This window comes from Eucyclogobius newberryi, unplaced genomic scaffold, assembly GCF_026437365.1.
Source record: "Eucyclogobius newberryi isolate DKJ021-1_F unplaced genomic scaffold, fEucNew1.0.hap1 SCAF_20, whole genome shotgun sequence".
In the NCBI taxonomy this organism is placed as follows: Eukaryota; Metazoa; Chordata; class Actinopteri; order Gobiiformes; family Gobiidae; genus Eucyclogobius; species Eucyclogobius newberryi.
The window spans coordinates 8,202,240-8,346,418 of NW_027315835.1; the positions used below are offsets into that span (position 1 = coordinate 8,202,240).

Consider the following 144,179-nt stretch of genomic DNA (forward strand, 5'->3'; position numbering starts at 1 on the left):
AGTCTGACCCGAGCTGACCCGAGGAAAATGAATGAACGTTGTAGGAACAGGGCGGTAAAAAGGAATGAATGATAGACACGAGAACGCGTCGCTTTTAAAGGGGTCTTATGTACTTTACGAGAAATTCAACTTGAATCCAAACAGCAGACGCTATTTCTTTGCATAGAACTTCAAAGTGCATATGACAGGTTCTCATCTTTATGAAATGATCACTTAGTTCGGTGGGCTAGTTCGTGTGGTCAATAATTATCACAGTTTTACATCAGTCGAGTGGCAGTCGGTGAAGGAAAATAGAAAAATAAAAGTGGAAATGTGCAGGAAGTAGCGCGGAACGGAATCCCTCTGTGATGTCATCAAAAAGGGTCCGTCAGGAATGTGCACGCGACTGACAGTTTACGCAATACTTTCCCAGCCGCCATTAAACGTAACAGAAGGAGAAGAAGAAGTCTAGAATCTAAACAATAATGTCTAGAGTCTAAAGAATCAAGGCTTAAGTCTAAGGAATAAAGTTTATAACCTAGAACAGGGGTGGGCAAACTGCGGCCCGTGGGCCACATGCGGCCCGTTTGTCTTTATAATCCGGCCCGCCAAACATGCCAAGTAATATTTAAAAATAAATAAATACATTCTTTTTTTTCTTTTTTGCCCTTAGGTATCTTTCTGCACTTGTATCCTTAATAAATATGACATGAAAGGAATTAAATAATAGATTCAATAGCCTATATTTGACAGAAAAGTTATTTTTTCATTTGATATTTTTTTTTTTTTTTTTCACACCAATGATCGCGGGCTACTCCGCTACTTGCCTGGATTCGAATATGGCCTTCGGAGGAAAATAATTGCCCACCCCTGATCTAGAAAAAGTCTAAATTCTGAGACGTACAATTACAGTATGTATTTGTACGTCTCAGAATTGCACAAACAACAACAACAACAGAATAAAGGCGTCATCGAGTGTTCACGTTTGTCAAATCATAACATTTCGTAATTCCTATGGATTTGGGCCGTTGTTTACAAAGTGGTTGCGAGGTAACAGTTGTGGAATCGCCTCTACCTACAGTATGTCCCATCTGCTACATAAACAACACTTTTGGTCAAATCATAAACATAATCATCAGCGTTAAATGGCGTGTAGTCCAACCTGTCATATGGATTTTAAAAGCACTTTCGATGACTGGCCAGGCGAGTCTCATTTATATCATTGTACTATAGCAATATCTTATTTTTAATACACAGTCGATCGTCTTAAGCATAGCAAATAAAGGGCCAGAGCGGGGGTCAGGGATAGAGGTCCGTGTTTTGTGTCCGTGGAGTTGGCAAACGTTCACCGCGTTATGTCCACCGCCACCAGACTCCGCGCGTCCCGGGCCGAGCGGAGTTTCAGTTCCTGGTAGCACTGTACGAAACTGTGGTAGATGAACGTGATGGGCAGCGCCAGCAGGACGATGCCGCTCACCACGCAGAACCCCCCGAGCACGCGCCCCGCCACCGTCACCGGGTACACGTCCCCGTAACCGACCGTGGTCATGGAGATGATGACCCACCACGCCGCGGCCGGGATGCTCTCGTAGTCGTGGTTGGGCGACTCCGTGAGCAGGCCGTGCTCGAGCAGCTGGGCCAGCGCGCTGTATATCGCCATGGCCACGAACACGAACACCATCAGCATGACCATCTCGCGGTAGCACCGGCGCAGCGTCAGCCCGAGAGTCTGCAGGCCCAGGAAGTGCCGGGCAAGCTTCATCAGCCAGAAAACCCTCATCATTCTCAAAACGCGCAGGAAGACTCCGGCGACGCCGAGTCCGGCGCCCGGCATGCCCGCGCCGGCCAGCGCCATGGTGACGTAGTACGGGGTGATGGCGATGACGTCGATGATGTTCAGCGGGCGCCGGATGAACTCCCACTTGCTCCGGGCGACCAGGAAGCGCAGGGTGCACTCCGCCGTGAACCAGCCGATGCACACGGCCTCCATGATCCTGAAGAGGGGGAGAGAAGAGAGGGATGAGCCGGGAGGGATGTGGACGGGAAGTGGCTGCAGGCAGATAGCGCTGAGGTAAATATGAGGGATAAGACCAGCAGGAGAGAGCAGGAGAATGTAAATGATTAGTGGGGCTCTAAACAAAGGAAACACTACATTTGTTGGTGGAGGGTCTGAAAACCCTCTTGTCTTTGTGTGGTATTAAACTGTTCTGTCGTGCTTTTATTCAATTATATTCATGCAGCTCATAACTAGTGAATGAATAATGTAATGTAAAGCATTTTGGGTCTATTGAAAAAGCCGTTGTTCACTGCGGTCATGAAAATGATGTCGGTTATGTGGACGTGATGTGAAAAATGCCTCGCAACATTCCCACTGAGGGGCAGAATTATGCCCGGCACGACTGATAAAATGTGCTTCTTTGCTCTTTAGCCTCATTTCTGTCCTGCCGAGCTACTTTTGGTTTTCATTTTGCCATATGAAGTTGTTTTTCATCTGCAGTCTGAATTCCAAATGTACCGTATTGATGTCAACTGTATAACCTCCATGTTCATATCAGAAGAAGAAAACAACAACAACAACAACAACAACAACAACAACAACAACAACAACAGATAAACAACAACAACAGACAAACAACAGACAATAGAAACAGGACTAAACTTGGATCAAATAAAGAACTGAATGAACCAGGTCCAAACCAGAAGAAATTTAAGTCTAAAATTAAGATCTAAACCTAAAAAATACTATAGACTATAATATGTAATTAATAATATTTATAACTGATTACCATATTTTCCAAAAAATAACAGCCTAAAAATAACATTTGGTTGACCTCAATTATTTAAGATTTACCGTATTTTCCAGAGTATAAGTTGCACCAGCCAAAAAATGCATAATAGAGACAAAAAAAAAAACATATATAAGTCTCACTGGAGTATGAAATGCGGTTGCAAGTGTGAAAATAACAAATAATATCACATATAAGTCGCTCCGGAGTATGAGTATATAAGTATAAATATAAGTATAAGTCGCACCACGGCCAAAACTATGAAAAAAGGTGCCACTTATACTCCTGAAAATACGATAACTACAATCTAAACCATGACTTGGACCACCGAATTTGCCGTGTACACGCTCCCAGTTGTACCCATCCCGCAGTTTGAGAACCACAGTGGAAAAGTGGACAGAAACACATAATAATCATACTGCACTATTGGCAGCAGATGAGAAGGCGATCAGTGAATATATGAAGACATTAAGGCTCAGTGTGAACCACAAGCCTCGGGAAACGTCCATCAGAACAATTAGACCAAATTACATCAGCAGAGTGCACCAGCCAAGCCATTGACAGAAGGGTCGTAATAATAATGGGATAATATCGAGAACCCATGTAAATGCGCTGAAGGGAACAGAGCGGACACAGCACGGACTTTTTTTTTTACGGGTAGGACTTAAGAATATATTGCAACAAAATGACTGGTAAACATTAAAACTTACGTTGAACAATTGTGAATTTCTATTCTATTTTTATGTTAGAAATATAGCTTTTATTAATCGGCTTCATGAACATTGATATTTGAGGATGTTTTGTGATTTTGTCTTCGTTTATTTACCATCAAGCTCCAGGACATGTGAAATAGAAAGAGAAAGCGATAGTGTATACCGTATTTTCCGGACTATAAGTCGCACCTTTTTTCATAGTTTTGGCCGTGGTGCGACTTATACTTATATTTATACTTATATACTCATACTCCGGAGCGACTTATATGTGATATTATTTGTTATTTTCACACTTGCAACCGTATTTCACACTCCAGTGCGACTTATATATGTTTTTTTCTTCTCTATTATGCATTTTTTGGCGACTTAGTTTTTGGCGACCAGTGCGACTTATAGTCCAGAAAATACGGTATACCACTTATGTTGAGAATCAGTTTGTACTGCAAAGGAATAAGCATTAAATTAGAATAGGTGTTTTTTAAATGTTTTCCAACCTGGACTTTTTTTTATTTTTTATTTACCTTATAATAATGTCCCTAGTCTAATGTCGACCTGCCGATTAAAAAAGCCCCAAGCTAATTACTGACAAATGAAATTATGTATTTGTGTATAACATATGTTCTGTTAATATGTGTGAAGTAGATTGGAGCTGATATTTCTCTGGGGCTGTAACATATTTCAAAACTGACCTTTATTATTACTTCTACTTGATTACTTTAGCCTGATTGCAATTAGTAGAGTCAAACCAAATACTCAAGGGGTAATTGGCTCTCTTTACTGCTACTGCTACTGCTGCTGCTACTACTACTACTACTACTACTACTAGTACTACTACTATTACTACTACTACTACTACTACTACTACTACTGTTGCAACACAAAAAAAAAATTCTCCTCTCCCCTTTTTATAACCAACTGTGTTGTTTTTTTCACCAGACAAAATGAATGTTTTATGATCATAATAATACTGGGAATAATAATACAAATTTGCACAGTAATGACTTTTGTCAAATATATTGAGTGAGTTGCCCGCACAGACAGGTACTTGAGTAAACATGCATTCATTCTCTACGGCTTGTTCCCCTTAGGGACCGCGGGTGACTGCAGCATGTCCCAGTGACTTTGGATCTTTTGGGACATTATTGTCCAGCATAACATTACATTTAAGAAATGTTTGTCTCTATATTGGACCAATATTTTCACTTTTTAGTGAAAAAAAAATATTGGCTATTGGCCTTAAATTCAGCTTGAGCCTAAATGTTTGGTTTGAGTCGACTATATCTGACAAAAAGCTTTTATTACACTTTATTGTGAAGAGAAGACTGTGCCAAAAAAAAGTCTTATTATACTGTTATAATTATGCGGAGCAGTGAGCTCAGTAATTGAGTTTATTTTGGGGAAATTATGAAACTGCCCTCAACATCTGTCCAAAAACATTGTCAGAGTTTCTCAGGCATCTGCAGAGCTGATTCTAAAAATCTGTATTGGGCTCGGACAGGTAAAACCCCAAACCCATCCATCTCTAATTTGAGGTTTCCTTTCCCCGTGTTGTTGTGGTCATTCTAAAAGTCCATTTGATACACGGTCCCCTCGGAACGTCTTGGCTGTATACACTTGCCTCATGTTTGATCGCTCTTCCAAACTCCCAATTGTGCTGTAGCTCTGGCAAATGGCTCGTGGTGAAATCTGGACGAGGCACAGAGGCGTTTTTTGGCAGGAGCAGGTGCAGCCAGGACCAGGCGGGGTCAGATTGTGCGCTCGCCTGTCTGGGATTGACGGATTTATGTATTGATGACATGACACGGGCCTCTCAATATCATGCGGACAAACTTTGCTAAACCCACAGGGGAAATTACTCGGACACAGCGGCGCACAAATTACAATATGATAACGGCACCGAACTCAGGAGAGACGAGACAGCGCTCTTCTAAGCCTCAGTCGCTGTAAATATGTACTTCATCACGACTGCGGCCCCCTTAACGATGCCAAGATACCACTACAATTTACTAAGAAAATCCAATGTTTTTCTTTTTTTTTTCTGACATTAAAATATAAATAATAATCCCTGTAAGCTTAATACATTAATATATTCACAATAGTACATTTAAACAAATATATAATGTAGTATATATAGCAGTTTTAACAATATGCTATGGAGTATAATGTGTTTTCCTGACCTATGACCTAAAAAGCAAAGCAAAGTGAAGGCTATTTAATTAATTTCAACCAGTTTATATTACATAATAAAGTACTCCAGAGTATATAAATACCTACCACTGCACAATGTCAGTGATTCAATTAAAGGAATAGTTTTACTTTTACCGTAAAGATGCACTACGTGACTTTTTTCATCCGCTCGTCTCCACTGTGATGTTTTTACTTTAATGCCTTTATTTCTTCACGGTGTGGCAAAACATATATATTTCCATGGAAACAGGCAAGAATCTGATCTGCTCTGAACCATCAAGCTCCAGGACATGTGAAATATAAAGAGAAAGCTATTGTGTACACCGTATTTTCTGGACTATAAGTGGCATCTTTTTTCATAGTTTTGGCCGTGGTGCAACTTATACTTATACTTATATACTGTACTCGGGAGCGACTTATATGTGATATTATTTGTTATTTTCACACTTGCAACCGCATTTCATACTCCAGTGCGACTTATGTATGTTTTTTTCTTCTCTATTATGCGTTTTTTTCGTTGGTGCGACTTATACTCCAGGTGCAGGCTATTTAATTCATTTGAACTGGTTTATATTACATAATAAAGTACTCCAGAGTATATAAATACCTACCACTGCACAATGTCAGAGATTCAATTAAAGGAATAGTTTTACTTTTACCGTAAAGATGCACTATGTAACTTTTTCATCTGCTCTCGTCTCCACTGTGATGTTTTTACTTTAATGCCTTTAATTCTTCACGGTGTGGCAAAACATATATATATCTCCATGGAAACGGGCAAAAAGTGACATTACCAGGCCAAGTCAGAGTCATAGTGCAGTCCAAAAATAGTGTACTGATCGTGGATACTGCTTATTATACAACTTTAAACCATGAATAAAACCTATTTTTGATTAATGGAAGGACATGTTGAATGGGTACACACTGCATAAAGCACCGTGCATAGTGCAACGCTTCTCCCATTCACACTCAAGTACTGGGCCATTATTACACAAATGTGCGCGCTCACACAATAGAGGGTGAAGTGTGTAGCCCAAGGACACAACAATATACAATAAAATCCACTAGGTTTTCTTTGTCTATCTGTCCAGACCGTCTCTTTTCTGGACACATCAGATTTTGATCTCCCAAACATCTACCTTGACTCAACAAACACCCACTAATGAAATACCTATTTTAAACCCATCCACCAGCAGGAGAGAGAGCGAAACCCCCCTGCACTCACTCCCCGAAGGGTCTGAAATACAGAGGTGCGCTGGAGGTGGGATGAGGACATTTTTAGTTCTGCCATGCTCAGGAACACTTGATAGAGTTTGAGAGACCGCACACGGGAAATGAAAAGAAAAGTGCAACTATTCGAGACTTCGGGTCAATCTGTGGACATGGCAGCAGCAACAACAACAACAGAAATCAGTTGTATTGCACAGTTCGTTACTAAGGTTGTTTTCAAGCTGATTTGATTTATGTTTGGTCCTGTTATGGTCCTGGTTTGGTCCAGGTCTAGTCCAGGTCTAGTCCAGGTCTAGTCCAGGTTTAGTCCAGGTCTAGTCCAGGTCTAGTCCAGGTCTAGTCCAGGTTCGGGTACGGATTTAGTCACATTTTAACCCTAATTTTGATGTGCTGACTGTTCAAATGATTTCAGTAATCAACTAGTCAAACGATTACTTCCATTGTGCATTGACTTTTAAAATAAATTATTAACCAAATATAGGGAATATGTATAAATAAAATGTAAAAGAAAATCTGAAATAGTTGATTCTTCTTTGACATATGTATATAAGTACAGTAAAATTCTGCTTATCAGAGGTTTGCAGCTGTAAACGTTGCACAATTGTTCACGATACAAGTGCATTTGAACTAGAGTTTTAAATTAAATGATATTGTCATGTAATTTTCCCTGGACAAGATGAGATATGAGATTGGGTCTACAAGAATGAGCCAGATTAAAAGATAACACTTTAACACAATAAATACAGTACATAAATATGAATATCCAGTTCACAATTTGGTATTTGTTTTAATTTAATATTCGCTGTCATTGTTGCACTGCTTTTTGCAAAGTGCAACATCTTGTGGCGCGAGATATTACGTGTTATATTGTATATTATGAAGAAAAAGACTTATTTCCATTGACTGTAGTGGAAACCTGGAACTGAAACTGAACCTTGACATGAAGTTATAGTTTCAAAACACAGCCTTTATTCAAGATTTCTACTTTGTTAGACCTGGATTAGTTCTGATTTAGACTTTAACGACTAATTTAGTGTTGGTTAGTTTTAAATTAGGCTTGGATAATTCTAATATGCGTTGGGTTCAGGTTTAGGCACCATTTTGAGTACTTTTTCCCCATTCAGAATATAATGTTTTGTTTTTAATAGTTAATTTCGATAGCATACATTTGTTTATTTTTCATCACTCTGAAATCCAAAGATGCCCGTCTGATAGTTCTGTTTTTCTCTAGTTTTATTTTAATTTTTGTGCTTTAAGAACTACTTTCAATGAAATTCTGTTTGATTATATTCCTGACTTTGTTGTGGGTGTTTTTATCTAGTGCCTCGAGCAAAACCGTCAATCCTTTTGATTATAAGCTACATTTAGTCTGATTACCTAACCACTGTGACTGGTCCAAATACTCCCAAACCTGACCTTATAAAGACAAATGCTTGCTCTCAATCTTTATTTAGCAGTGGATACATGAAATACTGAAAACGGTCCAATTTCAAAACCTAAATCACAGCCTCCGGGGGTTGAGTTTAGCTCCTATTTGATTTCCATTAGCCTCTCTTCCTGTGCCGCTGTCATTGTTGAATCGTGAAATCGGGTTTATGGCAGGCTGTTTATCTCCCGTGTGTGCACAGTCAGGTGAACTGTTGGAGGTGGAGTGGTTCTCAAACAGAGGGGAGGCTACCTGGGAATGTGTGGCTTTTAATTCACATTGATATGTTGCTTAACGCGTGACATTCGCAACGTTTAATACTGAGCCGGAGGACAGGTCAGATTATGGTAGAATTTGCCTTGGAGCTGTCAAAAAGCAGATGTTTTGTCCCGGTTTATGGTTCGTATCTCCGCAATTACAAGGCTCAAAGGCACAAAACAAAAACGGGCACAAAGTTAAATGTCTTCTCTGTCGGCAGAAACAACGTGTTGTCAGTGGAAAGGACTTTGAACGGCGGTTTTATTGTTTGTCGACCCAATATCTCTAGGAATAATCTCATGTGGATTCAGTGTTGTTATTGCTTAATTTCCCATTGTGTTATATATATGCCCCCTGTCTAGGATTGGTACTAGTTTAGTTCTTATTCAAACCATAATTTAATTCTTGTTTATACCATGTTTGGTTCTTGTTAATACCATGGTTTAGTTCTTGTTTATACCATGGTTTGGTTCTTGTTTATACCATGGTTTAGTTCTTGTTTATACCATGGTTTAGTTCTTGTTTATTCCATGGTTTAGTTCTTGTTTATTCCATGGTTTAGTTCTTGTTTATTCCATGGTTTAGTTCTTGTTTATTCCATGGTTTAGTTCTTGTTTATTCCATGGTTTAGTTCTTATTCATACCATGGTTTAGTTCTTGTTTATACCATGATTTAGTTCTTGTTTATTCCATGGTTTAGTTCTTGTTTATACCATGGTTTAGTTCTTGTTTATACCATGGTTTAGTTCTTGTTTATTCCATGGTTTAGTTCTTGTTTATTCCATGGTTTAGTCCTTATTCATACCATGGTTTAGTTCTTGTTTATATCATGATTTAGTTCTTGTTTATTCCATGGTTTGGTTCTTGTTTAATCCATGGTTTAGTTCTTGTTTATACCATGGTTTAGTTCTTGTTCATACCATGGTTTAGTTCTTGTTTATTCCATGGTTTAGTTCTTGTTTATACCATGGTTTAGTTCTTGTTTATACCATGGTTTAGATCTTGTTCACACCATGGTTTAGATCTGGTTTACACCATGGTTTAGATCTTGTTTACACCATGGTTTAGATCTTGTTTACACCATGGTTTAGATCTTGTTTACACCATGGTTTAGTTCTTGTTTACACCATGGTTTAGATCTTGTTTACACTATGGTTTACTTAATTAGGACACGTTTAGGATATGTTGAGTTGGTTTAATCCTGATTCAGCACAGATTTAGTTCTGGTTTAATCCTGAATTTTGATCTAGTTTTGATCTAATTTAGCAGTACATTTAGCAGTTTAGGTGGTACATTTAGCACTTTACCAATACATTTAGCAGTTTAGCAGTACATTTAGCAGTTTAGCGGTTCATAGGCGATCACTTTTCAAACTAATATTTCTAAGTGTGAGCAGACCCAAACTAGTCAAAACAATCTTTAATAATTAACAGTGCACTTTTGTTTATTACATGGATTTGTTATTGATTTATTGCTCAAACTTTCCTTTTAATTAATGGTGTAAGACCGGGATGAACGATGTGGGGGGCTTTTAAGTTAAATTAGTTTTTTTGACCCAAGCACAAGACACATTTTAACACATTTAATCACGAGGTAACGATTGTCCCAACAAAGTTAAAGGAAGAGTTAAATTAGGTCTGACTATTTGTGTGATTTGACTTTGTAGCGTGTATTTAGAGTTTTTTTTGACAATAAAAAACAAGCATGCTAATTTGTGACTGGAGGTCATTAAAATGGATCTGCGGAGGTCAAACCTAATCCAATTTAAAAGCACCTCAACATCAATCGTCCCCGTTTTAAGTAAATTAACTCTCCTTTCATACGAGAGAGACCTGTCAATCAATCACAAATCCATACAATTATTATCACAAGTGCACTGTTAATTATTAGAGGTTCTTTTGACTGTTTTGGGTCTCGTGTATTCATTTTACATTTTCATACATTTAGAGTTAAAACAGGAAAGATGCATATTTAAGATCGACTTTATTGTCCTTATAGAGACATTTAACTTTACACAATGTATATAACTAAGGTATATATATATATTATTTATATATATAACAAAGCATGCTCTCCCCGTGTTACCGTGGGTTCTCTCCGGGTTCTCCGGCTCCTCCCACCGTCCAAAGACATGCATGTGTTAGGTAACATTGGTGACTCTAAATTGGCCCTAGTGAATGAATGTGAGCGTGAACTGTCTGTAATGTCTATGTCTCCGTGTTGACCCTGCGACAAGTTGGCCACTGTCCAGGATGTACCCCACCTAAGGCCCGAAGTCACTGGGATAGGCTCCAGTCACCCGCGACCCCGAAAGGGAACAAGCGGTAGAAAATGGATGGATGGATGGATATAACTAAGGTCAGGGAAATCCAGTTTATACCATGGTTTAGTTCTTGTTTATACCATGGTTTAGTTCTTGTTTATACCATGGTTTAGTTCTTGTTTATACCATGGTTTAGTTCTTGTTCATATCGCGTTTTAGTTCTTGTTCATACCATGGTTTAGTTCTTGTTCATATCGCGTTTTAGTTCTTGTTTATACCATGGTTTAGTTCTTGTTCATACCATGGTTTGGTTCTTGTTTATACCATGGTTTAGTTCTTGTTCATACCATGGTTTAGTTCTTGTTCATACCATGGTTTAGTTCTTGTTTATACCATGGTTTAGTTCTTGTTCATATCGCGTTTTAGTTCTTGTTCATACCATGGTTTAGTTCTTGTTCATATCGCGTTTTAGTTCTTGTTTATACCATGGTTTAGTTCTTGTTCATATCGCGTTTTAGTTCTTGTTTATACCATGGTTTAGTTCTTGTTCATATCGCGTTTTAGTTCTTGTTTATACCATGGTTTAGTTCTTGTTCATACCATGGTTTGGTTCTTGTTTATACCATGGTTTAGTTCTTGTTTATACCATGGTTTAGTTCTTGTTCATACCATGGTTTGGTTCTTGTTTATACCATGGTTTAGTTCTTGTTTATACCATGGTTTAGTTCTTATTTATACCATGGTTTAGTTCTTGTTTACACCATGGTTTAGTTCTTGTTTATACCATGGTTTAGTTCTTCTTTACACCATGGTTTAGTTCTTGTTTATACCATGGTTTAGTTCTTGTTTATACCATGGTTTAGTTCTTGTTTACACCATGGTTTAGTTCTTGTTTATACCATGGTTTAGTTCTTGTTTACACCATGGTTTAGTTCTTGTTTATACCATGGTTTAGTTCTTGTTTATACCATGGTTTAGTTCTTGTTCACACCATGGTTTAGTTCTTGTTTATACCATGGTTTAGTTCTTGTTTATACCATGGTTTAGTTCTTGTTCACACCATGGTTTAGTTCTTGTTTATACCATGGTTTAGTTTTTGTTTACACCAGCTCACCACCTTCATGTTTTGTGGTGAAAATGCAGTATATTCATCATTACAAATCTGTTATTATATTTAAGTAAAAAGCCAAAACTGCACGTGCCAAATGAACAGTGCATTTACACATACAACAGCACGACCAGGACTAGTACACGAGTAAACCAGGTCAGGGCTAAACCAGGACTAAAACAGGACCAAATCAAGTCTAAATCAGAATCAAACTGGGCTCAAACCACTACGAATATGAACGTGTCCAAACAATCCCAGAAAATCAAATATTTTTCAAAGCAGATCCAACATGAATCCTGACATTGGCACAAACACATGCATAATTGAGGGTATGGGCAGACTGACTGACGTGTGTTCCTGTCATTCAGCGCCGATCATGGGAGTAATTTGACTTCATGTTTTCCCTGAGAGCCACTCATCGTACGGCCGTGTGGAGACGGGGCCCCCGGGCGAGAGGCTCTGCACTGGAGCCACTAATACAGATGATGGAAATGTGAATTACACGCGCATGATTTGTTTTGTGTCCGCTCTGTTTCAATTTATTCGCGGCATTTATTATCACCGGTGAGTAAATTGGCTTGAAGACGTTGTAGGGATGATTTGATTTGTGCCTTAAATTAAAGGCGGTATGGACGATTTTTCGGCGATTTGAGAACGCAGGTGGAAGTGCGCATGTGCACTCCCCCGTGTGGACTGATACAACACACACGTGCGTTTGTTTATTAGCACAACGGAGCGCATGGCTCGTCTCCCGTAGATTTCTGTCCACTTCTGCGTCAGCTCGAACTGTCTTTCTCCATCTTCATTTTGCCCCGTACACTGAGGGAACTATATTATGATAGATCCATGCGCTTAGGCAAGCGGAAACGTGGGGACGAGCCTGACGCGGCTGCAGGTGAGCGATAGGTGCGTTTTATAATTGATACGTGGCAGGACAAATGATTTATCCACGCCACGAGGAAATATGATACAAAATTTGCTGAAAAAAATCGTCCATACCACCTTTAATGAAATGAAATGAATCAAAAATGAAATGAATCAAATCAAAAAAGAATAAAAACAGAATAAAAACAGAATAAAATAAATAAAATAAAAATAAATAAAATTAATAACATTAAAATAAATAAAATATTACATTTGGTGGGATAAATCATATACTTTAACAATTGTCTGCCCAAAATGTGAAAATGTTATGTTATTACAAGCCTAAACAACATAGTACAAGAACAAGAACAAGTATTCTATGGTATTTTTTGTGATATTAAATGCAAAGTTTAAAGTCTTGGGGTAAACTGAATGTTTATCCACGAGTAAGACATTTGGATTTTTTCATTTTTCATACAAACATAATGAATGAGTGCAAATGAACTCACTCTGAACTGGGCCTTTTCTAGCGCGCACCAAGTTGATGTTGACACAATAGTTGCCATAACAATGACCTGATGTCGGATTCGGTGCAAAACGGAACACGCTGTAATTAATGCTGGACAAAGAGTCATTTCAGACGCACGATCACAACACGTTAAATCTGTCGTGTTTGGCAAACCTCAAAAGTAAAACGCATTCGATTTATACCGTGGCGCGCACCAGATCTCCGCTTCTTTACCTGTTCTCCTCCACCGTCTTCCTCTTGGCCGTGTCCCAGTCCGGCAGGGTGCTGGCGCAGAGCATCACCATGGAAAGAACGACAAAAATCACGGAGATCGACGCCAGAACCTGCGCCACGACGGACGAGTTGGGCTCCTCGAAGCACTTGCGCATCTTCTCCAGCCATCTGGCGCGTCCGGTCAGCTCAGCCTCCTCCGGACCCGGCGGCTCGTCCTCGGACACGGAGAAGCTGTCCATCCCGACCTCGGACATGCGGTCGTCCAGGCGCTTCTGGCAGCAGGAGTCCAGGTGCGCGCTCTCCAGGCCCCAGTAGAGCATCTCGGAGTAGAAGGAGAGCTCGCAGACGCCCGGCACGAAGCGCAGTTTGCCCGAGCGCACGTACAGCATGATGAAGACGAAAGCCTGCGCGTGGCGGTCGAAGAAGAACTCGTTGCGGTCCCGGTCGTAGTCGTCGCAGAGCTCCAGCACCTCTTTCTCCGTGGCGCACGCGTGCAGGCGGCTCACGCGCCTCAGAGGGAAATCCCGGATCACTTCCCGGGTGAAGGCGTAGCGGGTTCCCCCCACGTTCAGCACGCACACGCTCTTCCCGAACTTCATCCTGCGACCTGTGGCTCAGTGACGCTCCGGTCGCGCGCGCGGAGCCATCGCTCGGGTTCTGGCTCGAGGTCCCGGTCCAGGTTTGGGAGTGTTAGGTCCGAGTTTGAGGCGCGCGGTGCGGGGTGTGGTTCGTCACTGTCCAGGCGCCGCTCTCCCGCCGCTGATGTGAACTCCGCTTCTGTGTCTGAAGTCAGAGAGGCTCCCACTGAGCTCAGGGCGAGCCCGGCCCCTCGCTGATGTCACTCACGCACACGCGCGACACGCTCACGCACGCACAGCACACGCACAGCACACTCACGCACAACGCACGCACAAATCAACACACGCACGCACAACGCACGCACGCACAGCACACTCACGCACAAATCAACACACGCACGCTCACGCACGCACAGCACACTCACGCACAACGGACGCACAAATCAACACACGCACGCACAACACACGCACGCACAGCACACTCACGCACAAATCAACACACGCACGCTCACGCACGCACAGCACACTCACGCACAACGCACGCACAAATCAACACACGCACGCACAACGCACGCACGCACAGCACACTCACGCACAAATCAACACACGCACGCTCACGCACGCACAGCACACTCACGCACAACGCACGCACAAATCAACACACGCACGCACAACGCACGCACGCAGTCCACATTCACGCACGCACATCACACGCACGTGCAGAGAGAGGAGCTCGAGGAGAGATGCGCTTTTTGCGCACAGCGTCACCAAAGTGAGAGAAGGCTGTTCCGTGGTGGATTTTCGTGGAACCACATGTTTATCGGGCATTTAAATCATGAAAAACAAATGGATTATTTACAGGGCGTGTAGCTCATTGAAATGCATCACTTTTACATTTGAGTTGAACTGGCTGAGGCTGTATTAACATGTTCATCATTATGTGTGAATTTGTATGACTTGGTCACCATCAGACCAAGAGAGTAAGAGACACTTTCTGATCTGTCTTGAATAAAATTATATCACAAGATTTATATTGATACATTAGTAAACTCTTAACAATATTTTTGTTCAACCCCCGGGAGCAAATGCAGGAGCCATGAGCAACAGCAGAAGCAGCATCAAGAGGACTCTTTGCAGATTCTGGCCATAAATGATGTCCCTCTTTATATATTGATAGAAGAAAACTCTGGAACAACAATTAATTTGCCAAAAGACTGAAAGTCTGATTTTAAAATCATGAGCAGGCAACTTAAATGAGTTCTCACAGAACTACAACAAACTAGGACTTTAGTAAGTGCCATAATATCTCTATGCGTTATTTTGGAATCTCAGCTCATCATTATAAACAGGACCAAACAGGTGAAGGAAAAGTGGGACAATGGATGAAGTGAAGTTTGATCCTTTTTCATTTAAATTGCACCAGCTGCCCTGGGGCAGACTGGCAAAGATGTAGCTGCCTTTATGGGCCAACAGCCTCTGATCACCATAAATCACACATCTATGACACGATGCCACTTTACACTGTTGAGTTATACCAACTTTTGGGTTAAGAGAAAACAGCTACTGACTACAAGTCCAGCACTTAACCCATAAAGAAGGTGCAGATGTTAAAGAGCAGGTGGATGCAAAAAGTATTATTGGGCGTGAAGGCTTTATTAGACAGGAAAGGTGAGCGTGAAATGGGGACGAGAGAGAAGGGAGGACGTGTAGTGCGTTGTCGAACTCACGACACTGTGGCTGGTTACACTTGGAGCCTGGCATACATGTGCTGATGCCCTAACCACTCCACCACTGAGCAGCACACAAAAAGTATTTTTAAATGGATTGATTTCACACACTTGGAAAGTGCCCTGGACATATTTTTAGTGTCCCACTTTTATTGGTGTCCCACTTTGGGACACTAAAAATATGTCTACTCTGTGTACCAATAACCAGCGTCCCACCAACAGGACTTCGAATAATAATAACGCCACCTTCTGTGTGTTATATTTCTGATATTTGGTTTCCTCTGGTGTAAAGTAGACATCTTGAGCTTGTGTATGTAAAACATTCAAGACTTCCATTTCATTTAAAACTGCAGAATTTGGGTCACTGAAAAGCGCTATATAAATAAAAGTTATTATTATTATTATTATTATTTCACAAAAAGTCTCCCATGACCCATAATGCACCTGGACATAAGGAGTAGATCAATCTCGCAGATGCAGAAAGAACAGGGACATCCGCCACATCCAATAACAAAGTATCCCGTCTCTCCATCATCTCAGGTGTACCACCACCTCACGTGCCCCGGTCCTAGGTGTGCGTGCGCGTGCCCGCCGCCGCGCGCGCGCTCCCGCCGCTCCTCGTGACGTCAGCAGAGAGTGGTTTTTCGGGTTTGATTCTTTTTTGGAGCCGCGTCTGAGTTCACTGAGCGGTGGCTGGAGGAGGGGCCCCGCTGCCACTCTTTTAACTAAATACTCCCCGCTGGCTTCGCGTCCGGAGCCTCCGCCGCGCTCGGGCCTCAATTTTTTTTTTACCCTTTCAGACTTTTATCCCTTTTATTAATTTATTGCAGTTTATGGTTTGCGCTCCGGGAGGGCAGAAATGGCGGCCAACATGTACCGGGTCGGAGGTAGGCTGCCGCTGCTGCTGCTATGTCAATGTGGATCTCCTTCTCTTTTATCACGCACGGAGCCGCACGCGTCGGCTCCCCACAAAACCCCCGCGGTCCGCGCCGTTAACTCGCGCGTTTATAGTCGCCTCGTTTTTTTGCGGGGACACGGACGTTGCCGTGGCGCGCGCGGCGTCATTGACCGCGTCCGCACGGCTGGGGAAAAATGCTAAATATTTTGGGGCTTCTGAAAATGGGCCTTGCGTTGTCGCCGCGGCCACGGGAGCTAGCCGCCGCCAGGTTGTTGCTAATCGCCGACAATGTAAACACGTTCGGCCCGTCGCGCAGCTTCTTGTTGTCGCCTTTTCGTTTCGCCGCGCAAACTTTTGATTGCGACAAAATTAGGGAGACGTTTTTTTAAGCCTCGACATGTGCGGATTTAAATGTTGTTTTTTGTGCGTGCGCCCACGGGCAGCGCGGAGCTTCTGCCTTTGTATTTGCTGTTCTGGCATCCAGCCATTAGTCGGTGTTTAGCTAACGTTAGCATTAGCCGCGGACACGCTCATTGACGCCGCTAACGTCACATTCTTCACATCAAAAACGAGCACGTGGCGTTCAGTAAAGCCACCCGGGACGGTCAAAACGCGACGCGTACGTGGCCGCGGGAGCCGGTTAATTGGGGAATTGTGCGGTGTGTGTGCGGGGGGCTAAGCTAGCTCGTTAGCGGTCTCGAGAAAACCCATCAAAATGATTGTCTTCCATGGCGTCGTCGCGTCGCAGCGCAGCGCTGAAGCTTAACACCCGCCGCGCGCGCTCACAATGCGACTGTAGACGTGTGATTTGGGGCTGTAAACGTGCGGGAATTACGCGGTGACACGGGGGTTTTGGACCGGCACCGACCGTCTCCCGTGTGATTTTAAAGTACGTTTTGCCGGTGCAGTGCCGCTTGACAGTGCATTACAGGGCTGTGGGTGATTGTGGACAGTTGTTTCACAGTGACAGTGGCACGAGCAGAAACTTGTGCTTTCACTTCGTCATCACTGTGAACTTTGTGTGAACTGCAGGAGTGTTTTCTGCATGATGACACGATTCTGCAATATTCTCCCTCAATCTGGTGTGACAGTATAGATCCTTGTGCCTTAAATTGTAGATAAAGTAATGCTAGTAAACATAGAACTGTTGAGTACACGTTGTGACACTTGTGGTCGCTGTGGTGTTTCCGACAGGTTTGTGCAAGACGATCCCGGTATTGGAGATCCCGGTATTGGAGATCCCGGTATTGGAGATCCCGGTATTGGAGATCCCGGTATTGGACATCGTAGAAGCGGTTTCAAAGGTCATCGTCCGAACAATCGTTTTTAAAAAGACGAGACGTTTCGATTTCCATTTGTAAAACGTGTTGGTTTTTTAAGACATTGTCCAGGCGATGGCCCGTGTAACTTCTTCTGCCGTGGCTCAGTTCTGGAGGAATGAGGATTACACAGATATTTCTGGGATAACGGCAGTAAATGTCCCTTATTGACTCAAATACCAAAGAACAGAACTGGTTAAAGATTGCATAAACTTCTATTATATTTCTATGATAATACAACGTGTTTTTATTCCAATTTATTGCTCAACTTTAAGGGTGAGACTAATTCAGACCATGGGGGCAAACATCAGACTGTGGTGGGGCCATAGTCTTGTCTGCTAATGGAAGCAGTGCGCATTACATTTAAAAACGCTGCAAGTTTCACCTAAAATAACATCAGAATCGGAGTCAAATGGTTTGTTACCGCAATGAACAGAATTCACAAACATAGGAACTTGTTTTGGTGATTCGGTGCAACATAAAACGATGAACAATGATAAAACAACATAAGATCAAAAGTCAAAGTAAAAAAAAAAACCCTATTTAAATCTGTCTAGTCTGTTAATGAAAGCAGAGCGCATTACATTTGTGTAAACTATAATAACATGAACAAGAGTTGCCAATATTTCTTGGAAATAGTAAAAGTTGTCCTTTTGTTACTTTTATGACGAAAAATGCAATGATTAAGTCTATTCTGCATGAGTAGTCGCCAAAAGGCACTACAGGAGCTGAGACGTTGACTTTTATCACAGTGCACGCAGTTAGTTTTGTTTTAGCTGCCATTAAGAGGCAACCGTTCTGTCTCTTGAGAGTTCACACTTCACGAGTGTCCGTGTTTGAGCTGCGTAAAACAGAACGGCGCTGAATCACGATACGACCGTCTCATCCGAGCGGCAAATCGTCGGGGTCAGAGCACAAGTAGTAATCTGTTCTTGCGTCGTGCAGTGGACAAACGATTAGCTGACTATAAAAAAACACAATTACACTATACAGACAGTAAAACACACGGAGCTGTCCATGCGTTACAACATGATCACTTCTACAATATTAACGGTAAACAGCCTACTCTTTTATCATTTGATTACGCCTTTTGTATTAGTCTATGACATGAATTAACATTGTAACTAAAAGGGACTTGGTAAAGAAATGAATACCGTATTTTCCGGACTATAAGTCTGACCTTTTTCATAGTTTTGGCCGGGGTGCGACTTATATTTATACTTATATACTCCGGAGAGACTTAAGATGTGATATTATTTGTCATTTTCACACTTGCAACCGCATTTCATACTCTAGTGCGACTTATGTGTTTTTTCTTCTATTATGCATTTTTTGGTACTTATAGTCCAGAAAATACGGTAAATACATTTTTGACAATTCCCTGTACTTTGCCGCATCTTAGACAGGGTGTAAAGCTCTATAGCGCCGTTTGCCCTGGGGGGATATGAACCTGTTACGATGGGCTGGGCCGCGGCGTCTTCTGTTTATGCTGCACTGTCCAATTTGTAGTCGTGTTTTTCCAGTTTGACCAGTATCCAAACCCAAGGAGAGGCCCAGATCGTCACATTCATGCTTGTTCTGAATCCATTTTAGATAGACTTGTTTGTCTTCTCGAATAGTAAACACGGGAGGCTGAAATGGATCTGTGAAAGGCTTTTGGTTCGGTACCCGTCGTTAAAAGCCAGTTTGTGCAGTTTATGTTAGAAATGGTCAGGATTTTGGTTGATCGTGATTAATTTAGTAGCTTTGCACATGCTCTCTTCTCTTTAGAGTTCACGTCTCGAATGATAATGTGCATGTTGTTTTGAAGATGTGCAAAAGTGGAATATGGAGTATATCGTTCGTAGTAAAAATGATACAAAAGAGTGGATTCAAAATAGAAATGTGAAGAGTTATGTAGTAAATGTTCAAGCAAAAGTACATGGATATATATGCATATGGAGGTTTTCCGGACTATTGAGCTCATTCACCAATGTCCCAAAACCACGTGATCTCATACGTTGCCTTCCCCTTGTACGTCCCTTGTTGCGTTCCTATGCACTTCCACAGCATGGAAAGTGATCTCAAATGTAAATTATGGAAGCCCCGGTGCTTTCAAATTCCACAAACTCCTTGTATGAGCTACACAGAGGTCGATATTTAGAAAAGCTGCGATCAATCAACTCAGACCCATATTTGATGCCTAAATCACCGACTCTTCCAGATTTCTCGTACCCCGGACATTTACGATCCAAGCCCACTGGTCCGATGGTTCACAAGTCCTAATTTTTGAATAAAGCGTGCCTACATAAAACTGATGTTAATTCTACAGCTTGCGCAGAACACGATCGACTTATATATCCGGAGCTCCAGCGCAGGCAGCGGTGCGTGAGTCTGCATGCCCGGGGTTCAGCACCTGCACGGGGCTGAACTGCTGTCGGCTCCCTCCGCCTCACGCCGCTCCCTCCGCGAGTTTGTGACAATTTCAATTCAACTACAAATGGTTGATATAAAATGACGACTACATAGTCTGATCGTATATTTCCCAGTTTGAACGTTTTATCGCAGCTGTCCATCGCGCTCTTCTTTCTGTGTTTCTCAGTATCCAATAGAACTTCTCTCTGTTTATCTTCCCGGTTTCTGCACTCAACTGCCACACATACCTTCACCATTTTGATTATAGTAAAGCGTGCGATATCATTAATGAGGTTTTGGGCCTCTTCGAACCGTGTTTCGTTGTAAATCGAAGCAGACAGACCGCAGTATTGAATGGGCTTGTAGTGGTAAACAGCACTGCGGACGGACAAGATGGCCAAAAGGGCCTGGGGGGGCGGTCATGTGAATGACCTATAAGTCGCACCGGAGTATAAGTTGCACCAGCCAAAAAATACACAATCGAGAAGAATATATAAGTTGCACTGGAGTATGAAATGCAGTTGCAAGTGTGAAAATAACAAATAATATCACATAAGTCGCTCCGGAGTATAAGTATAAATATAAGTCGCACCCCGGCCAAAACTATGAAAAAAGGTGCAACTTATAGTCCGGAAAATACAGTATATTTCGTCTGTTTACAGACCTTTTAGTTGTTTGTTAGACCTCTACTAGTAACTTTAAAGACATGTTTTAACACAGTTCTGATGGAAAGGCACAATATTATCAGGGTACCAAAAATATTAAGACTTTAATTTTGTCTAAGATATTAATTACAAGGACTAAGAAGCATGTCATTCCAACAGAAATGTGTTAAACATGTCTTTAAATGTATCAGTGGAGGTTTAAGTATCTAAAAATGTGAGATCAAAAGTACAGAAATATCTTTATTAGGAACTTTGGAGCTGAGGAGCACTTCATAAATGTGAAGTTCTATTAAAATAAGATGACGGGTGAATTCCTCTAGTCTAGGCTTACTTATCCTTTTCCATTGTTAATCTGCTCTTTTGGCGTTTTTTAAATGCTAAACTATTTTTTCAATATTTACATTTTATCTTCAAAACAACAATCACAAAATCACGTATTTACGGCATATAATCTGCCCACTTCTTCTAGATGGTGATTACGTTGTTCACTGTAATGAGTAACACCGAGCGCGCACGCCTCAGTTTGGAACACACACAAAGACCCAACAATTTACGCTTGTTTATTTCGAGCTGCAACGCGTTGGGCAACGCAAACAAAGCGGTGTAGAAGGGAAAACAATTGCACCGTCCACGATTTGACATTTAAAATTAAACTTTGACGCTCGAAATGGAGTGGGAGATGTCAAACTTATTCTAATCCAGCGCCAGAAAATACATTTAAAGTGAAATAATAAGGAAAAGCTGGTTCCTTTTCCAACAAAGTTCTTCAATATCTTAATAATGACCAGATACAGAATGCATATTCACTTATAGTCTCTGTAGAGCCACACACAAGTATTCAAATGTGCACAATATACCACAGTTAACGTTTCATTCTTTTTTTAATACCGACTATAGTAATTAGAAAGAGGTAAGGTAACTTTTCTACTGCACAGACATGAATACAGTCGCACACAACCGGGGGCGTGGATACATTTTGTTCCTCTCCTGAGGGGGGCGCACCAGAAAAGTGTTTGAGCCGGCCTGGCCAGACTTTAATGCCACGGCCCTGTCTGCCAACCTGTACTTTAGGCTTCCCAGTGACTCATTCTGACCCGTCTCTGTTCACACGTTTACACATGAAGTGGTCTTTCTGGTGCAGCGGTGGAGGATTTCCATTGACCCCTGTGTGTTTTTTGTCTTCCAGATTACGTCTTCTTCGAGAACTCCTCCAGTAACCCTTACCTGATCCGTCGAATAGAGGAGCTGAACAAGGTACAGAGTCGCCGGGTTTGCTGCCTGTGGACTAATGGCTGAGTGACTTCGATTCCTTTGCGTTTTGATCTGGTAAAAGCTGAGGCGAGGCGTAGTTCTGACAGGGTTGTTGTTCAGAACTGGAATGCTTAAGACTCGAGTGTCTTAATGTTAAAGTATGTCAAAGTTAAATGTAGTGCACGCTGTTTTTTAAGTTGGCCTTTTTAGAAAATGAAATGGAAAAATCACAGGTGAAAGAAATTCTTCGGCAAAATATTCAATTCAACGTGAAAATGAATTTAAAGGCTAACTCACAATAGATAGATTTCCCAGTAGTGTGTCCCAGAGGCTGTTTTGGCTTTTGGCACACTGGATTTTCCTCAATGGTTGATTTTCGTGAGTCTTCTAAATGAATAATGAAGCTCCTCCATCAATAATGCAATAGAACAAGCAGCTGAAGCTTCGTTCACGCAGTTAGAATATCGCAGAGGTTACTTTTCTTTACGTTTCCATCCCATCTCCTCGAGGCCCCATTATGATAACAATCAGATTAATGCGTTTGAGTTGGACGCTCAAAGATGCTGTATAAAACAAGTTGTATGTAAATGTAGTGAAGGCAAGGCAAGGCAAGTTTATTTGTAGAGCACATTTCATACACAAGGCAATTCAAAGTGCTTCACACAGCAGGAAAAATGCATTCAAATCACAAAGAAATTACAGAAACAGAAATACAATTAAATTAAAAATTATCAATCCAACTGATTGTCTAAACTAATAAAATCACAAAGAGAAGAGTGCAAAGAAAAAATCCTTTCAGTCGTATGCACAGCTAAACAAAACTGTTTTTAGCTGCTTAAAACTGAAACGCAGATTCCCCATGTTTTGTCCTGACTCTGGGTACCAGCAGGAGGCCGGTCCCTGAGGTCCTCAGAGTCCGAGATGGTTCATATGGCACTAACATATCCAAGATGTACTTTGGTGCTAGGCCATGGAGAGACTTGTACACAAGCAGAGCTGCTTTAAAGTCTATTCTCTTAGCCACAGGGGGCAGTGCAGAGACCTGAGAACAGGACTAATGTGATCGTACTTCCTGGTTCTGGTCAGGACCCGAGCAGCAGCGTTCTGGATGTACTGCAGCTGTTTTACAACTCGTTTGGAGAGGCCAGTGAGCAGGCCGTTACAGTAGTCTAATCTACTGGAGACAAACGCATGGATAAGTCTCTCTAAATCTGGTTTTGACACTATATTTTTGATTTTGGCAATGTTTTTTAGATGGTAAAAAGCTGCTGATGTTATTGATTTGACGTGGCTATTAAAGTTCAAGTCTGAGTCCATTATTACCCCCAGATTTCTAATTTGGTTTGTAGGTTTTAGAGCGAGACTCTGGAGGTGACCGCTAACACTTTCTCTTTGTTTCTGTGGCCAAAAACGATTATTTCAGTCTTGTCTGAGTTCAGCTGGAGAAAGCTGTTTTGCATCCACAAACTGATCTGTTGGATGCAGTGACAGAGTGAATCTACTGGTCCATAGTCACCTGCCGATAGTGAAACATAGATCTGAGTGTCGTCTGCATAATTGTGATAGGACACATTTTGACTGCGTATCAACTGACCTAACGGCAGCATGTAGAGGTTGAACAGAAGGGGACCCAGGACTGACCCTTGGGGCACTCCACAGGTCAGGGTCATGTGGTCTGAGACAAAGCTACCAATTTCAACAAAGTACTTCCTGTCTTCCAGATAGGACCTTAACCAGTTTAGGGCAGTGCCAGTGATGCCCACCCAGTCCTCTAGTCTCTGTAAGAGGATCCCATGATCGACAGTGTCAAAAGCAGCACTCAGATCTAACAGAATTAAGACTGAGGCTTTGCCCGTGTCAGTGTTCAGGCGGATGTCATTTGTCACCTTGACAAGAGCAGTCTCAGTGCTGTGATGAGGTCTAAAACCTGACTGAAAAACATCAAATGAGTTGTTTATTAAGAGGAAATCTGTGAGCTGTTGGTAAACAACCTTTTCAAGGACTTTGCCCCAAAATGGTAGATTAGAGATGGGCCGGTAATGACTCAGTACTGCGGCATCAAGACTGCTCTTCTTTAGGAGAGGCTTTATGACCGCAGTTTTCAAAGACATTGGGAATGTTCCAGAGTGAAGACTCTGCCATGTCATATTTTCATTGGTCTTCTCTCAAATATGCACTGTATCAACTGAACCGAATCAAATGCAATTCTTCAAACAATTGTAATGGGATCTTTTTTCCAAAACCACCCAATTAATTAGAAAAAAAAAGTGTATTGATATTGTATTTATTTGGTTTTGTCTTCTTTTGATTGCAGACGGCCAGTGGAAATGTCGAGGCCAAAGTCGTGTGTTTCTACAGAAGAAGAGACATCTCACACAGCCTCATTCAGCTCGCAGACAAACACGCAAGTGAGTTTTCTATTTTATTTCAAAACGAATGACTCGCAAAGAAGGCAGTGGAGCACAAAATGTAACAAAAAACAACGCCTTATTTATTCACACCCGAGACAAAGTTTAAAAGTTTTCTTTTAAATAATATGTATGTAAAAGTAATGAGTAGGTGGCTGGAAGTGAATCGACACCAAATATAAACTGGCTAGAGACGTCGCAGACTATACTCGTCCCTGATTGGCTAATCCACCTGTCACTCATGCTCATCTGAACTCTGAGATTAAACCTGACTGATCGCTTTGTTTAAAAAAAGAAAAGAAAAAGACCTCGTTCTGAACGTCCCGCTGCACTAGAGTTAAGCATTGATCATTCCCAAAAATCATTAGTCAAATTGTAAAGTAATTTAAAATGTGATTTCTGCAGAACGTTTAAGAACAATTTGCTTAAGAGTGTTGAATTAGACCTGACGACAACAACAACATATCTCAGACAGTATTGATAAGTTGATTGCACAATATCTGATTTTCACATTGTCATCAGCAGTTATCTTCTGAACCAAAGTATTTATCACGCACGCAAAAGCAAATCTTGCCCGCTTTTTAGTTATTTCATCATTTCTATAGTTATTTATCGAGAGATGACACTTTCAGGCGACATTCATAGACAATAACTTGAGCAGCAAAGCCCAGTATTGATCACCTGATGAAATGTGTGATCTTCAGACTCATTGGGAGTTAAACGCGAGCGCTCGGCAACAATATAAAGCATAATATCGTAACAGAAGATGACTGTTCCACACTTTTCTCTTTTAATAAGAATCTTCATGTGATGTGACTGAATCATGCTTTCGTGCACTAAAAACCGTGAGAGAAAAGTTGTTTTGAAGCGTTCATCTCGTGTAAAATGGCAAATATCAAACGATGACTAGATCGATAAAGCTTCAAACAAAGATCTTTGGTCTCAAAAATGTCACAAAAGGACAAATTTAACCGAGCGCGAGTGAGTTTAAGACGACAACGCTAAGCAAAAGTAAGTTATAAAGTAAACAAATGTGGGAGAGGCAAGCCCACGAATACAGGTTTGTCAAAGTACTTTTCAACTGTAAAAATGCAGGTAAAAAACCGAAAAGGAACATTACAAGCGAAGCAATCACCATTAACGCCGTAAAGAAACAGCCGAGCGGGATTGATTCTGGGCCGAGCAGACGCCCCGGGACACGAACAAATCCTGGGCCCGGACTTTGCATCGGACGTGTTTGTGTCGGATCACGGAAGATGGACTTGTTTTACGCGCGGCGTCGACTGAGCGCGATGCAGAGCCAATAAAGTCGTTGGGATTCAAAGCGACAGCTGCGGCGCTCGACTGCTGCAGGATAATTACTCCAGAGGCTTCATCAGGAGTTTTGTATTGAGTACCGCATCAGAAAACCTGTGCAAAGTGTTTAAGATGATGCTAAACTTGGACCGGGTTAATGCTAGAGGTCGAACCATGTGGGGTTTTCCTTTACAGATGCCTTTTTTCATCAAGTTTGATCAGCCGATGGGAATAACCGCCTTTCTTTTAATCAACAAAAACAGACACCAGAGCATACATGTTTTAATTTAAGGCTCATTCTTTTACATAAACGTCTACAACGCTTCTCTATCCAGGCCTTTGTCTCTGCTCTCTCCCTTCTTTACCCTCATCCCATGTGAATCAAGGAAAAAGGATTGCTGAAAACAAAACAAAAATCTACTGTTTTATTACGCTGCTTGGCCCCTGAAGTGACGTCGCACGTAATCGTCCCTTGGAGATGGATACATTTAATGCCATAGAGGCGATAACCACGGAGACGAGCTTGTGGCGAACGCTCCGAAGAATTTCTGATACGAAATGATTGCAAAGGCCGCTACAAACACGTGTTCTGAATGTGCTCGTGCTTCTTGAAGTAGTGTAGTGTTGTGTTCATATGTGATTTCTCGATTGTTAATGCTCTACGTGGCCCCAATGTCAACAGAATCTTACATTTGTAGAAGTTATTGCGACTATATTTGCAACTTATGTCAGCTTGCGCGTTGTGAATAACTCCAGGAGCGTTAACATTTGAGAGAAGGCTGAGATCTGAGTTTTATCAGTTTATAACCCGTTTTTAGAAGTCTAAAATGATCACCTCATTTTCTAAATAATTGCAGTCTTGATTCAATTGCAATTTGATCATTTAACCAGTGAAAATTTTGATTTGAATGCGATTTTTGCACCTCGTATTCACATTTGTGTCAGATGAAAATGACAAGTAACATGCTTGAAAGTTTCCAAGTTTAAACGTGCGCAGTGAACTTCGCTGAGGTTAACCCGATTTGTCATGTCTGCCCCTCACTTCCTGTCTAATGCTACGTAGCGGCACAAGTGAGAAACGGTCGCTTCTACTGGATGCACATTCACCCACTGGCCATAACTTATAAATATGGTTTCAGTTTTTGTGTGGTCCAGTGGTAATCTGAGGCACGCTGCGTAAATATGAAATTATCCATTGATGCCGAGACGAAAGACTTTTAAAAAAAAAAACAATAATGCAAAAGTTTGAAATGGCCAAAGCCCTTGGGAGCAGCTCCGCCGGCCGGCTGGTTTTATAACCTCATCCTCCTGTCGGTGCTAAACTTTGATCACACTTTTTACAGCGCCAAATAACTCGTTGTTTCATTGCCGCAAGTTAGCAGAACCTTAAATGTTTTTATTGCACTGTGAGTATAGATCGTGGTGGTTTTTATGTTCAAAATGCTTAAATATTAAGTTCCTTCGCTTTAAAAAAATCTTGTGGAAATGGCTCCATTTTGTGCCACATCGGCCAGGTTTATTTTTTATTTCTTCACATTAACGTGATTTATACGTTTTGTTTTTTTTTGAAAAACTTTTCCGAGGCTACACTGATTTTGTTGAGAGGAAACGCCCAAAACCGTACCACCCGAATGCTAAAATATGACACAAATTTACTCTGCAGCACCTTTTATTCTAGTGAATGTGCCATTTTATTTATTTTATTTATTTTATATTTAATGTAATCAAGATTGAGATTCAGTTATTTCTAACTGTCAATGATCAGCCTGACTCGCTTTAATGGGGATTTTACCAGTAAGTCCAGTAAACGATTTTATTTTGAAAGTTCAGACTTTGTTTTTCTTGGATAATTTAGTTTTGTTTCAAGCCTCAAAGGAGACAAATATTTGGCTTGTTAATGATCTAAAGGTCAAAACGAGGGTATATATTTATTTAAATCGATGCGTTTCATGGTTTTAACCTTTTTAAACTCTTACCAAAATAGACTATTTTCAAGCACCCGTGTTTTGAAGTAATGGGTGCTTGCCTTTCATTTGGTCTAAATCTGTACAGTTTGTTTTTCATCGCTCCTAACAACCGGAGAGGCAAACCCACTTTTTCTTAAATGTGATTTTTTTTTTCCCAGTAACTATATATTTCTACGTTGTTAAAACCTTGACTCAAAGGGATAAAGATGTTTTTTCAAATATAATGAACGTATGATGCAAAAAAAAGTGCAGATGTTCTTCTTAAAATTTAAATGATGATAAAGAAACTGTTTGATTAGGGCTTGGCTAATGACTGTTACTGTAGCTCTAGACTCAAATACACCTTATTATATATATTTTTGACACCACTTTAACTATTAAAACAAAATTCATGAAGTCATTTTCCTTTTTTTAAATTTTATTTTTTATAGATTTATTTTCTTTTACTCAAAAACTAAAATATACAGCGACGTTTGCTGCGTCTCAAAGAATCCAGTTGTACAGAATGTCACACACTGGCAGAATATAAGAGCATTTCTGCCATGTAGTTTCAAATATGTCCTCTTTGAAGTCTGTTATGAAAGTAATCTTTGTAATTTCATGACATATTGAATAAACTAGTCTGTGTCCGTCATCCAGGGCTGGATCATCTGACCAAACAAACTACAGAATATACCGTATTTTCCTCACTAAAAGGCGCCTTTCATTTTCTCAAACGTCAGTGCGCCTTATAATCCAGGAAACGCAATATATGGATTAATTCTGGTTGTGCTGACTGACCTCGAAGCGATTTAGTCAGGTACACGTTTTGTTTCGCTTTTTATATATGAAAAATGATCGAAAATAGACCATTCATTGACGCCTTGTAGTGAGGAAAATACGGTACAAGATCAACAGTGGCAGTTGGTCCCGGTGTAAATGTGTCTTCAGCCTGAGTTTAGTGTAACGATTCTGTCATTTTAATGGACTGAAATGACCTCCCAGTGGCAGTTGTAACATCTTGATTTCAAAATCAGTTTCCAGACGACAGCTTTCGAAACCTTTTGGAACGTTCCTGGACGAAATAAGGGTGTGATTTGATTTAAAATATTCCCATGTGTGTGTTTTTTTTGTAATTAGTTCTGAAGGATTAAGACCAGCCACAAAAGGTCAAATTCTGTCCTGTTTATTGTCTTTTATTTGTTCAGCACCAAAGCCCGTTCAAAGCTTCTCGTTTCAACCACTTCTAGCATAGATTTGTATCTGAGTATCGACTCGTTTCCCGTGGACATTTCTTTAAGCCGTAGTTGTCTCTTTGCAGAGGAGTTGGAGGAGGAGAAGGAAAGTCCCATAGAGACGGATCTCACAGACAAACAGAAACACCAGCTACGCCACAGAGAGCTGTTCCTCTCGCGGCAGTATGAAAGTCTACCGGCCACGCACATCAGGTAACGTGAAATACAGCTTCATATCTCATTATTTATGGTTTAAGAGTGAAAGGACGTCTCCATATCACATACTGGTGTTCACAATAATTGACATCTTCACAAAACAACAGTGAAATTCTTCTCTTTTTGTCACGACGGCAGTAAAAGACGGCATTGTTTGTCTTGTGCGTCACCAGATTTATGAACTCAAACTGTCTAAATGATAAATGAAAGTTACTGGGACATAAACAGCCAGATAAAAACATTTAGTTTCACGTTTTTGGAATTACTCCTCTTTGGTCACGACGGCTAATTTTTCACTTTTTATGATTATATTGTGACCTGAATGTTCCCCATCATTGATTCACTGGGTAATCTTGACAGCCCAAATTATGGATGGGCCGTAATCACAGAAATAAATTTGGAAATTAAAACGCAAATCCATTTCCCCCAGGATTGCAATCAGATTTGTGATTTGTTTTATTGTCTATGAAAGATGAATTGTTCCATCAGATTTTAAATGTTGGCAAACGAGCTTGAGTTGTATCCACTTGCTGGATTTTACAGTACAGATTTAATTTTTTTTTCTCTCTCAGCCAGAAAATATCAAACTTAAATATTTACCCTTTTTTATATTGACTGCGTAGATGATGGTGTGAAATTCCCTGAAAGTTTCACAGCAAAGATTCACTCACTTGATCAGGTGTTAAACCAGAGCTGAATTTAGAATGTATTCATCTATTTAACATGTTAACTGCATAATTCGGCGACTGAAATTCAAAATGGAAAAAATTCAAACCGTTTTGAAATTCCCAAGTGAGAATTTTGGCAGTACTATTAAAATTAAAACTCAGTCTGATGAAAGCGATTCTCTTCCATCTGCGCGTCCAGGAGCAATATCAATTTAGGCTGAAACTGAACTGCTTCAACTAAAAGAATTACAAGCCTTTCAGATCACACCAAACCTTTGCTTTATGCTCGTCGTGACCGTTCAAAAACGCTGCTTCATTTAGATTAACGTCGTCTTGCAGTGTTCCTATGACGACAATGGCACGAAATGTTTTCTCTGGCCATTTTTTAGAGCAATCCAGTCACCACATTATCACAATAAGTTTAAACCCATGTGTAGTTGGAAGCACCTGTATTTATACTGTCCAACGCCTGGGGTGCAGTCCACGGGCTCGGGGGCAGCGCTCGGGCACGGGGGCAGGGCTCGGGGGCAGCGCTCAGGCACGGGGGCAGGGCTCGGGGGCAGTGCACATGGATGCTCACTGGTTCATCTTCACAGCCCACTTCCTGTTTGATCCTAATACATTGTTTTGTTTCAGGGGGAAATGCAGCGTAGCTCTACTGAACGAGACCGAAGCCGTTCTATCATATCTCGACAGAGAGGTGAGAATCGTCCTATTACTTATGTATCTGGATGTGCAATAATCGATGCAATACACGTAGAAACTAAATGTATTGTACTGGCTGTAACTGTAAATGAAAGACGTCATTTGTTTTTGTCAGCGTTGACTTGTAAATGAGTTATTTTAAGTTGTTTGCGTTACTATTTTGGTAAATGTTTCCATTTTTGGCGTAAAAGCAGCACTTTGTTATTCAGGGTGTAAGTTAAATACACAAAACTGAAGCCATGACTATTAGATACTCGGACAAGAGTAAATACAGTTTTACGATTTGTGTGTTTGGTCAAAATCGGACCGCTGGGTGTCGTCTGCTCATCAAGTATTTTATCGATCGCAAACCCGGAACAAAGATTTGTATAAGCGTCGGGGCAGTTCACTTCGTCGCAAGATAAAAAACAGAATTTGTTCATTTTAAACTCTTTGCAGTGGTCCATATTCACCGCTCACTTACCTCATGCATTCTGAGCATCCTAATTATACAAAGTGATAAGTTTATTGCTGCTTTTCACAGCTTGAATCGAGACAAGAGCCAGTTTTGTCGCCACGGTACAGCTAACAACAACTAGCATGCTAATGGCGCACCTCCTGCTTTTAAAACTCTATAATCGGATGCACAATAGACACATTTTTACCCGAATTGATGCTTTTATAATACATCAGTGCTGGGGCAAATGAAAAAAATCAGGTACAGCCCATTTAAGAAGTTTGTGATCGACTTGGATGGATTTCAATGCATTTTCTTCCCCCGTTTGCGGTTTAAAAATCGCTTGACGCTGCTTTAACTGAATATTGTCACGAGTACCGTATATTCCAAGTCTTTTGTTCTGGAAATGGTCCTAATTTAACGAACCGTTCTCAAAAAGGCTGCGACTCGAGCCGAAATAAATACGTCGGAGAAAAACGTGTGCGACGGGGTGAAAGTCTATACAGTTTGAACAAATTTGCATAGATTTGTTAAAGCGTCTAATTCTCCTCGTCCTCAACGCTCACGAGAGGCCCTTTGCACACCACACGATGCGCCACTGTTAAAACCTTTTCAAACTTCCTCGTTGCGTTGATTGATAGTGTATAGTTGAAAAGGATTTAGTTTATTTTGAATGTTACTATGGCACGTTTTATCATAATTCTAGTTAAAAGAACGATTCAATGATATGATTTTTGACTAAAACTTGAGAAACCGTTTTATTCAGCGTCACATTGTCAATGCGTTTCACTGTGATGAACAATGTGCCCCATCGCAATTAATAATTCAAAACGATAAATCTTCTGAATGTTCTCCTCAAGATGTTATATTATACTACCGCTTTTATCCCTTCTAATTCCAGACTAAACCCAAACTATGACTTTCTTTTCTTGACATCACACATTTCTGCATTAATGTGTGAAGTATGTCGGTGTAATCCCTCATTCGTTCAGGCGTGTTCCATTGTAGAAAAAGCTTCAGTTGTAGTCATCTGGACTCAGTTGATTTTTCTAACTGAGTCCAGATGACTACAACTGAAGCTTTAATGTGTGAAGACTTTATGGTTATATAATAGTTATTTAATTACTGTTTATTTCTAAAACTTATCATAATCTGCCGTCTTGTTGTGATGATTAGTTTTTGTTGTTGACGTTTTCAGGGTTTATATCATTTTGAGCGGTGTATAATTTGAAGTAAACGCAGTTCAATCGAGCAAAACGCACAGTGACCAGTCGCATCGCCACTTGTCGTGATACATGTTGTGAATCGTATCCTTTTCTATTTTCCGTTTCCAGGACACGTTTTTCTACTCGCTGGTGTACGATCCGACGCAGAAGACGCTGCTGGCAGACAAAGGCGAGATCAGGGTGGGCCCTCGATTTCAGGCTGACGTCCCGGAGATGCTGCAAGAAGGTCAGTTTGGGTTGTTTCCTCCGTATGCATAATAAAGAAGGAAAAAACTAATATAAGTCGCATTTTGTTGAGGGAAATTTAAGACCAAGAACAGACATGTAATCTTGGAATTAATCAATTAATTAATTAGAGAACATGGTGAATAGGTGTACGTATGCTAACGCTAACACCTTCAGCTACATGACGCACAGACAGAACTGTGGTAAGTGTCTGGTATGTTAATGTAACATATTAAGAGTTATTCAGATAACTATAGCATAAAGAACATGCTAACAAGTTTAGCAAAGCATCAGTTTTACCCCAAATCACTAAATCCATTGAATTCTTCTTCCTCTGTGTCACTTCTAAACAACTCCACAAACTCCAGAGGAAGTGCAGATTCTTCTTCTGCGTCGCTTAGAGCCTAGAGCGCCCTCTTGTGGTCGTCAGTGTGAAAATAACGAATAATATCACATATAAGTCGCTCTGGAGTATAAGTCACACCCCGGCAAAAACTAGGAAAATACGGTATTTTTAGTTCAATCTATCATCCCAAAAATAAACCTAAACATCAAAATAAAAATAAACAGTTTGGAATATGGCATAGATACAAAGATTTATAAATGTTTGTTAACCTTTAACTAATCATGGACAAAAATAAACTAATAATTTACCATTGTTTAATATTATTTACTAATGACTAAAAATGAACTGATTATTAACTATATGGCATACCAACAAAGCATTTATAAATGTTTATTAATGGGTAACTAATCAATTCACACACACACATCTAATCCTAACCCTGACCCTAAATGACTAGTTTGTTTGTCCTTGATTAATGAATATGTATAAAGCTTTGTATTTATGCTGTAATCTAAAGTGAGGTAAAAATAATCTGGCTGTTTTTGTCACATTTAACTAGTTTGTCTTTCAGAAAGTTCAGTTTTGTAAAGCCTGTCACAAACTTGAGGAACAGTCACATGTTAAGCCACAGGAATGAAAGAAAATGAAAGATTTCACTGTTGTTCGGTCGCAGCCTTAACAATCGTGAATAATGGTTAAATCGTGATGTTTTTTCTCTCACAATAATTGAGCTCAAAACGAGTCTAAAATGTGACGCAGCTGCTACAATAACAAACCCAAACGTCTGCAACTCTGCTCAATATGCAGTTTGTGTCTGACATCAATAAACAGTTGTAGTAAACCAGATAAACAATGGGAACGCTCACATTTATCACTGCAGAGTTTGTGATCGCACACAGTTGAAATGGTCTTCTTTCTCTCCTTTAATAAGATGTCTTAGAGTCAGTTTGTTGAAGGAAATACTTGTGCGGCAGTTGTAGCGTCCTAAATCTCCAACTGTCATTAGCAAACAAACTAGCTAAGCTCCGCACAGTCGCCACAGCAACAGAGGAACTACTTTCTGTTTACATTTCGCCACTGAAGCTAATTAAAACACCTTTTAATCAGTTGTGCTGTCGATTTACGTTGCAGAGTTTTTCCGGTAAAAGTACGTCGGGGAATAACACCGACAAACCTTTAGTTGCCACGTTGAACTCCTAATTTAGTCTGGCTTTAAATCTTGGTTTAGCCTTGCTTTATTCCTGCTTTAGTCCTGCTTTAGTCCTGCTTTAGTCCTGCTTTAGTCCTGCTTTAGTCCTTTACTGTAACCCTGCTTTAGCCCTGTTTTTGCTCTGCTTTAGCCCTGCTTTAGCTCCGCTTTAGCCCTGCTTTTGCCCTGCTTTAGTCCTTTACTTTACCTCTGCTTTAGCTCCGCTTTAGTCCTGCTTTAGTCCTGCTTTAGCTCTGCTTTAGTCCTGCTTTAGTCCTTTACTGTAGCCCTGCTTTAGCCCTGCTTTAGCTAGGCTTTAGCCCTGCTTTATCTCCGCTTTATCTCCGCTTTATCTCCGCTTTATCTCCGCTTTATCTCTGCTTTAGCCATGCTTTAGTCCTTTACTTTACCTCTGCTTTAGCCCTGCTTTATTCCTGCTTTAGTCCTGCTTTAGCTCTGCTTTAGTCCTGCCTTAGTCCTTTACTGTAACCCTGCTTTAGCCCTGTTTTATCTCCGCTTTATCTCCGTTTTTAGCTCCGCTTTAGCTCCGCTTCAGCCCTGCTTTAGTCCTGCTTTAGTCCTTTACTGTAACTCTGCTTTAGCCCTGTTTTTGCCCTGTTTTGGCTCTGCTTTAGTCCTTTACTTTACCTCTGCTTAAGCTCCGCTTTAGCCCTGCTTTAGCCCTGGTTTGATCCCGTTTAGATCTGTTTACTCGTGGTTTTGTCCTTGTTCAATGAGGCCGAGTCATTGGTTTTCAGAAGTTTGACAGGCTCAGTTCTGAAGCCGTCGCCACGGTGACACGTTGGTGATAAATCATCGTGACGTTGCTCAGAGAGAAAGATGAGCAAAGAATTGAAAGAGACAGAAATAAAGGAGATGAAAGGGAGAAGATTGTGCCCAAATATAATTATTCAGATGTTTGGAAACACTTCTATTAAAGTAAATGTTTAAAAACTCCTTGGAGATTGTGAAGGAGTTCATTACTTTTCTTCCCCAGTCTAGATATTCTTGATAAAGCTGTAGTGCGTAATGTCTTTCCCCTCTTAAAAACATGGAAAATTAAAGCTGCACGATTCAGTTATAAGAAATGAATGTGTTTTTAATGTATTAGTCAAACGTTTTCAAGACAAAACAAGAAAATTGGGCATAAATAAGCCTTAAATCGAGGCTAATTTCGAGTGAAAGTTTTTATTTAAAAACTGAAACGGATCTTGCCGTTATATTATTATTTGTGCGATGTATTGTTCTGCCTTTTTTAGACTTTTCAAGCTTTGGCAGTTAAAGAATAAAAACTTGTCATTCTAAATGTATTTTTTATGAGCAGATTCTTGACTGAGATTTGTGTTACTTCTCATTCATACAAACAGTAGAGCAGTAGAGATGTCACAATATCAAATCTTATCTTGAGAGTATTGTGAGAAAAAACATCACGATTTAATGATTATTCACGATTATTGAGACTTGACATTTGAACAGTTCTTTCATTCCCGTGGTTTAACTTGTGACTGCTCCTCAAGTTTGTCACCGGCTTTACAAAACTGAACTTTCTTAAAGGCGAAATAACGTTAAATGACAAAAACAGCCAGATATAAATGTTATTTACATTTAAGTCTATTTTTTGGCCGATAGATTGGACTAAACAGACTCAATTTTGCTTCTAAAATTGTCACGATTGTTAGTTTTTGGTTCTTACGATCATTTTGTGACCTGAATAATCACGATTATCGATTATTGGCGCGCACCCTGCTTTGTCTCCATGATGATATTATTGCTGGAATGCTCCACAGTATGACATTAAACTTTATGTAATTAAACATATAAGATAAGATAATCCTTTATTGTCCACACATGGGGAAATTTCATTGTTGCAACTATGGCAAAATATGGCAGAACTATATGAGAACTAGAGAAAAACATGCATTCTAGTTGTGTACGTTTATCCTGGCATAAACCTGGCAAAAATGTGTCTGAAATCTTTTGGGAGTTTATGAATCGTCTCTTTGTCGTAATAATTCAGTTTATTATCCACATCGTGTGAATTGTGTGTGGCGTGTTTGAAAAGTGCTTAAAACTTTTCGTTCTTCTCGTTCTTCAGGTGAGGAGGACGACCGGGACCAGTCAAAACTGGAAGAGAAGCTGTGGGACCCCGAGTGTCCCCTCACCAACAAACAGATCGACCAATTCCTGGTGGTGGCACGGTCTGTATCAGAGCAGCTTCTTACTGTGTGTCTTTCCTTTGTTTACACCTGGAATTCTGAAATATTTGAAGTATTAGTGGTTTTCCAAAAGATATTTGCTGTGTACTCTAGTTTAAAGGGCACTGCTTAACTTTTCATGGAAGTTCTGCTCGTTTCCATGGATATTATACTGCTTTAGAATGTTCCACAGCATACCTTTGTCTGTACTTTTACCTTAAAGGTGTTTTTATTGCTTAGAAATAGAAAATGGCTTGAAAAAACATGCATTCTCACTGGGGCCTCATTTATAAAGCGTAAAGTGCTTGTTCTGGTATCGATACTCGCTCAAATGAGTATCTAGGTTCGATATTAGGTTTGGTATCACCTTTTTAAAACGAAATGTGCCTAAAAACGATTATTTTAAATTGACAGGTGTTTTTATTGCTTAGTAAATGGCTTGAAAAACACTCATTCTCACTGGTGCCTCATTTATATAGTTCTTCATTTATAAAGTTATTCATTTATATAGTTCTTCATTTATAAAATTCTTCATTTATAAAGAGCACAAAGCGAGTCACAAAACGTGCACCGCTCTTTTATTTCAGAGGTGCCATTTATGATAAAACAAACTGAACGCGCTCCATTGTAGAAAATGTAATAGTCACAATTATTTTGGGCGTAACTATAATCGCGATTGTTCAAACGATTATTCACTTTCAAACGCCCGCGGAGGCTTCTGGATCAACACGTATATTTGTAGTATTTCCACTTTCTGCTAATCCGCACGTCTAAATAATCCTTTGACTCGTCGTTAGTTTGTCCCGCTTTTAGTTCGCCGTTTCCGTTACTTGCATCTTTGTGAAACGTGATAAACTCATTCCTGCGATTAATCGGACAAGTGAGCGATGCCGTATTTTCCGGTGTATAAGTCGCACCAGCCAAAAAATGCATAATCAAGAAGAAAAAACATACAAGTTGTACTGGAGTATGAAATGCAGTTGCAAGAGTGAAAATAACAAAAAAATATCACAAGTCGCTTCGGAGTACAAGTTTAAGTATAAATATAAGCACCCCGGCCAAAACTATGAAAAAAGGTGCGACTTACAGTCCGGAAAATACGGTAAATGTGGAGCTGAGTTTAAAATGAGCGAGTTCTGGTTTTCACTTATATTAAACATTTTAACGTGTATTCAGAGTTGAGTTTATTTATTTTTAATCATATTGCTAAAGAAAACATAGATTTTGTTTAAGCCTAATACGGTTAGATCAAATATTATAGGCACAATAACCCCAAAATGGAGGAAATCTTCATTGAGGAATTGTTTTTATTTTTTTAAATGTATTTCATTATTAGGCCCGAGCGCCACAAGCTGGCGAGAGGCCTATTAATCTCGTAAGGCCGTGCGAATCACGGCTGCGAAAGTGCGCACGTAGTGCGCACGAAATCGAGCGCAAAGCGCTCGCCCACTTCCAAACACTCACTAACGCACTCCTTCACTCATGCACGCCCCGTGCATACTAATTAGTAGTAGGAAAATGGAACATTACCGTTGTAAACGGGCGAAGGCCGTGCAAAAGTGCGCACTAAACGAGCATTTTACATTGTCGTCATCCCCATATAAAGCACTCATTTGCGCTAAGTAGCTCACGAATACGTTCCCCATCTCTTGCATGTTCCGTGCATATAAGCATGTAATGCAAAAATTGAACATTATTACTGTATAGAGGGCCAAAAACACAAAGTGGGCGGAGCCCACTCAAAATTAACGAAAGTACCCGTCAGTGACCAGGGACCCACACCATGAGGTAGGAAAGCGCGAGCGCTTTCCGAAAATGTATAGTTTATGATATTTGAAAAATGGGAAACATTGTTTTCGCATCGGAATATTATTCTTTCTTCTTTCTTCTCGGGACCAACCCCCCTATTTTTCACCCAGTGAACATTGACGAAAAGTCACAAAAATTTGCACACCTCTAAAAATCGTGCCTCTCTACATTCTGGCTATTTCCCTTTTCTAAAATTAAAAAAAATTGGCGCGTCAGCGCCCCCAAATGTACCAAAAATGCATTGAGAGATGGGAAATGACCCAAAAAAAAATCTGATCGTAGAATCATGAAATTTGGCGCAGAGGTAGATGGTGACAAGAGAAGTAAAAAATATTATTACGGCAACGCCGTCCGCCCAACCAAATGTCGGCCATATTGCTTCAAAAATGGCTAAACATGACTTCGGAGTTTTTCCAAACGTCGTACTTTTACGAACTCCTCCCAGGGCGTTGGCCCTAAAAAGCTGAAATTTGGTGAAAATGCTACTGAGGAGTGGGACATCAAAAGTTATCCAAATTACATTGATACCTGTCACGGTCTCTGTGCGGCGAAGCCGCAAACTGTAGCAAGAATTTCAGAAATCTCCCAAATTTAACATTTCTGCCGTTTGCGCAGATAAAGTCCGAATTGTGTCAAATTAGAATCAGTTGTTAAACTCTTTGCCCTAAACCTACTTGAAGTGAAATAAATTAATTTGGAGCCACAGCGCCCCCTACAGATTTTATATGGAGGTTAAATATTTAGTTTTGCAAAATTAAATGAAATTTGACACACAACTCAATTTTGGCATCTTTATCAAAAAAGTCAATGAGACCCATGTCATAATTTTTATGGCTTTGCCGTAACGATGACCGAAACCTTCCATGTTATTCCAATGGGGAAATCGCCAGAACATGTTTACACTTTAGACTTTCACAAACTCCTCTTAGGGCGTCAGCCCTATTAACCTGAAATTTGGTGAGACTCATCTTCAGGTGTGGACCATCAAAAGTTATCCACATTTTTATTCAAAGAGTCACGGTGTCTGTGCGGCAAAGCCGCACATTTTGCCAAGAATTCAAAATAAAATAGCTTTTTGATGGTGAAACAAAGGGGAGAAGATGTGACAGCGTCACAGATTCAGCAGTAGGCGTAATAAAAGGACAATTGGGGCGCGTTAGCGCCCCCTCTTGCGGCGTGGCGGCGGCGGCGTGGCGTGGCGAGGGCCGATCATTGCCGCTTGCGGCTATATTTATTATTATTGTCAATCGAACAAGTACAATTGTTGTAACATTTAAATTGGACATTGACAAATCCTGGTGGAGCAAAGACCTGGTCATGCCTCATTTTTAACTCTCAGTATGCAAATTTTCCCCTGCCACTTTCTGAGAAGCTACCGGTAATTATTATTTTTTTTACTTCATATTCAAAGTAATTTGCTCTGCCCCTTTGACACACTCCACTTTCTTAAGTAAACGCGCGCCGCACATTTGGTTACCTTGATTTTCTTGGCTTTAAAGCGATGAAAATATACAACAGACAACGTTTTTGGCTCTTAATAATACAGCCAGGCAAACTGCGGACATTTGTGAATATGTTTGCATTACTTTACATATATTATTGACTCTTGTGCGTTCGGAGAGGTTCACTCAAAAACCACACGATGTCTGTGGATAAATGCAAGCTACAAAAGCAATCGGAAGAATCAAAATCGCCGGCTATGAATATGTTTTATTGGATTTTGAAATGAATTTGGAGACTGAGATCCACTAAAATAATTTACCGTCTTCATAGTTGGATAATGGTAATAGTTTTCTGGGCTGTGCAGACTCTTGCGAACAGACGGTGGCATTATCAAATCAAAATGTCAGGGATTCACTCCAATAATACACTTTATTTATCCGCGTAGACGCCTTCGGTCACCTTATTATTATAACCTTTTGTTTGGTTGAAGATTAATTTGAAAAGTCACGTACATTGTAAAAAACCAAGTACTGCAATAATAGTTGGTTTACTGCTCTATTTGAGAGGCGCACACACTTAAGAATGCCTTTTTTAGTTTAAATTCACCTTGAATAAACGCAGTTGCACGGTACATTTTTAATAAATAAATTAAGCAATCCTCGATACCACAGCGATAACTAAAAATGCCCTTGGTTGGGTCAAAGTTTTAGACAATAAACAAACCGCTCAAGCTCCTTCTAAAACTGCTCACTGTTCAATTGTGTTGCGTTTAAAGTGCTCGTTTTGGTATCGATACTCGCTCAAATGAGTATCGATTTTCATTATTCGTTTCGGTATCGCCTTTTAATTGACATTTCTACACTGGAATACTTGAAACACTCTTAAGTGCCTCAAACGATTATTTTAATAGTCAGAATTATTTCGTTTAATCATTACAGCGCTGCCTGTAACCGTTACTATTTATATCGGTCATCCAATCATCGAAAAGTCTCGGAAACCACAAACTAATTGATACTTAAAGCGGTGCAAAAGGCGCAGTACTCATTTGAACGATTATCCACGCTAAAAACGGGTCACCAGGCTTTTAGATAGGATTTGAAAACACCACGTGGGTCGACTAGGCGAAAAAACGAGTCGCTTCGGCACTCTCCGGACCACGGCTCGGCAGCCAATCAGAGCCGAGCACACAAATTTCGTCGACCAATCAGCGCGCAGCATGCAATTTTCACGCGTAAACTGTAATGGCGGACTACTGTCAAACGCTTCCCGGCCCAATTTAATGACAATAATCCCTTTTTTTTCTCTAAGATTTATTAATAAAATGCCCGTCCACATTTTAAAATACCCCGTCCAAAACACGGGAAGACGGGGGTCTCTATCTAAAAGCCTGCGTAATCGAGTTTTAGAACGATTTTAAGCTTTATCAGAACTAGAGCTTTAATTATATCCATCACAATAGAGTGCAGTTCATTCCTCAGCATCGAAACGTTTCTGTCCAGTTTTCCCCCGTCTAGACATTTCGAGCGTAATCCTGACGCCGGCTTAAACGTCGCCGTCTACAACCCATTCGCCCCGTTCGGTTTAGCGCTCCACAAACGTGTCCTGAAGCGGTTCTTGCATCTGTAGTCGTAGTAGTTGAATGATGAAATTAAAGGTGTGTGTTTGGGTCTTTCAGGGCGGTGGGCACGTTCGCTCGGGCTCTGGACTGCAGCAGCTCGGTCAGACAGCCCAGTTTACACATGAGCGCCGCCGCGGCCTCCAGAGACATCACGCTGGTAAGACGCACCGCTTTTCACTCACTAACGAGCTCTTTGTTTTGATTTTAGCCCGGATTTTAGCATTGATTTTTTTTTTCGTCGCATTCTTTTGAGAGTTCATAATTATCTGTTGTTTTTGTTTAAAGTAAGAAAAGTATCTGTGTTTGAGCATCAGTGTTGCCAAGTCTGCTTCTTTATAGCGACTTTGGGCTTCATGTTTTTGTAAAGTCATAGTTGAAGGTTGTGCTTGCTCCTTTTACATCATAAAAGAGTGTATTTTTTTTAGCATTTTTCACTTCTGTTTTACTATAACAGACCCAGCAATGACTAAAATACCATCAATTAATGTGTTAAATCCTCAAAGAATGTTAAATGTGCCATTCAAATATGCACATCACATTCCGCAGCACAGCGTTTAAATAGTTGCTCATTTTATTCATTTATTTTTGGTGGGGTTTGGGTCACTTGTTACTCATCCCTGATCCCCATGGCACCCAAAAAAACTCTACTTTTTAGAAATTAAAACAAATAAATATGGGCTTTTACGTTGATTTCACATGAACATTTATTCTTCCAAACCACATACTTTAAACAAAGAGCTGGCTGTAGAGTAAAAAGTCTCCATTTAATTTACATTTTTAAACTTTTGATTGGAATTTGGTTACTCGCCCTAATTGGAAAATTGACATATTGGTACAAATGGAACAATTAAGTTAAACGCTTCCTTTTTTTTCTTACAAACTACAGTATTTATTTCCTCTCGTGTGTCTTGTTTTAGTCTTTTCATCAAAATACTGTATTTTCGGGACTATAAGTTGCACCGGACTATTAGGATATAAGTCGCACCCGAGTATAAGTCGCACCCGAGTATAAGTCGCACCCGAGTATAAGTCGCACCCGAGTATAAGTCGCACCCGAGTATAAGTCGCACCCGAGTATAAGTCGCACCCGAGTATAAGTCGCACCCGAGTATAAGTCGCACCCGAGTATAAGTCGCACCCGAGTATAAGTCGCACCAGCAAAAAATGCATAATAGAGAAGAAAAAAACATACGTTGCACCAACTGGAGTATGAAATGCAGTTGCAAGTGTGAAAATAACAAATCATATCATAAGTCGAGTGTAATCATAACTATTGGTACAACCGGCCAAAACTATGAAAAAAATTGTGACTTCTAGTCCGAAAAATACAGCAACGCAATACAACACAAAATACAAAAGCCAAGCTCAACCCAAAAGCCATTATTTCACCATCTGTGCTGAACATTTCCAAATTTCCCCTGCGCAGTTCCACGCGATGGACACGCTCCACCGCCACAACTACGACCTCTCGAGCGCGCTGAGCGTGCTGGTGCCGGCGGGGGGACCCGTCCTCTGTCGAGACGAGATGGAGGAGTGGAGCGCCTCCGAGGCCGCCATGTTCGAGGAGGCGCTGGAGAAGTACGGCAAAGACTTCAACGACATCCGACAAGACTTTGTGAGTGCTCCTTCTGTTTTTAAAGACCGGAGCAGACGGCGTTGTGCTCAAAGGAAGCGCCTGGACAGATGCTAATGTAAGACTGTTGTCAAGGCCGCTTCTTCATAGCAACTGGGCTTATTATAGTGGGAAGTTGCTTATGTTTTGAGCTTGATCCTGACCATCACCTTTCTGTCAGTAAATCAACATTTAATACACATTTTAAAGGCATTAATAATGTAAAATATGCACATCTTAATAGAACTCTTTCAGCTGCGGCTAGTTGCTAAGTTTTGTTAGCTTTTTTGTGGGGCTGAGGTCTGTTTTGGGCTTTGTTTTATAAGATTTGGTTGCTTGTTACTCTCTGAAAATCGGACAGGTTCCTCTGACTTAAGGGCAGCGTAGGGACTTTCTTCTTCATAGTTCTTGGTTCTGCCGTGTGTGTGTGAGAATACTTCGCTTGTATCCAGGCTACAAACGCTAGACTATTTTGTCAGTTTGGCCCGTTCCCGTGCCTTTTCCGTTCTGCCGCCGAGCCGTCCATGTCCGATCGTCCCGGGGGTCTCGAGCCGTCACCGCCGCTCGTTTGAAATGTAGGTCAGGACACGACAGCAGCCAGACAGTTCATCTTGAGGTTAAAGGGGCCACATTTAGCTATAGTTCCTGTTTAATCTATAAATGATTCAATCCAATAAACGCATGGATGAAAGAAACAACACTTTGCGGATTGTTTTGAGGTAGAATCGACACCTATAGAAGGTTTAAAGCTCACAAAAGTCTTAATATGAGAACTTTAACGTGTTACGGGTTGGTCATACAATATAAAATGAATGAGTATTTGTTGTTTTAAAGGGTTTATGGAAGTGACAGAAGTACGTAGGGTTGTTTTATTCTTGCCTTATTCACTTTTAAATCGACAGTGACAAGTTGATGCAAGCCTATTTGAGTAATTCTGAATGAGAATCCGCGTTCACTTACCCCCTATCCCCGCCCACATCTCTACATTTCAAATGATTCACAAAATGTAAGCTCTGGGTCATAAACGTAGCATTAAAATCTGTTGCGTATGCATGAACACAAAAATACAACACAAACGCTACTTACAGCTTTTTAAAAAATCAATATTGCAGTTTAAAATTAACAAAATGTGACATGAAGATCTAATGATGTGGTAGTTTATTACTAAATACCATAAAAAAAGCATAATAAATCTTCCAAATATTAAAGCAGTAAATTGAAATGATAAGAAGTGATGCATCTTTATACATCACGCTTGGTTTGTGCTTACAATGACAAAGGTAGACAATAAATCTTGTGTTCAAAGGCGACTTTTGATCGATTCTAGTTTTGTTGTTCTGTTTTGACGCAGAAGTCAAAGCTGTCGACTGGTGGCTCCCGAAAAGTCTGTCAGAACCTGAACAAAAGAGTCGAACAAAGCGCAATGTTTTATGCGTTTTGACGTGCGAGAACGAGACACAAAGCATCTGCAGGGAAACGTGTCGGAGCCTTTGTCCCGCTCGGATAATCTCAAAAATGTCTTCGTCTCGCGTAGAACTTTGGGTAAAATAAACATTGACTGAAAACTATTGACAGTTGTCGGGGCGGAAGACGGATATTTGACGGCAATACGACTTTTCTGTGCTGTTTTTCCATCAAAATAACCTCGCGATCATTAAACTCGACGTGCTTTCTCACTTTAAAACACCCTCGCGTTACATTCTTGCTATGAGTGGGCTCTCCTCCGCACAGATCTGACCCGTAACGTGCCCTGGTGGTGTCACATGCTCGTCGGGACTTTGGTGACGCTTTGACTCGTTTCAAGAAAAAATCTCTCGAGCAGAAAATAAGCTGCCATTTTGGAAATAAACGGAAAAATAAATGGATTTAATGATGCGCAATGTAGCTTTCCCGTCGGATGCCACGCCCCTTCTCGTCTCCATGGAGATGATAACTCTTACATTGATTGCCGTGCATTGGAACGATCTAGTTTATTTATCTCCATGGAGACGGACATTGAGCCGTCAGGCGAAGTGACCGGATCTGTGGAGAGGCGGCCCTGCATGTAACAGAGTAAATGCCAGATATATTTGATATTGCGGGACATTTTGGGCGAAGCTGGAACATCTCCGTGGAGACGAGCCGGCGGCAGATTCACAGTTCAGTCGACGTGAATCAGAAGTAATTGCAGCTTGTGTGGTCATTTTATTTCCGCACAAATATCCACTTTGAACTCTCTTGAGATCCGTCTTCCCTGAGCCGACAATCGTAACCTTTTCAAATCCCCAGTGAAGCTCCATTTTCAGAGCCGACGCCCCGGCTTTGGGTCTTCAGAGGCTGGTGAAGTCGTTCAGACCATAAACGCTCGCAGCAGGAGCCCGTAAATATTTATTATTAATGATTGGATTTACCGCGGTGCAGGAATAGATGGACGACGGGAGTTTATTACGTAACTGAATAAACTATAAATGTGTTTAAAGTTATGAAGTCAGGTTCTCAAAGTTTAATTGAACCTGGTTTAGTTTGTTTAGTTGTAATGTTGTCCTGGTTTAGACCTTGTTTAGTTTTAGTTATAATGTTGTCCTGGTTTAGGCCTGGTTTAGTTTTAGTTATAAGGTTGTCCTGGTTTGGTTCTGTCTGTTTAGTCTTGATTTGAAATCCTGGCCTAAAGTTTGACCATTAGTTTTGTTGATATATTAGACCTAGTTTAGTCCTCGTTTAATCCAGATTTTACCTTTTTTGGTGCAATTAGTTACAAATATGTCTTTTTTTGTCTTCTGAGTTTATAACTTAGACCTGGTTTAGTTCTGGCGTTTACCTGATTTAAATATGTATATTTTTTGGTACAGAGGAGCAGGAGGAGGGATTTTCAATATGTTTATTCGAGGGAAAGACCAAAGAGGAGATTTATGTTTTTAAAAGAGGACCTGAAGTTAATGTCAGTGAAGCAGTAATTTATATTTGAAGTCTTTGTCTGTTTATGGTACTTTTCATTTGCATCATTTTCCCCATATTTGAACCCTGCGTCCGATACAACAGTGCATCCAATTGATAGATTGTAACATGCAAACGGCCACCAGGGGGTGCTCTAGCAGGAAGCACAAGCGTTTGACAGACTGTAGAAGAAGTCAGTGGAAGTATCATGTTTTCTATATTTTAAGCTTCAAAATGCACCTGCGCTTTATTGACAGGTGCGGCCCGTATTTGTACAAGTTGTATTTTCTTTGTGTCGTGAGCGTGTCGTTCTGTTTAGCCTGAAAAGTACAGTATTTACAATCGGTGACTCACGTCTATGTCATCGTCAGACGACAGACTTCACTCTCGTCTCGACTCATTATCTTTGACGGCTGTAATTTCAACCTGTCAGTTTCGACTGTTTCCATAGCAACACGTGCCAGGTCTGTCAACAGACTTTTGAAATGGCCACTGAGTCACGCCACATTTTGATGGGATTTTAAAGAGTAAAATCACTATTTTGGTAATTATTTCAGAATTGGCGTAATCTACGGTAAATTAAATACTAATTATTATTACTATGTGAAAATGACTTGAGGTTTATTGTGGAGATGGTGAAGCAAAGAGTGCACTTTTGTACTTCAATACTTGGAATAATCTCAAAACAAAACGACGGCTGCAATTATTCAAGTTATGCAAAGATCCCTTGCAAGCAATTTTATTTTTGATCTTGCTTATTTGTGTCTGCTTTTCTTTTCTTTTCTTTTTATATTTGGTTCATTTGCATCTCTATTATTGACCAATATCTGTTCAAACTTTTAACTTTTGTGTCGCTCTGTGTCCGTGAAGCACATGGTCCAGTCGGGGCCAGGGCTCCTCGCACATTTACACAGGACTTTCATTCCCACAATGGTAAAAATGTGAAATATGAATCTGACGCCTTCTCTCTGTCTCTTCTGTTTTGTGTTTTTGTCCATATTTGGTGGTGCGCAGCTGCCCTGGAAGTCCCTGACCAGTATCATAGAGTACTACTACATGTGGAAGACCACCGACAGATACGTACAACAGGTGAGGCGCCCAACGGACACGCAACTGTTCAACTCAACACATTTTAAAGCAGAACTGAGTCACATTTTCACCTTATTGAACGTCTTTGTTAAGTCCCTGTGATGGTTAAATATGTATTTTTGGGGTGTTTGACGTGTTCCTCGTCGCCCCCTGCTGTCTCTGGGCAGAAAACCAGCCGAAGACGACTCTCCTGAGAAACCCTGGTATATATATATATATATATATATATATATATATATATATATATATATATATATATATATATATATATATATATATATATATATATATATATATATATATATATATATATATATATATATATATATATATATATATATATATAGCTATAGCTATATATATATATAGCTATATATATATATAGCTATATATATATATAGCTATATATATATATAGCTATCTATATATATAGCTATCTATATATATAGCTATATATAGCTATATATATATATAGCTATATATATATATAGCTATATATAGCTATATATATAGCTATATATATATATAGCTATATATATATATAGCTATATATATATATAGCTATATATATATATAGCTATATAGCTATATATATAGATATATATAGATATAGCTAGATATATATAGCTATATATATATATATAGCTATATATATATAGCTATATATATATAGCTATATATCTATATATATATATATATAGCTATATATCTATATATATATATATAGCTATATATATATAGATATATATATATAGATAGCTATATATATATATATATATAGCTATATATATATATATATATATATAGCTATATATATAGATATATATATATATATATATATATAGCTATATATATATAGCTATATATATATATATATATAGCTATATATATATAGCTATATATATATATATAGCTATATATATATAGCTATATATATAGCTATATATATATATATAGCTAGCTATATATATATATATATAGCTATATATATAGCTATATATATATATAGCTATATATATATATATATAGCTATATATATATATATAGCTATATATATATATATATATATATATATATATAGCTATATATATATATATAGCTATATATATATATATATAGCTATATATATATATATATATAGCTATATATATATATATATATATATATATATATATATAGCTATATATATATATATATATAGCTATATATATATATATATATATATATATATATAGCTATATATATAGCTATATATATATATATAGCTATATATATATATATATATATAGCTATATATAGCTATATATATATATATAGCTATATATATATAGCTATATATATATATATATATATATATATATATAGCTATATATATAGCTATATATATATATATAGCTATATATAGCTATATATATATATATAGCTATATATAGCTATATATATATATATATATATAGCTATATATATATATATATATATATATAGCTATATATATATATATAGCTATATATATAGCTATATATATATAGCTATATATATATATAGCTATATATATATAGCTATATATATATATAGCTATATATATATAGCTATATATATATATAGCTATATAGCTATATAGCTATATAGCTATATATATATATAGCTATATATAGCTATATATAGCTATATAGCTATATATATATAGCTATATATATATATATATATATATATATATATATATAGCTATATATATATATATAGCTATATATATATAGCTATATATATATATATAGCTATATATATATATATAGCTATATATATAGCTATATATATATATAGCTATATATATAGCTATATATATATATAGCTATATATATATATATATATATATATATATATATATATATATATATATATATATATATATATATATATATATATATATATAGGTGGATGGTAACAGGTTAAGTTACATTTAGACTTGTTCTTTGAATGAAATGCTGTGTAGTTTTAGTCCCGATTTAAGAATACACAGGAATATGCACATTTAAAACCTCATTTTAATGTCGTCTTGAAAATAAAAGTTGTTTAACATTCAATCCATTTGTTTTTGTCAAAAAAAATCAATACCCCGATACTAATTTATACTTAAACTAGTATTTAAATAGACTTATTCAAACCAATTTTATTTTATTTTTAAGATTCAAATTGGAACATAAATTGACCTTGATTTAAGAAACTATTATTTAGTGTTGGAAATTTACATACTATTTTCCACTTGTTCTGTTTTTTTATTTTTATAATGTATTCAAAAAATGAAAATGACATACGATTGTCTAAAGTTTTTTTGTTTGTTTTTTTTTGTTGTTGTTTCTGAATCATTATTGACCCTTTTTAGTATAACGTTTGACCTTTTATCTTGACATTAATGCATTTAGTCTCCGGTTCGATTCTCGCTCAGTGTATTCTGCTGCTGTGTCCTTGAGCTACATACATGTGACCATTTACTGTTTTACTAATGCAGTTTTTATATTCATTTGGTTTTCTGTCGCCCTCAATCATGTTCCAACACAGTTTATTGTCCAAACGGGTGAAAGAAAAGTACAACTTGTTCACAAAATTTCTAAAACTATTACGACAGAACGCTTCTCTATACTAAATCAGTTTAGTAGATTTGTGATGTTTTTAAACGCTCTTGAAATGGAGAAAGTGCTTGTGTCCTTTCTCGTGCCTTCATCTGTCATTCTGAAATATCGTTTTTTAATTAACTGTTTGTTTGTTGCAGAAAAGACTGAAGGCGGCGGAGGCAGAAAGCAAACTCAAGCAGGTCTATATTCCCACATAGTAAGTACCTTTCTTTCGTACAAGGTGAAAAATACTGCCTGTATGTGCACATATATTTTCCTTCAAATATTGTATATACTGTATTATCAAAGTACAAAGTGACATCATCTGAATATGTGTTAGTTTCATTGATAGTTTCATCATAAAACCTACAGAAAGTACGACTAAATGGAGAATTGACCAACTCGTTCCTCAAATATATAAGTCTATTGTTTGTAATGACACTTTATTTTTAGTTCACGATTTAATAAAAGTTTTCATTTATACACAATATGAAGTACAATGACAGATCGGTGTCGCACAGTTGATTGATGATTGTGTAACGCGTGCAGTTTCTTCTCCTGTGTCACAGTAACAAACCAAACCCAAACCAGATCTCTATGACCAACGGGAAAATGGCGACGGTGAACGGCGCGGGCCCCGGGGCCTTCCACACGGCGGGCGGCGGCGGTGGCGGAAGAGCCTGCGAGAGCTGCTACTGTAAGTGCACACTCGTCACATCAGGCACGAGTCGGAGAATAGAAGGGTGTATTTATCATCATGAGCAGAGGTGGGACTATGAGAGGCTCCAGTGAGACTAATGCTACGCCGAGGACGGATGATGGTGTAAATGTGGCTCCTGTGAAGCAGTGGTTCACTTAGACGTGCAAGAGAAGGATTAATGAGCTAAATAATCTTATAATATTACTCCAATAAAAGTACAAAGTAGTGGTCCATGAACTTACTCCATCAAAAGAGCAGTGCTTGAAATTAAACATGCATTTCTTCAACAAAACAAATCTGTGCTGCCATATTTGTATTTCTACATCAACATGGTGCATTATGGGTAATTCTGCTGCAAACACGTATCCATCCTTGACATTGTACGACTGCAACCAACGATTATTTGAGAAGTCGACTTTTTATCGATTCTTTTTTGTATTTCTACTGCACAAACATTTATAGTAGAAGTGTCAATTACAAAAATCACAAAGGGACATTTGACCTTCCCCAACATTGGACCTTCCCAACATTGGACCTTCCCAACATTGGACCTTCCCAAACATTGGACCTTCCCAAACATTGGACCTTCCCCAACATTGGACCTTCCCAACATTGGACCTTCCCAACATTGGACCTTTCCCCAACATTGGACCTTTCCCCAACATTGGACCTTTCCCCAACATTGGACCTTTCCCCAACATTGGACCCTTCCCCAACATTGGACCTTCCTAAACGGTTTAAAACAAATTTTGAGCTTTATCAATAAGAGTTTTCAATGTTCACTGCGGCGACTATCGAGCCTGCTCCTTTAAATTGTAACTTGACACACTGGATCAGACCAAGGCAAAGGTGCAATACATTTGAGCCACAACCTGCGTTTCCAGGACGACCGCTGGCACTCTCCAGCACTCGGCCCCGCCCTCCCCTTAGCTGCTCGTCGTCCTGCTTTTCTATAGTTGTACCCAGTAATTTCAGCACTCTTAACACTGCTGCTGCTGCTGCACGTTCTAGAAGCCTCTGTGTGCAATCAACTTAAGACGTGACAAACTAATAAAAGAATCACATGTTTGTACAGGATGTGCAGAATAAAACTGGATATTGTGTTGCCTTTGCGATTCAAACTTTGATTCGACTGCGATTAATCCTTCAGTCCTAAAGAGCATCCAAAATGTGAGCAGATATTAAAAAGATTTACAACTTATGAAGCCCAGTAAATTTGATTTGTCTAGCAATAAACATAAGAAAAAGTTGAAATACAAAATTTCCAATATTTATCTCTGACGGGAAATTATTTTTGGGGGATTTTTTTTCTTTTTTTTGCCAAAGCCAATATTGCAACAGTAAAATTTGAATAATTGGGAAATGATCAAATTCATCCTCAAACCATAATCTCTATTAACTTCTCATACGTTTATATAATTCTTTAATGTAACTAGTTTGATCATGTACGCATCTGTATTATTTTTACATAACATTACACCTGGTTTGAGGAGCATATTGTCTTCTAAACGTCTGTAAATCCCCAAAGACCCTTTAGTCTGCCATGTTTTCCAAATTTTAATGCCTCTGTGAATTGTGAATTAATTTACCCGGAGACAAATGAATTTAGCCAGAGACAAAACGCGGCGATGAGACAGAGACCGGCGAGCTCGGGGATTCGGGGACGCGTCGTTCTTCTAATCAAAGTCTGGGTCTCCACAGCGATGCAGTCGGCACAGTGGTACTCGTGGGGCCCTCCGAACATGCAGTGCCGCCTCTGCGTCTCCTGCTGGATGTACTGGAAGAAGTACGGGGGCCTGAAGATGCCCAGCCGAGCCGAGGGGCCGGAGGAGCGGACGTCCCCCACCCCGCCCGGAAATGTAAGCGTCAAGGCAAGACCACCGCTTTTTTATTATTTTACTCCAAAGATTTTGTCGCAGTGTATATATATATATTATATATATATGGTAACTCTAACTGGCAGATTTGTGGAGCTTCTTGATCAGTTTTTATGCTCACATTTCTGCTAAACACATACCTGTCATTCTATATAAACGTGTGCTCTGCTGTAGTCTGTCACTCACTTCCCTCTCTCTTTGTGCTTGTGTGCTTGTGTGTGTCCATGTGTGCGTATGTGTATGTGTGTGTGTAGGAGCCGCGTGCCCGGGGCCACGTGGCGCGTCAGTCCAATCACATGGTGCCGATGCGAAACAGCGGCAGCCCCAAATCATCAATGAAGACCAAGCAGGCGTTCCTCCTGCAGGCCACCCGCCTCACCAAACTGGCCCGGCACATGTGTCGTGACATCATCAAGCTGCGCCGCGCAGCGCGCCGGCCCTTTGTGCCCATTAACTGTGGGGCCGTAAAGGCAGAGTGTAAGAGCTCCTTTAATTCCTCCTAACTCCTGCCTCATGGACACACACCTCACCTCACGCCATGCCCGTCTGTTTTTATGATTGTTATATTATTATTTTGTTTTTGTATCTCCCGCCCCAGTTCCAATAAAGACTGCCTGTCCTCATCCTGAGTTTGACCATCTTTTCATTTGTGCCTTTTTCACTCTTTTGTTAAATCCATTGAATGTTGCACAAATAAAACCCATTCACATCCGATCACGTAGAGTTAAGTCTGAGCCAGCGCTTCACTGAGACGTAGAATGTATTTGAATAAAGCTCGATTTGCACTGCTCCCCCTGGTGGAGGATTTGGGACTATCATTGCCTTGAACGGACTGTTACTGCGGAGAGTTTTGAGACGTAGATCGACTCTTTAATTGTACTTGAATGGACTTGTGGGTTGAGGCTGAGGAAAGACCGACTGTAGCATCTCATAGAACCATCATCACAGCCATAAAACACTGCACTCTGTTTAGTTCATACGATTCTCACCAGATTCACGTTCTGTGTTGTAGATCCGGGTCTGTTTCACAAAGGCATAAAGATCACTGTTTGTTTTGTGCCATCTTATTGGTTTAAATTCTTACCACAGAAACAAAGACACAAACCAAATATTTGTTAGTTTTGCATTGGGGAGGGCATCTGAAGTAAAACTGCACATTAAGACGCCGACTGTAGTAGGCCTACTGGAGCTGGAGCTTTCACAGACTACTTCTATACAGTTTAATTTTATGTCCAAAAATGTAATAAAAACAACCAAATAGTGCCTATCACATTTGATGCTGCACCTAATTAGCTCAGTGTTAGCATCACTACTTCCTGTACAATTCTGTCTGTTTTGCTGACTCCAAGTAACAAATAATATAAAAAAAAATACTTTAAAAGATCAGGCAGTGAACAGCATGCTGCGGGTGGATGTAAAAGACTCTTCTAGACACTTCTATGTTTAGTTTGTGGGTCAGTGCTAAAGCTAATGCTAATTTTGAGGCATAATTCATGTAAAAATGACAATCAGAAGTGGTCTATAAATAAAAACGATCATTTAGTCTTTCATTTGAATTTTTGGTTATTTATATTTTACGTTTGAATAAAGTTTAGCATTAGCCGTGAGCCACCGTTAGCTAGCCAAGAGCACATTCATTACATGTAAGCGGGCAATAACAGTCCTTGAACATGTCACTGATCCGCAAAATGACAATCTGGAAATAATCCTGAAGATTTAGATTTAAAAAATGCTATGATTTACTTTTATTTTAAATCTATATTGGAAAAAATCACAGTACCGCAAAAAAAAACAACTCGTGGAACCCTGCTCCTCGGTTGCGATAGCAGTGCATTGTGAGTTGTCATGGCATTGAAACGCTCAACAGCGCAATCGAAAGGAGCCGTTAATTGAAAAACATGACCTTTTACCCTATTAGCCGTTTACCCTGTGTTTTTTTTTATTTTTATGCCACAAGCTAAGCGCACAATATGAACATTCACGACACACTGCCCATTCTGTGGCGCGTGAGCTTCATAAAAGACTCTTGCGTAAGGTATTTTTATGTGCTAGCATCTCCTACATATGATATTAACATTATTGACACTGTAGTTGAGGGGATTAGCTCCAGAAGGGACGGGCTAATGTTCGTATTGCGCTAAAACAGATTGAACGTTTGAAAACTCCGCTCGAGCACAATTATACGCACATTTAAAGCCATAGTGCGGAACAATACGGGCAAAACAATGGCGTCTCCGTCCACCTGGAAAGTTGCATCGTGCGTCTTTAATAGAATACTGCATGATTATGAAGGCTTCAAAACGACAAGAAACTGGCAATAAAGCTTTGGATTTGTCTTCGTTTACGTTCCTTTATCCACGACTCGCTGTGAGAAAAGGTCAAAGGTTATCGCAATTTGACAACTCGTGGATCACAATGAGGTTTTTTTTTTTTTTTTTTATTAAAATATAGAGAGAAATCATGTAAATCCAAAAGAAATGTGTTAAAACATGACTTTAAACTGTAAAATGTCTCTAAATTTAATCGCAAATGGACAGAAATATCACTTTATACTCTTATTTAAAAGTGTACAACATGTATTTTTTCATTTTTATTTTTAATCAGCTTTTTTAAATTGTTTTTACTATTAACAATATTCAAATTTCATCATTCAGCTAAAATTACTCACACTTTTTACCTATTTGGGGTAAATGATAACTAATCTCCACTGATCCACGTTGCCTTGTGAAACAGAACCCCACTAACTCTGCTGTAGAAGTCCATTTCTTCCTTTTCCTCTTTTGTCTTCTCTAACAAGTGTTGTAAACCACTGATCAGCCATAACATTGTGTATTAGCTGGGTCGAAACGAGCGAGGGAATATTTTGCCTAGACTTGTATGAATATTCAAGTAATTGAGCTTGAACTTGGCCAAAAAGATTGCGAGAAATAGATTTTTTGTTATGTCCAAACTGAACTTTCCATTTTAAAGTGGCTGTACCTGATTTTTTTCCCATGTAGCTGAGCAAATTTAGTTTAATCTCAGTAAAAATATATCGTAAACACCGCACTTTGGGTCAAAATGAGACCGCCGTATGCTGTTATGAAGCGTTTTCATCGCTCATGGACCAGGAAGTGCGCTGTTAGCACGCTAGTTGTTGTTAGCTTGGACGGCAAAAACTCCACTTTGGCCTCTGAAAGTTGTGAAAAGCTTTGTTTGTAATGAACCGAGTTGTGTTTTTACGCATTTTTAAGAGCGTATAAAATAAATCAGGTGCAGCGCCTTTACAGTACGTTCAACTCCCAACAATCCTGTTTGTTCAACTGACGGCACCGCTTTTTAATATCCTGAGAAAAAGATGTTGAACTTTGTGCCAGTGTTTGTTTCACGTGGACAGATATTAGGCGTAAACCAGGACAAAACAGCCGCGTTCCCCCACAGTTTTAAACAATCGGGAGCTTTAGAAAGTCGCAGAAACGCAAGCCAGCGCTAATAATGACGACGGCGCACTTTGCTAGCTCGCGCGTCTAATGCCGTCATCGCGGTAGTGGCTTTGCTATGACTGATCGGTGTTTATCTCCACCTCATCTTTCTACCTCTGTGTTTCTTTTCATTGCTGTGTGTCAATAAAAGTTGCACTGAAAGCATCTTCCTCCGAGTCTTTGTGCGTCATTTGTCTTGTGTCTCGTTCCATCAGATTTTCCCCCCGCCACACTTACTTACCGTACGTTTGCGCCCGCGTATGTCACCCGGGGGCGTGTCTGTGGGTGGGGTTTTGGACGTTTGGGGTTGTTGTGCATGTCGGCATGAGATGTGGCTGTGCATGGTTGAGCGCCTCATGTCACCCATCCAAAGTAAGTCCACATTTTAAAAACATCTTATAGGTTTTTGAGGGAATTTCCTCGACTTAACACTGACGGGAACGACACATGTTCGTTTTATTTCGTTCACGTTTGCCCTGATTTGACCCTGATTTGAGTCCAGTTTGATTTAGAAGTGGTTCGGTTTAGTCGCAGTTTAGTCCAAATTTGTCATAGCTGCATCATGTAACTTTTCTGTTCTGCTTCTCTCCATGTAGATGTCATTGTTTCGCCGGGAATGTTCCACAGTATGGCATTAAATGATCTTCTTGCCAGACATATCCTTATGTGAATTAAACAAGAGAATTAAACAAACGCAGCTGCTAAGCAAGTCCAGCAGCTGCGTTTGTTTGATTAGCTTTAGAAAAAGTATGGCATTGAAGGTATTATTCAAAATGTTTTTAACTATGAGTAGCTGTGTTGGTGTCAGTATCGGCATCGGTATCGGTCGTATTGGAGGGTTTTCCCAGATATCGATATCGGTCCAATCCTGTGTCATTCCCAGTTTGTCCTCAGTGCATCAGATTTGTCATTTTTGGACAGACTAAAACGGAAATGCAAGAGAAATTAGGCTAAAATGTGTCTGTATGCAACAAATTATTTAATTAAAAAGTACATTTACTATAACATGACATTCGTGGTATATCGGTATCGGCACATTGTAGTTATCGGTATTGGCTCGAAAAATCCCTATCCTTAATCACGGCTGTAGTATTGCTCAAAAATACCTTGAAAAACGTGTGTGAGCGGCTCGCCTCTCCACAGATCTGACCCGTAACTTGACCTTGTGGCTTCATCTGCTTAAAATCTGTGGAGATAAAGGGGTTTTATGTAATACTGCGGAACATTCCAGGCAAAGTAATTGTGCCGGCTTTCAAGGGTTGTAGCATCTTTGCGCCTGTCACTCTCTCTGGGCGTTAGCATTGATAAAAACTGAAAATCATATTGTATTATTGCAGTTATTATCTATGAGATCCATGTCCCACCACATTCAACAACTGGTCCCTCTTTCTTTTAATTAGAAATGGTCACTTCTCCCACTTGAATTGTATGAAATAGTGATATTTACATAGAAAACAAATGATGTGATCTGTTCTCTACTTGAGTTTTAAGAGATAAACATTGAAAATCACACAGTTCTTTATCTCTGAGCTTAAATGCGTCATGTCCGTCCCCCACATTTCCCAACTTGTCCCACGTTTCCTGCTTTTTGAGGTGGTCACCCCACATAGTGCACCTTTAAAGACGTGTTAGTGATCTAAATGTTTGAGGCCACATTTGTCTCGCTTCTCGGCCGCTGTAGTTCAAACGTCAGCCTACAGGGAGCAGCGCTCCGGGACACTTGTCTGTCACACTCACGTTTATGTTTGATATGATAGATATGTTGAGGGCGTCTGATGGACAAGGTCTGCGCCTCCCCAAGATCAGAGCCGCCCAGAGGAGCACGCTCACCAGTGTACTGCAGTTTCTAGGTAAATACTACTACTACTTCTACGACTACTACTACTATTACAACTGTTACTGCTGCTGCTACTACTAGCATTACTATTTGTCCTTCTACTACTACTACAACTGCTACTTTTTCTAGTTCTGCTGCGGCTATTACTGCCAATATTACTACTATTACTACTACTGTTACTACTACTATTATTATTACTACTACTGCTGTTGCTGCTATTACTACTACTACTACTACTTTGATAATTACTACTGCTTCTACTATAACTACTGTTACGGCTGAATGATCTAGATCTGACTGGGACACGGTTTAAGTCATGATTAAGTCTTGAGTTAGTTCTTGTCCTGGTTAAGAGTTATCCTGGTTTAGTTTAGACTCCCAGCTTTAGTCTCCTTTTATAAACCCAGAGTCGTATTTAGAAATCATTGCGATGCTGTGTTTTTGTCCTCAGAGTCCCGTCCGGCCTCCCAGATCCCGCGCTCGCACCGCACCCCAGGCCTCCAGACGCCTCCGCCCCGGCGCCTCCTCTCCTCTCTGCCCCACGGCACGCACGGCATGCTGGGAAAACGCAGCTTCCACCACCACAGCCGCACCGACCCGGAAAGACGCTCAGGTAACTACAACATGCAAATGTGAGGGATGTGCTAGTTTAGACTTGATTTAGACGTGGTTTATCCTGGTTTGGGTCTGGTTTAGATTGGATCTGTTTTTATTCTTATTTCTCGGGATATTGAGACTTGGTTTTGTCCTAGTTTGACACTGTTCTGGTTAAGTCCTGGCCTCGTCTTGGTTTTGACATGGTATACTTCCAGTTTAGACCCAGTTTAGTCCTGGTTTAGGTCTATTTTAATCCTGGTTTCGAAAGGTTATAGTTCTAATCTGGTTTAGTCCTAGTTTGGACCTACTTTAGTCCTGATTTATTCCTTGTTCAAAGGTAGTTTTGATCCAATTTAGGTCTGGTTTAGTCTGGTTTGGTCTGGTTTAGTCCTGGTTTAGTCCTGGTTTAGTCCTGGTTTAGCCCTGGTTTATTCCTGGTTTAGTCCTGGTTTATTCATGGTTTAGTCCTGGTTTAGTCTGGTTTAGTTCTGATTTAGTCTGGTGTAGTCTGGTTTAGTCCTGGTTTAGTCCTGGTTTAGCCATGGTTTAGCCCTGGTTTAGCCCTGGTTTATTCCTGGTTTAGTCCTGGTTTAGTCTGGTTTAGTCCTGGTTTAGTCTGGTTTGGTTCTGATTTAGTCTAGTTTAGTCCTGGTTTAGTCTGGTTTAGTTCTGGTTTAGTCTGATTTAGTCCTGATGGGTTCAAGATCAAATGGAAACAAAGGAGAAAATCTAAAGTGTATGAAACGTCTCATGAACCAGAGACACGGCTCAATAACCTTTCCACATCTAATTCAATTGTGCCTGAAAGAAGATAATCACTTTTCTCAAACGCTTCCAAACTAATGAACATGACTTTTTAAACGAACGCAACTGGAAACAAACTCTGCAGGACTTAAATTTCACTCAGTCCGTTGTGGAAAAGTTAGATAAATCCTCAGAGAAAACATTGATTTATTTCAATTTACCGCTAGTGTTTTCGCTGCAGGAAAAAAATGTGAATTAGCGGCTTTAAAACATGTTCGATTTCCTGCATTTAAAACATGACATATTGAGCTTTAACACATTGTTCCATTCGCATCCTTGAACCCTTTTGCTGTGTAACGATCTCTACTCCTTTTGCATGATCGACGTCCACAAAACCGCTCGAACGTTCCACTAAAACAGAACCAGGGGGCCGTTTCCACAACAACGCATTCTGCCGAAAACCTAAAAAATTTGGCTTTTTTTTGTATCTGTTAAGCTCGCAAAAATTTCAAACTTCTCCAGCTCTGTTAACAGCCCCGTCTTTTACCGCTGACTGCGCAGACTGACTGGGGCAACATTTGACAAATACGGTGATTATACGCTTCCTATATAAATTCTTTTGATCATTTCTTTATTTGTAACGCCTGCATAGTTTACGTACAGTGTCTCGATTGTAAAAAAACGCACATTTTCAGCGTTTTTTTTTTTTTGCCTTGTTGTAAAAACGGCCCCTAAGCTTACTTTATCTTTCAAATGTAAACTAGCAGACCTAACACAACCATAAGCATATATTAGAAATAAACTAAATAGGGTCATTACCATTGTAGCGGGCGAGCTAATTTACGCTAACTACTGTACGATCGCTATTGCTAATGTACCGCCTGTCTTTTGTTTCGTTCGTGTCGTCAATAAATACACACTGAACATTAGTCCAGCTGTATTTTTGTTCTTTTTTGCCAATATTCATTATTTTATTTTGGAGGAACGAATGAATACAATTTTGTTTTCTTGTTGCAGAAAACCCGAGTTCCACGGGAGGGCCGCTGGTACGTAATGCTTCAGGATTAACACTTTTGTGCTTTTAATCGTGTTGTACAGTCGTTTTGTCACGATCATGAGCAAAAGCAAACACACTTGTTTTTTTTTTCAAATTTATGCCTGAGAAATCATGTACAGAGCAATTTCCTGTGCAGCTGTTGATGGGGAAACTACTGTATAATAACTACGTGTTTAATAGCAGGAATAAAGCATGAACAAAGACGTAATTCATTATGAACAAATAGTGTATTAAGAATGATTCAGGCTTTACCCTTTCTTATCCTAATGCCTAACCATAACCCGTTAATTAAGTAGTTACTAAGCTTGAACAATTCTAAATAAGCTAGTTGTTCATTATGAATTAAGTCTTTGTTCATGCTTTGTTCATGCTTTGTTCATGCTATTTAATGTGTAGTTATCGTTAAGTGGTACCTAACGCACGCATAATTTGAATGTGGTTCTGAAAATCGAGTCGTTACAACCGACCCATTACATTTATATTTTATTTTATACGTATTTATTAATGATTTATTCCACATTTGTCCAGACGTCTCACCTTCGTTGTGTTTTTCCAGCACAACGGGCGCAGCAGCTCCGGAAACGCCAGGGGAGGAGTCATGATCCGCAAGAGGCGCCCGAACTGGATCGACGCGCCGGACGACAGCTTCTTTCTCGTCACCAGGGAAACCAGGTGAGCTCCGTGACCCCCGCCCTGACTCCCCTCGACGACCTCTCAGTGACCTCAGGGGCGATGGTCATGCGAAGTACAACGGTGTCACGTGCACATTTTGATCGCAATGCTAATGAACGTCAATTACATTTACGCTGCAAAACTATGTAAAACGTATGTCTGCTTGCCATGTCCTGAACTCTAACTGTCAACTTTGAATAAAACATTTAAGATTGAATTTTAACTTTTTTCATTATTTAATCATAATTATGCGTAGTAGTTTGTAGTTTGTACATTGGGAATCGTTGAAAAGCTACAGTAGATACAGCAGATTTCAACATTTGGATTGGGTTTGGTTCGGTCCCGGTTGGGTTTAGACTCTATTGAGTGCTGCTCATGACTCCATCTAGTGGCACAATGTAACCTTGTTTCCGTTGGTTCGCTTTGGCGCGGATTTGACAATGTTTCCACAGTCTTAAGTTAACAGTACCGGCCTGTTTCGTCCAACGCTGTGAGGTGTAGCTTCCAAAAGGGTCTAGCTAGCTTCTTTAGCTCCAGCTACGCTAAGTTAGACACACCAGAGCAAGAAGATTGGACAAGAAAGAGTCAGGTGAAGACGAGAACCTCTCACCAAATGCTAACTTAATCCTGTGATAAACCGGTGCATTTCCAGTGAAGGCCGACAAACGTAGATAAAACAAAGCTAGTGCACGTTAGCATCAGTCTGTTCCTGTTTATCGGCACACAGCGATCGCGGCAAGACTGAAAATATCGTGTTTCCAGCGCATAATAACATCAGCGAAACTCAACGCATCACGTAAAGAGACGGTAAAACATATCGTTGAGGCTTTGCAGAGAAGTGAAACAAAAGTGGAAAACGTTTTGTGTTAACGCTATCATTAGCTACGTCTCACAGCGGCAAACATGGGGAATTGCTGAGATGGGCCTAATGGTTTAAAAAAGTATGATTATGTTCGGTTCAAGAGACCGAGACACAACCTGGGACCTGAGCCAGTTAAAAACGCATTTCATAAAGATCTGGGCGACGCTCTGACGCAGTTGTCCAGGAGGCATCGCACTTTGCCGCGCTCACTCATAGCCTTGTTTACCGACTTTTCCCTCGCAAATGTTGTACCGGCTTTTAACACATTAACATTGAGCATATAATTAACTTTCTGCCATAACGTATTCCACCCACTGCCAGGTGCCGAGATGCTGAGATCTCGCTACCATAAACCTCACATATCAGCGGTTAATATATATATTTTTAAAGGGACTTGATATATAATCCTTCTATTCGTTTATGTTCTTGTCGCGTCCCACGTCTTCAATCGTAATCAAAGAACAGACTCAGTGCCTCTTCAAACTTCTGCAGACAGAAATTCAACAGGGACGACAGAAACCCACCGCAGAATCTTAAAATGTATGAACTACTATTGAACGTGTCACGGTTAAGAAATAATGTCTGTCTGTCTGTAACCAATGGGAACATTTATAATAAGAATAATAAATAAAGGGTCTGTGTTATGGTAAATAGACTTTTCTAGTATTTCACTGTGTATTTGTATATGTTTGAGTGATCCTGTGAGTTTTAAGTGCTCCGTTTCCATGCCAACTGAAGCCGTGGATTCTGGTTTAGACTTTGAGTGCTACTCGTGACTCCATCTAGAGGCAGAAAACGACATTACAAGAAAAACTTCAGACATAGTTAACGTATGACACACACACACATTATTTTACATGTCCATTTTAAACCTGAATATTGATTTATAATAATTTGATAATTAAGATTGGTTCAATATTGCAGATTCCACAAGCCCGGCTGACGACCCAGCTGCAGTTCTTGTTTTTAATTTGTGCCAAAATGGCTGTTGAAATCTTTATGTATCTCAGTGTCCGTGGGCGTGTATGTGGGGTAGGTATAAACGTTTTTTATTTTCAGAGCAATGGTGCCTCGAATGCAGAACGATAAAGATGACGCCCAAACATGCATGAATCTAGAAATACAACCTTGAGCTCCGAAAAGTGGATGTTGCATAATATGTTTCCTTCAAATTGGAGTTGAAGACAAAGTTTCCCTGATAAAAGTTTCCCACAAATTATACATTCCTCTTTTTAGACCTATGCAGTTGTCGCAATAAATAAATACAACAGTGGTGGATGAAGTCAGTTGTGTTACTTAAATAAAAGTACAGTTAAACAATTAAGTAAAAGTATGGAAGTTTAAACATTTAGTAAAAAGTAAAAGTATTTCGCATGGATTTAGAAATGTATTTAAGAGTGAAATGTAGGGATCTTGATAAAGAATGATTTTCAGTCAGAGCTCGGCAACTGAGACGTCATTTTCCTGGTTATTTAAGTCAAAACTTACTGGCAATTTTTTTTAGCATAAATGTGCTTAAAACATGAGGGAAAATACACTTTACAGTAGAAAGTACAGGTGTCTGCTCAGATGTAGAAAAGTATAAAGTATCCCTCAAGAGATACCTGTCAAATTTGTGCAGTACTTTCACTTATTTTACTGTCCTTCTTCACTTTCCGCCCCTGGAATCCGTGTTAATTCCAATACAGAACGTCGACACAGCTCCATAGCACGTAAAAATTTCACCCCATAATTTGTTCATTACTTCTTCATGAACTTTATGCTTCGAAGTTTGGATCCAGGCGTGTGCAAACAACATGTCGGCCCATTAAGGCGCGTGTCGGAATGAGTTCTGGCACCGCACGCTCACTGCCTCGGCCCCGTTGGATCGAGGCTAAAATTAGAGCCGCTAACTGGTTCAGAGGGGACGCGAAGGGGCCTCCGCTACTGTGAAACATCATTACCACGTTGAAACCGACAGCAGAGAAGCAAGAAATGAAATCTGCAAGAAAGCCTTTCGTTTTCTTGCAAAATATAGATGAACAAAAATTGAAAATAAATCTGTCCTAATCACAGGGAAATACTTTTCGACGCAGCCAAATACCACATCATTATAACGCTCATAAATACTGGACTGAGATTAATGATGCTCCGCAAACAAGAAACATTTCATTTTCTTTTACAACTATGTATCTACAAACACCAGCAATGGAAATGATGTATGGATACATGTGGAATGTACCGTATTTTCCAGAGTATAAGTCGCACCAGCCAAAAAATGCATAATAGAGAAGAAAAAAACATATATAAGTTGCACTGAAGTATGAAATAAGGTTGCAAGTGTGAAAATAACAAATAATATCACATATAAGTCGCTCCGGAGTATAAGTATAAAGACAAGTATAAATATAAGTCGCACCCCGGCCAAAACTATGAAAAAAGGTGCAACTTATAGTCCGGAAAATACGGTACGTTTGGCTACAGCAACAACAAAAACGCAACAGGGATTCTGAAATAACTTTAAAATGTTTGATTTATTCTTTGGGACGCTCCTTTTCCTTTTGTCATTTCACTCTCTGGTCTAGTTCTGTTTGTTCTGTTTAAAAAAATACATATATATATAACATTGAAAAACTTTGAAAAAAACAACAACAAAACAGATCCTTGCTCTGATATTGATTGTGGCCAATTGGTTTTCAGCTGGAGATCTTCTCAAGGTCTCACGCCTGGAGAAATAAAGAAGATTGCATCCAGAGAGCCGTCTGTTTAGCGAAAGTGATAAACGCCGCTATCGACACGCGACTGATCTGGTGTGCGTAATCTCGTTGCACAATTTGCACCCGTAATGACGAATAAAGCACTTACACGGCAAAGAAGGGGATGATATGAAGCCTCTACATCACGATTTATTGCACTGTGCGCTTTATTTTCACCGTATTAAGGAAAAGATGCCGTCTTTAACAACTTTTCAGGCGGAAAGTTTGCCACCTTCTTATTGCTTTTCCATTCCCAATAAAAAGTAATAAAGTCAAGGCAGCAGATACAGTACATGGAGCACCTTTACATTTCTGTCAAACGAGATGAAACGCATTTAATCTGCATGCATTTCATTGCGGCGCCGTTTCCGTCCGCGGAGCAACAGCTTGCGCCGCGACGGTTCAGCCTTGACAAAAGAGCAGCCGTTCGTCAACCCTGCGAACGAACGCGAGTGGAAAGTGTGAGGAAGACCAAAGGCTATGTAAATGAGTCTGATTCCGCCGCGTGCTACCGTGGCCATTTCCGAAGACAAACTGCTCCTGCTCGCCGTAACGTCACTCCCCGTGGCTAAATCTCTTGCTATTTCTGCCATCATTATCTCAAACGTCCCGCTGCTAACAATCAATAGAGAAACGGAAGAACGAGAAGGAAAAAAAACAACAGATTTAAGAGGCGCTTGGACTTTGACAAACGGTGGGTTTAAAGGTTGTAGTTGTGTTCATAAGCTGTGCACATCTGGAGATAAGATTGTCTCTAATGGAGGAAAATTGCCCAGCATTTATTACAAAGACATAATATATTCTGTGCTGCTGAGCAAAGGGCCTCACCGTTCAATAAGGCTCCGTTTCCTGAGCTCCTCCTCGCAAACGTGGTCCAATCCCCTCTGCGTTTGACTAACTCCTTCAGCCAGATCTAGAGAAAAGGGAATCTTCTTCGTAGTAGATGCCTTGTTAGATCTTTGCAGCCCGTACAACCTTCTCCTTGTCTCTGTGGTTCCATGTCTCTCTTGGAGTGCTAGCTTCACACGAGTCTTGCACAGAACGACTGGGATAATCCGTTCCATAAAACCCCCTTGTGTCTTCTCCTTCCCCGCTCTCCAACATTCCCACAAGTCCCAGTTTGCTTCGGCGAGATCTACACTCCAGATCTAGAAGTTAATCCTTTTTGTTTTCTCTGCCTGTAAAGTCTTCACCTCGGTTCTCAGTTCCATAATCTTGTTTGTGTTGCCCGAAATGCGTTGTCCCGCCTCTGTAACGCCCTTCGGTTTCTCTTTTGTGCCCAGATCCTTCTTCAGGACCCCATGACCGTCTCCATTTTGTGACAACTTGCCTTGAGTTCAGCCTTGGGCCTTCATCTCACTAAAATCAGCAGTTACGAGTTGGTCAAGTTTGGCGTCCTTATGTCCTTCCTCTTTGTGCCGGCCGTAAACTATCGCTATCGCTATCGCTAGCTTGAGAGGCTTGGCTACACTTGACGTTGTAATCGATCAACCACTCCTCTCCGTCAACGTCTTGTTTAAATGATCCATCCCTCAGTGCGTCCTGTTCCTCGATTGTGGGTTTGCGCGCTGAAAATTGATGATATAGCTTCAAAATTAGCTCAGAGGGGCTAATGATGTAACAGACTGCACTAGCGCCATCTTGGAAAGTTCCTGTTTTTCACACATTTAAGGCAGTTGAAAGACAGGTACAGCAACAACTAAAGAGGAGTAAATAAATACCGTATACGTACATGCCGCTAAATAGATTTCTTATTCACGTTACAGAAAATTACAGTAGAGTGTGGGTTTAAATTGACGATGCTATTTTGCCTTGATGATGTGGAATACTTTAACTCCCAACTCCCCCTGCTGGTCATCCTTGAACTCTCATGACAACACACAACAGTCCCACGTGTTAAATGTCCGCACAGACTTGGCAAATAACTGCTGTTTCGCACCTAAATAAAACTGCTCTGACGCTGAATGGAAATGTCCAGGTGTTGGTCCAAAAAGAACGAAAGAGACATAATTACAGTCATCTGCCAAATGGACTTCTGGGTGGTCGCGTTCCACCCGGTCTAACAGGAAACAAAATGTGTCGACGCGGCTCGGATGTTTTCCCGGGCCGAGAGGCGTCGCCAGAGTTACACGATGTTCTGCACATTTGGAACTGGCAGACGCGAAATGTTCCTCGTTCGAGAGCGCTCACCTGAAATTCACACCCGTCGCGAGCGATCCTGCGCGTTCAGTCCGTCCTGTCGAGCGCTCGCGACACTCTGTCCCGTCTGATGATGTCATGAGGTGGCGCCCGACCCCTCTTCCTCTCCGGGAAGTGCTTCTTTGTGCCTCACTCAACTCACAATAAATAGCCACAGTATTTGAGAGGAAATGTTGACAAAAATCTCATTGCTTTTCTTCATTACCTTGATAACAAACAGTTCAAACGTAGCTGTACGTGTGCTGTACATTGGAACGTCGCTAAAAGTATCTGTGGATGATTATAATTTTGTCTACAGCTCGGTCATTTTATGTCCATAGTCCATTGTTTATGACTCACATCTTGGGCCAACAGACTGAGCAGCTATTCCTCCCCCCGGCGTCCCGTCTGATGACTTGTCCCTGTGTCCTCTGTCCGCAGGAGGGCCCGGAGGCTACTGACCCGCTCCCAGCTCAGACGCGCCTGTCGACAGCCCTGCGAGCAGATCACCCTCCGCAGGGTCTCCCAGGGCCCTCCACAGGGGCTGGTGCTTGCCCCGCCGCACCCGCACCCCAGTCTGAGGATGAGGGGGCCCATTGTCATCCACGACTGAGTCCGGACTCCGGGGACGACTGACTGAATCGAACACAAACGAACTGCGACCCACGAGGACTACTCCAGAAGGACACGAATCTGATCGCACCCTCTCCGGAACTATTTTGAATCTGCTGATAGGGGCGTGGCAAGACAGTGACTTAAAGGTGCTGCTCGATTATGGGGAAAAAATATGAATCATGTTTATTTCAATCGTGATTACTCAAAAGAGAGAGGGAGGGGCATCCACAGGTCTAAAGTGAAGAGAGTGACCCGATGAAATAAAAGTAGACGACGTATCTCACAAAAACACACAGCAACTTTGCACGTACATGCGCATTGAACGTAAATGTTAATCATCTCAATTACTAAATTTTTGTAATCGATTACAGCAATAATCATCATTGTAATTGAAATTAAAATGGGATGAATTGTAAAAATACTACCTTTGACACCTTTTTCTTCCATATTTCACCTTTAAAATATGCACAATATCGATAGAATTGAGAGAACGGTCACTCCAACATGGCAACATAATGAACAGTTTGGACGTGGGATCAGGTTTAAAGCAGCGTGTAAACTCTGCACAGATATTACGACCGCCATGAGGCCAATTTTCACTTTCACGAGAATCCTGTCGCACTTTGGTCCCGCGAGCTCCCTCGGGACACTGTCTTGACACGCTCCTGTTTTAGAACGAAAGTCGAAACTGAAGTATTTTGAGGTTTAGACGCTTTTAATCCCTAAATCTTTTGGGAAATAAGAAAAAAAAAACGACAAATCAAAATGTCAAGATAAAAACTAAGCCGTTTCCGAACTACACGTGACTTTCTGTCAAGCTGAAATGACTGTAATGTTTTCTTTTTATACTACGTTTTGGGGGCATTGATTGTTTTTATTTTGTCAAAGAAGATGTCCGACGTTGACACTAAAATGCACCCTACGACAAAAAACATGCCAGCGATTTATTTTTTAAGCAATCGAGCACGGCGCAAACTCAAACAAAGCTGCTCACGTACGTTAATGGGAAAGCTACACTCTGTAAAATACCGTTGTCATGACATTGTAAATTGTACTCATTCTCTTTCTATGGCGGCTTGTGCGCGGCCCTGAAACTCTGTAGAAAGTAGAATCAATGGACTGAGAGACCCTCGAATGGACAAATGTGACGTCATTTTACTGTTTTCAGTCCGTCTTGCATGAAATAAAATGGCAAAAACATGATTAAATTGCATAAAGTTCGTAAATGCACAGTTTGAATGTGGCGTTCGAGTGATCATTGGTGGTATTGAAGGTCGTGGGCACAGAATGGCAAGCAGCTGTGGCTATAGTTAGTAAATCTTTTTTTTAATACATATTTTTTTACGTTAAAAAATATTAGTAACACTTGAAATAATAAGGTTGTTAGTAGCCTTAATAAAGCATGAATAAAGACTTAGTTCCTAATGAACAACTAGTTAATCAAGTTATTATTCAGGCTCAGTAACTAATAAATTAATAATTAGCCTAACTCATAATCTTAATTATGTGTTTATCAAGCCTAAATTATTCTTAATAAACTTTTTGTTCATTATGATTTTAGTCTTTGTTCATGATTTATTAAGACTAATTAATGTTTAGTTACTTTAAAGTGGTACTTTTGCATTAATGAAGCACGAACAAAGACTTAATTCATAATGAGTCACTTAATTAAGGGGATTTTATTACAGTTTTAAAGCGGTTATTGAATCAGAAGAAGGTGCAACATAAAGCAATGAACAATGATAAAACAACCGATATAAAGTCAAAAAGAAAAACAATCTAAATCTGCTATAGGATAAAATAAAATAAGTTTACTATGAACACAACATTCACAGTTGAATTGAGCCTGAATCATTCTTGATAAAGTCTTTGTTCATTATGAGTGAAGTCTTTGTTCATGCTTCATTATAAGTTATTATAGAGCGGTTTTATCAATGGAAGATGAAGTGAGTCTGTATATTACCCTTTTATCTCCTGTTTGTTTCTTAGTCCATTGAATCTACCGTCTCTGTAACTAACGCACTTATCTCCAGCAAAAAGAGGCTCAGACATGTCATAATGTGTTTAAGAGGGAACTATTCTGAGGCTAAAACCACAGCTAACTAATGTATTTCCTCCACTGAACAGCCAACTGGTTTTCAGACAGAATGGAAAAATATTACCTCAAAAAGTTGCCCCTATAACTCTTTTAAAACTCCAGGCGATCGATTTCATTCAAATGATTATGTTCGTGTTACTGTATGTCTTGTGTTGAATTATGAATATGCTGAAAATCAAAATAAAATGAAAAAAACGTTCAATAACATGCTTCATTTTACAGGGTTTATGTATTTTACTCTGATACACAACAGTATCAGAGGTAGATTTACTTGTTATTTTTGATTACTCACAATAATAAAGTATCAGTCTAGTCTTGAGTAAAGATGATTTTGAACTAAAGTGTAGAGGTAATAGTTGTTGTCAGGTAGTAAACTGGGCCACTTTTTGGTAACTCTCCTGGAATGGATCAATAATTTTCAGAAATAGTTTTATCTCAGATATTTTGAAACCTCAGATGGTATTACATCTATATATATATATATTGGTATATACATTTTCTGGTAGAGCCGTGTGCAGAAAAATAGATTTTCAGGGAAAATGAATCAATTAATGGAATAATCGGGAATAATCCCTCACTTTTCAATCAGTTTTTTAGTTTTTTCTAATATTCTTTTTCAGTTTATAAGCAATATACAATAACATTAACATGAAAGGAACACAATACTTAACAAAGACACACAGAGAATACAAACGTATTTTCCGGACTATAAGTCATAGTTTGGCCGGGGTGTTTGTTATTTTCACTCTGACAACCACAAGAGGGCGCTCTAGGCTCTAAGCGACGCAGAAGAAGAATCTGCACTTCCTCTTCCTCTGGAGTTTGTGGAGTTGTTTAGAAGTGACACAGAGGAAGAAGAATTCAATGGATTTAGTGATTTGGGGTAAAACTGATGCTTTGCTAAACTTGTTAGCATGTTCTTTATGCTATAGTTATCTGAATAACTGTTCATATGTTACGTTAACATACCAGACACTTACCACAGTTCTGTCTGTGCCTCATGTAGCTGAAGGTGTTAGCGTTAGCATACGTCATGTAGCTGAAGGTGTTAGCGTTAGCATACGTACACCTATTCACCATGTTCTCTCATCTGTTATTATTTTAAATTACAATTCAAGATGAAATGTCTGTTCATGGTCTTGGATTTTATCGAATACATTTCCCCAAAAAATGCGACTTATTTATGTTTTTTTCTTTTCTATTGTGCATTTTTGGGCTGGTGCGACTTATACTCCGGAAAATATGCTAGTCCTAAACATATATTCCGGCAAACGTTTCCAATTTGGTCCAAAGTGAATCAAATGTAAGTATGTTTCAAAGTCATTTTCTCAATTTTTCGAATGTCAGTTATAACATTGGCCCAGTTCTTGATCGTTGGTTCAGTTTGAGTCATTAATTTCTTCGTTATGTCCCTTTTCCCTGCAGCCAAGACTATGTTCCAAAGGTATCCATGTACTGTGTCTGTGGCAAGAGTTTTAAAGCCCAAATACATACTTCTGAAGCACTTTGTCAAACTCAGTCCAATATTTAAGGACAATCGGACATCATGGTATTGTCATTCCCTGTTTTGTGCTTATTTGCCTGTAGTTTAGTAACATTAGTGAACATAAACATCTGACTGAACACATTTCCGAGCTGGTGTTTTGTCCTGAGCCGTGTGACAAATTGTCCTGTCAGTAACACATGGTCGAGCCGCAAAAACCGAACCCCCACCACAGATCCGTCGTCTTGACAGAGCTCTGAGAAACGAGACGTGATTTGGGGATAATGTATGTTCCTGGAAGTGTGCAGCACGCCCTGAAGGAACAGTGAGTGTTTCTCTGACACAGCGGGACATCGTGTCGCCGGAAACAATCAAGAACAGCACAGCACAGCGCGCTTTTGTGTCGCCGATGGACCATGTACCTGTGTTTAGAGCGTACAAATGAAGAAAAGGTGCTGGAGAGACACGATTATCACGCTCACAGGGCAAATCTGCTGCTTGGATCTGTTTATTTCGATTGTGGCAAGACAAATGACAGAGCCTTTGAAATTGACTTGTCGTTCTCTCCTAACTTGCCAGAAGCTGTTTTTCCCCTTTTCGTTTGCACATTCTTTAACTGTTGAATGCATCGTACCGTATTTTCCGGACTTTAGGTTGCACCTTTTTTCATAGTTTTGGCCGGGGTGCGACTTATACTTGTATTTATACTTATTGACTTATACACTTATACATATACTTATACTCCAGAGGGACTTATATGTGATATTATTTGTTATTTTCACACTTGTAACTGCATTTCATACTCCAGTGTAACTTATACCGTATTTTCCAGACTATAAGTTGCACCTTTTTTCAGAGTTTTGGCTGGGGTGCGACTTATACTTATATTTATACCTATATACTTATACTCCAGTGCAACTTATATATGTTTTTTCTTCTCTATTATGCATTTTTCGGCTGGTGCGACTTATACCCCGGTGCCACTTATAGCCCGGAAAATACGGTAACCTTAGATGTGCACTATGTAACGTTTCTGCCGGTTTTACAATATGGCATTAAACGCATCTCCATGGAGACAAGCAGGCGACGCCGCGGGGGGCCCAGTGTTTTCTCTTGCAATAAAAACACCTGCGGGCGAATCGAGTGAATGCGAGTTAGATTTGTTTAACGTCGCGCTGTAAAACGAGCGGGTGGCGGACCTCTCAGACTCATCGTTCAATCAATAAAACATACACGATATTTGTTGTGCTTGGTACTCGTTCTCTGTACATTTTATCAGCACTTGTGAGTACTTTCTCTTGGTTCTTGTAACACTGGCGCTGCAGAACGTTTTTCCGGTTTCAACGGTGGATCCAAAGCTGATTTCGACCGTGGCCCTTGAGGAGGATGGACTTGACCCGCCGCGTGAGACGGGCAAGAGCCACTGGTCGGACGGTAGCGATAGCTGAGAGTCAAAGCAAGAGGTTCTGGGTTCGATTCCCCGACCGGGAGAGAGTTGTGTGTGGACTTTGGTCACACTCACAGTCCCTGATATGACTCCCTGGACAGCTGCCCATTGCTCTTATCGCCCCGGTGACACTGGGGCGGGTGGATCTGGGTCAAATTAAACGCAAAAGGAAGATTAATAGATGTTGTTGTTAAGAAATAAATACATACATAACATTCTAGATGGTGGCGGACACCTTTATAATGTCGACAAAAGAACAATAACAACAAAATAAATGTGAATATGTGTTGAATATCCAACCAGCTTCACCACAGTGTTATTTATTAAATGAGTAAAGTAGCTCTGTGCTCATTGTTACGGCCCCACAACACCACGTTTTAACCTAAAAATAGACTAAAATAACATTAAATCAAGGTGACGACGTGCCACCACCAGAAAGTAACGGTGTTGCTTTAACTTAGTCTTTATTACCCTTTTTAATGGCCTATTTTCACAAAACATCCCGTGCGTAACAATGAAATCTCCAATGTATATTATAGTGTCCTTGAACGCCTCACACTGTTGCGCTTGGTTCTTATTCTACGTTTAATCTTGTCCATTTGTGTCATTAACTTCTGTTTATACTGCAATAACCCACCACATTCATCCGATCAGTCACAAAAACACTCGCAACAAAGTATTTATCTCGATTTTATGTCGTTTTGGCCCATGTCACAACTGTAACGGGATTTTCCGTGCCCGACCCAGCGAAGCTCCAGTGGCGCAATCGGTTAGCGCGCGGTACTTATACGACAGTTACTTGCAGTGATGCCGAGGTTGTGAGTTCGAGCCTCACCTGGAGCACTGTTTTGGAAGCGCGACACTTCCGGGTTCAAAGGGCACGACGGTCTGACCAAAGCAATGACACGGTTTGACATTTAAATGACACGTGATTAAACTTTGTAGATTCAAATGCGTCGATAAATTCATCAAAAATGCTCCTTAAAGCGTTATTTTTGTTAGTTTTATTTAACTTGGCCTGATATCAGTTATTATTCATTTGTTGGAGAGAAGAACAAATGTATCTATGCAACAGAAGAGATCATGGTTTACTTAGTTTACTATTCAATTTGAACAGGAGACAACACACAACAAAAACTAGTATTATTATGATGATTATGATGATTATGATGATGCTTTGTTTGTCATGAATTGCGGTGTAAATAAACAGCATTGAATGAAGCACAAACTTCAAATTCATGTTCTCAGAGTGTGAAACAAGAGCCTTCTTCATCCGGAAATGACGTTTAAATGGCAGAGAAGTTCACATTGCTTGGATTTTGAGCCCACGGATTAAATTTAGCACTAAAACAGGATTGATTTGACATATAATTAAAAAAAAAAAGAAAAAAAAGAAGCTTGCACTGAATGTCTATCGTGCACTGCCCCCTCCTGGTCAGTGTCTGGAATCTCCTGATGTTTTGTATGAGCTCAGAGCTGCCGCTAGAGGGAGCTATGGCAACAGACACGCGCGTGAAGGTGAGTTGGGATTGAGAGCGCTGTAATATGATATAATTATTACTATTTTATTGTAATGACAATAACCACTTTTAATGAATACATATGTGTTTGTATATGACACTTTGTTTAGAGTTTTAAGAGAGCAAAGGCTTCTGGGTAAACAACTTACAGTACAATGTATTTTTCCCATCCAAAACATCTACATCTGTTTCAACATATAACGATCGCTCTGTTAAAGTTCAGTCAAAATGGGATACAAAACACTTACATTGCTACTAGTATTGTACCAGAACTGAACCAGGACTAAACCAGAACTGAACCAGAACTAAAGTAGCACTAAACCAGAACTGAATAGCATGTAGACTATTTCATATACCATTAACATCTTTTAATACTATCACAGTAAACTAGAGCCTAAGCCCAGATGCTTCAAGTTTAACAAAGAAAAAACAGAGCCAAACAGCTCGTTGTTCAACAAAACTACAGTGGATTTTACTTGTGCAGAAAAGTATAACATTTACTATTGTGACTCGCACATCTACAGTGCTCTGCTCCTGTTGAAGTCACACTTTAGTCCTTCTCAAGAGCCTCTGCACAGTATTATCATGCAGAGGATGCAAAAAAGTATGACATGAAATGATCTAAAGTAACATGATTGAAGTGCCCCTTCAGAAATGTATTTTTACAACTAATACGCCAAAAGTAGTGCTCTAGATAATACAAATATAGTTTATTTTCCCACAGAAACAACTTAATAGATACATAAATATGTGTGTAATATTGTTTTCTTAAAACTCAAAATATGACCTTTGAAGAAAGACACTTTTGACTGTTTAATCCTGTTAAATAATGTCATGGAGTATAAAGTGCAGACTCCCGCTGTTCAATGTACTAAAGTCAAAGTAAGACACCTGGAAATGTAACTTATATATGTAAATGTAACTTATATATGTAAATGTAACTTATATAAGTAAATGTAACTTATATAAGTAAATGTAACTTATATAAGTAAATGTAACTTATATATGTAAATGTAACTTATATAAGTAAATGTAACTTATATAAGTAAATGTAACTTATATAAGTAAATGTAACTTATATATGTAAATGTAACTTATATAAGTAAATGTAACTTATATAAGTAAATGTAACTTATATATGTAAATGTAACTTATATAAGTAAATGTAACTTATATAAGTAAATGTAACTTATATATGTAAATGTAACTTATATATGTAAATGTAACTTATATATGTAAATGTAACTTATATAAGTAAATGTAACTTATAAGTCCAGTCATTTCACTTTTGTGCTTTGTTACTTTCTTCCACTGGTAAAACAGTCTGACTTCACAACACAGAGCAGCACTTCCATCACACGAATACTTTTAAATACACCTTGAGGTAAATAGTTTGTCTCTTTTTGAGCCTTGGAACATGTCCCCGAGCACCGCCTCCTGCGTCCGTGTCCCGCGTCCATGTCCCGCATCCGCGCCCTGCGTCCCGCGCCCTGCGTCCATGTCCCGCGCTGCTTAAGTCCCTGTACTTGCCTCTGTCTAATCTGTGTAAGCTGCGAATGAACAAGCAGAAGATTGCGCTTAATGACGTGACCCAGATGTCCCGGGACAGGCTGAAAATGAGAGTGTCGTCCGCGGCCCAGACTCATCCCCAAATGGGACACAATCCGGGAGTCCGGGCCCCTCCTCCCGCCCCCCAGCCCCCCCGCGCGCCTATGCGTGTCGCCATACAGTACTTTCTCATTTGAGTTTGGGTGTTTTTAAGCCGTCTTATCCCTGTAAACACTTGGGGGGGATTAGATTTGGGAGAGCAGTGGGCCACTTGTTCGCGGGACGGGGGGGATTAGACGTAACAGTTTTTTTTTAATTTGCTCCTCTCAGCTGCTGCAGTCAGACATAAAGTGAACCATTGTGTCCCGCTGTCGAATTTAGAAAAGATACTTAGATAGATTAATACTATTTCTAATGATGTAGTGGTTAATTTTGCGTCATTTCATTTGCAATTTGATGTAAGACTTGTTGTGCATTCGAGCTTTATTAAATGGATCAATAATATCAATCTAGAGGTGCGCAATATATTTTTGAATTTAGATAATACTGAAGATATGCCACATTTGAATATGGAGTATATTGTTCATAGAAAAGAAAATAAATGCTGAAAAAAGAGCTGATTTCAAATACAAATGAAAAAAGTGATTATAAGATGATACTTTTGCACTTTTGTGATTACATTTACAGACATTTCGCATTTGTGTCATAATTAAACATTGGCTAACACATTTAAAGACACCTTTATGTTGGATTTACATAATTTTGTCTGTTTATTTGGAAAAATATCGACATAATTCTATCAAGCAGTGTATTGTGTATTCTTATATTTGTACTGATTGTGTTTTTATATGTTAAAAGTGAACGAGCACAGATTAGTTTTGAAACTTTTACAACTTTCCATGTTTTTTTAGGAGCTTTTAACTGCGATATGAAAACACAAGATGACGAAAAACCATTTTAGAACACAATCTAGACTCCTCCTGCTTGAAAATGACTCTCTTTTATCCGAGTGGCCCATAAATATCGTGGGTTTGGGGACTATAATGTTCAAAGTCTGACATCAACAGAGCTGCTGATCGTTTTCGACTTCAGAATCTCGGCCTCAAAACTCCTGCCGTGGACACAGCGTATATGGATACCTCTGGAACGCACTTCTTACTGTTATAACACTCAAAAAAATAAGAAAAAATGTCAAATTGAACATGAAATGACTGTGTTTATGTTTATGACTGTGTTTAACTGTTTGTATTCTCTCTTTCTCTGACTTGTTTCTGTTCCGTGTTCCTTTAGTGTTGTTTAAAGGAAGAAAATAACTGAATAAAAGGAGTATATTTTCTCTGTGACGTAATTCTGCCGTTATAAGAATCAACACGAACATGCAAAGACTTGTACGAACAATGTGATGTTGTTTTAGGTGCCAGCGCGCCAAAGATTACAAAAAATTGCTCATCTTTTCACGTAATTACTTTCAGATATGTCTCATTCTAGTCCACACTGTCCACGTTTTATTCATATTATAGCAAATTATACATTATTTCCAACACTATTCGCTGACAATAACAGTAAAAAAAATTCTGATTCTGATTTTAAGATGGAAAATTGGACAGAGATTGGACCGTGTTATTTCGCGTTGTCCGTTTTGTCACATTTGTTCTTTAGACGCAATAAAACAAATGCAATATTGCAAATTAAATGCATAGTTGAGATTACTTTTGGGCACACAATAAGTGAAAATAAAGCGGGCGGTGTGTCAATAAGCGTGTCAGTGTGTGTAGAAGTGTTTGGATTAGGATTTGAGGGACATACGGGACAAAAGACTTAATATTTGGGATAAGCTGCAATTGAACATCCTCAAATCAGAGTCCGCTGATCAAATTCGGACAGCGATAATCCCTCATCTTGGGAAATTAAAAGAAAAACACTGGTGATATCTGCCCTTCTGTCCGTAACATGTCTTTAGAACATTATCACCGAATGTCCCAGTTGTATCTCTTAGAACCGGGCTGTTCTCGGGGGGCTGCGCTGAAATATGAGGAGTTTTTCATTAATAAGAAGCGGGTTTAATCTGTGGCTAGCGTCGCAAAATGACAAGGGATAAACCGGCCACACTGCACAGTATCTGACTAAATACCACCACACAAGCTCGTGCCACCGCTTTCCCGTCTAATCGCCGTGACTGCTGTGTTCCTTCATGTTTATCCAGGATATTTCAAAATGCAATAACCACCCGTAACTGTCCTGAGATAATTGGTCATTTATGTGAGAAGGTTTGAAAGACTTAGCCAGCCCATGTCTTTTTTACCTGTCTATATCATGTCTGATCTTTTCTTAGCTTGAGGTCATTTGTAGCGACATGAATAACACTGTGTAAAAAATAAAAAAAATGTTGTTGAAATGACAGTATTTTGTGTCATAAAAATGTATGCTGTAATGTGTTGTTTTGTGCTAGAAATACAGGGAAAAAATTATGAATCAGCTTTAATTCTCCTTATATAAATAAAATAAATAAAATAAATAAAATAAATAAAATAAATAAAATAAATAAAATAAATAAAATAAATAAAATAAATAAAATAAATAAAATAAATAAAATTTGTTTTTATTTTATTTTACCAGGCATGACATAAAAATAGACACAATTCATTTTTATCTACAATATTGGCCATATATATTATAATCCGATTTTCCTCTGTGCATAGCTTCTTACTACAGAGTCCAAAACTACAGTGTTAGCTTCACAAAGAGTCCGAACATTAACTTTAAATATTAAATGGTTCAGAAACAGCCATTTCAGTGAATTACTGGGGAAACGTGACCTTAAATAGCTTCACGTATTGTCTAGTGTTAATTATTTACATGCTGCCAAAGCAAATGTAGAAATGCAGTCTATTTAAATAGTTATTCATTTATTTATTTTATTGTGAGTTCACTGATTTGGCCGCTTTTTACGTGTAAAAGATGTCGATTTTTTTAAGAATGACTCCTCTCGCGTCGGTGCGCGCCGCTTCTGTAACGAGCGCGTCAGCGACGTCACACATATCCAGGAACAGACCAATCAAAACGCGGAGCCGGACAGGGGCAGAGCTAACTGACGCGCGCGCCGGCCAATCACCCGTCGCGCTGGCTCGCCGCCCCGGCCAATCGCGGGCCTTATGCCAAAAATAGCACCTCCTCTTGTTCAGCACCCAAAGTCGAAGGAAAGCTCTGGCCTTTCAATGGACGAAAGTGCGAGATTTGTCGGCGTTGTATGATATAACCGCGTGTGTTTGTTTCTCCCGGAGCCGTCGGAGTTGCCCGCGTTTAATGTGAGGGACCGAGCTGGCGTCAATCATGCGTAAGAACCAACGCTATCCAAGCAGGGGACCGCCGAGCAAGGAATTATCGCCGCTCATCTGAGGCCAATCGCGAGTATTTCTGTCAAATAAGGAAACGTCGCGTCGTTAGCCGGCTAGCGTTAGCTCCGCGGGTAGCTAGGACGACGACCCTTCTCCGGTATCGAGCAGGATCCCGCGCGACGCCGGGAGTGGATTCGCGTATCGGCAGGAAAACGTAAGTAGCATGCTAAGCTAACGGGTATGTGTGCTAACATCGCAGCGCTAACCCAACGGCGGGTGCGTCATAAAACTAGAGGCGACCCCGGGGTTTTTTGTTGCCGTGGCGATTGTGGCGGCCATCTTGTGCGGGAACGTTTAGAGTGAAAATATGGTAAAAACACCGTTAAAAATCGATTTAAACTGACGTATAATAATTTAATAATGTAAATAATCAACTATACCAGTGTCTGTCGGGTATATTTTGCTTAGAATTGTGAAAATGAATATCAATCTCACACACGACACTGTACACAACTGTGATTTAAGAAGAATATAGTGTAAACAAAACATTAGTATGATAAAATTGGGGTATTAAGCAAGGTGTAAATACAAACAACACAATACATACATTCAATTGTTTAAAGCATAACTGTAACTAGCTAGTTTGCGTGCGTTCTCGAGCAAAACACGACAGTCAAAACATGGCGGCTAGAACTAGCTTGTTTGTTGCTACAGGTTGCCATGGCGATTTCCCCTCTAGCTGTATCGTAGCTGCGCGGTGCTAACCTAACGTCATGAGCTAGCCGTGAAGTTAGCTCGGTTCACACACTTAGCACACACACACACACACACACACACTTAGCACATGCATACACACGGGGCCTTGGCGCAGGGGCCCGTGGAAGTGACATGGAGCTGGGCATGTGGTCACGTCGTAGGTATTTAACACACAAACGCGTGTCCAAAAGCGGCCGTTGACAGCGGGTCCGCGACGTGACATGCGTGTTGTGCAAGAGCCCGCCGTGGAGCGCTTCGACTGTTGTTTGGGTGGTAAAAACAAACGTGTACCGCCGCCAAAAGCGTGTTATTTTTCAAAACAATACTGCAAATACTTCTGTCTTGTTGTGTTTTTTTATTTAAAATGATCAATTCTGTTCTAGCGTGCCATTGAGCTTGTTGTTTGTGTTTGACATGTAGAGGACTTTTGCCCATTCAAAAGAGATTCATGGGTGTTAGCTTCCTGTTTGTGCATTTTTTAAAACACTGTTGATCGCTATGGCAACTGTCCTACCGCAATGATTCATCAGAATAGTCGTAAGTCGTGAGTGGTCGACCATTTAAACATTTCGATCGTCGTAATCTTCCTGTTTTTAGTTGACATTTTAAGGATTTTTTACCATTCAAAGGTCATATTATTTAGTTTTGAATTGTCTTAATTTGCTATGGCAACCGTCCCTAAATTTTCATCATTCTGAAACCCAAAGATCTTCCATTACAAAGACTGTATTAAATCAATCTAAAAGGTTTAAAGTAGAATTAACTATTTCTGGTTTTCATCACAGTCGTACATTTTATATTTATATTTCTAGAAGCATTCAGTCACCTTATTTCAACCTTTATTTCATCAAAATATCTATATTGATTTAATTTATACATACATTTTACTGTAGAAACGTCTGATTAACGGCATGGACACTATTTTTGTTTATTTTATACAAAAATACACAATATTTACATTTTTTTTATCAATGAAGGGTCATCACAAGCTTACTTTATAAACCACAAGCAAATAATACAATAAATAATGACACCTTTTATGACCTTTTATTTCTCTCTCAAAAGTCCATACTATATTTATCTTGATAGTCGCACACTTGAAGTCTTCTGTTTTCCTTTGATTAGTAATCTCCTTCTACACATTTTTAACCTTAAACCAGGTCAGAACCACTTGCATTTTGAAAGTTAAAAAGCACATTTCTTCCACAGTCGATATTCTGCTCGTCCTCCCTTTGTTTTCATCTACAGGAGGCAGATCCGAGTGTGTGGAGAGACCAGCCCCCGGCGAGGGCGCACGCACTATTAAACGCACCTGTGATTGCGCTTATTGAAGCCTATTCGCGGTTGAAATCTTACCGGGCGGGGCTTTCATGTACCGGCTGAATTATGAGCTGCACTTCCAACTGCCCAAAGTCACGTTAGCTGTCGATGTTCTAGTTTAGACACCGCAGCCGCCAATAAAAGCCAATTATTTACTCACTACATTACTTAACACCTTATTTTAAAGCTTGACAAACACTTTGAATTGTTGTTGTTGAATTGTCATTTTGTGAATAAAAGTAATAATTTGTCAATATTTACTCTGTCGTAGTTTATTGCAGTTTTAGCCTCGTAGTTTTTCTAGTAAAATCGAGCGTTGTCATTGCTTTAGCGGTGTGTTTTGTTGTTGCTAATCTTCCAACTTGTTGCTTTTCCAGATCGTGAAACGTTAGCGAAAGTCGAAGCTAAATCCAGACGTTCTGCGCTTCGAAGCTCGTCCCGATCTATAGGTGTCGAAGCCATCGTCACGGCCATAAACGGCTAATGACAGCTCTGTGGACTTTGTCGTACAAGTGTCAATGTTTAGCTACGCCGCGCTAGCTTGTCGGGGTAATGGCATTTCTAGCGTTGCTGTATCGCGTTTTGAAAAGCGTTCAAAATTGCTTTCCAAAGTTCTGTAAATAAAAGTGAGCGTAGATGACATTGGTGAAGCAATGTTTACCCAAATAAACATTCAACATTGTATAATATATGCTAGTTTTGATTGGGTTATTACCTGAAGATGTAAAAAGTGTTCCTAATCGCTTTGGAAAATCTCATGGCAAGTTTGTTTACAGTAAATTGCATGTTTAGATGGGATCAGAACAGGCTTGGTGCGTTCTTGGTTTCTCTATTGTGGATTTTTTAAAATTTGTTTGTGTTTTAGGTTAGTGTGAGTCTTGCTAGCAAAACGGTGGCTAAGCTTTGTTGGACATGTTGCAATGCTTCTCCTTAGTAAGAAATATGGGGCCATTTCACAAGCTGGAATATTTAGTTTGTGATACCTGTGCATGTTGAAGTGAATGGAGTGCTTTTAGCTGGCCTTGGTTGGCGTATACTTAGTCGCTCCAGCTATAGGACGCCAGGTTTATTTGTAGTGCTCATTTTAGCAGGAAAAGAATCATTACAAACTTTTTTAAAGACAAAAGTGCAGCTACAATCCTTTCAGTCAAATGTAGAGCTAAACAGGACTGTTTTTAGTCTAGATTTGAACATAGACCGAGAAGAGTCCGGTCTCACATCTTCACGAAGACTGTTCTAGATTATGTCTGCATAAAACTGAAACGCTGATTCTCCATGTTTTGCCCCAACTGGCACCAGCAGGAGGCCGGTCCATGTTTAGTCCTGACTCTGGCACCAGCAGGAGGCCGGTCCATGTTTAGTCCTGACTCTGGCACCAGCAGGAGGCCGGTCCATGTTTAGTCCTGACTCTGGCACCAGCAGGAGGCCGGTCCATGTTTAGTCCTGACTCTGGCACCAGCAGGAGGCCGGTCCATGTTTAGTCCTGACTATGGGCACTAGCAGGAGGCCGGTCCATGTTTAGTCCTGACTCTGGCACCAGCAGGAGGCCGGTCCATGTTTAGTCCTGACTCTGGCATCAGCAGGAGGCCGGCCCATGTTTAGTCCTGACTCTGGCACCAGCAGGAGGCCGGTCCATGTTTAGTCTTGACTATGGGCACTAGCAGGAGGCCGGTCCATGTTTAGTCCTGACTCTGGCACCAGCAGGAGGCCGGTCCATGTTTAGTCCTGACTCTGGCACCAGCAGGAGGCCGGCCCATGTTTAGTCCCGACTCTGGCACCAGCAGGAGGCCGGCCCATGTTTAGTCCCGACTCTGGGCACCAGCAGGGGGCCGGTCCATGTTTAGTCCCGACTCTGGGCACCAGCAGGAGGCTGGTCATATGGCACAGTTGCACTAGTTTAGCTCTTTGATGGTCCAGTGGACTTAATACTGTTTTTTGCTACTAAAAAGACAATTTAAGCAATGGTGAAGAGTTCTGTTTATTAGTTTAGGCCGACGCTCCGAGTCTGATATTTTGAATAACTTTGCCATCATCTCTACAAATATGAACTGGAAATGTTCCTGTAATGATGCGGCCATAACGGCACATGAAACGTTACTGTCTTTCTTTTGAATATGGCAAATCAATACACATAATGCTTCCATCATATACGCACACTTGATGCTCCTTCAAGTGCACTTCACTTATGTTCACCATCATGCACCGTCTTTACAGCAGATGCAGTGACATGAGAGCATTGCCCTAGCGCAGGTTGATATTCTGTGAGGAAGATGTGTCTAAAAGGATTCGCCATAACGTTGGATCACATCAAAAACATACTTCAACTTGTATTTTGTTTCTTTCGCACACTTTGAGTCGTTCCCCTCCATCTCCACGCACAATATTCAAACTGCTTCCTGTTGTAAGTCAACGCTCCTCACCACACTAGTTCAGTCTGTGCTGCGGTAGCCTACTCTGGTTGGTTTCCCTGGTACGTTTCCCTGGTAGGTGTCTCTGGTAGGTGTCTCTGGTAGGTGTCTCTGGTAGGTGTCTCTGGTAGGTGTCTCTGGTAGGTGTCTCTGGTAGGTGTCTCCGGTAGGTGTCTCCGGTAGGTGTCTCTGGTAGGGTTACGGTTTGCAGCCAGTGTCTTCGCGGTGTGACAGAAGGAAGAGTAAAAGCCTGGATAAAACCTCTGAGGCCCCGGTTGTCCTGAGAACAGACTTTGGGACTCGTTTATGCATCGGCTTTCGCGGCTGGTCAGTGTTTTCGTGGAAAGGGGCCCCGGTTCCTCGTGCGGCTCCACAATGAGTCACTCCATAATCAGTGTTTACTGCAAACATAATGCATGCTTCTCCTGGACGACTGCAGCGGCCTCACATGAACTGACCAGAGCATTTCAACTCGCCACTTTGTCACGGCTAATGACGCTCTTTATTTTGCGTTTACGTGTTGTGGGAAAAAGAGTTAGGGCCTCAAGTCTAATGGTCTCATGGTTCAAGATGGCCGCACGGGATTGTAACATCTACACTGGTTTCCCTAGCGATGATTACAATCCATCTTTAGTTCCATTTTAATTTCTTTATGTAGTTGCCATGCATGTCGACAGGTGCTTGGTTACACACAGGGCCTTTTTTATAAATGCAAATTAGTTCCTCTTTGATTAAATAGTCATATTTTTAAGCTTAACGCTGCAGGGCAATATTCAGCGCTGTTGTGCGTCTACGTCTGCGCGCATCTCGTGTCGGCACAGTCCTCGTTTTGCGCGTTTCGTCGGCCTAAAAGGGCGTCTTTCGCGCACTTGTGAGTGCACCGTGACAGAACCGTCGGCCCGCAAAGAGGCTGAAACTATAGCACAAAAGCGAGGCAGTTTTATGTCCGCGGTGACGATACTTTATTCAAGCAGCGGTGGGTAGATGAGTCCGTCACAGCTGACCAAAAACGTACGATATGCTTTCATGTTTACTAATTTAGAACAAAAGGAGATGGTTTTGTGTTTTATTTGAGGCACCTCTGCGTCGCTGCTTCCGATGCGAGATGGAAACGGCTATGGATTAGTTGGAATTGGATTACATCAGGTTTGTGCAAGTCTGTGTGAAGCGGGCATCGGTGCTCGGGTTTAATTAATTTACGTTTTTATATCGTCTCTGCAACTTCAGAAGCCGAACCCAAGTCGCTGTATTCCTTGCGTCATAATGTCAGTCCTTGGTTAAGACATTATTGAGCTTTTAAGACGCTTTTAGACATTTCATTTATATACAAATTAGCATGAAAAGATGTAGCGTGTCGTTTGGTTTGCTGAGTTGAACAACGGTCACTGCTGCCCTTTAACCGGTGATGGCGGTGGTTAATGTGTTCTGTACTAATGAATCCTAGCTCGTAGAAATAGTGTTTTATTATTGATGAGCAGCGACGGCTCCCTTCGCCCGCTCCATTTTGTACTCGTATAATTTGTCCCGGAGGGTAATATCGCCGCACGTCACTTCAGTGCATCGCTAGCGCGTTAAGTGCCGCCCCGTCTCGCATTAGGTTTACCGTAATGGTGAGCCGCATTTGACCTGGGCCGACCGGGCAGCGGCGGAGGGCCCGGCGCAGGAGGAGTTGATTAGCATTAATCTTGTGAGTCAGCAGCGGTCACTGTTACAGAGACGGTGACATTTAGACAAAGGCGGGCTTTTCTAGAGCGGTGCCAGCCAGAAAGCGCTCGCCGTTTGTACTGCCACAACAATCGCAACGACCAAAGTAACCTGATATAATACACGTTTGCTTTGTCGGACATACAGGAATAGTTATGGCTTGAAATGAAGCTAGAAATCCTTGCGTCATCAGACTGTTAATGTAAGATGAGATGACCTTTATTTGTCCCACAGTGGGGAAATTTCAGTGTTGCAACACAGATTAAGTACAGAAACTGATTAGGCACAGAAGTATAATAATAAAGAAACGGATAAGAAAAAACTCTATATGAACTATTTTTAACTCTTTTTGTTTACACATCTGTGTTCTGTGGCTGAGAACCGAAATTGTAATTTAAATGGACGCAATTACTGAATCAGTTTTGTAGTACCATAATATCTGAAATATCCTGTCTTATTCCGCATTAAAAACAGCCAAACCTGTACTTTTAGATCTGTACAAACATGTTCTGAGATGCAAGTTATCCTTTTTAGTTGGTCAGTTTGGTAGGCTTATTTCAGTCTTTTTGTCAGTTTTCCTGGACGTGTTTAAAATGTGAACTTTTGAGAATCCGATTGTTTAAACACTGTTAAAACAACCAAATCTAATCACACTAGATATTGTCTCCAAACTGTGCTGCCCTACTGCCAATGCCATCATCTTTAAACTCACAAATCTCTGCACTGAGCTTGTTTTTAGTTCACTACAGCCCCATTCTACACATTATTATGAAGTGGCTTTAATGAAGCGATTAAAGTCCATATGACAGGTTCTTTGTTTGTCTAATTATGATGATGTTTGGTGAGTTTTCCCTGTGCTAAATAATGATCATAGTTTTTCATCTGTCAAGTTGCAGTTTGTGAAGAAAATGTGACAAATTGATGTTGAAAATTACCGGAAGTAGTGCTTGTTGTTGTTGTGTTCCTTTAAATGTCTGTTGGCAGCCAGCTGCAAAGGTGCATTTATACTTTAGACTTTAGACGTTATTCTTTTAGACCTTCTTCTCTGGTCTTTTATTGCAGTTGGAATCCAAGTGTTACATTGCCGCCACCCACTAGTTCTACGACTTAGACTTCAGACTTCTGTAGTTGTAGTAGTAGTAGTTGTTGTAGTAGTTGCTTTCCTCTTCTTTGGGGTTCCACGGCAGCCGGCATCCCAAGTGCCCCTTCCATTCCATCTTCATTTTTTAGACTTTGAGGCTCGAGGCCCCCGCTCACATCGACTCTATTACTATCCATTCTTTGGTGTTTTATGGCGGCCGGTATCCAACCGTTCCATTACCGCCGCCTACTGTAGTTGTATCTAACATCTTAGACTTTATTGTTGTTGTTGTTGTTGTTGTTGTTTTATGGCGGTTGGCATCCGAGTGTTGCATTACCGCCAGACTTTATTCCTCAGACGTTTCGTAGTCCTCAGACTCTGTCGTAGTCCGTAAAAGTACTCCTCCCATTGCTTTGGCGTTACAAAGCCCCTTTAGACTTTATTCTATAGGCTTTATTATTTAGGATTTATTCTTTAGGCTTTATTCTTTAGACTTCAAGGCCCGAGCCTCCCTTTAGACTTGAGTTCTACAACAGGACACCTCCTCCTCTGTGCCATTCCATTCCACCAAAATAAATGTGTTTGTCAAAGCCATAACTATTGTATAACTCAAGTTGATTCTACCTCTAAAGAACAAGATGTACAACTACAGTAGGATACGGTAATGTAACGCTTGGATACCATAAAACGCCAAAGAAGAAGAAGATTCTGCCTCTTGTTTAAATCTGGTTGCTAAGTAACAGTTGTGGAATTACCTCTACTTATGTTATATTTGCTGGCCGTGTCAAACCAGGAAGTGAAGTTATAAACGTCATCAAGATTGCCAAATTTGGGAAAAACAGGTAAAATGTTTGGTAAAGTCTTAAATGTAATCATAGTCCCTTTGTTCTACTGAAAAGTGTAGTCTTAATATGTCATATCGTCTTTGAATTTCTTCACGCCAAATGGCCGAAATGTCGCAACAGCGGAGTATGTTAGCAAATAAAACTTTTTCCAAATCTAGTTCAGGAGAAAAACACACAAGCGGTGCATTTTTCGTGTAAATCTTATCTCGTGACTCAGTATTTTCTTTAATACAGCCTCTATGGCCTCTTTTTTTAAGTAGTTTTAAGCCTTTGGAGAGCATTAAACATTGGGCGGCAACACCGTACCGCCGCACACTCGCTCTTCCCACATCGGCGAGATATCCGTTTTTGGAGTTTGCCGTTTAATCGACCGGAACCAATGACCTTTCAGACGAGGCAGATTACTTTATTCACTTCTTGTAAGCAGTAGAAACGAGAAACACCCCTACCATAAACATCCTACAAATGCACAACGATGAAACGCTTTTATTAATCCAAGTGCAGGTTTTGACAAACTAAAAAGTATAGAACGTGTTGGTTTAATCCGGCGGCTCTGGCTGTGAGGCCGGTCTCTCTGCAGCGTTACATAACCGCACAGAGCTTCCACTTCTCTCCCTCGCTCTCCGTTCAGAGCCAGGTTTTTTTTTTAATAGGCTTTTTTTTTGGCCACAGCTTTCGTCTACGCGCCGTCGTTGGGGGAGTTGGTTTCATGACGACACGAGTGACGAGACGCTTCGGTTGTGGTTTCATCACATAATAAACCCAGATTCACTTCTCCCTCTTTTCTCAAGCCGCCCAAGTCGTCCATCTTTGTTTGCTTGTCGTTTAGCGGACAAATAACACGTGCATGTATATTTATGTTGCTGCTGTGTACTGGATGAGATACTTCAATACTTTGTGATATGCAATGGGATGATGCAACTCTTCTGGCAGCTGTGTTTGAGAGCGAGAGCGAGAAAGGGGGGGTGAGAGAATGAAGGAGTAAAGGGGAGAGGGGGAGGATGAAGAGAGGAATACAGGAGGAAAAGAGAGAGAAGACCGAGGGAGAGAGGAAGTGTAAAGACAAACACAGTAGAGGGGAGGAAAGGAGAAGGAATGAGGGTAAAGAAACCCAGAAGAGTAAGAATTCGAGTCAAAAAGGAGAGGGGGGGAGGTAGCAATTGGGAGGAAGGGGAGACTAAAAGGAGAAAGCCAGAGAGCGAGAGAAGGAAGGAAGGAGTGAAGGGAGGAGAGCGGGAGACTGAGCGCAAAGAGGAAGAGAAGAGAAGGGGAGTAGAGTAGAAAGAAACACGAGACACAAACAGAAAGAGAGCGAGAGAAAAGGGAGAGGAACACAGAAGAGAGAGAGTGAGGGTGATGTCGGTGAATGAAGCTATAAGCCTGCGTGTTTGCACTGTAGGGCGGGCAGTTGCTAGGCACCGGCAGTGTGTTTGTTTTATTTTTAGCGAGTAGCGCGGCCGCCGAGCATAGCAGAAATCTCCCTTCTCCGGCACTTTCTCTTTTTCAAAACATTACCGCCACGTTCTGGACCAAACCCCCCCTCGTCTCGCCTCGCCTCGCCGTACCTGCCACGAAAAATGCCCTTCAAGCGGCGCTGGAACCGGCATCAAAAAATGTGAATGACTCTGGGGGCCCCACCCTGAGCTGAAATTCGAGTCTGAGAATGTATTTATAGATGGTCTTTTCTCGTTTGCAGACGGTGACGGTGCAACTAGCCGCGCTGGGGCACTCCTTCCTGAGACATGCCAGCCTTTTTTGGGCACATGCCTGTCCTCGAGCACACGGCAGCAGAAAAGGCCGGTGCCGAGTAGTGTCGGGCAGCGCTTCGCTAACTTTTCTAGCAACCCGATTCCTCTCATTGGTCACCTCCCCACTCCCACGCTCTTTCATTTTTTCATGTTCTGAAAGTAGACTATAGGCGTGTATAGGCTGCGAATACCATGTTGAGAAATTGTTTTATTATCTGTACTTTTAAGCCGTAACGCATTTGAAGTGGCCGCCGATCTATTGTATCTGCGCAGTGTCAATCCAAATCACTTTGTTTTTGTAGCGCCCAAAATCACAACAGCGTTTAACTCGAAGGGCGACTGTGAAAAACAGATTCAACAATGTTCATATGAAATAAGCAAATGTCCCAACATCCCCCTGTCCTTAGACCCTCCTTCTCAGCAAGGGAAAACAACAAAACCGTTTGTGAAAGTGGAAACCTCAGGGAGAACCACAGTGAAGAGAGATCCTACTCCCACAGACAGACAGCTTCAATTTAGAGTGTGGAGCCTGTGGAGGTGGTTCATGTAGCAAGACAGTTCAGACAGAGTAGAGCGTGTTCTTCAAGGCAGTTGAGGAGTATCTGGATCTACAGGTCAGCATCGGCAGTGTCTGAAATGGCACCACTCCCCGAAAGGAGTGGACGGAGGAGAATAACATGTGAACAGCAATGAACAGAGGCAGGTGAAATATTGTTGATCGGAAAAGTATGAGGAGAGGATAGAGCTCAAGCTGCCATACTTCCCCCAGCATAGTTGCTCCTATGGCAGCGTATTTGGGAAACTAGGTTTTTATTTCCTAACTGGCCTGACCAGAAGCTATTTCTAAGAGGGATGTTTTAAGCCTGGTCTTAAATGAAGAGACTGTGTCGGCCTCTTTAACATGGATAGGAACTGATTCCATAACACAGGAGCTTGGGAGCTAAACACTCTACCTCCTACTGTGCTTTTAGAGACTCTTGGGACCACCAGAAGACCAGCATTCTGAGAGTGAAGTGCTCTGTTTGGATGATATGGTTCTATAGCATCTTTGAGGTAGAATGTGGCTTTGCAAAGAGAATTTTCTATTTGATTCTAAACTCGACAGGAGCCAGTGAAGAGACTCAAGCACCGCGGCGTAATGTGCTCTTTTAGTTCCTGTTAGTAATCTTACTGCTGCGTTTGTCACATGCATGCGCGACAAAACAAGGAAGACGAAGGGCAGGCAGAGGTCAGAGCCTGGCGGTCTGACGGTCACAACTCTCTGCTGTGCGGGCAGTGGTCAGTTGTGTCCATGGCAATACACGACCAGCAGATTGAAACTCACAACACATGGAATCTGTGCTCTGCCACCTTAACCAGTGGAACACCGGGCAGCGCTGGAGAGACTCTTCCAGCAGTGACGTGTTGTGAACAGCTGTGCACACAGCTCTGGTACTGGTACACCATAACATAACTGTTCAGGTCTGTAGACAGCACAGACAATAGGTTGTTGGTTATATGTTCATTACATTAGTCAAAGATAAATACTAGGCAATATATAACTTACTTGCTGAGTTATTAGTGTTGCATGGTGTCCTTGGCTGTGTCCTTCTCTATTGTTGGTACATTATTATTGTTCACTTTTTCACAATGTGGTGAACAAACTATCCCAAAGCACTAACCTGAGCCAAATTACCCGTTCTTAAACCCAACTTTAATCTTAACCTTATTGTGAAGTCATAAATTATCTGAAGTAAACATTAGCTAAACTCCAAAACAGGCTTAGCTTTTCATAGCTTGGCGGCTTATGCTCTCCAGTGCATTGATGCTAATGTATGGATTGGTACCAGCTTATGAAATGTAAATGTAGATATAGCGAAGTGACTATTTCACAGTTTATTCTGAAAGAGAAACTAAATGACCATATTGATTTCCCCCTCATCATCAAAGCTTTAACGAGGCGAGTGCACAATAGTGTGACAGGGGAAAGCTGGCACTGGTCATTTAAAGCTAATTTGTTTACCTGGGTTAGTCATCATTTGGAGTTAATTACTGTGATTACACCTGGTTTAGGCTTTTGATTTGGATTAGATCTGGTTTAGGCTCTGGACCTCATATTGGTTTAATCAAGGGTGTGTGTATGATTTCTTAACCCATTTTTTGTTTTTAAGCATTTTATAACATAGAGGATCACTACTACCTTTCTGTAGATTTATTATAATAAAGCAGTTTGTCTATTTTGATGTCATTTTGGTTCCAGTTTCAATAGCAAATGAGCCATGGAACGACCCACTATTTTTGACCTGGTTTAACACCGTTTTGGGCCATTTTACTCGTCCACAATTATTTATGACTATGACCCGCATTGAACCCAAGTCCCCCACCACAAAGGTAAGATAAGATAAGATAAGATATTCCTTTATTGTCCCACATGGGGAAATTTCATTGGTGCAACGCAGGTAGATACAGAGGTAGATACAGAAGAACAGATCACTTATAGGAAGTCTGAAAAACACTTTCAGTAGAAGATCTCCTATAAATAAATAAAAACTCCCAAGACAAATAAATAAATAAATACCATTGCATGTGATCCCGACAGTAATTGCACATGAATATGTGTCGCGACAGCACATAGATTGCACATGAATTTCACAGTAATTGCACATGAATTGCACATGAATTCCAACAGCAATTGCACATATGACAGAATTGCACATCAGTATTAGGTTAGGTCAGTATTGCGAGTGTTCAGTACTAACAGTTTTTGTTATAAAGTCTGACAGCAGCAGGAAGGAAAGACCTACGGAACCTTTCCTTCACACATCGAGGGTGGATCAGTCTCTCACATAGTGCACCTTTTAAAAGCCTGCAAATATCTCGTCTCGGTGCATTAATGTCTCCGTATCGACCCGAGCCTTTGCCTTGACCTGGAGGCCTTGAGGAGCCGCAGCAGTTCCTGTCATTTATGCCCCGATTGATCCGTTTGTTGGAAAATCTAGAGCGCTTGCGTTTCACGGAGTTGGAAGAGCGTCTACGCTGAGTCAGGTGTCTTCACATTACTGTAATACAGAGTGATGAAAATATGTGTCCTGGGTTGAAAGGGAAACGTCTGCTTAAAGTGTACATTTTTTAAAATCGCGTCACATTTTCCCTGTCCAAAGCCTTTTATTTAATAGCGTTGATTGTAGGAACGTCGAGAGATTATTTGATCAATCAGTAATCAGGCTTTATTTATATGAACCATAAAATAATGCTAATCGTGACAGGTTTAGAAGCAAAAATCTGTCATTTCAATTCAATTTAGACGCAAAAAAGTCCTATGTTTGGTGCTGATTATGCCACATTAACTTAACTGTATCATTCAGAAAGTTTGATTACATAAAACTGTGAGTGAAAGTATTTAATGGTTAAATTTACTACCACGACGTCTCCAGTTGATAGCGAGTTACATAAAGCGTCAGCAAAATGCGATTGTCTCTTCATGACACCTCCAGCCAAAGGTCCTTGTAATAACATGCATTTTTTATGACGTACCATGTCAGGTGCTTTTTTTTTTTTTCTCTACTTAGCGAGTAGTCCTGAAACATAAGACCACCTCTTTCTCTCTCTCTCTCTTTCTCTCTCGTTTCTGTCCGACTCGAGTTTTGCGGACTAAAGTGAAGCAGAAGCTCGTCTTTGTCACATTTTGCTGACAAGATGTGCAACACGGGGTCAGCGCCGCAGCCAAAGCTGAAATCATTGTCTGCAATTCGTGCGTTTTTCCCACCGGCTCGGCTTGCACAATGCACGTCTGAGAGAACGGGAGCCGAAGGGGACGGAAAGGGCAGCGGTGTGAATTTGAGAGAGCGGTAATGACGTGATCTAGTAGTGAGTGAGCTAATAGTTAAATTAAGTCAAAGAGGATCTGTGTTTTCAGAGCACACACTGTCTGCAAACCTTTGCTCTTTGGCCGTAATCTAATTTACACAACTCCAGTTTAGCAGTGACGCAAAGGTTGGATGGTCGGCTCACAAACCTTCCCCCATGTTCTAATCATTTTGAGAGTATTTTCTTGTCTTATTCTTCCATTCTTCATCTGCTCACACACTTGACTCCATCCTCCTTGTCTGCATAACAAATACATGTGTTTTTTTTCCGTACTTAATTAATTTATTGAGTCACTATTCTAAGCAAATCCCCTGCTGTGTGCCCTCAGGTGTAGGCAGCGATGGGGGCATTCCTGGACAAACCCAAGACGGAGAAGCACAGTGCCCACGGCGACGGCAACGGGCTGCGGTACGGCCTGAGCTCCATGCAGGGCTGGAGGGTGGAGATGGAGGACGCACACACGGCCGTGGTGGGACTGCCCCACGGACTGGCCGACTGGTCCTTCTTTGCCGTGTACGACGGCCACGCCGGCTCCAGAGTGGCCAACTACTGCTCGGGACACCTGCTGGAGCACATCCTGTCGGGCGGCGCAGACTTCGGCTCCAGCCCCTGCTCCGTGGAGGGCGTGAAGGACGGCATCCGCTCCGGCTTCCTTAACATAGACGAGTACATGCGCAGCTTCTCCGACCTGCGGCAGGGCCTGGACCGCAGCGGCTCCACGGCGGTGTGCGTACTGCTCAGCCCCACACACCTGTACTTCATAAACTGTGGCGACTCGCGCGCCGTCCTGTGCCGCGACACCACCGTGGGCTTCTCCACGCAGGACCACAAACCAAACCTGCCTCGCGAGAAGGAGCGCATCCAGAAGGCGGGTGGCTCCGTAATGATCCAGAGGGTCAACGGCTCCCTGGCCGTGTCCCGGGCGCTGGGGGACTACGACTACAAATGTGTGGACGGTAAGGGCCCCACAGAGCAGCTGGTGAGCCCGGAGCCGGAGGTGTGCGTGCTGGAGCGCGCCGGAGAGGGGGACGAGTTCATCGTTTTGGCCTGCGACGGCATCTGGGACGTGATGTCCAACGAGGACGTGTGCGAGTTTGTGCGCTCCAGACTGCAAGTGTGCGAGGACCTGGAGAAGATCTGTAACTCCGTGGTGGACACCTGCCTGCACAAGGTGAATACAGAACACAAATGTACTGCTCGTTTTTACAGTCCGGAGCGAGAGAACCGGTGCCACTTGTGCTCCAACAACCCACAGTCACCGTTCAAAATGCGTCTATTGTTCTTAAAGTTGATTATCTTCTTCTGTCTGCTTGTCCTTCAGGGAAGCCGGGACAACATGAGCGTGGTGCTGGTGTGTCTGCCCGGAGCGCCCAAAGTGTCCGAGGAGGCTCTGAAGAAGGAGGAGGAGCTGGACAAGTACCTGGAGACACGCGTACAGGGTCAGTTCAACAACGCAGTACTACAGTACACACAATACACCACAAACATCACTAAGACATGTCGTTTTACATGGACACAAAGTCTGAAGGGGTTTGTGGTTTCCAAAGCGCCAAAAGGGCTCTGCTGAATGATGAGGTGACATATGGAGCACTTTATTTGCCCCCATTCTTCAGTGCTGCCGGGGCAACCGCTCACAGTGGACCCGTCTCCAGATCTAGGCTTGGTCAGGGCTTTAGCTGGAGGATTTGACCTGTAGTGCACGGTTTGGGTTGATGTGGGAAACCTACACAGAAGACTAACTTTCCTGCTGTGAGTAAAGGATATCATGGTATCAAATTCTAAGGTGCCATTATTTTGGGCGGGAAAAACGTCACGATTTAGCGATTATTCACGAATATTGAGGCTTAACAACAGTGAAATCTTTAATTTTCTTTCATTCTCATCGTCAAAACGTGTCACTGTTCCTCAAGCTTGTGACGGCATGAATGAAATTGAGCTTTCTGAAACACAAAATAAAGTTAAATATGACAAAAACTTATCGATCAAAAAGTGATTTACATTTGGAACATGGAATGAACTATAAAGACTTTTTGCTTCATTGTAATGTTTTGGTTTTCACGATTTATATTGCAACCCGACTAATCTGATGTCTATAAACTAATAAACTTGACATCTCTAGTCTAGTAATTACTGCTCCAATAAATCAAAAACGACTACAAAATGCTGCCAACTCGAGATGAACTCACCCTTTTTCAATTCTGGTGCTTAAACCAACCGATATCACAATATATGCAAATTAAAACACCATTTAATGGATTTTGATTATATTTTCTGGATTGAACAAGCATTGGTAGAACAAGCATTATAACAAGAGTGACTGTACTGTAAACACCTTGTGAATGGGTCATAAAGTTTGTGTAAATATTAACTATTGTCTTTTGAACTTTTGACACGAAAAGAAGACTTGTTTCCTCACCCAATACACGACATGAAATGGTCATTCTGGGCGAGTGTTCTGACCCGACGGCCCCGGTTGGGTTTGAAAAATGAATTCCGAGGGTCGGCCGACTTTGTGCGCACACATCCAGGACAAAATAAACATTCTTAAGATTGTGCAAATATTTGGAAGCACTGTGCTGCAAATCTCAGCCGCGCCGACGTCTCATGCGACGTGGTTTGTCTGTGAGAAACCGTAACGGGGCCGGATAAACGTTATTATGAAGCACGATATGTTTTTACAGCTACGAAAATGAGCTTGTTCTAATATTTTGATCAATCATCTGACAACGAGAATAGATTTGCTAAAGATGCAAGACGCAATGCTAGCTAGACAGTCTTAGTATAGTTATACATGCGTTCGCGGTGACGTCATACATCCGGGACTTCCCCATAGCAGCCATTTTGAAAGGGGCACGCGATATACTAGCAACCACCACGACTGCATCCTTTTCTACGGCATAATGAGCTACGAATACTTTGATTCTTTAGACGATAACGGCAAACTGAGGCACACGACAAAGCTATCATTTCTTGGTCTGACAACAGAGCAACGTCCTCACAGAACACAGGTTTTTGGCGTTTTGGCCTCATATCCTGGATAGCGTATGTAGTAGACGTGTTGTTGTGCCCCTTTCAAAATGGCGGACTCGGTTGCTACTGTACAAGTTCCCGGATGTGCGAACGCATGCATTTCTTGCTGTAAGAGGAATAAAAGTTTACATTTATTGTGGGGTATGTGCACAAAATTGAAGACTGGCCAATCACAGGCTCGTAAAGAAAGACCAAATCTAGCTGCTGGTTTATGGACAGGAAGGACGTTAATATAAAGGCGAGTAAAACGCACCAAAGTCGTCGTTCTCCACGTACAACATGTTTCAACCTTTCTTTTTCCCTTTTTGAACCCTGGACTGAAAAGACATTTACTGTACATCTGGGCCTTCTCCGCCGCCTCGTTACAAACTGACTTGTCCCGTTTGTCCTGCCCTGTGTGTGTGTTCAGACCTCCTGGGCGGCTGCGGCGAGAGCGGATTGCCCGACCTGGTGACCGTTCTGAGGAGCATCGCGTCCGAGAACATCCCCAACCTGCCACCGGGCGGGGGCCTGGCCAGCAAGTGAGTACTCCCCCCTCTACGCGGGGGTAAACGCACGCTTATCCGCCGCCCGAGACCGGGATCGAGCGTCCGCAGAGAGTGAACAGTAGTCCACGGGAAGAAAAATCATAATTAATTATACGCAACTGCAGACGCCATGTGCAAATACTACTGTCGTGGCAATAATAGAACGTTAAGCTTCTCTCGGCACGTTCAAATGCATCAATCCGTGGAATGAGGCTCTGGCAGGTCGTGACCGCAGTTAGCTTAACGTTAGCGCTAACAACAACAACACGGCAAAGCAAGCGACGCGGCAAAAGTGATTGACGGTAGCGTGTGGATGTTTTTGTCGGTAAAAGACCTCCAGGCGACAAGCGATGATTTATTCAAACTTTACAGCGTTTTTTAATTAAGTTGTGGCGTAACGCGTGCCGTCAAACGCGTCTAATGCTACATACAGACGTCATCTCGTTTTACTGCGGATGTGAAACAAGTCTAGACTCCACAGAGGCGCGGTCGGGTCATTTTAAGCGGGGCGGTCAGGGTTCTGGGCGTCACAAACATATTGAATACTGCGTAAACCAGATTTGAAAAAAAAAACACTCATTTATTTTGACTTTTGGGACGAAATAATACTTTTAACTTAACTTACTTTAGCTTTTCTTTTGTTTGTTTTTCGTGCGCAATATTGCGGATTAATTTGGCGTCGAGTTATGCTGCTCCCACAGCTTGGAACACGTTTCAAACTGATCTGAAACTTTATGAGTCGCTTTCTTTGAAGGGAAAGTGAGCGTCGACTTTATTGACTCTGTAGTTGAGCGAGTAGACTGTGTTCAAGTACGAGCATGAGCTTCATATCATTTGGCAGCGGCTCAGATCAGATATGGATATTATAAACAAAGATATGTCCAGACTGGCAAACGCTGACGACACCCGTCTCTCCGATTTGAATGAATACCACTGATTTTTATCTTTATTCAAATTGTACGCACTCGACCTGGTGAAAATAAGAATATGCAGTGTGGTGTTTTTGGCGGCGTCTAGTGGTGAACCTGTTTTCTACACTCGTATAATGTTAGTTAATTAATAAACCGAGAGGATTATTATCATAGTCGGTAACATTTTGTGCAGGCATGTCACAATACATATTTTTAAAAGTATGTTGAATTATTTAATTGAATGCCAAATATGTTTTGAATCCTTCCGTTTAAAAATACCACTCTTTTTTATTGAAATAGAAAAAACACAATATTCAATGTGTAAAAGTGTTGCTCAAAAATCTTAAATAATGTACAGTTTATTCTTGTGCAAAACAAGTATATATACGATATAAAATATTGTTTGTTCTGTCATTTATTGAACGATACGTCAATACAGTAATTATCACGACATCATATTCACAAAAATTAAAAAAACAAAATTGCATTTAAACTCATCTTAAAATGGACAAGTTTATTTTTCTTTTCTTTCCTTTATTATTATTTTTTTACTTAATTTGTTCTTGCCGGTTTAGTTTTTTGCCTTTGTTTTAAATTTTGAAAACAACAACTTTATAACCCTAGCAATCTATTTTTTTTTTATTTTAAAGTTGCGAATAATCACTATCCAAATAAACATAATTCAAATTTTCTCAATTTAAAAAAAGAAAATATGATAAACCTTGTCTAAAGCTTCTTTTTCCTGACAAAAATAACGACTAATTTCAACTCACTTTATCACATTTTCTCATTTCAAACAAAGCAAACACATTTTCGTCCAGTCTTTTGCCTTTTAAAATCAGAAAATCCGACTTTTCCTTCACCTCGCCGCCTCCTGCGCTCGAAACATAAGAACACCACAACACATTAACGCACGGCCCATAAAAAGACCTCCATTTATATTCGTATAGGAAGAGCGGATGCCCTGAGTCGATCGATACACATTTACCAGCCGTTAATAGTCGGCGTGGCTCCTTCCTAAGCAATGTGTTTTTCTTTCCCTTTGTGCTTTTAGACGCAGCGTAATCGAGGCCATTTACAACAAGCTGAACCCTCACAGAGAAGAGGAAGGGGTGAGTCTGATGCCTGCGTCTCCCGGGCCCCTGTGACCCGCGGGTGCTTCAGGGGGACCTCGTAATGCTCGGGGACCTCCCTAATGCTCTGGGTTGTTTTTTTGTTGACGCTGAAGAATGCGTGGAATTTGTGTAAGAGAAGGCGAGGTTGATCCGATTTACCTCAGCCAGAGCCATGTAAAGAAAAACATGCCGCGGAAGCATTCCTGGTTTGTGGGAACGATCAGAGATTCATTTATTCTATACCGCTTGTTCCCGTCGGGGGGGGGGGTCGCTGGTGACTTTGGGCCGTAGGCGGGGTACATCCTGGACACGGGGCTTGTCACAGGGGGAACACGGAGACACAGACAGACATTCACTCTCACATTCACTCACGAAGAAGGTTTAGAGTTGCTTAACGTCAGAGATGTGGAGAGAGAAGGCTTTTGAAACGGTGTGAGAGAATGTAAGTCGTCTATAAGTGCCGTGTTTACAGTAATAGTCGACGTACAGGTTGTAAAATGGAGGGCGTACCTGTGTTCACACGTTTTAGGGCTGCACGATTTATTGAGGAATGACTAATTACCATTTTTCTGACACTAATTGCATCAGATTTACCATTTATGTTTTAAAAATAGGATTCTACCACATTTCAAACAAAACTTAAGTTAAAAAAAAAGGACTCCATGTTCCCTGTTTCTTTACATTTAAATTACATTTTTGAAAGTAAATCCATAATCCTCACCCTGCCCTTTTACTTTAACCATAATCTATAATATCCAACCCATAATCCTACAGCGAGGCTCAAACACTTGACCCTATGACATAGTCCTAAAGTTAATCATTATCTTATAACAAGGGCCAGACCGTTACTAGAACCCTACAGCAAAGTGCTAAATATAACAGAAATGTGCCTGACATATGTGAACATTGGCACGTTTCTCACAAATGTGGGACATAAAGCAGTAAAATGACGTGACACGAACGAGTCATGGTGAATTTGTAAAACTGGCATGACTTTTAAAGTATTCTTGTTCAGCAAAACGCCATTTACTCGAAACTGCACGTTGTAAAAGCTGCTATTGTGGCGAAAAAACCACAGAAAGATACTGCCTCTTCCATTTAGACGGCTTCTGTTTGACGAGTAAAACGAGGGGCTTCCTGTCGGGGAGAGAGCACTCTTTCATCCAATCAGAGGCATTGTTGAACGAGAACCACGTGACGACGGCCGCGCGTGACGTTTGCAGTCGTGTTTCTGTCAGGGTTCAACATCACCGTGAGAGAGTTCATCCTCAAACATGTTCCTCTGTCACGGTTCAGAATGTAGTCCAGGTGAACCGTTAAACACAGACGTCGTGGCAAAGGCGCTCCGAGTAGCTTTTCTGATGGAGGGTCTGCCACCTGCTGGTCTTCACGTGGAATCTTTAGCACGTGTTCGACCGCAGATCTCGCTCTTCTCCAGAAAGATGGCGAGATGGGTTTCAACGCCGTACTGTGGGTCATTCAGGGCAGAAATGGTGTGTTCATGTAGTCGAGCAGGTCGCGGTCCTTCCACCAGCTTCTGTCAAAGAGACTCAGAGGCTCATTTCAGACGTACACTGTATAATCGGTCTAAAAATGTGTTCTGAGTCACTTCTTCTGTTTGTCCGGGGTCGATATTTCACCTTTTTCATTGAATCCAAATGACGCAGATCCTTTTAGCTTGTTATATTCTATTAGTCATGACAAACCGCCAATCTTTGTGGAAGATTTCTACTTGAAATTGTGTCAGATTGTATTAAAATGTGTTGTAGAGCTGCCAATTTGGGCTGCACAAAAGATGCCAAAAGTATCGCTATGTAAACATGACAAAAAGGATTAGATTTAATTTCATTTTCCTCGTTCAGTCCAACTTAGTCTTTATTTAGTCTTGATTTTTGTCTTGTTTTAATTTTGACAGAGTTTGACGATTACAGTAGGACATATTTGTTTTAATTTTGACAGATTTACCCAGAAACTAAACACTTCTGGCATTATTTCCCCCTGATAAACTGCAATTAATCACATTTCAACTATTACGATTATTACACCCGACGATTATCAAAACAAATGACCCGCAGGAAGCCATCTTATCCAATCTTTAAAAATGCATCCTGTGATTGATCGTTATAAATTAGTCTAGAAACAGAAAAGAAAAATTCAAACATTTTCAAAAGCCAAACCCCATTCTAGAGCAAATGTATGTTCCACGGGTGCACTTGCCCCGGGGCAGCCAGCGCTTCATGAATCCAGTAATTGTTGTCTCTTACTTGTAGAGTTGTAAGTTTTTGACAATCTCCAGCTATATTTTTTACTTTTACTACATTTAATTTGATGTTTGGTGCGTTTTTTAAATTTGATGTTCTGTCGTGTGAAGTGTTGCCGGTCACAATACGCTCGGCCGACGCTGCTTAACACTTTACGACGGCTATCAATGCTAACGTGAGCTTGTGGCCCCGGTTACGTCGGATTTATGAATGAACCACTGGCTATAAACCCGAGGAAAGCACCACGAAGCATTTAACTGCGCCCGAAAGCACATTTCTCAAGCAAACCCAGTCCTGAAATACACAGAATCAATAAAGTGCTATAAAGTGGCCCATTATGTCGTCGGCTACTTTGAGACGCGCGCTAATGCTATAAAGCAGTTGTTTTCATTGCGATTGAGCTGCGTTTTGATCAGCTTTATTTCCCGACTATCTTTTTTGATGTAATTTGTTGAAAAAAGCTAGAGACGCCCAACATTTAGTTTTTGGAAGGAGTTATTTGGGTCCAGACTAGAAGAGGAAGTCATTTTTAGCTAACAAAAGAATAAACTACAATTCTTCAAAAGGGGAAAGTCGATTTTATTGATGGTGGTCTATGGTGATAATGAAAAAAAAAAAATAGCTAGCAGTGACAATAGTTAAAAAAAGATGTAGAAATAATTGAAAATGTTTTAGTCTGATGTGTCGAATCGCTTGTCTAGGACCTTTTTTAATGCAAAAGTTGTGCTTCCTGGTTGAATTTAAAGTGGTAAAAACACAAATAACACCCCCAAACATTAAGTAAACCATCACCATCGCAATTTCTAATATTTACTGAATGCAATGATGTATTAAAAATGTGACGTGGTTGGTAAATAAGTGTTAGCTAGCAATGCTAACCCTGGTGCGAGTCTTGACGGCTGGTGTTGCCCCAGGCCTGTGCGGGGGGAGAGGAGGAGGAGGAGGAGAATGAGGAGGGAGGCGGCACCTCGGCGGCCCACCTGCTCGAAGCCCTGCGCCACTTCCGGATGAACCACCGGGGGCAGTATCGCTCGGTGCTGGAGGACACACTGGCCTCGTACCGCTTCCGGGACAGCGAGGAAGACGAGCGCAGTCCAGAGGATGAGAACCAGCCCGCCTCCCCTCCCTCTCCCCCCTCGCCCCCGCCTTCACCTGCCACTGTCGAGCTGGAGACCGGTCCAGACAAGGCCACTCCCTCCCCAGACTGACCACGCCTCCCGGCCCCGCCCCCCTGCTCACGACACGCCCCCTCCCCTCCGCTACGGGACAGAACTTGAGCAGGCCCGAGTCACTGTTTACATCCAGTGTTTGTGTTTAAGAATGTCCAATGAGAGTCAGGGGCCAGAGCTGCAGTCGCTCAGCATTTATTATCAGAACATGCTTTAATTGGCAATAATAAAGTTACTTTGTACATGATACGAATGTAAGCTGATTGTTTTGCTTTTGTCTAAATAAAAATCAGACTAAACAGTGTGGACCAACAGACCGATTAAGATAGAACCATGAGCCCTGATGTGTACTCGTGTGCTGTTGTGGCAGTAGCAGCACAATAAAGTGCACAATACAGACCTCAAAGCAATGACTTTTCTAAACACTAATTCATACTTGAGCCAAGCTACTGTTTTCAATCACAGAGCCCAGTGTGATCAGTTTTGTCTACTCTTTACATGTCCCATAAAGCGGCACCATTCAATTGATCATTGTTAAAACTAAAAAATATATCTTCTGTCAGATTAACACATGGATTTGTGTCAATTTAAAATTAAAAATTATTATTTGACCAGTACAAACAGTTTGAACAAGGCTAAAGAAAAAATAAACTATAATTTACTAGGAACATGTTCACAGGTTTCTTGGTCCACTCAACGTTTAGTTGTAATAATTATATTATACTTTAGCACACATTGGATTTCATATGGACAGCGAGTGGCTTTTGGATGTTCATGTTCTGTCTTCAACCCTCAAATCACCTTTTTATTTTTCAAACCACGTTTTACAATGACCTCATGGAAAATTGTTGGGTTCATATGTGAAAGTGGTTTAGCTTTAGCGTTAGCATTGTTACCTTCTGGCTGGTTTCCCGCTCAAATTCCCCAAACCCCGCCCCTTTGCTGTTGAGCCAATGGGCTTCTGATCTGCCATGCTCCACCCACAAACTCTGGACTCTGATGTGACTGTCAAGTTCATTTGAGATTTAGCTTTCCTTTTTTTTCTTTTTTGTTACCTGCGCTTGGGAGTTTTCAGGTTGAAATGTATAAATGTAGTTCTTGCTTTTCCTTGTTCACTTATGATTGAACAAATCACACTGCGTTCTGACTGTGTACGGACTGCGTTCGGACTGTGTACGGACTGCGTTCTGACTGTGTACGGACTGCGTTCGGACTGTGTACGGACTGCGTTCGGACTGCGTTCGGACTGCGTACGGACTGCGTACGGACTGCGTACGGACTGCGTACGGACTGCGTTCGGACTGCGTTCGGACTGCGTACGGACTGCGTTCGGACTGCGTACGGACTGCGTTCGGACTGCGTTCGGACTGGCACAGCTTTAGGAACCACACCTCACTGAAAAATGCTTAAAATAGGTATTTCTTATATGAAATAAATTGTACCCAAACTATTGCTCTTGATACTCTTTTCTTAACCATAAAATGATCTTAAGACCGAGAGATGCCTTCCCTGCCCCTGACTGATATATTATTGTCAATATGCTGATATTTGTGGTAGTTCTTTAGGGTTTGACATGACATCACAACATTATGAACGCATTTTACATTAGATTTAATTGGGTGCCGTTGAAATTATTTTGTTCATTTTGTTTGTTGGGTGCAATATGTTTATGGGCCAAATCACTAATATCCATCTGTATGTATGGCGGGTCAACGTTTCAGCATTTCTCTTTTGGATATTTCTTATGAACGTATTAGTGCTGCAATGGGGTTAGACCACATCTCTAAACTAGGGTTAGACCAGAGCTCTAAACTAGGGTTGGACCAGATCTATAAACTAGGCTTAGACCAGATCTATAAACTAGGGTTGGACCAGATCTATAAACTAGGCTTAGACCAGATCTATAAACTAGGGTTGGACCAGATCTATAAACTAGGGTTGGACCAGATCTATAAACTAGGGTTGGACCAGATCTATAAACTAGGCTTAGACCAGATCTATAAACTAGGGTTGGACCAGATCAAGTGAATCTATCCTTTATCAAAAGACAAATAAACTTAATAAACTTAAATGCAGTTGCATTTGGGGGACATAGTCTTTTAAAGGATCTATTCTACGCTCAAAACGATGCCCCCTAGAGGATTCTTACTGCACATGGACTAAAGCACGGCGTCGACCCACTGCTTGGGAAACCCTTTTCTTTCTCTCGTAGCTCTATTCTGGTCCGATGGTGGAGCGTTGCCAGCGCTCCACTCACACGGCAACCGAGGGACGAGCACCTGAGTCAGAACCTCTCTCTCTCTCACCTTAAACGCCCCGAGAAGGAGCAGGAACAGACCTGACGGCGCCCTCTAGAGGCCCCTACACAGTGCTCACATTTGACCTAGTATTATTCCAATCGATAGCGTAAAATGTCAGCGTTACATTTATATAATTTCAGTTCTAGAATGTGCTGATGTCACACTCGTCTCTGTTTCTGTTCCCGTATCAATCATTTGCCATTTTCTTGGGAAATGACTGAATTTACATTTTATTTTTTTTTACAAATGTTGACCCAGATTTTCAGAATGTGTTGACTCAAATGTTGCCGTCTGTTTTCACCATAACACACCTCGATTTTAGTGAAAAGAGACAAAAAACAAAAACTGTTAATTTATCCAATACAATAATAATATTGATGATGGCAATAACAGTGATGATAATAATTTTGATGAAAAAACAACTATAACAACAAAACAAAAACAACAACAAAAACTATTAATTTATCCAATAATAATAATAAATATAGCCGCAAGCGGCAATGATCGGCCCTCGCCACGCCACCGCCGCCACGCCGCAAGAGGAGGGGGCGCTTACGCGCCCCAATTGTCCTTTTATTACGCTAAACATAACTAAACATTTAACCTTCATATAAAATCTGTAGGGGGCGCTGTGGCGCCAAATGAATTTATTTCACTTCAAGTAGGTTTAGGGCAAAGAGTTTAACAACTGATTCTAATTTGACGCAATTCGGACTTTATCTGCGCAAACGGCACAAATTTTAAATATGGGAGATTTCTGAAATTCTAGCTACAGTTTGCGGCTTCGCCGCACAGAGACCGTGAGAGGTATCAATGTAATTTGGATAACTTTTGATGTCCCACTCCTCAGTAGCATTTTCACCAAATTTCAGCTTTTTAGGGCCAACGCCCTGGGAGGAGTTCGTAAAAGTACGACGTTTGGAAAAACTCCCGAGTCATGCTTAGCCATTTTTGAAGCTATATGGCCGACATTTGGTTGGGCGGACGGCGTTGCCGTAATAATATTTTTTACTTCTCTTGTCACCATCTACCTCTGCGCCAAATTTCATGATTCTACGATCAGATTTTTTTTGGGTCATTTCCCATCTCTCAATGCATTTTTGGTACATTTGGGGGCGCTGACGCGACAATTTTTTTTATTTTAGAAAAGGGAAATAGCCAGAATGTAGAGAGGCACGATTTTTAGAGATGTGAACATTTTTGTGACTTTTCGTCAATGTTCACTGGGTGAAAAATAGGGGGGTTGGTCCCGAGAAGAAGAAAGAAGAAAGAATTAAAGCCGCAAGCGGCATCCAACGGCCCTCGCGGGCCGCCGGCCTTCCGACTCTGCGCTTTCGACTTGATAAAGATGGCGCCCTTATTGTGTTGAATTAAAAAAGAACTTGACAGACGGCGACACATTGGACATGGCCAATCCAGTGCAAATGAACACAAGTGTCGGTCAAATGTGCGGGTCCGCCGCACAGAGACCGTGACACTTGGAATAAAATATGGATAACTTTTGATGCCGCGCTTGTGTAGATGATTTTCCCCAAATATGAGCTTGATCGAGCTATTGCCCTTAGAGGAGTTTGTTAAAGTGTGAAGCGTAAATGTGAACATTTCAGAGATTTCGCTGTTTTCCCATTTCTGACATATATTTGCGGGTCCGCCACACAGAGACCGTAGCACTTAGAATCAAAATATGGGTAAGTTTTGATGCCCCGCTTGTGTAGATGATATTCTCCAAATATGAACTTGATCGGACAATCGCCCTAGGAGGAGTTCGTTAAAGTGTGAAGCGTAAAAATGTGGTGATTTGAGCGATTCTACGATTTTCCCATAAGGATAACATGGGATGTTTCTGTCATCGCTACGGTTACGCCGTACAAAATATGACTTTGGCTTTCATACTTTTGTGATCAGGATGGCAAATTAGAATTTTGTTCAAAATATCATGTCATTTGGAAAAACTCTATTGTTTATAGGCCACTCTGAAGGCCAAATAGTCAGAATTCTGGGAAACGTTTGCGGCTCCGTCGCACAGAGACCGTAAAAGCTATCCTTAAAATTTGGATAACTTTAGATGCCCCACTTATCTAGAGGACGTACACCGATTTTGAGGTCGGTGGGCAAAACGCACTAGGAGGACTTCGTTAAAGTGTAAAACATAAAAATGTGGATATTCGAGAGATTTAGCGGTTTTCCCATAGGGATAACATGGGAGGTTTCTGTCATCGCTACGACTACGCCGTAAAAATTAAGGCATTTGTCTGATTGGCTTTTTTGATCGGGACACCAAAATAGAATTTTGGGTAAAGTTTAGAACATTTTGGTAAAACTAATTTTTGACCTTCAATGTTAATTTAAAGGTCACTCTGTAGGGGGCGCTATCGCGCCCATTTCAATTTTGTCATCATAAACTGGTCCAAACTAGAAAGTTTAACAACTGATTCAAATATGGTCTTAATCGGACTCGTTTTGATCAAATGGGAGCAATTTTTAGATTAGCAATAAGTGGTCCAACTTTGCGGCTGCGCCGCACACAGAGCGTAAAAGGTATACCAAAAATTTGGATAACTTTAGATGCCCCAGTTGTCCAGAGGACGTACGCCGATTTTGAAGTTGGTGGGCAAAACGCCCTAGGAGGAGTTCGTCAAAGTTTGACGTGAACAAAATGGCTAACTCAGCTTGTTTTCATTTTCAAAGGAAGATGGCGGGCATAGGGTAAGTCTGGGGGCGTGGCCACAATGATATATTTTTTTTGTCCTCACGAGAGGAATGCGTGTCCCGAATTTCGTAGCTCTACGACAAAGTTGACCTCGGGGCGTCTCCCATAGGCGCAATGTATTTTGACTTTTGTCGGTGGCGCTGTCGCGCCATTTTTTGACGAAAAAAAAAAATGGCCCAGAAAAAACAAAATTTTTTGCCGATTCTGAATTTTGGGCAAAGTTTGGTGAGTTTTTGAGCATGTTCAGGGGGTCAAATTAGAGCTCAAAGCGCAGAAGAAGAACAATAAAAAAAATAAAAATAATAATATTTTTAGCAAAAACAATATAGCCGTTTCCACTATAACAACAAATGATACATCGTTTGAAAGCTCTAAGCCTTCCCGATGCCGCCATGGGGTGGAATCATCATTACGAGCGCTTACGCGCTCGTCACTCCCTATTCCGTCGGGATGCCCCGCCCACTCCCCATAGACTTCCATTGATTTGAGCAGATACAAGCATGGCCCATGCCTGCGGCATGGATTCTCGCGTACGGGACGATGCCAGGAGGGTTTTTGGAGGAATGCAGCGCTTCGCGCTGCTGTTGTCAACAATTGCCCCATCAACTAATTGTTGACTATTTCTGTCATAGCAGGAGTAAGTATGCATGATCCATGCCTTCGGCATGGGCTAGTTCACTGTACTTGCCAGGGGCGACGGGGTACCAAACATGCGGGCGCAGCCCGCATGTTTGGTCAGACAGTTGCAACGCTGCCTTCGGCAGCGTTGCGGGAGCAATAGGCCCTCCGCCCTGCTGGGGCTCGGGCCTAATAATATTCCGATGCGAAAACAATGTTTCCCATTTTTCAAATATCATAAACTATACATTTTCGGAAAGCGCTCGCGCTTTCCTACCTCATGGTGTGGGTCCCTGGTCACTGACGGGTACTTTCGTTAATTTTGAGTGGGCTCCGCCCACTTTGTGTTTTTGGCCCTCTATACAGTAATAATGTTCAATTTTTGCATTACATGCTTATATGCACGGAACATGCAAGAGATGGGGAACGTATTCGTGAGCTACTTAGCGCAAATGAGTGCTTTATATGGGGATGACGACCGCTTCGCGGTCGTCATCTCAATGTAAAGTGCTCGTTTAGTGCGCACTTTTGCACGGGCTTCGCCCGTTTACAACGGTAATGTTCCATTTTCCTACTACTAATTAGTATGCACGGGGCGTGCATGAGTGAAGGAGTGCGTTAGTGAGTGTTTGGAAGTGGGCGAGCGCTTCGCGCTCGATTTCGTGCGCACTTTCGCAGCCGTGCTTCGCACGGCCTTACGAGATTAAAAGGCCTCTCGCCAGCTTGTGGCGCTCGGGCCTAATAATAATAATGATGATGCTAATAATAATAATAATCCTTGTGTTCCAGTGTTTTTAGGATTTGGACTCTCACCAGTGATACTTAAATTAATTCTGATTACCATATTTTCCAGAATATAAGTTGCACTTTTTTCATAGTTTTGGCCAGTGTGCGACTTATACTTATATACATACTTATACTCCAGAGCGACTTATATGTGATATTATTTGTTATTTTCACACTTGCAACCACATTTTGCATTTTTTTGCTGGTGCGACTTATACTCCAGTGCGACTTATAGCCCGAAAAATACGGTAAAAGATATTTGATCGTTTTTAAATAGCCCATTTACCGTCTATGATTCTGATTATTCAACACACACAAAAATATAATATAATTTTTCCACGTAAATTCATTCACACTAAAGTAGTTTTTGGTCCATTTGTGGGTCACCACAGTTTGGCAAAGCACAACGACTGGTCATTCTTCTTTCAGAGCTGCACCAATGTCCTCTTCACCCCTCTCAACATCTGCTCTCATCTCTTCCATTCCACTCTATTGAATATCGTTTTGTAATCTACTACAGCTCTGCACCGCTGCTTCAACTCTCCTCGAGTTTCCAGGCAACGCACCGTTTTGTTTGCACTTCAAGCTTCGAGGGAGGTCGGTCGTTTCAATTCAGTTTATGTCTGTAACCTCCCAAAATCACAACGCACGCCCAGGACGTACATTTGTAATTGGCAAACGCTCTTCGCTCTCGACGAGGAAGTTATGGCGGGTGCTTCTGTGCGCGGACAGATCACTTGTCAGAATATTGCAAAAGAAATGAAAGATTTGAGGTTTAACACTAATGCTCCTGCGCATTAGTAATAGCGTTTTATTCAGTAGTACTGTAGAGTAGGTTTTCTTCAGGTACACGTATATTGTTATTTGTCATGTATTCAGTAAAAATGTTCTATTTTTTTTTTTTCAATAACCTGCAGAAACCTTGTCATTAAAAAAACAAGATTAAAGAGTAATAATAAATCTTCCTCATTGTCTGGCAACACAATGCACTTTTAAAACCTAAACCTTTGAATGGAACAATGTGAGATTGTAAAATCAACCGTAGTCGACTGTAGTTGGAGTTTCTCTAGTTTCTCTTTCAGCGCTGGCTTTGTGATTCGACATAAGGTGAGACTTTGTGGGCTTTTCTCTCGGTTCTTCACTTTACCACCATCACGTTTTATAAATCTTATAGTTTAAAGTGAATCCAAACACAGCTCAGGCTCTGGACTGTGGTAGAATATCACTGTTTGTTTTATGCTGTTTATCTTTGTAGAAAAATGGTCACAGACTTTGACATCTTCAGTCAGAACAGATAAGATAACCTTTATTTGTCCCACAATGGGGAAATTCCATTGTTGCAACACACAGTACAGAAACAGATTAGTCACATAAGGATAATCGTAAAGTAACAGATAACTTATAAACAAAAACGAATACTCTTAATAAAAAATAACACTCTTATTTACAGCTGTTACATGGACAGAAAATATTGCACCAGGATGATTGACATGTCACAGCATTGCACATGATTATGACAGTATTGCACGAGTATGACAGTATTACACAAGTATGACAGTATTGCACGAGTGACAGTATTGCGCGAGTATGACGGTATTGCACGAGTATGACTATTGCACGAGTATGACAGTATTGCACGAGTATGACAGTATTGCACGAGTATGACAGTATTGCACGAGTATGACAGTATTGCACGAGTATGACAGTATTGCACTAGTATGACAGTATTGCACGAGTATGACAGTATTGCACGAGTATGACAGTATTGCACGAGTATGACAGTTGCGTGAGTATGACAGTTGCGTGAGTATGACAGTATTGCACGAGTATGACAGTATTGCACGAGTATGACAGTATTGCACGAGTGACAGTATTGCACGAGTGACAGTATTGCACGAGTGACAGTATTGCACGAGTATGACAGTATTGCACGAGTATGACAGTATTGCACGAGTGACAGTATTGCACATGATTAACTGCTACTGATAAATTAAGGTCAAGTTTTTTGTTTTTTACTGTAGCTTCACAAAGTGTTTCTATTATTCACACTAAAGATGGGATTGTTGTCAGTTGATATTATATTTTTTCTGTATCTACCTGCGTTGCAACAATGAAATTTCCCCATGTGTGGATAAAGGATTATTTTATATTTTGAATGAGAAACGTCCTCAAAAATGTGCCTGAAATCCATGAATTGATAAAGTTTTGCAATCAAATCACAATGTGAATAGACGCAATCAGGAAAGGCATTTTTTAAGTACCACAATTACCTCCACGAATCCCAATCGCCATACTTTGCCAAATCGTGCAGTCGCAGTTCAAACCTCGTATGAAAGGTTTGTACATTTCTTTCAAAAATAGTGAATCTCATAGAAGACCATATATAAAACCGTCCATCTTTAATTATCCATGAGTTTCAAAGTGATGAAAGTCCAGCACCGTTGCCATAAATATTGCATCTTTTGAATGGTCACAAGTCATTCAAAAGATTCAGTTCCTATAAATAACAGCTGGAATTCCAGGACCTAAACACAAGCCAGCAGCATAGCCTTACCTTGAATGGAGGGACGAGATGTAGAGGACGAGATGTAGGGGACGAGATGTAGGGGACGAGATGTAGGGGACGAGGTGTAGGGGACGAGATGTAGGGGACGAGTTGTAGGGGACGAGGTTTAGAGGAGGGCGAGGTGTAGAGGAGGGCGAGGTGTAGAGGAGGACGAGGTGTAGAGGAGGACGAGGTGTAGAGGAGGACGAGGTGTAGAGGAGGACGAGGTGTAGAGGAGGACGAGGTGTAGAGGACGAGGTGTAGAGGAGGACGAGGTGTAGAGGAGGACGAGGTGTAGAGGAGGACGAGGTGTAGAGGAGGGCGAGGTGTAGAGGAGGGCGAGGTGTAGAGGAGGACGAGGTGTAGAGGAGGGCGAGGTGTAGAGGCGGACGAGGTGTAGAGGAGGGCGAGGTGTAGAGGGCGAGGTGTAGAGGAGGAGGACGAGGTGTAGAGGACGAGGTGTAGAGGAGGAGGACGAGGTGTAGAGGAGGACGAGGTGTAGAGGACGAGGTGTAGAGGAGGACGAGGTGTAGAGGAGGACGAGGTGTAGAGGAGGACGAGGTGTAGAGGAGGACGAGGTGTAGAGGAGGACGAGGTGTAGAGGAGGAGGGCGAGGTGTAGAGGAGGAGGACGATGTGTAGAGGGCGAGGTGTAGAGGAGGACGAGGTGTAGAGGGCGAGGTGTAGAGGAGGACGAGGTGTAGAGGAGGAGGACGAGTAGAGGAGGAGGACGAGGTGTAGAGGGCGAGGTGTAGAGGAGGAGGACGAGGTGTAGAGGGCGAGGTGTAGAGGAGGAGGACGATGTGTAGAGGGCGAGGTGTAGAGGAGGAGGACGATGTGTAGAGGGCGAGGTGTAGAGGACATTTTCTCTCTGGGATAAGAAACTAGTCATCTTCACTGCATAAGAAAACTCTTGATTAGTGATGCATGATTTCCATTTTTACTTTCACCGTTAGTTGGAGCCCTTCACCGTCAATATTCTGTTAACCGACTACGTCAACGCAGGGTTTTGTGTTGCAGTTTTTGTTTTTGGACCAGTCATAACTGTCAATGCACTGCAAAAGTGAACGCAGAGCAGCGAGACGGTAACGGCCTTTGAACTGTGCACGACACGACTGAATGAAAGACTCTACTGTACGCTTTTAAACACGCTGTTTAGTTCTGATTATGACTAAAGCTCAAGCCGCGGGAGGACAAGATGGCGGTCAACTCAAGTCAATGGCGTGTGCTCATTGGCGCATGTCGGCAAAAAAAAAATCTTTCTACCGCATCACTTCCTGGTTATGGAGCTAGCTCTGGGCCTTTCCCCATGATGCTTGGCACGCACGCCGACAGCAGATTACCGTACACTTTTGAGGAGTTTAGACACGGTGAAAGAATCTAAATCAGAAGGAGAAAAGGTGTATTGCCACTGTCAATGAACAAAATTCACAACATAGGAACTTGCTTTGGTGACAGTAATTCCTCCTATTTTATTTTTAGACTAAAAAGAATTGAGTACTGTCGGTGATTTTTGAATGTCTGGGCCGCGAAGCTGCAGTACAACGGAGTGGCCACTACTCAATTTGGATCGTGAGCAGAGGGGGCGTGCCTTATCTAGTTTATAGAATACATCCATGATAAAGCACTCTTACAGCTGTGAAGGCGCTTACATTAGCATCTTACCGTAACTTGAGCAAATAAAAAGACATTTTCCTATTATTTTTTCACCAAAACATGTTATCAGACCAGAGGAAGTGCAGTGTCATGTCGGTTTGCTCAGTCTTTATGACATAAATCAATTATTTTTGGAGTTTTAGCATTTTTTTTCCATCCAGAAACGTCACAGTTGTTTGAGGGCACACGTCACAGTTGTTTGAGGGCACATATACGCTCTCTGGTGGAGCAATTGAGTATTACAAGTATACATATAAGACAAGGAAAATGAAACGGTTTAGAGGGCAAAATGTTTTCACGATTAAGCATTAAATGACAATCAGTTATTCTCCTAACCATTAACACACCTACAAATAATATTTAAGTGTTGGCTTTTCAACTTTTTTGAGTAGATTGTAACAAATCTTCCTCCTCCTTTCTTTTCAGACCGGTGGAGACCTGGAGGATCCCTGGTAGCGTGGCCCGCCAACTCCTTTCTGTCCGGTCTCCTCGACAACATCGTCCCGAAGAGGAGGCTCAACTCTCTTCTCTCTCCATCGCGCCGTGTTTATCTCCACAAAAAAAATCAACAAATCATCCAAAAAACAAAACGACGTAAAAAACAAAGCGAGCGGAGGAGACGCGTGTGCTTGGAGCGTGTAATGAAGTGTGAATGCCGGTTGTGTGCGCGAGCGTGTGTGTATGTGTGTGTGTGTGTGAGAGAGGACAAAATTCAACAAATAACTACGATTAAATAAAAAAAATACGCCTTCAAAAAAAAAAATCCAGAAATGATTTTATGAACTGAAATATTGTGATGGTAGGATTTTACCATTGAGATATTCTGTTTTGATTTCTTGAATGTTGACACCCGACTTCACCGCGACGTAAAAGGACCTGGCGTGTTTGTGGTTTTCGAGAAAGACAATTCGCTTTGAGGACGAAGACAAAAAAAAAACAAGGCACTCGGGATGACGAATTGTTTTGGGGATAAAGACTTTTCGATGTTGATTCCTTCTTCTCCTGGACCTTTTTTGTGTGTGTAAAAGCATAAGTCCAGATCATGAGATAAATGCCTAACGTCCCTATCGCTTTTTTTTTTCCGCCCTTCGACACGTAACGACACGCAAACATTGACATAAAAGTACATAGGCGGGTACGCCACGCCCCCCCGGTGGACCACGCAGGGACTGACTTGGAAAAACACAAAACGGTGGCATTATTATGAAGATATTTAAGTTCAAATATCCAACGCCGTCACATGTTTTATAAGATGATGCCAGTTGTCGACAGCAGAGGGCGCCGCGCACAGTGTTTAAAGGACCCATATTATGCAAAATAGACTTTTCTGAGCTTTTGTTATAGTTATAATTCATCAAAAACATACCCGGAGTTATATCCAGCTTCGTTCACGCTCGTTTCATTAATACTGTTTAGGTGCTCGGAGCCTCACAAATCACTCCGTTTCAAATTTCAAAGTCGTCAAAAGCGGCGCTCCGACATCTACCGCGCCGCACGCAAACGCCGCACTCGGTCTGAGCGTTTCCCGACCGTCAAATAGGGTTCACCGTGACTGCGCGTTTGTGTCTGCGCGTCAGGGGGAAGCTAGGTTTGGTCTGCGCAAATCCAGACGGAGGGAACAACGCCTTAACACGGAAAGTAACACGCAGTTTTCAGTAAATACATTCTTTTACAACACGAGACGCCAACGCAAAGATGTTCAAGACGTTTAGAGGCGGTTAACAGTACAAACAATGCATAATATGTGTCCGTTAAAGTACAAGTGAGAGAAAAGCACTTAATGGCTAAACTATTGACTGTAAATAGAGAATATAGCAAACTGTGGCTAATGTCTATAGAGAGATACTATTTTGGTAATAAATTAGCCATGAATTAACATTTCTGTGGTCAACATAGCAACGGTGACGAAATCGGACGCCATTTTGGATGTATAGTATTCGAACAGCCCTGCTGAAAGCTCTTGACTCCATCTAGTGGCACACGTGGGAAGAGCGAGTCCCACACCTGGCACTTTAACCATCGCATTAATGGCTTTATATTCCTCCATCAAATAGAAATAACACTTTCTAGCGCAAGACATTTCAACTTGAGGTTTATACATTAGTTTGACCACGTCTTTGTGTCGGTCTAAAGTCTGCTCCCGATTGGGTGGCGACGAGAAAGGGGGGCGGGGCTTACTCCGCACTCACCCGAGCACCGCATGAGGACTTCTATAGGATTCTTCGTGTACATCCATTTTTCTTTATTTTTTTCTTTTCTTTTCAGCGCTTGGACAGCCATTGGATTAAAAAAAAAAAAAGCGACATTAAACGTGACTTAACCGCAAAGGACGTCCGAACTCCCGCCGTGTGCGAAGTGGATTTCAATAGGTTGTTTTTTTTCCCGTTTTTTTTTTTTTTTTTTTTTTTTTTGTCTTCGTTGACGATTAGACGATGATAATCATGATGGGGTGACATGGGAAGTTGGCGTTCGCCGCGAAGCAACGGGACGGACTCATGGCAAATTTCGGGGGGTTTCGGGGGTTTGTTGAATCACTGGTTTGGAGCAGGACGTCGGGGCCCCAAGTCGAGCTCAAAATGGTGGACTGTCCTGAAGACGGAGGAAAATCGATATATATTTTTTTCTTTTTTTTTTTTATGTTGTCCATGAGGTTCCTAATAGCTGCTCGCTGTGTAGAGTGAGTGACTCCCTGTTTTAACCCCCTCTGGTTTCAGACTGCATTGGTAATGTTTGTATTGCTGTTGTTTGATGCACTCACATTTGATTACAGAAAGCGTCTATATATGAAATAAAAGACCTGCCAAGGATCGCCTCTCCACGTCTCATTTCAGAGCACCTATGACCGTCATTTCACATTTCAAGTGTAACAGTCTTGAATGTTCTTGGGCGTTGCTTTAGTCGTGATTCTGTTTTATGATTTATGTTATTCACTCTTTGTCTTGGGTCTAGGCCTAATAATTTTGCATTACTTACTTTTAAAAAAAAAGTTAATTTAATTTATATATTTTTATTTGAACCATATTTTAAAGAGTTAAGATTGTAGTTAATGTCTTAATCAGTGCATCTTTATCAGTTTTTAAAGCAAACTATTTTTAAATTGACAAAAAAGTGCATTCAATCTTAGACAGTATTAAATGGGTCTTAAATTTCACTTGAACTAACCTGTGTAAGTGTCTAGGTCAGGGTTTTTATTACCGTATTTTCTGGACTATAAGTCGCACTGGAGTATAAGTTGCACCAGCCAAAAAAATTATAATAGAGAAGAAAAAAACATAAGTTGCACTGGAGTATGAAATGCGTTTGCAAGTATGAAAATAACAAATACCTCATAAGTTGCTCTGGAGTATGAAGTATACAAGTATAAATATAAGTATAAATCACACCCCGGCCAAAACTATGAAACAAGGTGTGATTTATAGTCTGAAAAATGCGATATATTACATTGATTTGATATCGTCTTCTGGTTTCCTCAGAGAGTTCACATTAGGCCTGTCACAATAACAATCATTTGAAGTAATTTATATATCACTACATACAATTTCACAATAAACTATAGCAATGAAACCATCCATCCATCCATCCATCCATCTTCTGCCGCTTTATCCGGGGCCGGGTCGCGGGGGCAGCAGTCTGAGCAGGGACTCCCAGACTTCCTTCTCCCCAGACACTTCCTCTAACTCCTCCGGGGGGATCCCGAGGCGTTCCCAGGCCAGCCGAGAGACATAGTCTCTCCAGCGTGTCCTGGGTCTTCCCCGGGGCCTCTTCCCGGTGGGACATGCCTGAAACACCTCCCGAGGGAGGCGCCCAGGAGGCATCCGGAACAGATGCCCGAGCCACCTCAGCTGGCTCCTCTCGACGTGGAGGAGCAGCGGCTCTACTCCGAGCTCCCCCCGTGTGGCCGAGCTCCTCACCTTATCTCTAAGGGAGCGCCCAGCCACCCGGCGGAGGAAACTCATTTCGACCGCTTGTATCCGCGATCTTGTCCTTTCGGTCACTACCCAAAGCTCATGACCATAGGTGAGGGTAGGAACGTAGACCGACCGGTAAATAGAGAGCTTTGCCTTTCGGCTCAGCTCCCTCTTTACCACAACGGTCCGATGCAGCGACTGCATCACTGCAGCCGCTGCACCGATCCGCCTGTCGATCTCACGCTCCATCCTTCCCTCACTCGTGAACAAGACCCCGAGATACTTGAACTCCTCCACTTGGGGCAAGGACTCCCCACCCACCTGGAGAGGGCAAGCCACCTTTTTCCGGTCGAGAACCATGGCCTCGGATTTGGAGGTGCTGATTCTCATCCCAGCTTCACACTCGGCTGCAAACCGTCCCAGTGCATGTTGCAGGTCCGGGTTTGATGGAGCCATCAGGACAACATCGTCTGCAAACAGCAGAGATGAGATCCTGTGGTCCCCAAACCGGACCCCCTCCGACCCCTGACTGCGCCTAGAAATTCTGTCCATAAAAATTATGAACAGAACCGGTGACACAGGGCAGCCCTGGCGGAGTCCAACATGCACTGGGAACAGGTCTGACTTACTGCCGGCAATGCGAACACAGCTCCTGCTCCGGTCATACAGGGACCGGACAGCCCTGAGCAAAGGGCCCCGGACCCCGTACTCCCGGAGCACCCCCCAAAGGACACCCCGAGGGACACGGTCAAAAGCCTTCTCCAGATCCACAAAGCACATGTGGACTGGTTGGGCAAACTCCCATGAACCCTCGAGCACCCGATGGAGGGTATAGAGCTGGTCCAGTGTTCCACGACCGGGACGAAAACCACCCTGCTCCTCCTGAATCCGAGGTTCGACTATCGGTCGGATTCTCCTCTCCAGTACCTTGGAATAGACCTTACCCGGGAGGCTGAGGAGTGTGATCCCTCTGTAGTTGGAACACACCCTCCGGTCCCCCTTCTTGAACAGAGGGACCACCACCCCGGTCTGCCAGTCCAGAGGCACGGTCCCCGAACGCCACGCGATGTTGCAGAGACGTGTCAACCAAGACAGTCCTACAACATCCAGATACTTTAGGTACTCAGGGCGGATCTCATCCACCCCCGGAGCCCTGCCACTCCTCCTTGAACCGACACCTTAACGTGGTGGAGGGGTTTGAGTGCCCGAATGATCCCGGGAGCTATGTTGTCGGGGGCTTCATGCCCCTGGTAGGGTCTCCCAAGGCAAACAGGTCCTAGGTGACGGGTCAGACAAAGATCGGTTCAGAAGCCTCTTATGACGACGACACAATCAAGGCAGTTCACGTCGCCCGGATCGGCGTCACCGGGGCCCCATCCTGGAGCCAGGCCTGGGATGGGTGCTCCATGGCGAGCGCCTGGTGGCCGGGTCTTACCCCACGGGGCCCGGCCGGGCACAGCCCGAAAGAGCGACGTGGGGCCGCCCTCCCGTGGGCCCACCACCCGCAGGAGGATCCATAAGGGGCCGGTGCAGAGAGATCTGGGCGGCAGTCGACGGCAGGGGCCTCGGCGACCAGATCTCCAGACACAGAGACTAACTCTGGGGACATGGAATGTCACCTCGCTGGGGGGGAAAGAGCCTGAGCTTGTGCGGGAGGTTGAGCGATACCGACTAGATATAGTCGGCCTCACCTCCACGCACAGTTTGGGCTCTGGAACCCATCTCCTCGAGAGGGGCTGGACGCTCCACTTCTCTGGTGTTGCCCGCGGGGAGAGGCGGCGGGCTGGTGTGGGCTTGCTGATAGCCCCTCAGCTCAGCCGCCACGTGTTGGAGTTTACCCCGGTGAACGAGAGGGTCGCGTCCCTCCGCCTTCGGGTGGGGGACAGGTCTCTCACTGTTGTGGCGGCCTACGGGCCGAACAGCAGTGCAGAGTACCCGGCCTTCTTGGAGTCCTTGGGAGGGGTACTGGACAGTGCACCGACCGGGGACTCCGTTGTTCTACTGGGGGACTTCAACGCCCACGTGGGCAATGACAGTGACACCTGGAGAGGGGTGATCGGGAAGAACGGCTTCCCCGATCTGAACCCGAGCGGTGTTCAGTTATTGGACTTCTGTGCTAGCCACGGATTGTCCATAACAAACACCATGTTCAAGCACAAGGGTGTCCATCAGTGCACGTGGCACCAGGACACCCTAGGCCGGAGGTCAATGATCGACTTAGTTGTCGTGTCATCAGACCTCCGGCCGCGTGTCTTGGACACTCGGGTGAAGAGAGGGGCAGAGTTGTCAACCGATCACCACCTGGTGGTGAGTTGGATCCGCTGGCGGAGGAGGAAGCCGGACAGACTTGGCAGACCCAAGCGCATTGTGAGGGTCTGTTGGGAACGTCTAGTGGAGCCCTCTGTCAGTAGGGTATTCAACTCGCACCTCCGGGAGAGCTTCTCCCATGTCCCGGGGGAGGCTGGGGACATTGAGTCCGAGTGGACCATGTTCTCCGCCTCCATTGTTGATGCGGCTGCTCGGAGCTGTGGTCGCAAGGTCTCCGGTGCCTGTCGTGGCGGCAACCCCCGAACCCGGTGGTGGACACCGGAAGTAAGGGATGCCGTCAGACTAAAGAAGGAGGCCTATCAGGCCACTCTGGCTTGTAGGTCTCCGGAGGTCATCGACGGGTATCGGCAGGCCAAGCGAGCCGCGGCTCGTGCTGTCGCAGAGGCAAAAACCCGGGCCTGGGAGGAGTTCGGGGAGGCCATAGAGGAGGACTATCGGTCGGCACCAAAGAAATTCTGGCAAACCGTCCGGCGCCTCAGGAGGGGGAAGCAGTGTCTCACCAACACCGTTTACGCTGCGGGTGGAGGCCTGCTGACCTCGACTGGGGATGTCGTCGGACGGTGGAAGGAATACTTTGAGGATCTCCTTAATCCCTCAGTCACGTCTTCCAAAGAGGAAGTAGAGACCGGGGACTCGGAGGCTGGCTCATCCATCACCCAAGCTGAAGTCACTGAGGTTGTCCGCAATGAAACCACTCCTACATAAATCCTAAAGTGCGATAATCCCAGGAAAAGCCCTCAGAATATTAGAGAAACACATAAACATAAAGCAGAATGGAATAACTTAAAGCTGCCATAACATGCTTTTTTTCACGTTTCGTAGTCTAAGTGTATAATTGATAATAATAAGGGTTGTGCAACACCCTTAACATAATAGTTAAGAAATATCACCCAGACCTTGGACCCCCTCACCAACCCGGAAATGCAGACGGCTTGGTTTGATATTCGCCCCCACCCTTGCGAAGAGCGATCTGGCTCCCCCGCCCAACCCGTGACGTAGTCTCAGAGCGCTTGTGTGCCCCGCCCACCCGTGACGTAGTGTGTGCCCCACAGCTGTCTGCTCCGCGCTGCGCCGCGCGACTGAGTGAGAAACGATAGAACTTCAGATCAACACTACTTTGAGCCTAAATAAATCTGGTGTTTATTCTACAGCGTGCGCAGAACAGATATATCTATAGATCTATATATATATATATATATATATATATATATATATATATATATATATATATATATATATTTATATTTATAAGTCTTATGTCCATTGCGCTCTTATTTCCTGGTTTTTCGGTATCGGATAGAACTTCTCTCTGTTTATTTTCCCGGTTGCTGCATCAACTGCCCCATAAACCTTCACCATTGTGATAACAGTAAAGAGTGCGATATCATTAATGACGTTTTGGGCCTCTTTGAGCCGTGTTTCGTCGTAAATCGAAGCAGAAAAACTCCGGGGCTTGTAGGGAGACACGGGAGCCTGGAGCAGCGCAGAGCCGGGGGTAAGGGGGCGGGAGGCGGCAGGCGGGAGGGGGGTGGAGAGGCGGGAGGGGGAGGGTGAGGGGGGATGGTGACGCGTGCCTGGGGCTATGACGCGGTCTTGCCCCACCCCCCGTCAGTTTGGAGATTCGAGGAAAGGAGATAGTCTGTAATATAGCTAAAAACACTCTGGGTACATATATGAAGCACAAATAGCAATGTAAGAAGGTTAAAAGCTCTGAAAAGTCGATTTTGCATGTTATGGGACCTTTAAGTCATTTGTGTGTCTGTACTTATAACACCCTCATTACAAAACATAACTATTATTTCACCACAAAGAAGAAAAGACACAAGTCACGATAAATAATGAGCCCCAAAAATACTGTCACATTTTATTCAGTTTATTAAGTTGATCTTATTGTGACAGGCCTAGTGCGATTGTTCATGCTCTCGCTCGGAAGCAAGACCGGCACTGACCAACAGGGGGAGCTGCATTAAAGGTGCACTATGTCACTTTTCTTATTGTCTTTCTACAGTAGTCTCTCCTGAACAGACCTGTTTTTTGTCACTTCCTTGTCACTGTCGGCTGATTTAAACAGACTTGGAGTAAAGATTTCTCCAAAATGGCGGATTCTCACAGGGTCAGAATTCATCACAATCACATTTCAATCACAATTCAGCGTTATTATTTTTCATGTGTCTTGTCAGCCCTGTGTGGACTAATGGTGTAATGAGCCCTTGTTTTACCAGGTATGCGGCACATTTTGGAAAAGTTACGGCTAGAATCAAATACTATTCATGCTATTATAATAAATACATTTATAGAAAAGAAATATAACGAGTTTGTGGGCTGAACATACTATACCTTTCCGGTTTAATGTAAAGGTTTTATGAATAAGCAAGTCTGATATCTGGCATAAAAGATGAAAATAAATGTTTGGTGACACTTTATTAAGGCTGATGATTAAAAAGCATGAGAAACAACTGACTTAAAAATGAACAAGGCTGAATCTGGAGGGACAATTGTATTCTGACATCGAGGACATTGTGATCATGAAATTACAATGCATTGTGTTACTCTACATAATCAAGACATGATTTTATTCAACTTTTAACGGGAATATCCATGTACCAGGACATGAAGCGTATCTAACCCTTATTCAGGCTTAGTAACGACTCCTAAGCCCTTAATTAAGTAGTTACTGAGCCTGAGTCACTCTTAATGAACTATGTGTTTGTGTTGAATCGTGTCTTTGTTCATGCTTTATTATAGTAGTAAAAGTTGCAGTTATTATAAAGTTGCAGTTATTATAAAGTCCTGCCAAATATACTTAATCTCAAAATTAAAAATAATGTATAACTTTGTTTAGTCTTAATGACGCACGACCAAAGATAATGAACAAATAGTTGATTAAGAATATGAAATGCTTGGTAACCGTCTTCCCCGTCTCCTCCATCTCCACCGTCCCCATCGTCCCCACCATCTCCACCTTCTCCACCGTCTCCTCCATCTCCACCGTCTCCAAAGGTGTTCTCAATCTGGTGTAGGATTACAGGAGCCGCTTCATTATTATTGTTATTATGATAATGTGTTGTGTGTTTGGGGGAGGCGGCTGGGAGGGGGCGGGGAGAGGTGGTGGGGGGAGGTGGTGGGGGGGGGATTCATTTGGTGATGGTTGTGCTTTATTCGCGGCACACGCCAAATTTAAGCCCGTCGTGACAGCGCAGGCCGCTGACCCCTTAAAAGACAATGTGAGAGCAGATGTCGCTAATCTAACATCCGCTCATTATGTTACGGACAGATAATCAAATCAAGATCATTTACTTAATTCTTTAAAATGATCATAATTAATTCAGGACGCTTTATCGCTTTGTACAGAGACTATGACGTGAACCCGATTATATTTAACATTTTACTAACGATGTTGCCTATTTTTCATTTTTTGGTGATGTATATAATCGGTCGCTGTGAACCGTCCCTTTGCTTCAGACGGGATGTCGCTGATTGATGACATCACAGAGGGATTCTGCTTTAGAACTCGGCTCTACTTCCTGTCATTTTTAACATGTATTTTTTCTTCACAATCTGCACCTTTGATGATGTAAAAGTATGATCAATATTTACCACAGGTTCAATCTCACCAAACTCAGTATAAATTAGAAAAACATGAGATTTTTTCATGTGACTTTTAGTTATTAGAGTTTAAAGATGCGCTCGGCCTGTGTTGCTTTCTTGGTGATGGAGATGACGTTGCTTTGCCTGGATTGTTCCACAGTATGGCATTAAACGTGTCTATAACCATAGAGACAAGCAGGTGGCACTCTCAGGCCAAGTTACAGGTCAGATCTGTGGAGAGGCGAGCTTGTTTTGAAGGGTTTTTTTAAGCAATAGTTACGTTTGATTATGAATTCTGCGGGACATTTAAGGCAACGCAATAGCATCTAATCAAGCATCACAATCTAATCGCTACTGAAGAACAGATACTTAAAGGCACAACATTTGACATTTCCTGAAGAGTTTTATTATTCTGTTCTTGATCTTCAGAACTGTATTATCATTGTGGTATTGTGTTATCAGGCCATTGACTTGATTTGTTGTGCCAGGCTTTTGTCAGGGACAAAAATCAAATATTTTCCAGAGTATAAGTCGCACCAGCCAAAAAATGCATAATAGAGAAGAAACAAACATATATAAGTCACACTGGAGTATAAGTCGCATTTTTGGGGGAAATGTATTTGATAAAATCCAAGATCAAGAACAGACATTTTACTTGAAATGCAGTTTAAAATAATAACAGATGAGAGAACATGGTGAATAGGTGTACGTATGCTAACGCTAACACCTTCAGCTACATGACGTATGCTAACGCTAACACCTTCAGCTACATGATGCACAGACAGAACTGTGGTAAGTGTCTGGTATGTTAACGTAACATATTAACAGTTATTCAGATAACTATAGCATAAAGAACATGCTAACAAGTTTACCAAAGCATCAGTTTTACCCCAAATCACTAAATCCATTGAATTCTTCTTCCTCTGTGTCACTTCTAAATAGGGTTGCCAACTATCTCGACCCCAAATGAGGGACACTTTCTTCCAGGTGCCAACAGCTGACCAATAATAATTACAGAAATTACAAGGTTTCATTAGCCATTCCATAAACTTACTAATTTCAGTGTAATTTTGGCAAACCACTACTGTACTTGCTTGGATGTATTGTTCATGGTAATAGTGAAGACAAATGAAGCCTGCGTAAATTCAGCCTGGAAGACCTAACTCCACCCATCTACGTCAAGGCCTCCATGGAAGGACCCCTCTCCCCAGCGCCATCATCGCACTCAAGCGGCGCCCGCCTGTGAGAGTCAGATCCCTCACTTCACCATGGACTCTCCCAGGTTTCTGCGCTTATCCCAAAGAGGTTATGCAGTTTTTCCTGGCCAAAGAAGGAGGGTGAAAGGTCAGGGGGCGTCTGCATCATGGCCCTCGCACCTGCTCCTCATCCCCAATCAACGCTCTCAAGTGACTCCTCCCCGCTCCAATCAGCACCAGGCGGTCTCGTTTAAGCCCTCAGGCAGATGGCTCGGCCGCTCAAACCGTACTGCGACCCACCACCTCCCCAGCTCCTCCTCTACATTCCCCTCATCCTCTACCAGCACCAGTCTCCAGGCTCCGGGGGGAGACATCTAATACAAGTAGATCATGGAGTGCCCATGATTGCAACGTCTTCCGCCGGGGTCTGAGCGCCAAATAACCCACGTAATAAAGCTCGCTAAACAGTCCATTCTCGTGGTCTCTTTGTCTCTCCAGGATGAATTATTAATTAATATTAAAGGTTGAATGAACGATTTTTTTGGCCCAAATCTGAGTCTTATTTCCTCGTGGCGTGGACTGCCGATTTGTCCTGCCACGTATCAATCATAAAACGCACCTATCGCTCACCTGCAGCCGCGTGTGGCTCGTCCCCACGTTTCCGCGTGCCTAAGCGCATTGATAGTAGAAAAAGCTTCAGTTGTAGTCATCTGGACTCAGTTAGAAAAATAGACGTTTCGACTCTCATCCAAGAGCTCATCTAAGCATATAGTTCCCTCAGTGTACGGAGCAAAATGAAGATGGAGAAAGACAGTTCGAGCTGACGCAGAAGTGGACTGAAATCTACGGGAGACAAGAGATGCGATGCGATCCGTCGCGCTAAAAAACAAACGCACGTGTGTGTTGTATCGGTCCGCACGGGGAGTGGCATGCGCATTTCCGCCTGAGTTCGCAAATCGCCGAAAAATCGTCCATTGCGCCTTTAAGTTTCTCTCAAATGTCATGTTAGCATTAGACTATAACCATATTCTGCAGACACTGAACTGAACTGACGCTTTACCTTCTGTTTAATAATACTTGATCTTGAGCTGGCGATGGCAGTTAGAGAACGAGGACAGGCCAGGGATTTCAATCCAATCTAACCTCGGATCAGATTGGCTGAGACGCGCGTCTGTCACGGTAATTCCAGGAAGTGGAGCTTCGAGAGGCGCGTGGTAAATGTATGCGGAGCGCGTTTGCAGTAGCCAATTATTGGCCGGCGAGGCTGTGATTGGAAGACGGGACTGGAGCTGTCCCGGACGGGACAAATCAAAACCACCCATAATTCGGGACGTCCCGGGCAATTCGGGACGTCCCGGGCAATCCGGGACGGTTGGCAACCCTACTTCTAAACAACTTCACAAACTCCAGAGGTAAAGGAAGTGCAGATTCTTCCTCTGTGTCGCTTAGAGCCTAGAGCGCCCTCTTGTGGTTGCCAGTGTGAAAATAACAAACAATATCACATAAGTCGCTCTGGAGTATAAGTCTTCACTCGGCCAAAACGATGTAAAAAGGTGCAACTTATAATTCGGAAAATATGGTCCTCGTAATGCACTTAAGCCGTGCCCAATCTGTGTCAATGGCCTGTTCAAACACTGCCTTAAACTCACACACATTCTTTCAGGAAGGTTGAAGCGTCTTGCTCAAAGGTCCAACAACAATACACCATCAACTTGTAGAAAGACAAACTCTAAACTGACTGTACTTTTAAGATCAGAATACAATCGGTCCACGTCAGACACGTGACCTGTGCCACCGGCAGCCATCTTGCTTCTAGTCCTGATGTAAACAAACGTAAACTCTGAAGGAAATCTGCACAAAAAATGCTCAAATATCAGAAAAGTCCAACTCGTTAATGTCAGACGTGGCTTTGTCGCAGCGTTCGATGGCAAAAAACACCTTTTCAGTCAACAAAAGTGTAGAAAGTGTCGCGACAAACTATTACTGATGCGGGACGTAGGTTGGCATGAAACGATTAAGGGAAGCAATCATAATCCTACATTGTGCTGGTTCAAACCCCGTTCTTTGTCAATCCTCCACGCATAAAGATGGCATTGTGAAAACATAAGCGGAAAGATGCCGAGGTCAGAGCTGAAAACACGAGACTTTACAGCGAGAGAAAAAAGGAGACGTCGCCGTCGGCGGTGGAGAAACGAGAATGTGATTGAGTTTGTGTGAGAAGAGCTTTACAGAACCCTCCACAAAAGTTCTGCACTGGCCTCAGAACACTACAGTACACGGCAATTGTCCCTGTCCATATACATTCCTTTCACCGCGCGCGCTTCTTCGCTAAACCTTTACACTGGAAGAACCTTGAAGTGCGCGCAGCGGCTGCAGGTCCTTTACTTTAACTGTTTACAGCGCGCAGCGCGCTCAATGACACCGCCACCGTTCCTATTCAGCGCAAAGCTATCATCTCGTACATGTTTTCCTTTGTGCGGCGCTGCAGAAAGGACCCGCAAGGCTGACCCCGTGACCTTGGGCTAGCGCAAATAGCTAAACCAGGCCTTTGTCGGTGGAAGATGCTAGACTGCGCTCCTGGTGCTCCTCCGCCCACTCCGCCATGTTCCCTGCATTCTTGTTTCCCCCGGTAACCTTGAGCGCCATCTGCAAACGGGGAGGAGAAGAAAGATGAAGTCCCACTTGGTCCGACGCTGACAATGGATGTACTTGAAAATAGGTAAATATGCCATGAATGTAACTGTTTTACATGATTTAATGTGACCGAGGTTTAGAGGCCGTCGAGAAGCGTTTGTACAGATCCTGCTGTGGAGGACCCTGAGAGAATTAACCCTTTATTCAAAGAAGCATTCAGAGAAACATGTCATAGATTACAAATATCTGTAATAAAATGTTTTAAAATACAATGTATTTCATTTGGAAATAACTTACTTAATCAATTTGTCCAAAAGAACTCATTTTACAAACACTTTTAGCTTCTCAGATCGACTCTTCTGCTGCTTAAGTTCAGTGAATAATAAGAGCAAACTAAGAAGGAGCTCTCTGATTGGTTCACAAGTAGCTCCAGCTCCTTTCTACTTCTTTATTTTATATTACACAGAGCAGTCCAGTGGTGAAGCTAATCAAGTTTGCAAAAATGTTTTCTTAAAAGGATTTTAAGTATATTTTTTACTAAATTGTCTTTTGAAAAACTAAAACAAATTTGTTGTAGGATTATCACTTTTTTCTTCTGCTCACTGTTAACTGCTCGCTGCGGCGGCTGAGTGACAAGCACTCTCACCTCACATCAAGAAGGTCGACTCGCCGGACGCATCAGGCCTCTCTGTGGAGTTTGCACGTTCTGCACATGTCAGTGTGAGAGCGTTTCTCCTGAACCAGGGCTCAATGCAGAGAAGTGATTAGCATTTTCACATCACTCATTACTTCACAAATGTATTTACTAAAATCATCTTTTGACAATAAAACTGTTTATTTTACGTGGTTCTCCAAGTCCTCCATGATCTTTCTGACGAATGTCTCCCCGCTCTTCATACACATCATGCTCTACAGTCTTGTCAAATAAACAATAAACTTTAAAAACAGTTTTGCAACGTCTCCATTGGCCCGTCCCATTGGCCCTTGTCCCTTTGGCCCCTTTGGTCCTTTTGGCCCCTTCGGTCCCTTTGGCCCCTTTGGTCCTTTTGGTCCCTTCGGTCCCTTTGGTCCTTTTGGTCCCATCGGTCCCTTTGGCCCCGTCCCTTCGGTCCCTTTGGCCCCGTCCCGGCCCCGTCCCTTTGGCCCCTTTGGTCCTTTTGGTCCCTTCGGTCCCTTTGGTCCTTTTGGTCCCTTCGGTCCCTTTGGCCCCGTCCCTTCGGTCCCTTTGGCCCCGTCCCGGCCCCGTCCCTTTGGTCCTTTTGGTCCCTTCGGTCCCTTCGGTCCCTTTGGTCCTTTTGGTCCCTTCGGTCCCTTTGGCCCCGTCCCTTTGGTCCCTTTGGCCCCTTTGGTCCTTTTGGTCCCTTCGGTCCCTTTGGCCCCTTTGGTCCTTTTGGTCCCTTTGGCCCCGTCCCTTTGGCCCCGTCCCTTTGGTCCCTTTAGCCCCGTTCCTTTGCTCCCTTTGGCACCGTCCCTTTGGCTTCGTCCCTTTGGCTTCGTCCCTTTGGTCCCTTTGGCACCGTCCCTTTGGCTTCATCCCTTCGGTCCCTTTGGCCCTTTGGCCCCGTCCCCCTTGGCGCGTGTCTGATTTGGAGTGAGGTGGTTTGGCAGATGGGCGTGGCGTTGTCAGCAGGATTATGGCGATGCTCAGATAGTTTAACACACAGAGGATTAAACAGGATTAATCTGAACCACACCAGACCCCAAAACTCCACCCGAGCTTCTACGCCCCACACTCTGCCACGCCCACGGGAAATCACAGAAAAACATTATAATCATTAGTATTAAAATGTTACAAACTCTGGAATAATAATAAATAATAATGTTAATAATAAAAATAAGCATATCTATATTCATAATAATAGTAATGATAATAATAATATGATAATAATAATGATAATGTTAATAATAATAATGCTAATAATAATAAAATAATAATAATAAAAATAATTATAACAAATATGCACTTTACGTTCATTCTATTTAATTTTCTAAGAGAAAGTCATAGATCGTTGCTCCGTTTAAACACGGTCAATTGAAGATGAGAATATTGGTATCAAAGTATCGGACTCAGTGAATGCGGGTATCGATGTTAATATATCGATGTGCAAATATCAATACTAATTAACATAAAACCTGGCATCAATTTGAGATTTGTTAGGGCCATTTCACCGTCTGTTCTGCCTGTTTGAAATCTGTTTTACACATGTTTTTATTCAAATGCGAGTATAAAAATGACCTTCTAATGTACAGTCAACATGAAGCAATTACAGTTATTAAATGTGCTTGTATGTGAAATAAAACTGTATGCTAAAAAAAACAGAATATTCAAAAAAATAATAGAGAATAATGACAAATATTATGAAAATATTTGGATATTGGTACATGTTTTTTTCCCCCTGTGGTTTTCTCCTTTCCACAAACAACAACAACAACAAAAACACTGCATGCACATTTCGATCTTGTATCTGCTCTGCTGTCGTGTTGAGTTTTTCTTTTCTTTTTGCTGTAGTTTCTTCTTTTCTAAGTTGCTCTCCAGAGGCTCAGATGTCAGTGGGAGTCGTGAGTGGGATTAAGTGCTCTACCTGTAAAACTAACCTGGGACCACACACAGAACACCACCATCTGCCCCGCACCACTTATCCAGACCATGTTTCACTTCCTCAGCCGTTCGAATGAAGTGGACTCAGGTTTTCCTCCACGTAGTGTAAAATCAGACTGCTGTGCGCTGTCTGCATCGGACCGTATTCACTCAATCTGGAAATATTTGTCGTATATGTGTATTGTGTATTGTTGTAAGTATTCATTGCGACGCCGTAAAGTGATTAAGAAGGTGCTCTGTGTTTTTAAAGTCCAGACATCTTCACCAGACTCATCGTTTTCATTCGTTATGTTGCGCGGAACATCGAACGCGAGCGGCCGTTTCTGTTTTCGACCTGAACGAGATGCCGGGCAGTGAGTCCTTTCGCCCTCTGCTGGGAATTTTGTCAACTCAGAAATCAGGAAAGCTCAAGATGTCCCGAAGTAACTACAAAATACAAGTGGAAGATATGTAAAGAAAAAAAATATTGCAATTGTGAGAAATTTGGAGAGAAAATGAATGAATGGAGAACGATTCAAAAGGCTGACAAACAGATAACGACTTATTCTTTTGAATAAGAGTATAAAGCAACATAAGGCCCGGGGGGCCAAATCAGGCCCTCCAGGCCATTTAATCCGGCCCACATCCCGTCATCCAAATATTAAAGTTAAGCTTGTTTGCTCATTTAATTCTGGGTTTGCACTAGTTAAACCTGGTTTAGTCCTGGTTCAGACTTGGCTGGTACTAGTCTAGTCCTAGTTTAGTTCTAGTTCAGTTCTGGAAGGGTAATTTTGTAATGTAATGTATGTTATTTCTCACAAAAATTAGAAGTTGGTGATATTTTGTTCGAAAATTAGTCGAAAATAAAGTTGATTAGCCCTGGTACAAAGTGATATTTTTGCACATTGTGGTCAATTTGACGGTTCGTCCAGAGTTTGAACCTGAACAAAGACATTTAAAGACACATTTTGGAACATTTATACTGGATTTGCCTTAATTTTGTCTGAATATTGTGACCGAGATATAAAAAACAACATTAAGATCCACATTGTTGTTAACATCCCATACAAACCTTTGACAAACGACATAAACTACATTTTAGCCACATTTACATAAACATAAACTACATTTTAGCCACATTTACATAAACATAAACTACATTTTAGCCACATTTACATAAACATAAACTACATTTTAACCACATTTACATAAACATAAACTACATTTTAACCACATTTACATAAACATAAACTACATTTTAACCACATTTACATAAACATAAACTACATTTTAACCACATTTACATAAACATAAACTACATTTTAACCACATTTACATAAACATAAACTACATTTTAGCCACATTTACATAAACATAAACTACATTTTAGCCACATTTACATAAACATAAACTACATTTTAGCCACATTTACATAAACATAAACTACATTTTAACCACATTTACATAAACATAAACTACATTTTAGCCACATTTACATCAACATAAACTACATTTTAACCACATTTACATAAACTACATTTTAGCCACATTTACATAAACATAAACTACATTTTAACCACATTTACATAAACATAAACTACATTTTAGCCACACTGACATCAACATAAACTCAATAAACACCAGGTCACCAGGTCGTTTTGACCGACACTCGCTCTGAATTCTCGGACGACCCCCTTCCACGCCTTCGATTTCTGTCCCATTGTACGCGCGGCGAGAGGCACAAAAGCACAACGGCAGACTCAGGAAGTGATTAGCGGCTCTAACGAGGTGCGGGGGGGCCGTCGCCGAACGCCCCGGGACGGATCGGGGCTTAAGGGGTCACTGCTAAGTTGTGTAGGTCAGTGAATGGGTTAATTAGGAGCAGGGCTTTTGTTTACTAAAGGGGCCGAAGCGGGACGTCCCAAACCCGGAGGTGTAGTGTGACCCCCTCCTCTACCTGCTAATTGTGCCCTCTCTGAATGGGACATGTAGCTCTATTGACTTAATTGTGAACCTTTTGGGACACACTTAGGCCAGCGCTGGTGGCACCAGCGTGAGGCCAAGGAGGAGGATTTAAAACCATGTTGACCCTGTTTGGCCCTGTTTGGCCCTGTTTGGCCCTTTGTTTGGCCCTGTTTGACCCTGTTTGGCCCTTTGTTTGGCCCTGTTTGACCCTGTTTGGCCCTTTGTTTGGCCCTGATTGACCCTGTTTGGCCCTTTGTTTGGCCCTGTTTGGCCCTTTGTTTGGCCCTGTTTGACCCTGTTTGGCCCTTTGTTTGGCCCTGTTTGGCCCTGTTTGACCCTGTTTGGCCCTTTATTTGGCCCTGTTTGACCCTGTTTGGCCCTTTGTTTGGCCCTGTTTGGCCTTTTGTTTGGCCCTGTTTGGCCCTTTGTTTGGCCCTGTTTGACCCTGTTTGGCCCTTTGTTTGGCCCTGTTTGGCCCTTTGTTTGGCCCTGTTTAACCCTGTTTGGCCCTTTGTTTGACCCTGTTTGGCCCTTTATTTGGCCCTGTTTGACCCTGTTTGGCCCTTTGTTTGGCCCTGTTTAACCCTGTTTGACCCTGTTTGGCCCTTTGTTTGGCCCTGTTTGACCCTGTTTGGCCCTTTGTTTGGCCCTGTTTGGCCCTTTGTTTGGCCCTGTTTGACCCTGTTTGGCCCTTTGTTTGGCCCTGTTTGGCCCTGTTTGACCCTGTTTGGCCCTTTATTTGGCCCTGTTTGACCCTGTTTGGCCCTTTGTTTGGCCCTGTTTGGCCCTTTGTTTGGCCCTGTTTAACCCTGTTTGGCCCTTTGTTTGACCCTGTTTGGCCCTTTATTTGGCCCTGTTTAACCCTGTTTGACCCTGTTTGGCCCTTTGTTTGGCCCTGTTTGACCCTGTTTGGCCCTTTGTTTGGCCCTGTTTGGCCCTTTGTTTGGCCCTGTTTGACCCTGTTTGACCCTGTTTGGCCCTTTGTTTGGCCCTGTTTGGCCCTTTGTTTGGCCCTGTTTGGCCCTGTTTGACCCTGTTTGGCCCTTTGTTTGGCCCTGTTTGGCCCTTTGTTTGGCCCTGTTTAACCCTGTTTGGCCCTTTGTTTGACCCTGTTTGGCCCTTTGTTTGGCCCTGTTTGACCCTGTTTGGCCCTTTGTTTGGCCCTGTTTAACCCTGTTTGACCCTGTTTGGCCCTTTGTTTAACCCTGTTTGGCCCTTTGTTTGACCCTGTTTGGCCCTTTATTTGGCCCTGTTTGACCCTGTTTGGCCCTTTGTTTGGCCCTGTTTGGCCCTTTGTTTGGCCCTGTTTAACCCTGTTTGGCCCTTTGTTTGACCCTGTTTGGCCCTTTGTTTGGCCCTGTTTGACCCTGTTTGGCCCTTTGTTTGGCCCTGTTTGGCCCTTTGTTTGGCCCTGTTTAACCCTGTTTGGCCCTTTGTTTGGCCCTGTTTGGCCCTTTGTTTGGCCCTGTTTAACCCTGTTTGGCCCTGTTTAACCCTGTTTGGCCCTTTGTTTGACCCTGTTTGGCCCTTTGTTTGGCCCTGTTTAACCCTGTTTGGCCCTGTTTAACCCTGTTTGACCCTGTTTGGATGTGTCGTCTCAGATTCAGGCAAATACTTTATGTGGAGTAAATTTCGGCTTTGTATTTTTAAATAGACTGTCTTGAAATGTAATGAAATGATTAAATTATTAAACCAGGTCCAAACCAAGCACTAAACTAGAACTGACCCACGACTTAAACCAGGACTGAACCAGGACTAAACCAGGTCTAACATCAAGACTAAACCAGGACCAAACCAGGTCTAACATCAGGACTAAACCAGGACCAAACCAGGTCTAACATCAGGACTAAACCAGGACTAAACCAGGACTAAACCAGGACTAAACCAGGACTAACCCAGGTCTAATATCAGGACTAAACCAGGACAAAATAAGAATTGAACCAGTACTAAACTAGAACTTATCAACAACTTAAACCAACACTAATCCAGGACTAATATCTGGACTAAACCAGGACTAATCAAGGACTAATCAAGGACTAAACCTGGACTAAACCTGGTCACCCTTGAAAAAGAGGTCTCGATCTCAATGCATTCTTACCTGGTTAAATCAAGTTTGATAAATACATTTTAAAATGTAAATGATGAGTTAAATCATTATTAAAACTAGAACTGGACTCAGGACTAAATACCAAACTATAAGGTCTAAAATCAGAACTTGAGTGTAACTTTCATGAGGTTGAAGAGGTTCTGGAAGTAAATCTCTCAATCATTTTGGAAACTGATGTCCATAACGCGGTTATTTTCAGTCCAAAAACACATATTTTACACTTGAAATTTCACAAAACGTTCAAATAACTCAACAATAACTCGGTTTAGAGCGTTACATTACTGCAGTACTTTCCAAGATCATATACGAAATGTCAAAAACGAGGTAGATTTTCAAACTTAAGACACTTGAGTAAAAGTAAGAGGTTTGTGTTGCCGTGTCAGAGGTGATGATGCAGGTTTGTTGTCGTGTCCGTGGAGACGATGAGACGCTGCAGGGACAAAAGACGAGTGTGAGCTCTGAAAAGAAGGAAACGCAAAAGGAAATTGTACTTAAGGAAATCTCATTAGGAGCCGCGTCCACTCGGCCTCAAATACTTCACCGTTTGTCTCATTAAAGGTGCGCTACACGTAACTCTTCTGTGGTGTTGTTGTTTGGAGGTGTTAGCGCCTGGAATGTTCCACAGTGTGGCATTAAACCTGTCCCTCTTGCATTACATTTGTGCTCCTTAATGAACATTCATGTAGATCAATTAATGCCAAACAACACAGCCCAGCACAACCAGGAAGAATGCTCCAAATGTGGTATTTTCAAAGACACAAAAATGAGGAAAAAATGTTATCATATCTGAATACAAATATTCAAATATAATGAAACATAAACATAAAAAGCACTGTTACACTTAAGAGTAGCAGTTAAAGTATGGTGGCTGAAAAGTACACTTTCTTCAAAAAGTAAAATTGGTGATTCATATTACAGTACTCTATATAGTACTACTGGTGTAGTACTGCACACAGTACAACTGGTGCAGTACTGCACACAGTACGACTGGTACGACTGGTACAGTACTGCACATAGTACGACTGGTGCAGTACTGCACACAGTACTACACATAGTACTAAAAAGTACTGGAGGGAAAAGCCTGAACATTTTGTCACATTTGACAATGAAACATGAAGCGGCTCAAATCTGCTGAAATGAGATGAATGAAAAGCGCATCACGGAGGATGAAAAAGTGGCACACGCTGTGGCATCTGTCTGTTATTTATCTAATTGGCATTGACCTGCTTGAGCCGCGGGGCCCCGCGGGGCCCCTCATACGCCAGCCCGTCTGTAGTATTTATACATGTTTACTTTACATGACGGGGCACGACAGTGTGAAGTGTGGTTCTTACTTTGACATCACTTCAGAAAAAAATCACTTTATTCTGAAGTGATGTCTTCTTTTGGAGCGTGAGGCGTGGCTCTTGGACGCGGCTCCTGGACGCGGCTCCTCATGGCTCTTGGACGCGGCTCCTGGACGCGGCTCCTGGACGCGGCTCCTCATGGCTCCTGGACGTGGCTCCTGGACGCGGCTCCTGGACGCAGCTCCTGGACGTGGCTCCTGGACGTGGCTCCTTGTGGCTCCTGGACGCGGCTCCTCATGGCTCCTGGATGTGGCTCCTTGTGGCTCCTGGACGCGGCTCCTCGTGGCTCCTGGACATGGCTCCTGGACGCGGCTCCTCATGGCTCCTGGACGTGGCTCCTTGTGGCTCCTGGACGCGGCTCCTCGTGGCTCCTGGACGCGGCTCCTCGTGGCTCCTGGACGTGGCTCCTCGTAGCTCCTGGACGCGGCTCCTCGTGGCTCCTGGACGCGGCTCCTCGTGGCTCCTGGACGTGGCTCCTCGTGGCTCCTGGACGCGGCTCCTCGTGGCTCCTGGACGCGGCTCCTCATGGCTCCTGGACGCGGCTCCTGGACGTGGCTCCTCGTAGCTCCTGGACGTGGCTCCTCATGGCTCCTGCTCGCGGCTCCTCGTGGCTCCTGGACGCGGCTCCTCGTGGCTCCTGGACGTGGCTCCTCATGGCTCCTGCTCGCGGCTCCTCGTGGCTCCTGGACGTGGCTCCTCGTGGCTCCTGGACGTGGCTCCTCGTAGCTCCTGGACGTGGCTCCTCGTGGCTCCTGGACGTGGCTCCTCGTAGCTCCTGGACGTGGCTCCTCGTGGCTCCTGGACGCGGCTCCTCATGGCTCCTGGACGTGGCTCCTCGTGGCTCCTCGTGGCTCCTGGACGTGGCTCCTCGTAGCTCCTGGACGTGGCTCCTCGTGGCTCCTGGACGTGGCTCCTTGTGACTCCTGGACGCGGCTCCTCGTGGCTCCTGGACGTGGCTCCTGGACGCGGCTCCTCGTGGCTCCTGGACGTGGCTCCTGGACGTGGCTCCTCGTGGCTCCTCGTAGCTCCTGGACGTGGCTCCTCGTGGCTCCTGGACGTGGCTCCTTGTGACTCCTGGACGCGGCTCCTTGTGACTCCTGGACGTGGCTCCTTGTGACTCCTGGACGCGGCTCCTTGTGACTCCTGGACGCGGCTCCTTGTGACTCCTGGACGCGGCTCCTTGTGACTCCTGGACGCGGCTCCTCGCGGCTCCTGGACAGAGCGTGTGATTGGATGGGCTCATGCTAACAGATGCTGTGCTAATCCCAGGTAATGGAGTGAAGTGTGGCTTATGCTCCGGATTAAGGGAAATTAGAAAATGAAAAGTGATAAACAGCGTCACATTTGTGTTTGAATCTGGGCCATGGACTGAGCCAGAAGATAAAGACTCCATTATTTCATGATTATGAGTTTGTTTGTTTTATTCAAAGACTTCACTTTTTCTTTCTTTTTACCTTTTTTAGTTTTAGGACTTTGTGCATTAACCACGATCAAACATATAAATGTACATATACATGTAAATGTGAGTCATCTGATCTGATCATTTACATCCTCGGCCTTTTGTTAAATGTCACAAAGACGACGTGAAAATACTTCAGAATCAAACATCAGACGTGACAAAAGTATAAACTCTAAACATCATAAAACTGCAAATGTGTTTAAATAAAACTAGAGCTCGATCTGTGTTTCTACAAAACACTTTAGACTAACGAGGCGACAGTGAAGAACGATGCAGTTCTTATGGTCACTCCGGTCACTCCGGTCACTCTGGTCACTCCGGTCACTCCGGTCACTCTGGTCACTCCGGTCACTCCGGTCACTCTGGTCACTCCGGTCACTCCGGTCACTCTGGTCACTCCGGTCACTCCGGTCACTCCGGTCACTCTGTGTGGTTTTCTCCTGCTGTTGAGATCTGCTTTCATACAAACTGTTTTGGACATGTCCAGTAGGGGGCAGGATGTTTCAGTCCAGGCTTTGACCTATGACAGGGCATCTGGTTTACTGCCCTGTTGAGGCGTTACAACATAAACAATGGCAGATTATTAAAGTAAATGAACAAAACTGGGCCAAATATTGACCCCTGTGGAACTCCAGCTGATGATTATGAGAATGAGAAGCACAAGTGTGTTTACACTTTGACTCTGAGCGACTCTGGACCAGATGTTTCTGTAACAAAATGGAATGTTTATCTGTGTCAGATGCTCTCCACAGGCAAACTAACCACTGCCCCCTCTGTGCCCCCACTGTGCCCCCACTGTGCCCCCTCTGTGCCCCCACTGTGCCCCCACTGTGCCCCCACTGTGCCCCCTCTGTGCCCCCACTGTGCCCCCACTGTGCCCCCACTGTGCCCCCACTGTAGCCCCACTGTGCCCCCACTGTGCCCCCACTGTAGCCCCGCTGTGCCCCCACTGTGCCCCCACTGTGCCCCCACTGTGCCCCCTCTGTGCCCCCACTGTGCCCCCACTGTGCCCCCACTGTGCCCCCTCTGTGCCCCCACTGTGCCCCCACTGTGCCCCCACTGTGCCCCCACTGTGCCCCCTCTGTGCCCCCACTGTGCCCCCACTGTAGCCCCGCTGTGCCCCCACTGTGCCCCCACTGTGCCCCCACTGTAGCCCCACTGTGCCCCCACTGTGCCCCCTCTGTGCCCCCACTGTAGCCCCGCTGTGCCCCCACTGTGCCCCCACTGTAGCCCCACTGTGCCCCCTCTGTGCCCCCTCTGTGCCCCCTCTGTGCCCCCTCTGTGCCCCCTCTGTGCCCCCTCTGTGCCCCCTCTGTGCCCCCACTGTCCATTGACAACTGGACCTTTTCCAAAACAGCACATGTTGCACTTTCAGTGACTCATTCTCACACTTTGGAAACAGGAGAAGTTCAAATGGACCTGATGTTTCAGGATTCACACTTTTGAAAATGCCACTGAAACTTGAAGCTTCAATGATTTGAGGAACTTCCCTGGACTGAGTCATATCGATGATACAACTGTCCCATTGACTTTAGACTCTTCAAAGTCACGATGGCTTTATTCACCTCTGCAGTGGAACCAGGTTCTACTGGAGGTTCTTCTGACACAGAGTTCTACTGGAGGTTCTTCTGACACAGGTTCTACTGGAGGTTCTTCTGACACAGAGTTCTACTGGAGGTTCTTCTGACACAGGTTCTACTGGAGGTTCTTCTGACACAGGTTCTACTGGAGGTTCTTCTGACACAGAGTTCTACTGGAGGTTCTTCTGACACAGGTTCTACTGGAGGTTCTTCTGACACAGAGTTCTACTGGAGGTTCTTCTGACACAGGTTAGTTTGGTCTGATAAGTTTAAGAGCTTGTTTTATATTGTCATTAATTCAATTACTTTTTATTTTCTGTTTGATCTTAATTCATAGTTCACTGTGAGTTTGTGACTTTAAACACTGATCACAGTCACATTTTACAAACTGCAGGTGAACTCTGGACTAAAGGCCAACGACGGATGATGAAGATGATGAAGGGGATTTATTTTCCTTGGTGAAGCGCGTGCGTGAGTCTGCGCGTGAGTCTGCGCGTGAGTCTGCGCGTGAGTCTGTGCGTGAGTCTGTGCGTGAGTGCGTGAGTCTGTGCGTGCGTGCGTGAGTCTGTGCGTGCGTGAGTCTGCGCGTGAGTCTGTGCGTGAGTGCGTGAGTCTGTGCGTGCGTGAGTCTGCGCGTGAGTCTGTGCGTGAGTCTGTGCGTGAGTCTGTGCGTGAGTCTGTGAGTGAGTCTGCGCGTGAGTCTGCGCGTGAGTCTGCGCGTGAGTCTGCGCGTGAGTGCGTGAGTCTGTGCGTGCGTGAGTCTGCGCGTGAGTCTGTGCGTGAGTGCGTGAGTCTGTGCGTGAGTCTGCGCGTGAGTCTGCGCGTGAGTCTGCGCGTGAGTGCGTGAGTCTGTGCGTGCGTGAGTCTGTGCGTGAGTCTGTGCGTGAGTCTGTGCGTGAGTCTGTGCGTGAGTCTGTGCGTGAGTCTGTGCGTGCGTGAGTCTGTGCGTGAGTCTGTGCGTGAGTCTGTGCGTGAGTCTGTGCGTGCGTGAGTCTGTGCGTGAGTCTGTGCGTGAGTCTGTGCGTGAGTCTGTGCGTGAGTCTGTGCGTGAGTCTGCGCGTGAGTCTGCGCGTGAGTCTGTGCGTGCGTGAGTCTGCGCGTGAGTCTGCGCGTGAGTCTGCGCGTGAGTCTGTGCGTGAGTCTGCGCGTGAGTCTGCGCGTGAGTCTGTGCGTGAGTCTGTGCGTGAGTCTGTGCGTGAGTCTGTGCGTGCGTGAGTCTGTGCGTGAGTCTGTGCGTGAGTCTGTGCGTGAGTCTGTGCGTGAGTCTGCGCGTGAGTCTGCGCGTGAGTCTGCGCGTGAGTCTGTGCGTGCGTGAGTCTGCGCGTGAGTCTGTGCGTGAGTGCGTGAGTCTGTGCGTGCGTGAGTCTGTGCGTGAGTCTGTGCGTGCGTGAGTCTGTGCGTGAGTCTGTGCGTGAGTCTGTGCGTGAGTCTGTGCGTGAGTCTGCGCGTGAGTCTGTGCGTGAGTCTGTGCGTGAGTCTGCGCGTGAGTCTGCGCGTGAGTCTGCGCGTGAGTCTGTGCGTGCGTGAGTCTGCGCGTGAGTCTGCGCGTGAGTCTGCGCGTGAGTCTGTGCGTGCGTGAGTCTGCGCGTGAGTCTGCGCGTGAGTGCGTGAGTCTGTGCGTGCGTGAGTATGTGCGTGAGTCTGTGCGTGAGTCTGTGCGTGAGTCTGTGCGTGAGTCTGCGCGTGAGTCTGTGCGTGAGTCTGTGCGTGCGTGAGTCTGCGCGTGAGTCTGCGCGTGAGTCTGCGTGTGAGTCTGTGAGTGAGTGACAGCTGCTCCATGGTAACCCAGCCTCCGGAGTCTCTGTCCAATCAGGATCGAGCTCAGGCAGGTGTAAAGCCCGCTCCCCGCGCCCCCCGCCTCAGTCCCGGTCAGACCGTGGAGATGGACACTCTGTTCCGGTCCCCGCTGCTGGACAGGCTGTCCGCGCCGCGCCTCGAGCCGCTGCGCGCGCCCGTGGCTCTCCCGGGACTCTGCTTCTCCGCGGCGCAGGTCGCGAGCGTCTGTGAAACTTTGGAGGACACCGGAGACATCGAGCGTCTGGCCCGGTTCCTCTGGTCACTACCGGTCAGTGCGGATTCCATTTTCGAACATGAGTCGGTCCAGAGGGCACGTGCCGTGGTCGCGTTCCACGCGGGAAGTTTCAAAGAACTGTACCACATCCTCGAGACGCACCGCTTCACGCGCGTCTCTCACGGTAAACTGCAGGCCATGTGGCTCGAGGCGCACTACCGCGAGGCCGAGCGGCTGCGCGGGAGGCCCCTGGGGCCCGTGGACAAGTACCGCGTGAGGAAGAAGTTCCCGCTGCCGCGGACCATCTGGGACGGGGAGCAGAAGACGCACTGCTTCAAAGAGCGCACGAGGGGCCTGCTCCGGGAGTGGTACCTGCAGGACCCCTACCCCAACCCCAGCAAGAAGCGCGAGCTGGCACGCGCCACAGGGCTCACCCCCACACAGGTGGGAAACTGGTTCAAGAACCGGAGGCAGCGGGACAGAGCCGCCGCGGCCAAAAACAGGTGCGTTTGGTTTGTTTGGAGCTAAAACCACTTAAACACTCAAAAAGCAATATTCAATTAGACTAAAAGCACAATATTTAAATTATGAACAATTGATTGTCCACTAAAATCTGTTTAAAATGGCAAAAGTTTAACTTTAAAACGGTTGGATGTTTCCCGCTGTTTCTTTGGCCGTTTCCTTCAGTTGACTCGGTTATGTCTGGGTCATTGTTCAGCAGGAATGGGATTAGTGAATATGTCATTACAGATAACTGGAGCGTTTAAAGACTGTAATGTGGAAACTATTCATAGAAATGAGAGATCTGTGATTCATTTTCAAACGCACAAGTGCTGACAATTCAAATGAACTGAATTCATCCAGAGTCTCTCACATTGTTCCACTTTGACTCATTCACACAAAGCTCACATTTAAATATAGTTTGGACACTTTTTAAACACAAACACAAAATGTGACTCTTTGGATGGAGACGTCGTGTGCTTTGCCTGAATGTTTCACACTAGGGCATTAAATATAGAGAACAGATTAAACAGATTACAATACAAGTTCAGGAGGAAAAACCTTTCAAAATGCATTCTTACTGGAACATTAGTGGCAAAGCAGTAACATCTCCATAAAGACGGGCCCTCCACCAGAAAGGTTACAGAGTGCATCTTTAAACGGTCTGAAATAGTTGGTTTGGAGTAAACTAGCAATAACTTAATGTCAGTTTATCTCCATATTCTTCCATTAAAGGGTCAAAAATATGAATACATTTTTACTCTTCACATTTAGAGAAATCCATTTTGAACATTTTCTGTAGTTAACTTTTATAATTATAAGGAACACATATATATTTATAAAGATATTGCATCATATCGTGTTTTCATTTAAAAATAAAGGATTCTATGTGGTAAAAAAAGTAAAAAAGAGACAAAAACATAAAGGGATTTTTTTTTTTTAAATGGATAAAGCTATGTTTACATTTATTATATTGTATTTTATTTAGTATCGGAATAAATTGTACATTGCTGAAAATTGGCACAAACATTAAAAAATCGCTTATTTTTTGTAGTTTCAACTTCAATAAATCCAGTGTAGAATTATATTTTAAAAATCCTTAAATCCTTTCAATCCATCCACATCTCTGTAGCACAGGGTGGTAAAGTTTGGTGTGTAAGTGCCACTTTAAGGCCTGATCTTTGTGCTTTTGTGGGAGAAATCTATGGTTGTAAATAAATAATAAAACATCTTAAGGTAAAGAATTTAATATATTGTCTTTGTCATTAAGAAATCTTGAGGCAAACTGAGCCAAAATCACTACAAATTGTCAAAAAAAATGAATAATGTCTTTTTATTTATAATTCTATACCTTTTTTATGTGCATTTGTCCCTTTTCTTTACAAAAACGCGTTGCCATCGTTTTTTACAGCTCTTTTTTTATGATCCTTGTTTGTTTTTGTGTTTTTGTAAATGAGCTTCTGCAAGAAAATGTCCTGCAAAGATGTAATAAAGCATCTGTCCGTGTCCTTTGGTCCTTTGTAGGTTGCAGCTGCGCAGACTGAGTCCCGGCGGCGTCCTGAGCGGAGGAGACAGTCCCAGAGACAGCGCGGGACACGGGGACGAGGAGGACACGCCCCTCTCCGTGACCGACAGTGACTCGGAACTGGACGTGTGACCCCCACCCCCTCCCCCCACCCCCCCCTGGAGGACCGGGACCGACCGGAGGCAAAGAGTGCAACAGTAAAAGCGCGCTGTACGTTATACTGTGGTACTTTTGTACTTTAACTGTACTTTTGAGAGCAGGAATATGTACTTTCTACTCTACTACAATTTCAAACTGGACTCGGGGGGTACAAGTATTTTTATTTAGGGGTTTATTCTGTGCGTGCATTTTTTTTTAGTTCCAAGTCCCAGTTTTGAACACAATTAATGGATAAAAATGACCAGGAAAATTGCTTAATAATCAATAATCAGGTAAATTCTCGTAATTCTGCGTGAATTACTTTTAACTTTTACTCTTAACTTATCTCTTTACTTCAGGAGATATTTCGATGTGATACTTTTGTTTTACTTGAGTATTTCTTTGCTCTGGTCAAAAAGAGCGACGCGTGAGGTCAGTGCTGCCCTCTAGTGCACAGCGAAAGTAACGACAGGTTTCGCTGTTTTTTTTTTTCTATTGTTGGAATAAGTTTTCTTGAAAAAGTCATAATTTCAAGTGCAGCGTATATATTACTCCAAGTTTGATGCTCTCTTTTATTTTTAAGAAATAGCCAATTCGAACCCAGATAAAATGCACAAATGCTCAAGTTTATCATTAGGAAGTTTTTAGATTGATTGTACCTCAGAATTGGGACTAAACCAGGACTAAACCCACAACTAAACCTGGGTTAAACAAGGAAAAGTCACGTAAAGCTGCAGATTGAATAATTAGACCACTTGATATTGAACAAATATTGTCACTTTATGAACTTTTTGTGTCTTTTTGTTTTGTTTTTCTTTTTTAAATGTGTGGATTGGACCTGTAATTACATCGTTATAAACCACAAACCAGAGCAAAACATCTGCAATATGGAACTAAATGTAATGTTAACTCTGTTTTATGTTTTGTACCAGATTTTGCTGTCAATCCAACAGAAAAGTGTTAAAACATGACTGAGATTAGCAACACTAATCCATTTTTATTTCTGAATCAGCTCTTTATGCTCTAACTATAAAAGATACTCGCCATATTTAGATATTATGTACATTTTGATATATTGTCTTCAAAACTCACGATAAGACAATTTAAGTGTTTTATTCTGACCTCTTTAGTGTTCGGCCCCATCACGACCCCAAACTAACGAAATGAGATGCACTTTGCCGGCAATTTGTGACGCTGGCCCTCTCTCACTGTAAAGCAGGTCTAAACCAGGTCTAAACCAGGTCTAAACCAGGTCTAAACCAGGTCTAAACCAGGTCTAAACCAGGTCTAAACCAGGACTAAACCAGGTCTAAACCAGGACTAAACCAGGTCTAAACCAGGACTAAACCAGGTCTAAACCAGGTCTAAACCAGGTCTAAACCAGGTCTAAACCAGGTCTAAACCAGGACTAAACCAGGTCTAAACCAGGTCTAAACCAGGTCTAAACCAGGTCTAAACCAGGGCCAAACCAGGGCTAAACCAGGACTAAACCGGGACTAAACCAGGACTAAAGCAGGGCCAAACCACGGCTAAAGCAGGACTAAACCAGGACTAAACTAGGTCTAAACCAGGGCTAAAGCAGGACTAAAGCTGGACTAAACCAGGACTAAATCAGGACTATACCAGGACTAAACCAGGACTAAACCAGGACTAAACCAGGTCCAAACTAGGACTAAACCAGGTCTAAACCAGGTCTAAACCAGGTCCAAACTAGGACTAAACCAGGACCAAACCAGGGATAAACCAGGTCCAAACTAGGACTAAACCAGGACTAAACCAGGGATAAACCAGGGCCAAACCAGGGCTAAACCAGGACTAAAGCAGGGCCAAACCACGGCTAAAGCAGGACTAAAGCAGGACTAAACTAGGTCTAAACCAGGGCTAAAGCAGGACTAAAGCTGGACTAAACCATGACTAAATCAGGTCTAAACCAGGACTAAACCAGGACTATACCAGGACTAAACCAGGACTAAACCAGGACTATACCGGGACAAAACCAGGACTAAACCAGGACTAAACCAGGTCTAAAGCAGGACTAACGCAGGTCTAAACCAGGACTAAACCAGGACTAAACCGGGACTATACCAGGATTAAACCGGGACTAAACCAGGACTATACCAGGACTAAACCGGGACAAAACCGGGACTAAACCAGGTCTAAAGCAGGACTAAAGCAGGACTAAACCGGGACAAAACCGGGACTAAAGCAGGACTAAACCTAGACAAAACCGGGACTAAACCAGGACTAAACCGGGACTAAAGCAGGACTAAACCAGGTCTAAACCAGGTCTAAACCAGGACTAAACCAGGTCTAAACCATCTAAACCAGGACTAAACCAGGACTAAACCAGGTCTAAACCATCTAAACCAGGACTAAACCAGGACTAAACCAGGTCTAAACCAGGACTAAACCAGGTCTAAACCATCTAAACCAGGACTAAACCAGGACTAAACCAGGTCTAAACCATCTAAACCAGGACTAAACCAGGACTAAACCAGGTCTAAACCAGGACTAAACCAGGTCTAAACCATCTAAACCAGGACTAAAGCAGGACTAAACCAGGACTAAACCAGGTCTAAACCAGGTCTAAACCAGGTCTAAACCAGGACTAAACCAGGTCTAAACCATCTAAACCAGGACTAAACCAGGACTAAACCAGGTCTAAACCATCTAAACCAGGACTAAACCAGGACTAAACCAGGTCTAAACCATCTAAACCAGGACTAAACCAGGACTAAACCAGGTCTAAACCAGGACTAAACCAGGTCTAAACCATCTAAACCAGGACTAAAGCAGGACTAAACCAGGACTAAACCAGGTCTAAACCAGGTCTAAACCAGGTCTAAACCAGGACTAAACCAGGTCTAAACCATCTAAACCAGGACTAAACCAGGACTAAACCAGGTCTAAACCATCTAAACCAGGACTAAACCAGGACTAAACCAGGTCTAAACCATCTAAACCAGGACTAAACCAGGACTAAACCAGGTCTAAACCATCTAAACCAGGTCTAAACCAGGACTAAACCAGGTCTAAACCATCTAAACCAGGACTAAACCAGGACTAAACCAGGACTAAAGCGCCTCTGACAGACACTGAACACTGCAGACGTCCTAAATGAGCTGCGTCTCATCAAACACCAGCAAAGCCCACGTTCCTTGTGTTGCTCTGGCGTCGTGTGTAGAAGACAATCGTAATCGTGCTGCTTGTAACCTCCGCCGCGCCCGTAGAGTTAGTTTATGTCGGTGTCTTGTTCGTGTGTTGCCAAAATGTAGCCGAGACTGTCAAAAATGTCAAACGCGACGATTCCGAGACTCGTTTGTCGTCTGTGACTCCATGTTCTGTTTGTTCTGTCGATGCTTTCAGGCTCTGTGAACGCTCTAAATGTTCTACAATTTTGTATAAATAAAGTTATTTAAGATATAAACTGTGTGGTAAAGTGTTATTTTTTTCAATTATATACATATATCTACAAAACATATTTTAAAGACATTTGACCACAGACTCGATGATTACAATAAAGACACGTTTTATTCTTAATCATTTAGTTCCATCTTGATTTGTTCCTTTCTTACACCAGTTTATTGTCCATACGTTCAATAAAGTGTTAAATCCAATAAAAGTTTACATTTTAAGTACTTT

General features: G+C 42.2%; 4 protein-coding genes and 1 non-coding gene across 8 annotated transcripts; 4 read left to right on the top strand and 1 right to left on the bottom strand.

Moving 5' to 3' along the window:
- Positions 1 to 1,203: 1,203 nt before the first annotated feature.
- Positions 1,204 to 14,204, bottom strand: kcng3 (potassium voltage-gated channel, subfamily G, member 3). Of its 2 annotated transcripts, none has more exons than XM_072456355.1 (2): positions 13,557 to 14,204; positions 1,204 to 2,045 (listed from the first exon to the last, which is right to left on the bottom strand). In XM_072456355.1, exons 1-2 carry the CDS (start codon positions 14,153 to 14,155, stop codon positions 1,325 to 1,327), a joined length of 1,320 nt encoding a protein of 439 aa, XP_072312456.1. In that variant the 5' UTR covers positions 14,156 to 14,204; the 3' UTR covers positions 1,204 to 1,324. The 2 variants fall into 2 exon arrangements, with proteins under 2 accessions (XP_072312456.1, XP_072312457.1); XM_072456356.1 differs by having other exon boundaries at positions 1,206 to 1,973.
- A 2,270-nt stretch (positions 14,205 to 16,474) lies between these two features.
- Positions 16,475 to 66,926, top strand: mta3 (metastasis associated 1 family, member 3). 2 transcript variants are annotated; one of them, XM_072455803.1, is made up of 19 exons: positions 16,475 to 16,748; positions 22,324 to 22,391; positions 24,703 to 24,796; positions 29,360 to 29,486; positions 30,794 to 30,857; positions 32,633 to 32,750; positions 36,380 to 36,482; positions 41,407 to 41,506; positions 42,776 to 42,964; positions 46,889 to 46,963; positions 49,731 to 49,789; positions 50,142 to 50,269; positions 51,974 to 52,131; positions 52,404 to 52,626; positions 57,368 to 57,460; positions 57,899 to 58,060; positions 59,806 to 59,834; positions 60,402 to 60,517; positions 66,734 to 66,926. In XM_072455803.1, exons 1-19 carry the CDS (start codon positions 16,721 to 16,723, stop codon positions 66,903 to 66,905), a joined length of 2,106 nt encoding a protein of 701 aa, XP_072311904.1. In that variant the 5' UTR covers positions 16,475 to 16,720; the 3' UTR covers positions 66,906 to 66,926. The 2 variants fall into 2 exon arrangements, with proteins under 2 accessions (XP_072311904.1, XP_072311905.1); XM_072455804.1 differs by lacking the exons at positions 59,806 to 59,834; positions 60,402 to 60,517 and having other exon boundaries at positions 66,734 to 66,913.
- A 5,760-nt stretch (positions 66,927 to 72,686) lies between these two features.
- trnai-uau (transfer RNA isoleucine (anticodon UAU)) lies at positions 72,687 to 72,778 on the top strand. The gene is given in 2 exon segments: positions 72,687 to 72,724; positions 72,743 to 72,778. It is a non-coding gene; the product is annotated as a tRNA-Ile (tRNA).
- Positions 72,779 to 78,158: 5,380 nt separating this feature from the next.
- ppm1bb (protein phosphatase, Mg2+/Mn2+ dependent, 1Bb) lies at positions 78,159 to 114,480 on the top strand. Of its 2 annotated transcripts, none has more exons than XM_072456755.1 (6): positions 78,159 to 78,552; positions 92,375 to 93,217; positions 93,368 to 93,485; positions 95,486 to 95,597; positions 97,569 to 97,626; positions 100,805 to 101,124. In XM_072456755.1, exons 2-6 carry the CDS (start codon positions 92,387 to 92,389, stop codon positions 101,096 to 101,098), a joined length of 1,413 nt encoding a protein of 470 aa, XP_072312856.1. In that variant the 5' UTR covers positions 78,159 to 78,552; positions 92,375 to 92,386; the 3' UTR covers positions 101,099 to 101,124. The 2 variants fall into 2 exon arrangements, with proteins under 2 accessions (XP_072312856.1, XP_072312857.1); XM_072456756.1 differs by lacking the exon at positions 100,805 to 101,124 and adding an exon at positions 112,100 to 114,480 and having other exon boundaries at positions 78,160 to 78,552.
- Positions 114,481 to 138,220: 23,740 nt separating this feature from the next.
- six3b (SIX homeobox 3b) lies at positions 138,221 to 140,531 on the top strand. The gene is made up of 2 exons (XM_072456088.1): positions 138,221 to 138,876; positions 140,399 to 140,531. Exons 1-2 carry the CDS (start codon positions 138,245 to 138,247, stop codon positions 140,529 to 140,531), a joined length of 765 nt encoding a protein of 254 aa, XP_072312189.1. The 5' UTR covers positions 138,221 to 138,244.
- The last annotated feature ends 3,648 nt before the right edge of the window (positions 140,532 to 144,179 follow it).

Excerpts from the sequence above, each read along its gene's own strand:
- mta3 (XM_072455803.1), top strand. The coding sequence starts at position 16,721 with ATGGCGGCCAACATGTACCGGGTCGGAG. Across the intron at positions 32,751-36,379 it reads CCCGGAGATGCTGCAAGAAG|GTGAGGAGGACGACCGGGAC; the intron begins GTCAGTTTGGGT and ends CTCGTTCTTCAG. Across the intron at positions 52,627-57,367 it reads TGGGGCCGTAAAGGCAGAGT|ATATGTTGAGGGCGTCTGAT; the intron begins GTAAGAGCTCCT and ends TTGATATGATAG.
- six3b (XM_072456088.1), top strand. The coding sequence starts at position 138,245 with ATGGACACTCTGTTCCGGTCCCCGCTGCTGGACAGGCTGTCCGCGCCG. Across the intron at positions 138,877-140,398 it reads GCCGCCGCGGCCAAAAACAG|GTTGCAGCTGCGCAGACTGA; the intron begins GTGCGTTTGGTT and ends GGTCCTTTGTAG.
- kcng3 (XM_072456355.1), bottom strand. The coding sequence starts at position 14,155 with ATGAAGTTCGGGAAGAGCGTGTGCGTGCTGAACGTGGGGGGAACCCGC. Across the intron at positions 2,046-13,556 it reads AAGACGGTGGAGGAGAACAG|CGCTATCTGCCTGCAGCCAC; the intron begins GTAAAGAAGCGG and ends TATTTACCTCAG.
- ppm1bb (XM_072456755.1), top strand. The coding sequence starts at position 92,387 with ATGGGGGCATTCCTGGACAAACCCAAGACGGAGAAGCACAGTGCCCAC. Across the intron at positions 93,486-95,485 it reads CCTGGAGACACGCGTACAGG|ACCTCCTGGGCGGCTGCGGC; the intron begins GTCAGTTCAACA and ends GTGTGTGTTCAG. Across the intron at positions 95,598-97,568 it reads GGCGGGGGCCTGGCCAGCAA|ACGCAGCGTAATCGAGGCCA; the intron begins GTGAGTACTCCC and ends TTGTGCTTTTAG.